The 101595-nt window shown below is 52.7% G+C and overlaps 4 protein-coding genes across 8 annotated transcripts; all 4 read left to right on the top strand.

Annotated features, from left to right (window-relative positions):
• Positions 1-7107: 7107 nt before the first annotated feature.
• On the top strand, positions 7108-33012 carry SEZ6 (seizure related 6 homolog). 2 transcript variants are annotated; one of them, XM_068978327.1, is made up of 16 exons: positions 7108-7735; positions 8432-8565; positions 21126-21321; positions 25797-25982; positions 28401-28569; positions 28702-28868; positions 29431-29625; positions 29882-30020; positions 30112-30308; positions 30868-31062; positions 31448-31639; positions 31725-31922; positions 32201-32239; positions 32498-32615; positions 32700-32802; positions 32983-33012. In XM_068978327.1, exons 1-16 carry the CDS (start codon positions 7120-7122, stop codon positions 33010-33012), a joined length of 2874 nt encoding a protein of 957 aa, XP_068834428.1. In that variant the 5' UTR covers positions 7108-7119. The 2 variants fall into 2 exon arrangements, with proteins under 2 accessions (XP_068834428.1, XP_068834427.1); XM_068978326.1 differs by having other exon boundaries at positions 32967-32999.
• A 4773-nt stretch (positions 33013-37785) lies between these two features.
• On the top strand, positions 37786-75815 carry PHF12 (PHD finger protein 12). The gene is made up of 15 exons (XM_068976679.1): positions 37786-37881; positions 38532-38713; positions 57544-57616; positions 60193-60586; positions 61794-61914; positions 63111-63243; positions 65142-65306; positions 68000-68158; positions 68782-69577; positions 70767-70892; positions 71673-71816; positions 72648-72746; positions 73445-73527; positions 74084-74222; positions 74590-75815. The coding sequence occupies exons 1-15, from the start codon at positions 37816-37818 to the stop codon at positions 74922-74924; spliced, it is 3015 nt and encodes a 1004-aa protein (XP_068832780.1). The 5' UTR covers positions 37786-37815; the 3' UTR covers positions 74925-75815.
• Positions 75816-78656: 2841 nt separating this feature from the next.
• DHRS13 (dehydrogenase/reductase 13) lies at positions 78657-83133 on the top strand. Its single transcript, XM_068978992.1, has 5 exons — positions 78657-78783; positions 78896-79014; positions 80072-80195; positions 80381-80692; positions 82682-83133. Exons 1-5 carry the CDS (start codon positions 78657-78659, stop codon positions 83131-83133), a joined length of 1134 nt encoding a protein of 377 aa, XP_068835093.1.
• An 844-nt stretch (positions 83134-83977) lies between these two features.
• FLOT2 (flotillin 2) lies at positions 83978-101140 on the top strand. Of its 4 annotated transcripts, none has more exons than XM_068979185.1 (11): positions 83978-84109; positions 89756-89837; positions 96008-96098; positions 97070-97193; positions 97843-97961; positions 98084-98197; positions 98300-98419; positions 98513-98727; positions 99145-99328; positions 99634-99783; positions 99873-101140. In XM_068979185.1, the coding sequence occupies exons 1-11, from the start codon at positions 84061-84063 to the stop codon at positions 99909-99911; spliced, it is 1287 nt and encodes a 428-aa protein (XP_068835286.1). In that variant the 5' UTR covers positions 83978-84060; the 3' UTR covers positions 99912-101140. The 4 variants fall into 4 exon arrangements, with proteins under 4 accessions (XP_068835286.1, XP_068835287.1, XP_068835289.1 ...); XM_068979186.1 differs by lacking the exon at positions 96008-96098 and adding an exon at positions 93883-93973; XM_068979187.1 differs by lacking the exon at positions 83978-84109 and adding an exon at positions 93883-93973 and having other exon boundaries at positions 89824-89837.
• The last annotated feature ends 455 nt before the right edge of the window (positions 101141-101595 follow it).

Here is a 101595-nt window from a genome sequence, read left to right as displayed (position 1 = left end):
TTTGAGCCCCAACATCTTGAGTTCTAGCCCTGCCTCAGGTTTGCTGTGTGACCTGGGAAACCTCTCTGGATTCCGTTTCTTCCTGTATGAATGAGGGTGGGCTGAGATGTACACAGAGGCTACAAAAGCTCCGATTCTGGGGACTGGCCACTTTCTTGCCTGGATCCCAGTTGAGAGGAGGTGCCCCATTCATCTCTGTACTTCAGATTTGACCAAACTGCCACAAGTTGCCCAAGAGAATATAGTAAGAGGGTGCAATGGGGCAGTGGTCAATGGTAGAGGAAGGGAGGATAGTCTGAGGCCGGGGGCCCACCAGCTCGCTCTGGTAGAGACTCTTCATCAAGTGCCAGTTGGGGCTGTGCTGGGGCACTGCCAAGGGCTGACTGCCCATCTTCTCCCTGCAGGACACACCCCACCCTCCCCTGCCCACCCCTGCTGGCCAAGGGCCAAGTACTTTGGGGAGCAGGAAGCCCTTCTGAGTGTGCAGACAGGCAGAATCCTGGCTTGGAGACCGCATCCTCTGAGCCCACCCTGCACTGTGCCTGGCCCTAGGGTCAGCAGCTACGAGCAGAGATGAAGGAAGAGAGATGTGCCTTGTGCTGGATCCTTGGCCATGGGCACAAGTTGTACCCACGCTGAGGGTCCACCAAGAAGTGCCACCAAGAGATCAGAGGAGAGAGCTGTTGTCACCCCCTGGGCCAGGCAGGGGTGGCTCCCTGCTGCCCAGGAGGGACGGGAGCTGGGTATGGTAGGATGGGGAAAGTTTAAAGAGACAAAAGACTGTTAGATAGTTGCTCGGTCAAGGCCAACTATTTACGACCCCGTGGACTGTAACCCAACAGGCTCCTCCGTCCGTGGGATTCTCCAGGCAAGAATACTGGAGTGGGTAGCCATTCCCTTCTCCAGGGCATCTTCCCAACCCAGGAATCGAACCTGGGTCTCCTGCATTGCAGGCAGTTTCTGAGCTACCAAGAAAGCCCTTAAAGAGGCAAAGAAGTGAGCAAATGGGGCAGAAGGGGAAGGCACCTGTTTTGGCAGAGAGTTCCCTGGGAGGGTTTCTCCTCCACTCAAACCACTGTCCACCCCAACAATGGTCCCTCCAGGACACCACCAGGACCTCCTTCCCATCACCCTAAGCTGCAGGGCTCTCAGCATGAGTGCCCTAGGATAGTGGCGGCCAGTTAATGGGGAGACAGTGAAGAGGTACAGCTGAGGGCCAGTGGCAGCAGTAGACAAAGCTGAGTGAGGAGCTGCTGAGCTCTGGGTCCTAGTCCCAGGCTTGCCACGCACTGGCTGTGCAACCTTAGACAGCTTACTTCACCATTCTGGGCTTCAAATGGCTCTATCTCTGGGGAGGATAGGTGATTACATGTGAAGGTGCTGAGTGCCTGGTTAGCACATAAGCACGAGGAATGACAGCTGCCTGCCTCCAAAGCACAGGAGGCAGAACGTATCCATTCTGGTTCTGCCATAGCTTTCGGGTCATCTTGGAGAAGCCACACCCCAGCTGTAGGCCTCAGTTTCCCCATCTGTTCTATGGGGTTTATATTGCCTTTCCTGTTAATACAAGAAGTCAATAGCAGAAAACCTACCTCAGACACAGGAATACTGTGGGGTAATTATGTCAGTAGTGGCACATGGACTCAGGCCTCAGGGGCCCTCTGTGACCCTGCCAGCCTCTAGCTGGGGGCCCTCAGATCAGGAGGCAGGCCTGGACCCAGTGACACTGTCACTGTGGATACCAGGCTCTGGCTCTGGGGGGAGCCCAAGTGCTCTTACTCTGGGGGCCTCTCTTCCTGCCCTCAGGCTCTGGGATAAAGGGGGTCTGCAGGGGCCAGGCCCTCACTAATCCCCTATTAAAACTTGAAAGGGGCCAGGGAACCTCCAGAATAAACTCATTAGCTTTTATGGGATAATAAATGGATCCCATTAAATTCTCATTCTCCCTATGCTGGGCCAGCTTAACCTCCAGAGCCCCAAGGGGCAGGCTCCCTGCCCACTGTAACCCCTAGACTCCCCCTGTACCCACCAGCAGGCATGCTCCCCACAGCTGAAAGCTGGTGCTGCCACAAGTGGGGATCAAGCCTGACCTGTCTGAGGACTCTGGGGCCCCCCTTCATGTGCCGACCTCTGAGACCAGCAGGCCCCTCCTGCCCTGGCAGAGGATGGGGGGCAGGGCGGCAGAGGGGCCTGTCTCTAATTGGCCGTCCCCAAACCAGGAGGACCCCACTCCACAAATGAAGAAGCAAATGCTCCAGTGGGCAGCCCCCAGCTCAAGTCACACTGCTAGCAAGAGATAGATGGGGGATTGGAAGCTGAGGTTTTTCTGTCTGGAGCAGAGAGATCTGCAGAAACAGTAGCCCTAAGCAGGCAGCCCACCTGGGCCTGGTGCAGCAGTTGCCCCAGGTCTACACTGTGTGAAGACCACTACCCCGGACTTCCCTGGTGGTGCAGTGGTTAAGACCCTGCACTTCCGATGCATGGGGAGGGTTCCACCCTTGGTAGGGGAACCTGCCTGCTGCCTGGGGTGGCCAAAAGAAAAGACTACCACCCTCCCCCATTGCCTCCATACAAACCGGTTCAAGCTCCTCAGCCCACCCATGCTGTGACCCCTGGCCACATCCTGGGCCTCACTGAGCCTCAGTTTCCCCATCTGTCAGACAGGGACAAAACACTACCCCTGGAAGCTATGAAGAAGAGTCCCCAGTCGTTATGGGCTTCCCAAATCAGAGATGAGCACCCCGCCGTATTTGGATCCCAGTCTGTGGGGGTGGAGGATGCATCGCGACCCCTCACCCGCCGCCCCATCTCCACCTTCACCTCGCTGGGTTCAGGGGAGGACGGGGGCGGGGTCGGCGGCTCTCCCTGGGAGGACCCGGCTGGAGCCGAGAGGAGGGGGCTTCCAATCCCAAGAGGGGCCACAGGGGGGCGGCGGGGGCCGGGAGGCGGAGCGGGAGAGAATCCACCGGGGAGGCATCCTGAATGGCTCATTAGTGCCGATGAAAGCCTTTTTTCATTTCGTCTAAATACTTTAAACAGGGCTCCCTCCGATGTCTATTTGCATAGCTTAAGAGCTAATGCGGGGGGAGGGCCCAGGCAGCGGTGGCGGCGGGGCCACACCAGGGCTGGGGGCTGCCGGGAAGCTGGGGCCTCCGCTGCAGGGAGCGGGGAGCGGGGAGCGGGGAGCGGAGGAGGTTTTTCCCAGCCCCGGCCTGCAAGAGCCGGGGAGGGAGCGACTGCCCAGGGAGTGCATTCCTGTGTCCAGGCACCAGGTGGACCAGGCAGCCGGGGGACCCTGGGGGGCTGTATGGCTATGGGCCACTGTCCCCCAGCTCCATGCCGGCCTTGGAGGCGGCGATCTTTTGCACCATGTGGTACAATATTATCCTCCTTTAACAGATGACAACAACACTGACATCCTCGAGGTCACACACACTGCTGCACAACAGGGAACATGGTCCCCCAGGAAGGAGAGGGTGGCCTCATCCGGGCCAGCCTCTGCCAACCCGAGAGGGCAGCCCCCCTCGGAGTGTGGCCTCACCTTCTGTATCCCCACCACCACCCTTCCCCCCAGAAACCCCTGCTACTTAGAACATTAAGATTCTCATAAAACCTGTCCAAAGTGCCCGTTTTTAGCTCAGGACACAGCGGTGACTGGCCTGGGCTCCCTTGACTTTTAAGTGGCAGAGCTGACATTTAAACCCTGGTGCCTGTGTGACGCGGTGCCCCCTCCCTGTGAAGCAGTGTCCTTGGCCTCTGGTTTTGAGTTCCAGACTCAGATACGCTTCCGGCACAGAATGGGGCTCCCTGGGTCCCAGCCCAAAGGCTTCCTGGGGGCCCAGCTCAGCTCAGACTCAGCTTAGGTCCCAGGTGCCAGAAACTGTGGCCCCAGCTCCACTTCCAGCCTGCATCAGACTGTGGACAGGCAGGTCCAGTCCTTTTTCTGGGCCTTAGCTTCCTGTACTGGCTAGAGGGCTCTCTGCTGTGGAGCACCAGTTCCCTCCTCCTGTGAGGCAGACTGGTGTCCTGGAAAGACTAGGGCTTTTGAACCAGATCAAGGTAGGTTCAGATCCCAGCTCCACCACTGTGCCCCAGGCAGGTCGTCACCTTACCTCTCTAGGCTTCCAGTTCTTTTCCAGTAATGTGGAAATAAGAGTCTCACCTCACAGTCTTGTAGTGTCACATAATCCGAGATCTGGGGATGGCCTGACTCAGTGTCTGGTACACATTAAGGTACCTGAAGAGACTGGGCATTTGGCCCCCGACACCTGGTAACCCACTCCAGTATTCTTGTCGGAAAAATCCCATGGCCAGAGGAGCCGCAGTCCATGGGGTTGCAAAGAGTCAGACATGACTGAACAGTTAACACACACCTCCCCTATATCACACCCTCTTTGTCAGCCTCTATACCTTTGATCTCAGTCAGCCCAGGCAAAGAGAACCCCAGGAACCTGGTGAGGGAGGTCACAGGGCCAGAGGCTTCCATCAGAATCAACCAGAGTGTCTGGAGACGCCCTCTCCGTAGAAATGGCTTGTCTCCCACAGATTATCCTACCCTCTCTGACAGTGGGGAGCACCCTCAGGGACCAAGCGGCAGCTGATTGTGGAATCAATTTGCTCGTTTGATATGCTATCTCCATTCCATTTAACCAAGTGCTCAGTCCCCCCAGATAACACAATCAGTGCAATCGACAGTGACGGGAGGTGCCCATTAGCTCTGCTCCATTGCCCAGCACCCACCTGGCAGCCGGCGGGAGGAGCTGTGCCCACTCTGGCCCCTTCCTGAGACAGAGGCATTCCCTCTCCCAGTGAAGATTCCTGCAGGCGCCCACCCTGGGAGACTCATCTCTTCCTGGGCCACCCTGGAAAGGGACACCGGAACCCTAAGGCTCCAGTCCGTGTGATGAGAAAGGCTCTTCTTCCCTGTGACATACTAAGATTAGTCTCAGGTCACCTGGCAAAGACAGTGTGACATCTGGGGGCTGGGCAGAGAGTAGTCCTGTCCTGGCAGGTCACAGGCACTCCCTGGACCCTCCACCACAGACTCAGATGAAAGACACAGGACACCGGCGGACCATCTGCTCCAGGGGGTGGGGGCCTGGCTGCGTATCTAGTTTGGGCACCACGTTCAGTGTCTGGTACAGAATGCCAAGGCACAGATGGGCTGTTTTAGTGAGCATCCTGAGAAATAGGGGCTGGTCCTGCTTTCTCAAGGCTTTGGGCCCCCAGACCCCTCTGACCCAGAGCAGCAGAGAGCCCTCTGACCTGCAGCCACCTCCCCCACCCCAGTTTTCTCCCTCCTCCCAAGTGTCTAACACATCAGAGCTGCCATGGTCTCCCGAACAGAATGTAGGCCATCTGCTGTATCCTCGGGCCTGCCAATCCGCGGGGCGGGTGTGGAATGACAGCCCCACCATCGGATGTGCAGAGGAACCAACCTTCTTGCCGACTCTGTTATCTCACCCTGGCTGTGTTTCCCTTCGAGTCCTCATGCAGCCATTTTGAGAGTTGTTCAAATCAGAATATCTTCCCAGCCTTCTTGAAACTGGCAAAATCCTATGCGAGGTGTATCTGGAGCCAGCATCCATTGACCTTTTTTCTGACAGTCTAGGATCTGGGGAGCCTGGTGGGCCACAGGTAGAATAGGCAGCATTCCTCCAGCTACGATGTGGTCAAATAAGTCAATACAATCAATAGCGTAGCAACCTCAGACCAGGAACAACAAACACGTTTCTTCTTCTTCCATAGCGTATCTAATCAGTTGGTAGTGGCTGCCTGCCTAACGGTGTTGAGAAGGATTCTGAAGTCCCATGTGGCCTCAGCAAGAAACAATCAACATTGGTTAACAATGTCTGCCATGGATTGGGGGTAACAGGCAGATGACCCTACTTTAGACCCCACCCTAGATGGATCCTGGCTTGTGTCAAAAAAAAAAAAAGATAAAGAGAATTCAGAAAGACATAGCAAATGGGAAAGGGAAGCAATATTATCTCAGTTAATCCTATAAAAGAAACCCCATCTTACAGATGAGAAAAATTAGGTTCAGAGAGTTTATTTGCCCAAGGTCACACAGTTCCATGGTGACAAATTTGAAGTTATATCTGCCTCACTCCAGAGTTTAGCTTCTCTTACTCTATTCATATTACTGTTCTTGGTGGACAAAAAAGAGCGAGAGAGACAAAAGTAATGGTTTTATGGAAAGTGAGAGAAATAAGGTGTAATGGGACCCTAACAAAAAAGTCGTCATGAATCCATGAAGGAGTCTAAAATAAAATCCCAAATATGTGAAGTAATTCCTGAGACTAATGACCAGAAATTTCATTGAGAATAGAAAGTGAGTTTGAACGCAAGGCCCTGTAATCTCAGGCAGAAAAGTCACGGTGACCGCACTCTTGCTAAGGGTGTCATCTCTGACCTTCAGTTGACTGGTGGTTGACTTCGAGCAAGTCATTTCCTTTCTTTGACCTTGTTTCCTCATCCGTAAAAGCAGGCCTTTGAACTACATTAGGGATTGGAAATATTTATTCAACATGTGCGTCTGAGGGGTCAGGCACGGCTACCTAGAGTGCTGTGTTAAGAAGGATTCTGAGGCCGAATCTGAGAACAACCAAGAAATAGTGCAATGACAGATTAGCCTTCCAGGTGGTGCTACTGGTAAAGCATCTGCCTGCCAATGCAGCAGACCCAAGAGACCTGGGTTCCATCCCTGAGCTGGGAAGATCCCCTGGAGAAGGAAATGGCTACCCACTCCAGTATTCTTTCCTGGGAAATCCCGTGGGACAGAGAAGCCTGGCAAGCCACAGTGCATGGGGGTTGCAAAGAGTCAGACACAACCGAGCACTTGTCAGCAGCAGCAGGTTAGTAATGGCCGCCTCTGGTGTTGGTGGCGGGAAGAGATCTCTCATGTGCCATCCTTGAAGTGCGTGTTATCATCTCACTTTCAGCTCTCAAACTCGATAGCTCCATGATTCTCAGCCATGAGGACGTTCCCCAAGGCTCTCGGTCAAAGGAAAGATGGGTCTCCCACTGCCTGGACTGGGTGTGCTGCTGCTCACTGTGGGGCAGGAGGAGAATCTCTGAGCATTTGTTATCATTTCAGGACTCTCTTTGGAGGCCCCCATGGAGCGGGAAGGGCAGGCCCCAGGCCTGGAGGAGACGGATGGAGAGTTGACAGCAGCCCCTACACCTGAGCAGCCAGCGCCAGGCGTCCACTTCGTCACAACGGCCCCTACCCTGAAGCTGCTTAACCACCACCCCCTGCTGGAGGAATTCCTACAAGAGGGGCTGGAGAAGGGCGAGCTGAGGCCTGACCCACCTACAGCGAGTCCCCTGCCCCGCCTGGCCAACCAGGACAGCCGCCCCGTCTTCACCAGCCCCTCTCCAGTCATGGCGGCAGCACCTACTCAACCCCAGTCCAGGGAAGGACCCTGGAGCCTGGAGTCAGAGCCCCCTGCACTTCGTATCATAGCTGCCCTACCTCCAGGGCCCAGCATGGCAGTGCCCACCCCAGGCCCAGGGGAGAGGCCCAATACCACACCCCCGAGTGGAGCATGGACTCCAACCCCAGAGGGTCCTGGAGACATAGGCAGGCCCTGGGCTCCAGGGGTCATGTCCCAGACCACAGGGCTCGGGATGGAAGGGACCGTCGCCACCTCCACGGCTTCAGGGGACGATGAGGAGACCACCACCACCAGCACCATCATTACCACCACCGTTACCACAGTCCAGCCACCAGGTCAGTTACTTGCTGGCTCAGATCCCCATCTAGAGATGGGGATGGGGAAGCTGGGGGCCCTCCGGATTCCTCTCTCTGTGTCTCTGTGCTGGCCTGCCTTGCCCTTTGGCACCAAGGGCCAACCCACAGGGAGCATGTGAACTGGAACCAGACCCAGGTTCAAATCCTGACTGAAAGCAACTATCCCAGACCTTGGGGCTTCCCAGGTGGCACTAATGGTAAAGAGCCCACCTGCCAGTGCAAGAGATGCAAGAGATGTGGGTTCGATCCCTGGATCGGGAAGATCCCCTGGAGACGGGCATGGCAACCCACTCCAGTACTCTTGCCTGGAGAACCCCATGGACAGAGGAGCCTGATGGGCTGCAGTCCTTAGGGTCTCAAAGAGTCAGACACGACTGAAGTGACTTTGCATGCACACCAGACCTTAGGGATTTTATCTAACCTCCCTGAGCCTCTTCTGTAAAATGGCAATAAGAAGACCCACCTCACTGGGTCACTGTAAGAACTGAGATAAGATTGCACACAGTAGGTGCTCAAGAGAAGGTGTTACTCTGCTTTCAACAGGGTAATAGAACTCCCAAAGGGTGAGTGTCATCACATACCAGACACGCATACACACACATACACATGGGACAGCCATAGTTGTACCCAAATTGCCAGAGCTAAGTTTAGCTTATGTCTCCACCTGCCTTCCAGGCCCTTGCAGCTGGAATTTCTCAGGCCCAGAGGGCTCTCTGGACTCCCCCACAGCCTCCAACTCACCCCCTGACGTTGGCCTGGACTGTTTCTACTACATCTCCGTCTACCCTGGCTACGGTGTGGAAATCAAGGTGAGTGACCTGGATCTGGCAGAGGAAAAACTGGGGCTAGTGTCTTATCTTTCCAGAAAGGTGCTGGTTACTGGGGGGAGGTGGGGATGTGCCAGGTCATCAGTGGGAAAAGGGGCCTAGGAGCAGGGTCGGGTGATGGGCCTAAACCGTGGCTGGATTCTGCCCTGTGCGTCAGGAAGTGAAGAGCTCCTGTTCCCACTCAGCAGTGCTGAGGCTGGGAGGGGTGGCAGGAGGGGCAGGTGTGCCCATCGTCTTCCCCCAGGGGTTTAATCAGGAGCTCAGGAGAGCCCAAGGAGGGGCTCTAGCCATGGATGGGCAGAGGATTGGGTGAGTGTCTGAATCCACGTGTCTGTGTCAAAGAGGACTAGAGTGGCCTGGCTGGGCCTCTGAGAGCCATGAAGCCTCAGTCGCATGTGTATCCACTCACTCATTCCCTTCAGCAAATACCCTCTGAGCAGCCCCTCTCGCTCCGCCCCCTCTGCTGGCTCCTGGGATGCGAAGGTGGGAAAGACAGACAGGGCTGCACCATCCAAGGTGACCAGCTGCTGGAGGAGTCAGACCTAGCGCCCAGCCCCCTGCCCCCTGCCTTCCTGCACCATCTCACCCCTCCCCTGGCGTGAAGTGTTTGTTGCTCAGTTGTGTCCGCCTCTTTGCTACCCCATGAACTGTAGCTGCTTCAGGCTCCTCTGTCCATGGGATTCTCCAGGCAAAAATACTGGAGTGAGTAGCCATGCCCTTCTCCAGGGGATCGTCCCAGCCCAGGGATCAAACCCAGGCCTCTTGCATTCCAGGGGGATTCTTTACCATTTGAGCCACCGGCTCTCTCTTAATCCCCACACCTGAGCTACCCCACAGGCTCCACATGTTCCAAACCCAATTCTTCCTTTTTGTTCCCCTAAACCTGCTTGACACTCTACACCTATCCTCAGAGACTGGCCCCAACCAATCAGAAACCTAGAGCAGCACCCCCACGGTACGTTGTAGACAGCATCCCTGGAGCTGTGCAACCAGAGCTGTGCAACCTGGGCCCTTCCCTCTCCCTCTTCCCCGAGTCCACCAACTCATGCCCGAGTTCTATCACCATGACACTATCCCAAACTCAGATCTGCTTGCTGCCCCCTCATCCCAGCCACCACGTGGTTCAGCCTCTGTCATCCCTCCCCTGATGATATAGTGGCTGCCTCACTGGTCACTCCACTCATGCTTGCCCCCTCCTACCATCCTCCACCCACACTGCAGTCATTTTTCTCAAATGAAATCGACCCTACCTCCCACGTCTTCCCCAAGGGCCTCTGAATCAAGGCCAGTCCCTCTGGGCCCATCTCTAGCCGTTTCCTCCCTTGTTCTCTACTCTTGCTTTGCATTAAACAGCTTACAGCTAATGAACAGACCAAACGCACTTTCCTCACAAGCTCCTATTGCACCTGCTAGTCCGTTTGCCCAGAAGAGGCATCCTCCTATCCCTTCCCTTAGGACTCTAATCTGGCCTCACTTTTCCTGGGAATTCTCTCCTGATCCCCAGAGCTTGGGGTATCTCCCATCCTAGCTCACTGCTCTGTCTCCAATGGGTGTGTTCATAGCTGTGCCCCTCCCCAGCTAGACTCTGAGTTCCTTGAGGGGTGCCTTGAAATACAGGGCCCAGACTGGCTTCTCCATGGGTTGATTGAATGAAATGGACCAATGAATGGAGGAGGGAAGGAATGAGGTGACATTTGATGTGACTCTGGAGACTGAATGGAGGTGGAGAGGAGAGGCATTCAGCCCAGTAGAGGGAATCAGGCAGGTCACGGAGGAGCCAGGGAAGGGGCAGAGGAGGAGTCTGGGAGGGGATCAGGGCACCACTGGCCTGTCTCCCCTTCCGGGCCTGTCCCTCACGCATCCCAGAGCCCCTGGAGCTGGGCTAAGAGCCAGCTCATCTGTCCTGGGGCAGCACCCTTCCCTGTGGGGAGGGCAGGTCCAGGTCTCTGAGCCAGACCCTGAGGAGGGGGCACCTTCTCCCACCCCTGGTGGGCCCCTCCCCTTCTTTCTGTAACTGTTTGCTCCTGTTCTGCCAAGCCCTGTGCCCCTCACTCTGGTCTGACTGGGAGGGTAATTAGGAACAGTCACCAACACCCCCCACCCCCAAGCCATTAGCTCTCAGTGCCGCTTAATTAAGGTAATTAATGTAACATCATCACCTAATGAGTGGTGGCACCGGCTGTGGCTCACCGGGTGAAAGGCGCCAGCTGCAGGTGTGGGGCATGCAGTGGGGGGGGGGGGCAGATGCCAGGCTGGCTGCCCCCCTGCAGGCCTGGGCTTGGCTTTACCTGTCCCCCAAGCCTACCACCCCCGCTGACGCCCACTAGGCCAGGCTGGGCCACGTCCTGGTACTCTCCTCAGTGAGGTGAGATGCTGCGGGCTCTGCCTGCCCTGGCCCTGGCCCAGGCATCTGCCCCACCCCGGATACCCACCCCCTCACATAAGCCCTAGGAAGCCCCGTGTCTGTTGTCTGGTTCTGCCACATTTTTTTTTCATCAGATGCAAAAGCTGTTACCAGGCAACCTTGAGAGGAAGACCTGCCACAGCCCTGGATGGCTGTCAAGACATGTAGCAGACAGATGCTGGCCGCACCCTCTACTCCCCCACCACTGGGCAGAGTCCTTGGGGACCCTGTCAAGCTGATGGGCTGAGACAGAGTCTGAGGCCATGGCAGGGAGGGCCAGGTGAGGAGGGACACAGAGTCAGCCAGCACTGAAGCAGGATTTAAGGTTCTTCCATGGCCGGTTCCGGCCACTTCAGCTCCTATCCAGCCCTCCTGGGAGCGCCACACAGGCCACTTGCGGACCTGAAGAATTACTGACACTACAGATGGATACCCAATGGGTATGTGAAAAACGGAGGCTATCATGGAAAGGGAATTGCCCAAGGTCACTCCGTTAATCATTAACTAATGTTTTTTGATGAATGAATTTGTTCCACAAATACAGATCGAGCAATTACTACATGCCAGGCTCTGTGCTGGGCGCTGGGACACAGATCTTCACAATTAGTGGGGGAAACAGAAATAAAAAATGATGACCACCATCAAAAAAAACCCACCACCACCACCACCAATGACCATAAAATGCACAGTACTGTTGGGGATGGGAGTGGGGAGCACAGAGGACCATAGGAATTCTAGGACGGGGCACATTCCTTCAGCCAGCAGTCAGAGTAGGCGGGTTGGTCAGGGAACGGTTCTGGGAGGTGACGATACCTACTCTGAAGGCTGAAGGATGAGAGGCCGGAAGCCAAGCCTGGGGTGGGAAGGACAGGTAAGGCAGACTGGCCTTTGAAGCCTGCCCTGGCAGTTTTGGACAGGTGACTTTATTGCAGAGGAGCAGGAGGTGGGCTTCAGGGCTTCTCGATGGCACTCCTGCCAGAGGCTAGGTCAGCATAAAATGCTCTCTTGCTCAGAGCTGGATGTTGGGCCAAGCCATGCTGGGCATTGGCGGCGAGATGAGTGAGACTGTTGGCACACCTAGGAGGCGGCCCGCTGCTCCTTTAGGCTTGTAGCTTCTCCCCATCGTGGGTAAGCCCCTGCCTACCCCTCCATGAGTTCACAGAGATGGCTCACACTAGGTGAAAGGGATGGAATCCTGGCAAGGGGAATGGGAGGAGCCACGGGAGGAGAGGAACGTCTTAAAGACCCATAAATCACAGCCCTGCACTGGTCAGCCTGGCACCATGCTGAGCCCCTGCCATGTGCCCAGAGTCCTGGCTAAAGACTGGCGCCCTAGGCAAGACCCTTTCAATCCCCCCTTTGTGAGGAACAGTCTCAGAGTTCTAGAATCTCTACTTGCCCAGCTCCCCATGGCTTGGACCACTTCCCTTTAGGGTGCTCCTTGTGCCCTCTGAGAGTGAGGGTCTGAGCTGCCTGCAGGAAGAAGGCCAGGGAGGAAGAAGCTTGCCTGTTTCGACCAGGAGTTTGGCATGGGGTTAGGCTCTTTTTAGACAGATCCAGAGAAGCCCCTTCAGATGGATGGGCTTGAGCTCTGTAGCCCATGTGGGTCCCATTTCCTCTCCAGGCAGCCAGTCTCCCCTGAGGGCTCCAGGCCTTTCTGGGCCTGGCTCATGTCTCTCACTGTGCTTGGCATTCCAAGAGCCTTCCCACTGCCAGCCCCATCTTGGCTTGACGGCTGTCTGTACCATCTGGAGCCTGGGCACAGCTGCCCACCATCCCTGCCCTGGTGCCCCGAGTGGCCCCTTTGGAACGCTGCTCTCCCAGGCCAGGCCAGCTGCCAATTTGATAAGCAGAACCCCCTATCCTCCCAGGCGAGGACCAGGACTGATGCAGGCATACGTGGTGGGGCAGAGCAGTGAAATTCCTCAGCAACCTCTTCTTTCTTGGCTCCAGGAAGGCCCATGTGAAGGCAGGGGTTGGGGGGGGAGGGCGGGTCACAAGGGAGCAGCTAGTCTAGCCCCATGGATCTAGGCCCTTCTCCCCATCCCTAAAGCAGACCCTATGCCATCAGGGTTTGCAGACAAGCATCAGTTAAGACAAGGGCATAGAAGCTATAGGACTGGGCTCCCAGGCCTGCCTTTGCAGCCCATCTCTCCGTCACGGGGCTAAGCCCCTGGCCTCTAGGCCTCTGTCCCCTTCTGTGAAAGGAAGTTGAACCAGATGACGTAAAACTGTCCTCCACGCCAGTCCCTCTGTGTATGGCCCCTTTTCTGGCTGAGAAACTCCCTCACAGGTCAGACTGGGCAGTGGCACCTCAGGCCCTTAACCCTGTTTCCTGCTTGCTAGCAGCTGGCCTCCTTGGTGGCTCAGACAGTAGAGTCCTCCTGCAATGTGGGACACCTGGTTCAATCCTTGAATCAGGAAGATCCCCTGGAGAAAGAAATAGCCACCCATTCCAGAGCCTGGCAGGCTACAGTCCATGGAGTCGCAAGGAGTCAGACATGATTGAGTGACTTTCACTTTCAGAACCTGGGCCAGGGAGAGGGTGGTTCTCAGGTACCATACCTCTCAGGCAGAGCCCTGGCCCAGCTGAGGGGAGGTGGCCCACAGCCCAGATGGGGCCCGGGTCACTCCAAAAAAGGGGAAGGAGACTGCAGATGCTCTGCCCACTCTGTGCTGAGCCCGTATAGGTGGGATCTAACATAATCCTTACAACCCCAACTCACAGACGAAACTGGGACTCAGAGAGGTCATGTGACCTGCCCAAGGACCTATCAACTAGTCAGTGACGGAGCTTGGATTTGATCCCAAGATTCTAGAGCCCCTGTTCTTCCCCTAGCCCAGAAGATTGGCCTGTTCCAAGAGGGAGTTCAGCTGGGAACAATTGAAAAGTTCCATCCACCACCCCTTTCCTCAGCCCTGCCCTGCCTGCTCCTTTAGGACCCTCACTGGAATTCTCCCAGTGTGGGGGCAAAGGCCTGGGATACATGCATGAAGGCACAGCACTGGGCCAGGAAGCAAGAGTCCTGGCCTGGCGTCCTGGCTTTGCCTCGGCTTCACTGTGTGACCCAAAGAGGACCTCTCAACTTCTCTGATCACAAGATTCCTTTCTCTATAGGGTGGAGGTAACCACAGCCTCCCTGCCTCCTTTACTGAGGTTCTGTGAGAGCTGAGAGGATAATGGGTGTGAAAGAGCTTTGAAAACTGTAAAGGATCTCATGGGAAGAACTGTGATTCTACTACTGTTGGAGTGAGGGACACGTGGACACGAGGGAACACGTGTGTGGACATGCATGTGCCAGCTCATGTATTGTAGGGAGTAGTGTGCACGCAGTGGGTGGCGCTCGTGGTAAAGAACCCACCTGCCAATGCAGGAGACATAAGAGACACGGGTTCGATCCCTGAGTCAGGAAGATCCCCTGGAGGCGGGCATGGCAACCCACTCCAGTGTTCTTGTCTGGAGAATCCCCATACAGAAGAGCTTGGCGAGCTACAGTCCATAGGGTCGCAAATAGTCAGACACGACTGAAGTGACTTAGCATGCACGCATGGACGGGCACGCACGCATGGACGGGCACGCACGCATGGACAGGCACGCACTTGGCTTATGTCAGAGTACACTCATGGCTGTTGGTGACCAGGAGAGTGCAGTGGAGCAAAGGCTGTGGTCAGCCGCTGGGGGTGGGACTCAAGTGCTGGGGGAGGGGCTTGCACGAGTCATCCCTGAGCTCATGGCCTGCCTCTGCAGACTTAGACTCAGGTGATAGTGTGCAAAGCCTTGTGGTACAATCCTGCTTGTGAGTCATAACATTAGAGTGTGTTCTGGAGACCGACTGGCAGCTTCCATGGGGACAGAGAGGCCAGGCAAGGATGACAGTCTGGGATTGGCAGAGGGCAACCAAAATCCTCCCCATCTCCCATCCAGGAAGGAGTCAGGACAGAGTCAGCCCCCTCAAAGCAGCCCTATTTCCTTCCTTGAACTGACCGCCAGTCTGCAGGAAGCCAGGCAGGGTTAGACAGCCCAGAGTCCTGTGGGAATTGTCCTCACCTCCTCCTGCCTCTGTCTTCTCTGGCCTGGTCTCCAGCTCCCCTCTTGCCACTGGCTAGGGGTGTGGGAAGACAGCCCTCATGAGCAGAGCTGACATTTCAATCTATCTCCTGAGCTCTTCAGATGCCTGCAAATTACATCAAGACTTCATCACCCCCCCTTGTATAACACCCAGCCCTGTCTGGCCCCTGTCAGGCTTGGCCCTCAAACAAGTGACAAATTACATCCAGCCACGGTGGCAGGCCTGCAAGTGGGTGCTTGAAACCCAAGGGGCCAGCACTGCCTAGACGGCCACTGGGAGAACAGGGTGCCTTCTGGATAAGAGCCCCGAGTAATCAGGCCCACTCCACCCCATGCTCTCATGGCAACCCTACCACCAGGCCACCTTTGAGGGGAGCATGCCTTCCCCAGATCAGAGAGGGACAGAGATCTCAGCTCCCAGTTCTCCCAGCTTTACAGGCTTCTGAGAGCTTCCCAGGTAGCTCAGTGGTAAAGAATTCACCTGCCAATGCAGGAGATACAGGTTCGATCCCTGGATCAGGAAGATCCCCTGGGGAAGGAAATGGCAACCCACTCCAGTATTCTTGCCTGGAGAATCCCATGGACAGAGGAGCCTGGAGGGCTACAGTCCACAGGTTTACAAAAGAGTAAGACTCCACTTAGCAACTAAACAACAGGCTTCTGAGGGGAAAGACGGCTCAACACCTTAAAAAAAATCCCAGCCTGGCCAAAAACCACGTCCCTGCTAAACCTGACAGACCTGGGGCCTGGGAATAAAGATGTCTAGAAATCTGTCTGCAGGTGACACCCCCATGAGGCTGGGAGGGAGGGAGCTGCCTTGGCCTCCAGCAAGGAAGGCTCTGTTACTTAACACCTGTGCGACCTTTCCAAAGCTCCTTAGCCTCTCCCAGCTTCTGTTTACTTAAGGGGATTTTACCACCTACCTTCCTTATAGAATTGTGGTGAGGATGAAATAATATTTCATCCAAGGTTTCACACATGGTAGGTGCTCTGTGAATGGTAATTATTGGTATTGCTGCTGCTGTTGCTGGCTAAACAGCAGGGTCGGGAACTGGAAGCTGGGGTCAAAAGGGTGCTTAGGGGAACTAGGAAAAAAGCTAAATTCATGTGTATTTCTCTGCCTTTGCTTCCTTAGCAATTTCCCTGCAGTGATGTCATCCCTTCCTCCTCCTCCTCCTCCTCCTAGTACTGCCCCGCCCCCTGAAGCACTCTCAGACCCACCTGCTCCAGCCTCTCTCCCTCTACAGCCTACAACCCCTCCACTCTCCCCTCAAGGATTCCTGCTGCATGCGTTCAGTCCCACTTAAGGCAGAATTATATGCTGCCTGGCATCTCTCGGTAATTACAGAGTCCACGTGTGTGAGTCTTGTTTGCCCAACTCGAGAATCACAGAATCTCCAAGTTTGAGGGGACCTCCTCCAGCCTCCGCCTGCTGCAGGAATTCCCTGAGGACTGTCCCTGGCAGATGGTCCAGCAGCCTCCACCCAAACATGCCCTGAGCTGCTCTTGGAGGAGCGGCACTTCCGGCCCAGCATCTCTGCCTCGGGCCTTCTCTTCAGCCCCTAAGATCCCCCAGGTCTTTGCTCCCAGGCAGGGGTGTTCTGCAGGGCACCTCTGCTCTCAGCATCCATAGTCTGAGGGGCTCAGAGCCTAGCACAGCTCTGTCCTCAGACCTCACTGTTCTCAGCAGCCTCTGGCAAGTGATATATATCCAGCGACCCGCCCATTCACCCTTTCCATACATGTTTATTGCAATTGGCCAGTGAAGGGGATGTGTGCGTGCTAAGTCGCTTCAGTCGTGTCTGACTCTATGCAGCCCTATGGACTGTAGCCCTCCAGGCTCCTCTGTCCGTGGGATTCTCCAGGCAAGAATACTAAAGTGGATTGCCGTGCCCTCTTCCAGGAGTTCTTCCCGACCCAGGGATTGAACCCATGACTCTAATGTCTCTGCATTGGCAGATGGGATCTTTACCACTAGCTCCACCTGGGAAGCCCCAGTGAAGAGGACACTGTGACCCCAAACGCTACCTTTAGGCTTTAATAGATAGAGGACAGATGGGGAGGGCCTGAAGTAAAGGAACTGACTGTCCTGGCTTCAGAGGCAGAGGATGGTGGCCCTGAGACCTGAAAGAATGAGCAGCTTCAGCAGGAGAGGAAGAAGGGCAGGCATCTCCTGGGCAGGATCTTGGGCATGCAAATGCCCAGAGAAGGGGAGTGAGCATGGCCTGTGGCCTCAGTGAAGGTAAGAGACTGGCATAGCTGCCGAAGTCAACAGTGAGCTGGGAGGTTTGGACCTTGTCTTGTGGACAATCTGAAATCACCAACAGCTTTGGGTAGAAGAGAGCCATGATCCAATGAGGGACAGCCAGGGCCCAGGAGACGAGTTGGGAATGGACAGGGTGACGGTCAGGTGGGAAACAATGGAGGGCTGGGGTGCTGACAGTGGTAATCAGAGCCAAGATAGAGATGGAAGGGTGGAGAGGAGTCAACTGGAATATTGGGACATAAGATTAGGAGGGATTTGGTGACTCACTGGATGCTACTTAACTAGCCCAAGTGGATAATCCCTGAAAGTTCTGCCTCAAAGCAACATACTAGGGACCTTGGAAAGGTCTGCCTGCAATGCGGGAGACCCAAGACCCTGCATCAGGAAGATCCCCTGGAGAAGGGAATGGCAACCTGTTGCCTCTCTTGCCTGGAGAATCCCATGGACAGAGGAGCCTGAGGGGCTACAGTCCATGGGGTTGCAAAGAGTCGGACATGACTGAGCAACTAACACTTACACTTTCACTTTGGAAACTATGTTGATCGGTGCCTTGGAATCACAGGGGAAGTCTTGTTAAAGTGTGTGTGCATGTGCTGTCGGGTCTGACTCTTTACAGCCCCATGGACTGTAGCCCACCAGACTCCTCTGTCCGTGGAATTTTCCAGCAAGAATACCGGAATGGGTTGCTATTTCCTATTCCAAGGGATCTTCCCAACCCAGAGATCAAACCTACATCTCCTGCGTCTCCTGCATCGGCAGGCGGATTCTTTACCACTAGCACCACCTGAGAAACCCCCTTGTTAAAATGCAATGGATGATTTAGTAGATCTTAGATGGGGTCTGAGAGTCAGCTCCTGGGTGGTGCTGATGCTGCTGGCCCAGGGACCACATTCTGAGTAGCAAAGATTCACAGTAGGCCATTTTATAGATGAAGAAACTGAAGCTCAAATAGTTGGCATATTTGTCCAAGACTCAGTTCAGTTCAGTCGCTCAGTCGTGTCTGACTCTTTGTGACCCCATGAATCGCAGCACGCCAGGACTCCCTGTCCATCACCATCTCACGGAGTTCACTCAGACTCACGTCCATCGAGTCCGTGATGCCATCCAGCCATCTCATCCTCGGTCATCCCCTTCTCCTCCTGCCCCCAATCCCCTCAGCATCAGAGTCTTTTCCAATGAGTCAACTCTTTGCATGAGGTGGCCAAAGTTACATGGTTAAAATTAGGTCCCAGACCTCTGGGCTCCTAATCCAATGCTTCTTTACCAGACCATACACTCACCTGAGCTGAAACCATTCACCTGCGACTGGGATTTGATCCCATCTCAGTGCCAGGACTCAAACCCATCTGAAACCCGTGATCTTCCAACTGAGGTCACATGCCTGGTTTCAGAACTTAATGAAGGTCAGGTTCTTCGTGAATCACTGCAGAAGGAATTCAGCGAGAGTCAAAGTGATAGGCAAGAAGTAGATTTATTGATATAGGATTTATTGTAAGAGATACAAGTGGGCAGGTGAGGGAACTCTGCCCCGAGGATTAAGTAGGCTACAATTTTATAGTCAAAGGAAAGTGAGGGAGGGAGAAAGACTGCCTTCTTTGAGAAGATGTCAGGCTTACATCATTAGTTGCGTCTTCATATCAGGCAGGAGAGTGTTTGATCCTACGAGGTCAAACTAGGATTATCATTGTTGTTGCTCAGTTACTCAGTGGTGTCTGACTATTTGCGACCCCATGAACTGCAGTACACCAGGGTTCCCTGTCTTTCACTACCTCCCAGAGCTTGCTCAAACTCATGTCCATTGAGTCGACGATGCCATCCAATCATCTCATCTTCTGTCGCCCCCTTCTCCTCCTGCCATCAATCTTTCCCAGCATCAGGGTCTTTTCCAATGCATCAGCTCTTGGTGGACAAATTGTTGGAGCTTCAGCTTCAGCATTGGTCCTTCCAGTGAATAGTCAGGGTTGATTTCCTTTAGGATTGACTGGTTTGATCTCCTTGCTGTCCAAGACACTCTCAAGAGTCTTCTCCAGCACCATGGTTCGAAAGCATCAATTCTTTGGATTATCATAGCACTTATTCAAAACAGTAGAAGGTTGTTCGTTGTTGTTGTGTTTTTCCCCTTTACCTAATGGCCTGGGGCATGTCTCATGCTTTTATTTATGGCTTTATGCTTAAGCAAGCTTGCTTCATTTCACGATGTTCCAGTAGCTTTCTTGAGTGATCATTAACTTACAGTGGTGTCCCAAAGTTTCCTAGGTTTCCCCGCTCTATCCATAGTCTCCTACTGGGACTTCTATAGCTACCTGTTTAACGACCCTATTCTAATCCTATCACTACCATTTCTCCTCTGGGCAGACTCTGTTGCTGTCCAATCCTTGTTTGACTGAATGAAGGCATAGAGCCCAGAAGAATGCTCCAGGGATTGAAGGACTAAGGATTGGAGCGATGGCAGAGGGGCCTGTGACAGATAGGAAATGATCAGAAGGGAGGGGTGTGGTGTAAGACCAGGCTGAGCAGTCATCAGGGGCCAAGTGGGGCAGGGACCCCAGGGCCACAACAAAGACCTCGGGCTAGATACTATGGTCTTTGTGGGCTCACTGGAAAGTCACAGAGGATTTAAATAAGAAAGCACCACGAGCAGCCACAGATCAGGGCTATTCACTGGCTGCAGTTCAGATAATATTGATGTAGAGGGAAGAGTGGGGTAAGCCCTGCAGGCAGAAAGGCTGGCAAGAGCCTGCTGCATTGGTCCAGGTGAGGACTGTGGGGAGGTGGGCAGTGAACAGAGCTGGGGGCCAGTTGACAGGATGGAATGACTGATTGGATGTGGAATATGAGGCAGGAGGCAAGATGCTAGTTTCTAACTTGGGCTTGCAGATGGATAGTGAGGTCATTCCCTGAGCTAGGGAGCCAGGAGAGCTGCTAGTTGAGGAAAGAGAAGAGGGTGGCTCAGTTTGAGGCAGACTGGGTGAGAGATGCCTGTGAGGCATCCAACAGGGGATTTTCAGGGGAAACTGGGCTCATAGTTCTGATGTTTAAGACCCCACCTTGCTGGCCAGGCTCTTGGACACCACTTAGTTCAACCCACCCATTACATCCCCACTTTACAGATGAGAAAACTGAGCCTCAAGCAAGGAAGGGACAGGAAGCACATGGTGTAGTTGAAAAGTTTCGGAAAACACAAGTGAAGTGACGTGAAAGTCGTTCAGTCGTGTCCGACTCTTTGCAACCCTGAGGACTATACAGTCCATGGAATTCTCCAGGCCAGAATATTGGAGTGGGTAGCCTTTCCCTTCTCCAGATGTGTTTACAAATCCCACTTCTACTAATCTCTGAGTGCGTGCATGTGTGTGCTCAGCCGTGTCTGACTCTTTGCAACCCCATGGACTGTGGCCTGTCAGGCTCCTCCGTCCATGGAATTCTCCAGGCAAGAATACTGGAGTGGGTTGCCATTCCCTTCTCCAGGAGGTTCCCAACCCAGGGATCAAACCTGTGTCCCCTGTGTCTCCTGCATTGGCAGGCAGATTCTTTACCATTGCACTACCTGGGAAGCCCTATAATCTGTGACCTTGAATAATATACCTAATATCTCTGAACTTCAGGTCCCATTCCACAGGGTTACTGGGAGGTAAAATGAGCTCTTCCTGCACTGAAGGGCCTAGCTCCAGGCTGGGGGCTCCAATGCCCAGGGGGCACTGAGGACTGGCCATGCCTCGGCGCCTGCAGGAGCCTGAGGGCAGCAGAGCTCAATCAGTAAAAAGAAGCCTGACCCTTCTGCTTTGCTCTGTCTATCCCATGGGCAGGTCCAGAACATCAGCCTCCGAGAGGGGGAGACCGTGACCGTGGAGGGCCTCGGGGGGCCTGACCCACTGCCCCTGGCCAACCAGTCTTTCCTGCTGAGGGGCCAAGTCATCCGCAGCCCCACCCACCAGGCAGCCCTGAGGTTCCAGAGCCTCCCACCCCCTGCTGGGCCTGGCACCTTTCATTTCCACTTCCAAGGTAGGCCTGGGGAGCTGAGGGTAGGACCAGTCCAGACTGGCTGCCCTACTGGGGGTCTCTGGTGCTATTACAGTCTGGGGGGGAACACGGAGAGGCTAGCAACATACACTGGGGTGAGTATGGCCCATCTGATACCTCCAGGACATTCCCTCCTCCACCTATCACCCACCAGAGAACTCGTCCCGAAGGGGGACTGACACAGAATCAAAGTCCCAGGTGTGTCCATTGCCACTCATTCATTCATTCAGTCAGCTTTTCCTAGGCATCTGCTCCTTGCCAGGCCTGTTTTGGAGACTGGCAGTATTAAGATCCAGCGTAGTCCTTACCCTCAAGGAATTCAGAATCTCCGCAGCAGGCAGACACTTAATAGGCAGTTAACAACAGAAGCCTGCTTCCCAAATGCAAGGGGGTCAAGGTCAAAGGGGCTTGACAGCTGACCATCTAGAGGTCCTTACCTACCACCCTGGCCTTCCTGAACTGTCTCATCCACCCTGGACCTGGCCCATGTCCCAGTCAGCTCAGAATACCTCTGGAAATAGGAGAATGGCATGACGTAATAGGAAAATCACAGACTCAAGAGAAGGGCAGATCCGCGTCTGAATCTCCTTCCCCCCTGGCTATCAACCTTGTGCAAGTCATTTGACCTCTCTAACCCTCTGACCTCTTTTCCTCCATTGTAAAATGAGACCAAAACGTCGAGTCCACAAAACCATGGTGGACAACTGCTTTAGCACTCATTCATGAGAAAACTGGAAACTATATTAAAGAACTGGCAGGATGGGAAAGGGAGGAAAAGCAGCTCTGTCCCTCTCCCACCAGGATCCCTCCTGGCCCCTTCTTCCCCAGACAGTCTCCTTGATCCCTTGCACTGCTGTGACAAGGTAACCAGTTCAGACTGGGGAGTGCTAATAGGGAGATAACTGATGAGAACAATTGCCTTCATCACCAGGGACCACTTCCCCACTCCTCTGGAGATGGGGATGCTTGGTCCTCCCCCTAAGAAGTACCCACGCCTTCCTGGACTCTCTACCTAAACTGGGGCAGCAGTCTGGTGTGGCAATAGGGAGCCTCGTGGTCATCAGGGGTTGGCCAGGGGCTTGTCGGAGACAAGGGACCAGCTTGCCTTGAGGCAAGGGTGACATCTCGGCAGCCCGGCCAGCCTCCCTAATGGCTCATCAATCCTCCCTAGCAGCAGGCATAATTTCACGCCACGGTAACCTTCTCGTTAGCTACAGATTCCTTTGCACAAATCCTCGGACCTTCTCTCTGTTGGGCCAGACAAAGGTGGCTGAAATGCAGCGAGGTGGAGGCTTGTGAGGGGTGCGGACCCCAAGGAGGGGCCGGGAAAGCTGGCCCAGTCCTGCGTCTTTCTCAGTTCCCAGAAGCCCTCCCTCCTCGGCCCAGTTTTTGTCAATGATCAGCTCTTTCCTTAATGAGTGTAATTCCCCTAATTATAGGCTGTAATTAGCCCTGATCCCAGAGATGGGAACAGGAGGAGCGTGCGCTCATACGCGCATCTCCCCAGGCTGGAGAAAGAGGGTGCCAGAAGAGGGAGTGAGAGGCCTCGGACCCACAGCCCTGCCAGAGCTGTCCAAGAGAATGTTGGAGATCATGAGGCAGGGGTCTCATCTGCAGAACCAAGTTCCAGCTCCCCTCCCACAGCCTCAGGCAGGGTGAGGAAGCAGAGGGCCTTGCCAGGCATCCCCCTCCTCCCTCCTGAATATTCCTGGCACCGGACTTGGCCCCAGAAACAGATGCCAGGGAGAAAATAGCTCAACAGATTGCAGTGATGCAGGCTCCCCGGGAACAGTCGTCATGGCAACATGAGGAAGCTCGTCCTGGGAAGCGGCACTTTACCCACCATGGAGTCTGGGGGCTTCATCGTCTGCCCCCAGCCTCCTGCTCTCACCTCACACCAGCCCCATTTCCTAATCTGTGAAAATGGGGGGTGGGGGTCTCTGTTCCAAGAGTTATGGGGAAGATGGAAATACAAGTGCTGAGTATGCCATCTGCCTCATGACCTAGACTGCCCTGGGTGTCATTTCCCCTCCATTCTGGGTAGAGTGTCCCATCCCACCCCAACCTCGGGTTCCTCCCCAGATCACTGTGAGTGGCCACCCTGCACCACCACCCAGGGCAGCCTTGGTTATTACTCCCAGGTTTCTCTGATTCTTGAGCCCACATTTCTACTTCAACTGGGAAAGCAGGTGGGAAAGGGGAGATAGAAAGCAAGTGGGCTCTGGAGCCAGGAGCTTCAAGTGCCCACTCTACTACTTACTGACTGTGTGATCAGGTCAAGTCCCTCCATCTCTCTGAACCTTAGTTTTTCCCCCACCTGAAAATGAGTTAATCACCCCTAGCTTCCTCCTAAGCATGTTGTAGACATCAAGTAAGAAGAGTGTGAAGGCAATTTTTTTGTGTGTGGTTGTGCTCTGCAGCATATGGGATCTTAGTTTCCCAACTAGGGATCGAACCCGTGTCCCCTGCATTGGAAGCGCAAAGCCTTAACCAGTGGACCGCCATGGGAGTCCCATGCAGGCACTTTAGAAGCTGGAAGGTGCTCCCTTTCCTATGCAGATGTGAGGTGCTTTTATTAATCAAAATTACAAACAATAACAGCATCTGGTGCTGTTCTGTGCCAGGGCTTCTCTGGTGACTCAGATGGCAAACAATCTGCCAGGAGTGAGGGAGACTCCGGTTCTATCCCTGAGTCAGGACGACCCCCTGGAGAAGGGAATGGCTATTTACTCCAGTATTCTTGCCTGGAAAATCTCACAGACAGAGGCTATGATCCATGGGGTTGCAAAAAGTCAGACAACTAAGCGACTAACACTTTCACTTTCCCTGCCCAGACGTATTAGTGAAGGTTCAAATATGTAAGGTTCAGACACTGCACCTATATTTTCTCAGGTAACAACAGAATGCAGGGTGGGTAAACAAGGAAATTGAGGCACAGAGAAGTTAGGTAACTTGCCCAAAGTGGCATAGCAAGGAGAGGATCCTGTATTCAAACCCAGGCAGTCTGACCTCAGAGCCCACCTCCTGAGCACTGCCCCCCGTACAACTGACTGCCAATCATAAGCCACCACTCACTGGCCATTCTTCTAAGAACTCTGTGAGAGAGGGGTAAGTAGGAATGCTCTCCCCTTTTCACAGACCTAGTGACTAAGGCCAGGCCAGGTAAAAATCACAAAACTAGTGATGACTCAACGTAAAGAATCTGCCTACAATGCAGGAGACACAGGAGACACGGGCTAGATCCCTGGGTCAGGAAGATCCCCTGGAGTAGGAAATGGGAACCCACTCCAGTATTCTTGCCTGGAGAATCCCATGGACCAAGGAGCCTGGCAGGTTACAGTCCATGGGGTCTTGCATAGAGTCCGATACAACTGAGCAACTAAGCTAAGCTTTGGCACTGACATTGTGTCTGGACCCTGGTCTGCCCAGAAGCAGCCCTTTCTTATATTCATACAGAGACACACAGAGGCTAGTAGAATTCCTACCTGGACCTCACTTCCCATCCTCCTAGTGCCATCAAGTGAGGGTGAGCCTCCTCCACCCCCAAGACCCAGGAGTGGTTTCTCAGTCTAGACGGTCCTCATCTCTCCCAGCACCCCAGAGTTTTCAGGCTCCATAGCCCAGACTCTTCACTCAGCCGCTCTCCTTGACCCCTCCAAGGCCTTCTTCCCTACCTCTCAGCCCTGGTCCCCATTTTTAGCTAAGGCCCCAGTTTGGCACTGGATTGGGATTTGCTGAGCTGTTTTACAGGATTTGCTGCCACCATTCGGTTATATTTGGTATGACAATTTCAAAAGTTAAGTTTCCCAGGACAACTTGTTCCTCCCACAACTTCCTTGAAGTTGCATCCTGCTTCCCCATCCGGGACCCCTCCTGTTTTTCAAAGTCCACAGCCCTTGTCATCAAGGTTTTTAGTATTCCTCAGTGAATACCGGGAAAGTTTTTACTGTTTGACTTTGGTGTTTCCTGCTGTAATTCATCTTTGTCCCTTGCAGAAAAAATAATATCAATACTTCACATCAGTATAGGCGTTTCACTATTTCGAGTGCTTTCACATCTATAAGTCATTCAGTACACATTTCTTGGTTCCAGGGATACCAAGCTGAATAAGATACTCCCCATTTATTCTCACAAGAACCCTGAAAGTGCGCTGACATTTTGAACCTCAGTTAACAAATGAGGAAACCAGGATACCGAAAGGAGATATAACTTGCCTGGAGCATCAAAGCTTGGAACCCAAGGCTCCAACTTCCAGCTCTGTGCTTGCTCCAGCCCAGGCTGCGGAAGTATCACTGACACCTTCTGGGGAGGGGATCAGAGTCTCTTCTGCAATTCCTGATGCTTCCTCTGACACCTCGAGGCAGGCTGGGGCAGGCCTCTTTTGCCCTGGCTATGACTCAGCCCCTTACACACACACACACACACACACACACACGTCACCCATTCTCTCTCTGCAGCCTACCTCCTGAGCTGCCACTTTCCCCGACGTCCAGCTTATGGAGCTGTGACTGTCACCAGCGTCCACCCTGGAGGTAGTGCCCGCTTCCGCTGTGCCACTGGCTACCAGCTGAAGGGTGCCAGGCTCCTTACCTGTCTCAACGCCACCCAGCCCTTCTGGGATTCTCAGGAGCCGGTCTGCATCGGTGAGTGGCCCCTGGGGACTCAGTGCCAAACAGGGAAGTGAGGTGGGGGCTCATCCCTGCTCTATGTTGCGGTCTGGCACCTCCATTTGCTCTCCATAAGGAAGCCAGAAAATGGCCTCACACCTCAGTAGCATTTACACAATCTGTACTTCTCGAGTGCTTACTGTATGGAGGCACCACAGGTACACCGAGTGGAATTAAACAGGGACTGCGCCCTCAAGGAGCCCACAGTTCTAGGAAATGAGGGAGGAAGACAGCCCCTGGGTCACCAACTTCCAGAGCAGGAAGTTAAAAGTACGGATGAAGAGAAAGAGTGGCCTGGAGTGGGTGGAAGCAGTCATTCCTACCTGGGTGCCTAGGAGGCTTCCTGGGGGGAGAGGCTTTGAAGGTTTCAGTGGAAGGAACAGTGTGGGCAGTGAACCCAAGGTGACAAGGGGAGGGAGCGTTTGAGGGACACAGAAAACAGCCAGGTTTGGCTGAGGCCTGAGACATGGGGAGAGGGTGGTGGGAGGGCCTTGAATGTCAGGCCAATACACTGGGTGGAGAGCCGTTGACATTTTGTGAGATGGGGAGGGAGGGGTTCAGAACTGTCCCTCAGGAGAGACAGGCGGGTGGTGTCTGAAAGCTCGCAGCCAGCCAGGCAAGAGGGTTTGAATTTAGACAATGACTTTGGGAATGAAGAGGTTCCAGAGACCCCGACGAGGGAAAGGGGGGACGTAAGAGACTCCCAGGTTCTGGTCCTGGGTGATCGGAGAGTCTGAGATCGCTGCCAGTGAAGAGGGGCTTGTTGACAGAGGAAGATGGAGTGTTTTGTTGCATCTTGGGGTTTTGATACTTATTTCATCCTATAAACTCTTTCTGGGCATCAGGCCAAAGTGGGTATGAATAAGCCAGACCTGGGCTCTGCCCTCAAGGAGCTCTCTGTTCAATGGGAAGACTGGAAAGCGACTCAGGAAGTTCAGGGCAGATGGTGCTGTGATGGGGTGAACTCAGGGCACCATGGAGATCCAAGCGGGGGGAGTAGGGGAGAGCTGCTCGAAAACGAAGAAGGAGGTCAAACAAGCTTCCCAAGGAGAAGGCAGGGAAGGGTGACGGGCATGTCAGAGCTCCGGGCAGTGGAATGGATTCCTGGAACAGCGCATGCAGAGATGCAGAGACATGAAGCGGCACGCCACAGTGAGGGCCGGCGGGGCACGCCTGAAGAAGACAGTGGGCTGGGAAGCGCTGCAGCCGAGCCAAGAGAGACGGCTTTATAAAAGGCTCTAACCCCCTCTTGAGCTTGGACTTTATCTCGAGGGTTACAGGAAGCCACTGAGGAATTTAAGTGGAAGACAGGGCATAGTCAGATTTCAAGGGCAGTGCCGTTCCAAGACCAAGCAGAAAGGCGAGTCTGTCCTCTCTGCAAAGAAGCAGAGAGGAGACTCACCAGCACCCCTTCCCCAGGAGCTGTATTAGGTTAAAATACTCTTCAGTCTGAACACTTGGAGACAAAGGCACTGCGTCTTGGCCAGAGTGGCCTGGTCTCTGAGAGCTGGCAGAGTCCAGAGCTGTAGGTCCAGGAAAGGAAAGTGCTACCGGGGACCAGCCAGGGTCCTATTGCCTGCGACTTCTTCTCTGGCCCCATTTAACTGCCAGGGGCTTGTGGCCAAGTAACCCGGCAGCCCTTGGTGATGGGGAAGGGCGAGCTGCCAAGCCTCTGCTAAGGAAGAGGGGGCCGTCCCGGGCCAGAGGGACCAGTGCTGGAAAGGGGTCAGCCTGTCAATCAGGACTATTTGACAGTAGTAGTGATGCTGACTCAAGACTGTCTCCTGGCTAACAAGGCCTGCTACAGGCACAAGGTTTGGAGGTGAAGGGCATGGCCACCAGGTGTTTGGCATCCCTGAGCTAGTCCTACTCTCTTCTTTATCGTCATCCATTCATTTTATCCAAAAAAATATTGAATACCAACTCTGTGTCTGGTTTGAAAAGACCTGGCCCCTGCCCTGGAGGGCCTAGTTAAGGGACATATCCAAAAATAACTGGTTTAGGAAGCTTGTCTGACACAGATGCAGCAGATATATTCAAGAAGGTTGGAGCCCTGGGAAGGGGAATAAAGTTCACCTGGGAGGAGGAATCAGGGAGGGCCTCCCTGAGAAGTCAGCAGTGAGGAAAGGTGACTCACCCGGGCCACGTGGCTAGGCAGCCACAGATTCCCTAGTCAAGGCAGTTGCACATGAATGGTCCTGGAGGTATGAAAGGTTAGGAGGTTGGCTGCCTGAAGCCACAGGGTCACAGGGGCAAAGGATTGACCTCCAGAGCCGTGAAGGCAAGCTCCCTGCTGCCCCCGGCAGAAGGCATGGAGCTGGGATGGGCGGGGAGGCTTGCTAGGCTGTCTAGGATCCAGCCGGGGGCCAGCCCACAGTGCGGCCCGTTTCACAGCTGCCTGCGGTGGAGTGATCCGCAACGCCACCACCGGCCGCATCGTCTCGCCCGGCTTCCCGGGCAACTACAGCAACAACCTCACCTGCCACTGGCTGCTTGAGGCTCCCGAGGGCCAGCGGTTGCACCTGCACTTTGAGAAGGTTTCCCTGGCTGAGGATGACGACAGGTGAGGGGGTGTCCTGGTGGGATCAGAGTGCCTGGCCTGGTAGTACCCTGCCGGAGGGATGGTACCCAAGCCTGGGGCCTCACCCCACCCAACTCAGCGACCAGCCACGCAGCTGCCGCTCTTGTGGCCCAGGCTCATCATCCGTAATGGGGACAACGTGGAGGCCCCGCCCGTGTATGATTCCTACGAGGTCGAGTACCTGCCCATTGAGGGCCTGCTCAGCTCCGGCCGACACTTCTTCGTGGAGCTCAGTACTGACAGCAGTGGGGTGGCTGCTGGCATGGCCCTGCGCTACGAGGGTGAGCCTGCTGGGGCCTAACCAGGGGTGCGGGTCTCCAGCCCAGGGTCTCTTCTCACACCCTCCCTCTCTGCCTCGATTCCCTCATCACTCCTTCCAACTCGCCCCTTGCTCACCTGCCACCCAGATCCTCTCTCCTTACTCATCCCCTGAAATCCAGGATTCTACTCCATCTTTGCAGGAGACCCCTGCCTGGACCCAGGCCCTCTGGTCCAAGAGAATCAGTTCTCTAGAGTTTGAAGAATAAAAATAGCCCCCACTCTTACGGAAGAACTGCTGCAGGACACACTCTAGCACCGCTCATGCATGCATGTGTTCATTAATTTATTAAGAAAAACCAAACATGTATTGAGCGCCTTCTGTGTACTAAGCACAAACTCAGCACTGAGAACACAATGGTGATGGCCTCCTGAGGATACATGCTCTGGGCTGCTCCGTCCCCTGCTCCAAACCCAGACACACATCAGTTGTCATGAAGAGAAAGGCCCTGGGGATGGAAGTAGGACGACTGCCCCATGTTTGCCCCAGTCATGCTGAGCTGGGCTGGGTCCTGTGGTTTGCAGCCTTCCAGCAAGGCCATTGCTACGAGCCCTTTGTCAAATACGGCAACTTCAGCAGCAGCGCACCCTCTTACCCTGTGGGGACCACCGTGGAGTTCAGCTGCGACCCCGGCTACACTCTGGAGCAGGGCTCCATCATCATTGAGTGCGTGGACCCCCACGACCCCCAGTGGAATGAGACAGAGCCCGCCTGCCGAGGTCAGTACGCATCAGGGGCTAGGCCTGCTGGGGGCAGGAAGCAGGGTGGACACGAGGGAGCTGGCAACAGGACCTGGGACCACAGGGCCTGGTGACACATGTGACTGAAGCTTCCCCCTGCCCCGAGGAGGAGGTGGGGGGTCCCAGCAGTCGGCAGGCACTCCTGTGGACAGGAGGCAGCCCCAGGACATGGCACTGGCTGGGGGTGGGATGGGGGGGTGGAACGCCGAGTGGATGCGGTTCCCCTGCCTTCCAGCCGTGTGTAGTGGGGAGACCACAGACTCGGCCGGCGTGGTGCTCTCCCCCAACTGGCCAGAGCCGTATGGCCGTGGGCAGGACTGCATCTGGGGCGTGCATGTGGAGGAAGACAAGCGCATCATGCTGGACGTCCGAGTGTGAGTGCCCGCTGGGCTCTGTCAAGCCACCTCCCAGGATCTGGGGCCCTCTCTCAGCCAGCCCGCCCTGCCTGATGGTTCCCCTCCACAGGCTGCGCATAGGCACGGGCGACGTGCTGACCTTCTATGACGGGGACGACCTGACAGCTCGGGTCCTGGGCCAGTACTCTGGGCCCCGGGGCCACTTCAAGCTCTTTACCTCCATGGCTGATGTCACCATTCAGTTCCAGTCGGACCCCGGGGCCTCAGTGCTCGGCTACCAGCAGGGCTTCGTCATCCACTTCTTTGGTGAGCTTGCTCCTGCCCTGCCCTGCTGGGGTTGGGGAGGTAGAAGCGATGCCAGGTGCAGACCCCCAGCCTAGGCAAGTCAGAAAAGCCAGGGAGGTGAGGAGTCTGAGTGCTCTTATCTGATTGGGGGAAGCTGGGACATTCCAGCCATCACCTTTGGGAACCTAATCTTATTCTCCATCTCCCCTGAGGGCCCAGTGAGAGGAAGCAAGCCTCTGCTAAACTGGGTAGACAGCGGCGAAGAACTTCCTAACAGAAACAGGGAACTGAGGAAAGGCCTTCATTGAAATGACAGTTTTCCCCACCCTACCTGGCCCCTCTCTCAGGGCTAAGGAATTGGCCAACGCGCTTGGGAAGTAAGGCCAAAGCTTAGGTGACAACCCTGGAATCTAGGAGACAGGCAAGAAGGAATCCCTGAGCAGGAAGGCATGATCGCTGAGCCTGCCCAGGCCAGGCCAGGCCTGGATGAATTGGCAGGAACTGGAGTGCCCTCGAGGGGAGGGAAGCTAGCACAGTCTCCCTTGGGTGCTGCTGAGCGCCTGCATCTTGCTGCCCCCAGAGGTGCCCCGTAATGACACCTGTCCGGAGCTACCTGAAATCCCCAATGGGTGGAAGAGCCCGTCGCAGCCTGAGCTGGTGCATGGCACCGTCGTCACCTACCAGTGCTACCCTGGCTACCAGGTGGTGGGCTCCAGTGTCCTCATGTGCCAGTGGGACCTCACCTGGAGTGAGGACCTGCCCTCATGCCAGAGAGGTGAGTGCACCTGTTCCCCATGCTCTCCCCAGTGCAATCTACAAGCCTCTCTCCCGGTTTCTAATCCAGAGTCTAGCTGTTATTAGCTGGTAGTCATAGCCTCGGTTGCCTCATCTGTGAAGTGGGATCATACCTTCTCACAGGGTTATCCACCAAGTACTCCAAGTTTTCCATTCCTGGTATGTGGTCCATCAATGTTGGTTGATTCTGATGAATGGGGAGGGGGGCAAATGGAGAGAGAACACCAGCACAATAGTAGGGGCAGATAAATAGGGGTGGAGCCCCGTGCTGTGAAGATGTTGGCAGGCCTAGAACAAAGCCAGCATGCACTGGTTTTTGTTGAGTTCTACTTGGGCCACTTCCCTCTGTCACTCCCTACCCTCAGTGACTTCCTGTCGTGACCCTGGGGACGTGGAACACAGCCGACGCCTCATATCGAGCCCCAAGTTCCCCGTGGGGGCCACCGTGCAGTATATCTGTGACCAGGGTTTTGTGCTGACGGGTAGTGCCCTCCTCACCTGCCATGACCGCCAAGCCAGCAGCCCCAAGTGGAGCGACCGGGCCCCCAAATGTCTCCGTGAGTGTCAGACGGGGAGGTAGGAGGATGCTGCCTCTCGCGGCTAGGGGCCTGGCACCCTCACTGGGCCCTGCCTCTTTTGCAGTGGAACAGCTCAAACCGTGCCATGGCCTCAGCGCCCCCGAGAATGGTGCCCGCAGTCCCGAGAAGCGGCTGCACCCAGCGGGGGCTACTGTCCACTTCTCGTGTGCCCCTGGCTATGTGCTGAAGGGCCAGGCCAGCATCAAGTGTGTGCCCGGACACCCCTCACATTGGAGTGACCCCCCGCCCATCTGTAGGGCTGGTGAGTGTCCTACCATCTGCTGAACCTCTGCCTGGCCCACGGGGCTGCCCTGGCAAAGATGTCAGAGGCCGAGAACCAAAACCCCCTGCCCACGCACCCCCCCCCTCTTATGTTATTCTTGGTTTCTCGGGTGTCTGCCAGATCCTTTTGACCTGCTGACAAACTCTGGGGCGGGCTCCTCTTGGACAAATTCCTCCCCATGACCAGCCCACTCCCTGCCTTTGTGGTCTGGCTCTTTGGGCTCACCCACTGCCCTTGGCCCTCCCCTCTTATTCTAGCCTCTCTGGATGGCTTCTACAGCGGCCGCAGCCTGGATGGTGAGCCCCCAACCTCCTCGAGGGTCAGGGAAATAATCTCCCTGCCCCTTGTTCTCACAGCTTCCAGGCTGTGGGCTCCCCAAGGAGGGAGGGCAGAGAAAGAGAGAGATCTGGGACTAACAGGGGGCAAAAAGCCCCTTCCCCCGCCCCCAGCCAGCTAGAGGGAGCTGGCGGCTGGCTGCCCCTGGGCAGAGGCGAGGGGATGTAGGACTCAGGCAACAGGGCCCTCTGCCCCAGCCCCATCCTCTGTGCTTTCAGTTGCCAAGGTGCCAGCTGCCTCCAGCACACTGGATGCTGCTCACCTCGCAGCTGCCATCTTCTTGCCGCTGGTGGCGATGGCGCTCTTGGTGGGAGGCATGTACCTCTACTTCTGCAGGTGAGTCCGGCTTCCCTGCCTGCCCTGCACCCCTGACTCACTCCCGCCCAGCACTCCTGACTCCTAGACCTCTCTGCTGCACAGGCTCCAGGGGAACAGCCCCCTGCAGCTGCCCCGGACACGACCCCGCCCTTATGACCGCATCACTGTGGAGTCAGCGTTTGATAATCCAACTTACGAGACTGGAGTAAGTACCGAGGCCAGGCTCGACACCCCAGTCAGGACCCAATTCTGTGTTCCCTTGGCCAGGTACCCCTGCATGTCCTGCCAAGCCCTTTCACTCTTTCTGTTTTCCTCGGGAAGGTGGACTGTGGACTAGCAGGCCTTTGACAAGTTTCCAACTCCCAGAAGTCTCTTTCCTTTGCAGGAGATGAGAGAATATGAAGTCTCCATCTAGGTGGGGCGGCCTGGGGAAGCCGGCTCCGCCCTGCATCCCAGTCCAGCAGCAGAGCTCCCAGCTTCCCGCTCCCTTGCCCTCCACCTCCTGTACATACCACCTGGGAAGAGATGCCGCCAGTCCCTCAAGAAGTTGTGCACATCCCGCCTGCAATACCCACCGGGGCCTATTTTCTTGGGACCACTGCCCCCTTAGGGCCCTTCCTTGGGTCCAAGTAAGGGGCATCTGCCTCCAGGCCAAACACAGCTGGAGCACATGCACCAAGAACCAGCATTCTCCTGACCCTCTCTCAGGCCTGGGACCTCTGGGCTGGAATTCACAGGCAGGGCGGAGTACCTCCCTCCACGTGACCACCCTCCAGCCCTGGCATGCAGCAGCCCTGACATGACAGTGGCGGAAAGTGTGCCAGGGTGCTGCTCACAGGGCCGCTGCTAGTGGCCAACACTTCTCTCAACAGTGACCTCTGAGTAGTCCTGGCATGCTGACACCAGTTCCCTAGGGAGATCTCTAGTCTTTCTCTAAGGCCCCAGGAATGGTCAGTTCTGCCTCCTGCCCCTTCCTGGCAGAGGCAATAACACTATGGATCTTAAGGGGTTTAGGGACTCTACCCCAGGCTCAGGTTGGGCTTCCCTAGGCCACACCACTCATGTGCCACACCAAAGCAGGACACCCCCCACTGCTCCCCTGGTGGCCCTACACCCCAAGAGAGGGAGACTCTCCCCTGACATCAGTCTGGCTATGAAAAACACCCTCTTGCCCACCTTCCCCTCCTCCAACCCCAGTAACCTGTCAGGCTTCCCTCCTGGCCACTGTGTTTTGGGATAAGGGGAGTGGCAGGCATATTCTGGAGATGCGCAGAGGTCCACGGGTGCAGGAATTTGGCATGGAACAGAGGGTCAAAGCATCCCAGGGAGAGGCCCAGGAGTTGGCTGCAGGCTACTTTGTACATGTAATGTATTATATGGGGTCTGGGCTCCAGTCAGAGAACAATCTTCTATTTCTGTTGTTTCCATTAAAATGGTGTTTTTGGAAAAAAAAAAAAAAAAACAAGCAATGGCCTGGTGGATGGTGCTTTCTTGGAGGGAAGGGAGGTGGGAGACAAATGGGATGTGGACTTGAGGGCCAGAAGGCATGCTAAACCTACCAACTGATCATCTCCAGACCTTATCAAAAACCACTCATGGGAATTCCCTGGGGGCTCCAGTGCGTGGGGTTCAGCACTTTCACTGGACAGCCTGGGTTCAATCCTTGCTCAGGGAACTAAGATCCTACAAGCCCCATGTGCAATCAAACGAAAACAAAAAGTAGCCACGTGCCAGTGCTTCAGGGACTACTGTCCCAACAAGATCAATGTGACAGCTGGCACGTGAAGTGAGAGGCCCCAAGGTTGGTGCCACAGGGGTGTGGGAACCCAGAAACTGAAATGCTCGGCCGTCCCAGTGCTTCACTTCCCCTCTTGGCTAGGTCCAGATCCAAAGCCTGGCATAGTCCTAAGTCTGTCCTCAAACCCATCGTATTGCTGAAAAGCCCAGAAAACCTGACGCCTCTCTCCCTTGACTTCGTTCCAGCTAGCAAGGTTTAGGAAACTGGAATAGGAATCAGAGACTGAGTCCCTGAACGTGAGGCTCTGGTCTGTCTTGGCCTCAGAGAACATCCAGACTGTCCAGTGTGAAGGCAATGCAGCCTAGAGGGCTTAGCTTCTAATTTAACAAAAGCTGTGTCCATGGACTCCGGAAAGAGGTGACTGAAGAGGATGTGCCTAAGTTTGCCTTGTTTGGTCCCTCCCAGCATCTATGCCCCTTCCGTATGGCCCCCAGAATCTCCTGGGATGTGTTTAGCCAGGCTTGGTCTGCATCACACACATCTATGCTTAGAGGTGTGCTCTGCAAAGCTGCTCTCCAGAATAAGAGCAGAAGGAAGGCAACAGGGAGCTGTGGGCACTCAGAAGCCAGAAGACAGAAATGGTAGCAGCAACCAGAACTTCTAAAGTTATCCAACACGGAGATCTTGGATCACTTATGGCTGGCCACCTCCTGGTTCTACCACAAGCCACCTTGGATGGAGAGGCTCCAGCCCAAGCAGAATGCAGTGCCTACATTAGCCACAAGAGGTCACTTCCAAAAGCATGTGTATCCCACCTGCTCTCCTCAATCCCCCTGGCACATCCAGGGCTGGAGCTCTCCAAGGTGGCACCAACTGCTAGCCCCACTGGGCTGACCTCACCCTCCAAGTTCTGAGAGGAAGGTGTGTGGAGTGATTAGTTACCCTGGTACTTGTCAACAGAGCCAATTATTATTTCCCTCATTAACCCATTAATGCCTATGTCTGTTCTCAACTGCAGTGACGGTGTTGATCAAAGCAAAGCCTTGCTCTTTGGGCATGTGCCAGTGACTTACTTATCTGCCCCATAATACCTTCAGGCTGACACAGCAGCATGGTTGGGCCCTGAGCTGTAGGAAGAAAGCCAGTAGGAGAGGGTACATGATATACCCACTTCTGAGCATCTGTAGCATGAAATACTGCCTAAGAAGACATAAGGTCCGGCCACTTCTATACTTCTAGCTCAGCCCTTCTCTCTCTGTCCCAGAGCCACTAAGATTTCTTGTTTGCTGAGGCTGGTAGAGGGTAGAGAGGGCCGATCTACATGACATATTCCCCTGCTTGATCAATAAGGCCCAAGACTTTATTATTCTTCCCAGGCACCAACCGGACCATTAGGAAAGTCAGAAGAAGAGAAACCTAAGACCACACACCCACGACCTCACCCTATCAGACTCATCCTCCTTACTATCCCCCACCCCAAAGCAGCAACGCCGTTCAGGCAATTAGACAGTATCCTAGCCTGGGAATTAAAAAAAATACGTCTCATTCTTAGGTCTGCCATAAATTCACTATGTGAACTAGGCAATCACTACTCTTCTCTATGCATCGGGAAACGAAGAGGTTAATACAGATGGTTTTAGGTTTTAAGCCCTTTCCAGTTTTAGGTTTCTGAGAATGCTAAGGATACCTTAATATCAAAAGTGAGCCAGGACACAGCTACCTGGTAACAATGCCATCTAAACACCTCGTATCAGGCGCAATGATGCCCCTCCCTCCTCCACCGCTTCATCTACAGTCAGGCAGAGGCAAGTGGCCATCTTCGTAGATGGCACCAAGGGGAGTGACGGGCGCGGCGGAGAGCGTGAAGCCCTGCCCAGAGTCCGAGGTGAGACCTTCAGACTACAAATCCCAGCATACAGCGGCAGCTCTGGAAAGTATCTCGCTCTTCCCCGAGTCCATCCTACATTACACTGCATCGCACGCACACGAAACTACGGCTCCCAGAATCCACCAGACCCATCGCGATTCTTGCTCCCAGGGTGCAATGCTCTCCCTTCGCCCTTTGGACCTCGGCGCGTTGCAAACTGGGAGCTGAAGTCCACTGCGGGCAGGTAGCTGGGCGTTGTCAGCATTACAAACTCTTAGCCTTTGGTTTCCTCTTGGAGGGCAGTTTTCAGAGACAGTAATCAAAAGAGGGTGGTGTCGGGCAGGCAGACCTCCACGGTGCCATCGCTACGAAAGGCAGGGATGCTCAGGCTAAAATTTACTGCTGGGAGCGGGAGGGAAGAGAACAGAAGCCATCCAACCCGACACCAAAACCATCGTTTTCCGTCGCGATGGCTTTTCTTTTTCTCTTTACCAATATGGCGCCTGGTCCAGCCACACCTGACGCTGGACCCAAACAGTCCAGTACAACATCCCTAGGAGGACATGCTGTCACCGACAGCCTACCAGCACCAGCCAACACCACACTTTGCTTCTTTCTGTTCGCGCCTGAGGACTCCAAGGGCATGGTAGTCTATAACCCACTACCAAAATGGCGAAAGGAGAAGCATTCTTGTTAGGGCCTTCTGGTGACAATACGCCTGCGCCGGCGTCGGCCGTGTTATAGTGGGGCGGGAGGGGAGCATCCGCAACACGCCTGCGCGAGACTAGAGTCCTCTCGGTCTACACTCAAACACCAATGGATGAAGAGCCCCGGTGTTCGTGCGGCTGCGCCGTGACCCTTCGGAGCTTCCCCAAGCGCCTGCGCGAGACCGCAAGTCCCGCCCTGTCCTCACAGTACGCTGGCGCAGGGCTGAAAGGCGGGGCATCGGCGCTCCAGACGAATGCCAGCGCGGCTGCGCGCCGGGGGGTGCCCCCTCTCTGCGGCTGCGCGGGAGCCCGGCCGCCGGCTGTCACTGCGGTTGCGCGCGGCGAGCGGCGATCCCGGGGCGCCTGCGCGGGTGGCTTTGCGGGCGCTCGCGGTAAGTTTGCGCCAAGTGCGCGGCAGCCGGGACGCAGACGGCGGCGGCGGCGAGAGGCGGAGCCCGGGGACCACCCCCCATCACCCTCCCCGCAGTCACCTCACGTACCACAACCTCACCTAACCTCTCACCCCCCCACCTCCGATCCCCCCAACCCCGGGATGGCAGCGCCCGCCAGCCTTCCCGGCCGGACCAGCGGTCGCCAGCGCCGGCTCTAGCCTGTGGGACTAGGCCCCGCCGAGGCCTGACCCCCCCCGAGCCGGGACCCACCGTGCAGCCAGCCGCCTGGCCGGGGCTGAGGGGCCGCTCCCCCCTCACGGCCCGTGGGGAGGACGCTGCCGTCCCGGGGACTGGGGGCCGGGGGGTGGGGGGGAGCCAGGGCGAGGAAGTCGGGACCCGTGTTTGGAAAAAAGAAGAAGGGCCGGGGTCAGGAGCGCCCCCTCCCCCCGCTTCCCCCCTCCCCCCGGGGTTGGGGGGGCCGGAGCAGAGAGCGCCCAGCCCGGGAGGTGGATGAATGTGGGAGAAAATGGAGACCAAGACGATCGTGTACGACTTGGACACGTCGGGGGGGCTGATGGAGGTAAGAGTGGCCCACCTCATCCCCTTCCCCCAGCGCCGGGAGGGAACCTCCGCCCTCCGCCCCACAAAGCCGGCCCTAAGCTCGCAGCGCAAGAGGGCCGGGGAGGGGGGGGGGGCTCTTCCTCACCGAGACTCTCCCTCCCATCTTTGCAACTCGAGGGGCTGAGCTCAGCCGCCGAGGACGTTTGCAGCAGTTTCACCTACCCGCCGACCTCGATTCGCTCTCCCGAAGCGCCAACCCACTCCATCTCTTTGCACCGGCGGGCCTCCCCACCCCCTTCTTGTCGGCCCCTTTGTGCTTCCCCCAGCACGTCCGGGTACCGGGCTTCAGGCCCTTCCCGAGCCTGGCTTTGGAGTCCCCCACTGTCCATACAAGGAAGTGGCGAGAAGGGAACCGCGCACCCTCTCCCCATCCCCCTACTCTGATCCTCCCCATTTGGAAGAAGCGGTGCTCGTTGTTGTGCGGCAGGAACGCGGTTAGGGTGGCCTCCCCCTGGTTCCGGGGGCTAAGAGGTTCTGGGAGCAGCCTGAATGGGAGGAAGAAGGACAAAAGGGGGGAGAGGGGTGGGTGACGGAGAAGCCGCGCCGGGGGGGCGACGGACCGCCCGGGAGCTCCGAGTGTGCACACACGCCATTTGTATGTGTGTGCAGCAAATCCAAGCTCTGCTGGCTCCCCCCAAGACGGACGAGGCCGAAAAGCGGAGTCGGAAGCCTGAGAAGGAGCCCCGGAGAAGCGGCAGGGCCACCAACCACGACAGCTGCGATAGCTGCAAAGAAGGTGGGGACCTCCTGTGCTGTGACCACTGCCCGGCCGCCTTCCATCTCCAGTGCTGGTAAGGTCTGGGGACCCCCTCCGGAGCCCCTTGGCGGACCCTTCCCGGCACATTCCTTCACCCGGCCTACCCCTGCTGGCCGAGATAACGGGCGCTTGCAGCCGCTAGCTCTCTGCAGCCGCTGGGGCGAGCGCCTCCCCGCCCCCAGGTGCGGCCCGGATCCGGCCGTTTGAGGGGGAGGAGCAGCCGTAGGTCCGGACCCCGAGGTGGGGGTGGGGAGGAGTGCGGAGTGCCCCATCTGGGATTGGAAGTCGCTGGGGAGCCGGGACGGACCCGGCGGGGCACGGCCGGCGGTGGCGGGGGAGGAAGGGGAGGAGCTCCGGGCCCTGCGCCGCTCGCCGCCCGCGCGTCCGCCCGCCGCCCTCGGGCTCCTGCCGGGATGGGCTGTCCTCGGGGTGGGTGCGCGGGAGCCCTCTGCCGCAGGAGCTGCCCTGGTCCAGGCCTGAGGGACCCGGCACCCGGGCGCTCCCGGCCATGGAAGAAATCATGGAGGGTGTCTCTGAGTCCGTCTGTGCTCTGCTTCTCTGTTTACAATATGGCGACCCGCCTTTAAATTATATTTTTATTCTCAGCGCCATTTTGGCTGCATATATGATTTGCAGACGTCTCCCGGGGAACGGTGGGGGTAACCTCGGAGTCCTTTCGGCGGAAGCTCGTCGGGGGCCGGAGCTGGGGTCTTGCCGCTGGGGTCCCCTTTCTCTCCCGCCGCTTGCCCCCGTTGCCTGTCGGAGCTGCCTGCCTCTTCCCTCCCCTCCCCGCGCTGCCGCCTCTTAGGAAATCGAGCCGGGTTAGACAATTAAAATTGCCCTTGGGCGCCGATTTCACTGCTTTGCTCCGGATCGGCGAACCCTTCTCTGCAAAATTCTTTGCTGCCGGGGTTCTGTGTGCGCTGGCTCCGCGAGGGCGTTTTTAAGGAGCGGAGAGCTGGAAAGCCGGGCACTTTTTCTCCCCCCCCACTTACTGAACGCAAGGGGAGGGGAGAGACCGTAGAGGGAGGGAGGGACCGGGGTTAGTCGCCCGCTGCTTGATCCTCCTCACCAGCTCAGCCCAGAACAATCCGACCAAGAAGAGTGTAAACTCCAGCTCCTGCCTGGAGAAGTCACCTCGGCCTTCCTCAAAAATCCCACATCTGCGCCAGGACCCCGATCAATTCTTGTTCGGATGGCTCTTGCTCTGTTCAGCAACAGTTGACTGAGGCAGATGTTTGCGAGAGAAGATGGCTGGGGAGAGAGCGGGAAAGAGAGGGGCTGATGCATTTGTTCCCACCCGTTTTTGATATTGCCATTTTTAACCTTCTCTTTAAAAAAAAAAAAAACATACCATAAAGTGAGGTTTTCCTGAAGCTCTCTACACAGTTCCATTCACATTCCGCCCCTAGGTTGGTGAAATAGTGCCTATTGTGTATTTGTACTAATTGCAGGTTTGGGAACACTTATTAGACAGATGAGTGATACTGGGCAAATTAAGTCTGTGGTCAGAAGTTTTGTAGGAAGCTCCCATTACCATTCCCAAAATTCCTTTGCCCAGGAGAGCACCCCATCTTGGCTTGTAATGTTGCAGGGACAAAAATGATTATCCTGGAGGGATCTTTGCTGATGCTTTAAAATTTTTATTGCTTAGTGACTAAGGCCAGCAGGAAGGGTCTGTGGTTTTTAGCCTTTGCTTCCTATAAGGTGTAAGCCATCTCCTGTCACACTTCCTGTGCTGTTGTTGAGCACAGAAGAGATTTGTACTGGGTGGTGTTGTGTTGCTTACCAGTTAATCCCTATTGCTTTTGTTTGTGTTGTGGTTGTGTTTGATACATACTAAGAGTGAATTGTAGACTCCTTGATTTAAAACATGGGTTAATATTTTATCTCTAGAATGAAGTGAATGTTAACGAAGAAGGGTGATTCCCATATTGAGTGAGACTTTTGTAAGCTCTTTATTATCATTTGTTTAATCAAGCTGAAATTGTTTATTAAAAACCTCAGGCAGGGGGAAAGTGTGCTGTTTTGCCGAGATTGGGCTTTTAAACTCTAAAACCTAACTCTTGAATCTTTGCACTAGATGAGTCCAAGTCTTGTCAAGTTGTAACAATTAACAGTTCTACTTTAGCTGGTAGGAGAGAGGGAGGTGCTTTTCCTTCTGTCTTTTTGAGATTCAGACTGTGCATTTCATTGACTACTTTTTTTTTTAGACCATGAATGGAAACTGGTAATCAGAGATTTGAGAATCCTAGTAAATGAGACAGCCCTTGTTTCACATCTCCAGTTCCCTCTTTGAAGATGCCAGTACTGAATGTAACATTGATGTATCTGAGTAGTTACAAAAATCACAAAACATTGTAGATACTGGTACAAAGGCAGGAAGCCTTCTTTCAAGTGAGGTTTATCCCACTTTACTGCTTCCTACCCCACACTCTTTCTAGCCCAGGAGAAGTATTTCTTTAACTGTTTCAACCAGAGTAGTTAGGTCAAGCAGTTAATAGCGTCAGAAATTTTTGATTCCTGATTGTGCTGGGTAATTTGTCCCATTATCACTTATTTGTGTCATGTGAGAGTGAGTTTAGGAGGTGTGTCTGTTCTCTCTTGCTTCCCTTTTTAACTGGCTAAGACTGGATTATTTACATAAGCACAGTAATGATTTTCCTCTTGTACAGAATGTACAGAAGTGAAGATGGAGTTTGGCAAACTCTAGGTCGTAATCGCAGTGCTGCTGCAGGTCTCCATTCAAAGCCCCGGGAGACAAGTCCTCTTGCAGTCTCTGGGGTGCCTGACCAGCTTATCTCACGGTGAACAGGATCTAGTAAAATGCTCCAGAAGTGATTTTAAGCAAACTTCACCTGCTGGACTTGGTGACATGGCCATAACCACAGGGGATTTTTCTAAGATAACCTACTGGAGGAATTGACTGGTCCAATAAGCTGTTTTAATTGTCTTTTCTCAGGGGCCAGTGCTGTGTATGAGGAACCTTTCTTCCCGATTAGACCGGGAGCCCTGTTTCTGGGTTTTCTCTTTTAACCTTCTGGGTGAGGGAATGGATTGTCCTGTGCTCAGAATCCTGGACTCACTGAAGAATTGAACTTGAGGAACTGATGTCTTCACATTTGTTTAAGTAATAGGGTAATCCATTTTATCCAAGTTTAACTGGTTTATCAGTTATTCAGAGTGGTGGTAAGGATTACTAAATTTGCCCGTAGAGAACTAGAAAGAGATGTTTTCAAGTGTTCCCTGATGAACCTGACCTTTATCATAATTGTTGAGCTTTCTGAAAATACTGATCTCCATGGACTGGTCCCTAAAAATTAGCCTTTGGAAAAAAAAAAAAATTAGAGCTCTAGTTGCAGCTGACCCATCTTTCTGTTTGAGATGGATGGGATTGTTCTCAGCAGCAAAGTGAGTACCATAGGGCATCACGAGTGAGGCTGACTGGAGCCTAAATAGTCCCTTCTGATTGCATTTTGCTGCAGACAGTCTGAGGGACCAGAATGGCCTGGTTGGAAGTGCATCTCCCTCGCAGACCTCAGCATGGTCGCTTCCCGTCAGACAGATTTCTGTAGCATTTGCCTCCGCATGTTATATTTGGAATTGTTGGCCGCTTTCCTCTCTCTGGTGTTGGCAGCAAGATCCAAAACGAGGTTTTCGAAGAATGAGAGTAAAAAGGTCTCTGTGCACAGGCAAAACTAAGCTCAGCTTGGAGTTTTGCATATTTAATTTTCAGTGAGTCATAACAAGAAAGGTTTCACACACAGTAGAAAACTGCCTTGTAGAAAACCTATATACTGTTTGAACTTCTAAGGGGGTGATTTTTCTGCTTTTGTTGTCGTTAGAATAGTATCAAGCAAGTGGTGAGTTAAAATACATTTATTTTAGTGTTATCTTACAAATCTTTTGTTTCTGACATTCTGAGTGCTCAGAAGCCTGGCACTGAAGAACTAGAGATGACAGCATCTGAACTCCCTCCCTTCTGCCCCCTCAGAGTAAAATGATTCAACAGTAAACAAACCTGGGACATCCCTGGAGATCCAGTGCTTAATATTGCTTCCCCTGCAGGGGATGTGGTTCAATCCCTGGTGGGGGAACTAAGATCCCACATGCTGTGCAGAGCAGCTAAAAGATTTCTTTAAAAAACAACCCTAATTTGATTTTATGTTTATTTTATTTATTTTTGCATTTGCTGTGTTATGTTGGAATCTGGATGTGTGGTGTTTTTAAATGATCCACTCAGACATCGAGGTTCCACTAACATTTAACTTTAACTCAATTTCAATGTGCATGCTTTGTGAACTTTACTTTTTTTTAGATTTATTTCATTTATTTTTACCAAAGGTTTTGTAAACTTAACGTGGGGCTCAAGGGCCAATTCTAATGAAATGAGTGCTGTAGTTCAAAGATAACAGATAAACACTGTTTAAAAATATAAGGATAAAAAAAAGTAAGTAAAAATATAACGATAATACTTTGGGGATGAGTTGTTTACTCACAAAATGTCGATCTTGTGCTGTTCTTTAAGGCTCTCAAAGTGCTTTACAGATGGGCTCCACTAATACGTTAGGACTGTTTGAGGCCTTTGTAAATGAGTTATGTAGCATTGGGGTTTTTATGTTTGTTTGTTTGTTAATGTGTTTAAATGTGTAAAAGTCATATTTAGGTACTGCCTTCATTTTAATCTTGGAGGTGAGATTCATCTTGGTCTTTTTAAAATTCTTAATCAAGTGTGTTTCCAAGAGAATTTTTTGAAAGCCAGATCATAAAGGCAAATAAATTTAATTTGAACTGAAGAGGAATTCAGATAGTCACTACTGTGTGTTGCATGAAACACTGTTTTTTATTAAGCTCTTGAGTAGAAGTACAAGTGGTACTCAAGACGGCTCAGTGAGTTTTCGGGGTTCACCCTTCTAAGATTTGTGAGTGCTTCCTTCTTTTTTATGGCTGCAAACGATTCTATGTATGAGTACTGTATTTTATATATGTATATACACACACACCATATTTTTGAAGTCCATCAGTTGATGGCTATTTGGGTTATTTTTTCTTTTTGTTCTTGTGAACAATCATGCTATAGATACTTGAGTGCAAGCGTTCGCATGGACATCTGTTTTCACTTCTCTTAGGTATATACCCAGGAGTAAAATCACTGGGTCATATGGTAACTCTTGTATTTAACCTGTGAGGAAATGGCAGACTATGTTCCCAAGTGGCTGCATCATTTTGCATTGCCATCAGCACTATGTGAGCACTCGTTTCGCTACATCCTTTTCAGTGGTAGCTATTACTTGTCTTCTTGATTAAAGCCATCCTATGGGTATGACATGCTATCTCACTGTGGTTTAGATTTGCATTTGCCTGATGGCTGACAGTATTGAACATCTTTTCGTGTGCTTTTTGATTATTTGTATATTTTCTTGGAAAAATGTCTATTCAGATCCTTTGTCTGATTTTATTTGTATTTTTATTATTGGGTTGTAAGAGTTCTTTATGTGTTCTAGATACAAGTCCTTTGTCAGATATATGACTTGCAAGTGTTTTCTCCCATTCTATGGGTTGTCTTTTCACTCCCCCTATCTTCTTATTTTTTAATTTTTACTCTTACCTAGTAAAAGATGGTTGATTTAAGCACACTTTAATGTCTTTGCCTATGTTGTCTATGTTGAGACAGTAAGTAAAGGATTTTTCTTCATGAACTCAGGATGATGTGTCTCAGTAGAGGGAACTTTATAATGATTTGGTATGTTGCTATTTTAGCTTTTCTGGGTGACCACTCTTATCAAAAAAGTAAAGCTAGAAGTTACCATGGAGGATGTATAAAAAAAATCTGCCACCTGTCTCCCACCAGCCACAATAGAAAGTTTCTATGTACAGGCACTTCTCATACATGGAGGGCCCTGCTTTAAGGAGGAAGGTTTTAATCACCTCAGTTTGATAGGTAACAGCCTTGGGGTGGACATAACTATAGACGAATTAGTGAGCTTTTTGATCCCAGTTAACAAGAACAAAAAGTTGGTTCGAACCTTGCAGTGAACTCCACACCCGTTTATATGTATCTTTATATCTAAGCCAGATAGCAGTAAACAGGGGGACAGCATGCAGAGACTGTTTGCTTGAAGGTTTTATGTAGGTTATAAAAGAAACCAGGAGGGGTGTGTTTTTTTTGTACCCTAGAAATGCAGGTGTCCTGCTTCTTAACAGAAACGGGTATATTTTTTCTTCTACAAGTTGCTAGCACAAGAGTACATAGATGAAGTTGATTGTTGTTTGTTTTGGGTTCTGGGTAAGAGTTTTAAAATCCATCTCTGAGCTTTTGTGTCCCACCCCCAATGCATAAACAGCAATTCCTTGGGTGTGTAGCTAGGCAGGCCAACCTGGTAGAAAATTTTGGTTGAGGTTATGATGGCATTTACTGTGATAATGCAGCACAGGCTCCTGGAAATGCATTCTAGTTTTAAAGTGCCAGAGTTTTAAGTAATTAGAGCAGGGGGAGGGGGAGTTTGTCTTCCCCCCTCCACTGCTCTTCCTTTGACTTAAAGCCCCTAGGAAGTACAGCATGGGCCAGCTGCATTGCCATTCAGTGAGTGACACTTCTGAGAGCACCTCTGCATAATGCTAGCCTCCCAAGGGACAGGACAGGAGTACAGCTGTCCCTCTGCCAGTTTCCTGCAAGAGGAGGACATTGTATTCAGTGCAAGTCCTAGACCAAATTTTAGAAAGGCACTTTGGTGTTGCGGATTTGTCACTGTGCCCAGGCCGCATGCACAGGTCGCTAGCTGACTGCCTTTCCCATGACTCGAGAACAGTTAAGAAGAATAAGAGGGTGACTCCTTTTTCTGCCTGCCATTTCCAGATATCAAATTCCTCATCCTTTAAGCCTTAATTTTTTTTTCCTAAATCTAGTCTCAACAAATAAGAATAAAGATGAAATCTTTTTTTTTTTTTGTCTTTTTTGTTCTTTTTTCTAAAGATGAAGTTTTGTATGGGAGGCAAAAGACACTGAGGGATGTATTGGACACTGATAAAAGGAGAAATCGTTGATTTGACCCATCAGTGAAAGGGGGCTTGGCCGTTACACACAGCTCTTGTTGAATTCACAATAAGCAAATTCCAGGTATACCTTGCAGATGGATGATATTTTCTAAGTAATGAAAAACTTGACTCATTCGTTCAAAGAACTACACTCCTTTCCCTTTTGCAATCCTATACTCAGTGCTCACTAAACTAGTTAAAAACCGGAGACTGACCCATCTCCTCTGCTCACTGTTGCATAATACTTAGTGGTGTCACAAATGAAAGAGGTGCAAAGATAAACACTGGTTGGGTAACAGAAATGATGTCTGGGTTCTTCGAAGCAGATAGTACCTTTGTTAACACAAACACGGTGACCGTTCCTTTCTCCCTAATTACGTTTGCTTTCCTATGTATTAGTAGCTTGGGTGTTTAATCTTTGCCCTTCTCCTATTTTCTGACAAATTATCCAGGGTATCTCCCAGGAAATGTTTCCCGGTCTTGAAAGGACAAAAGCCTTAGTTACGGGGTATAGAGTGTTAATGCCTGAACCTAACGTTGGTCTTTCTCACTGCTTTGGGCTTGTATAAGGCTATTTTTGAAATAAACTCAAGTGAGCAGGAGAGGGGCCTTCCCAGGTGGCTCAGTGGTAAAGGATCCACCTGCCAGTGCAGGAGATGCAAGAGATGGAGGTTTGAGCCTGGGGTGGGGAAGATCGGCTAGAGAAGAAAATGGCAACCCACTCCAGTATTCTCTCCTGGGAAGTCCCATGCACAGAGGAGCCTGGAGGGCTGCAGTCCATGGGGTCGCAAAGAGCTGGACACGTCTGAATACAGCGCAGCACAAAACAGGAGAGGATTCTGTGGGATTTGAATTTATCCATAGGCCAAAGACATCACTGTACCTCCAGGCCAGGCAGGAATGGGGGTACCTCAGAATTGCTAGCAAGGTTAAATTCGAGGCAGCGCCAATACATTTTACAGGCTTTTATCCAGCTGTGATCCTCAGAAGGATGCTGGGTATTTGTTCCCCTGTCTGCATTTGTGCAAAGAACAGAGCAGAAAAGCTAATGAACTGCATGGAACTTTGAGTGAGTTTAGAAAAGTCCCTGCATTACAAATTTGGGCAGTGTGGAGCTGCTCCTGTTCTTTCTACCAGCCATGGGCTCCTGCGATGAGCTGGGAGCTTTTTAATTCCCATGTTCACTAACTGTCAGAGTTCTCCTGATTCCTGGTTTTAACGAAGCTCTGAAAACACTAGGGAGAAACTCCACGGTGAACTTTCTCCATGAACAATCATCAGTTATTGGTCAAAATACATTGTGAATATTTTACTACGTGAATCTCATTAAATGTGTCTAAACCTGTAATATTTCATAGTCCTCTACCTGGGTTGGCCATATTTAACTTTCCTTGACCTTGCTTACCATTTTTATGAAAGACCATCTTAAATGTAGGGAGAATTCTGTCACTAATTTTGACCTTTATTGATGCTGATATTGACATTGTTTTGCTTTATTATCTGTGTTTTGCTTTATCCCTCCTTGGTAGTCCCCTCAGTTTTGCCTGGCAGAGATGACAGTCATCTAACTCAAGGTAATTCTGACACCTGACTCCATGATATCAGACATCTTTGACTTTGGGCTGCAGTTTGTGGCATTGAAGTAACAAAAATGGCTGCTGGTTATTTAAGTCACAGGAAAGAACTCCTGTCCAGGGCCTGTATGCTTGCTGCATGCAAGCTTTCCACAAGTCTTAGCATTTGTGTCCACACTTTCAGGCCTTCAGGGTGATTGTTCTTTGGTTGGGGACCATCTGAGAGAACAGTGGGCAGAAAGGAAGAATCATGGCGCCGTCTCTGACAAGTGTGTTTAGCTCCGAAATAGGTCACCAGGGGTATAACTGGAAGGCTTCAGAAGCCCAAGTCAGCACTTAGCTGTGGCATCAAACCACGACAGCACAGTCTGACAGCATGCCCAGGAGATTACTTCAGCCAGGCAGGGTGGGGAGCTTTGAGGTTTCTGAGTGAAACTGGGGGAGGGGCGAGCGGCAGAGTCAAAGAAGAGGGGAATAAGTCCCGTGCTGTTTCGGCCCAAATGGTAGCTTTATGCCTCCTCCTTCCCTTTTTTTTTTTTTTTTTTTTTTTTTTGAAGAAGACCCTGTCAGAGGAGAGTAAATGAAGCAGAAATCCTTCCTGGGGAAGAGCAGCTGGGCCATGGGTAGAAACCTGCTCTCCACATTTAGCTGGATTTCAAATAGTTGGTCTCCCTACATCTAAGATGTTACACTGTTTTCAGTTTTCCCAACCTTTATAGAATTTTAGGCCCGGTATCTGTAAGATGTGAACTGTTGCAGATTCCCTGAGCTGTGTTCACAAGAAGAATGTGGTCTGGCTATTTCCTTACTCTTGGTCATCCACTGAAATTTGACCACAAAACAGTACCCAGTTTTCCATACCTCGGAGACTTTTATGGAATACACAGTTAAATTGTTTTACTTTCCCATAGAATGTTCCCTGAGACTATTAAAAAGTGACTGTTGAGGCCAGAATATCGACTTTTTTCTAAAACAAGTGGACTCCAGCATCCATCATTAGGTGAATGAATGAAGCCCATTTTTAAATGTTTGCAGCCAGCTCATTTTCCATTGTAGAGAAGCCAGGATTGCAAGAACAGCCACACCAGTGATCAGGTCTTGTGGCACCGGGGCTCGGCTTGTAGAGAATTTAGCAGAGGCAAACACCTGGTATAACTGTCGGTGGTCTGCCCCACCTCCTCCTTGCCCTGCACTACTTGTAATCCTCTTCTCCAGGTGTCCTTCACTGGGAGGATGGCCAGTGAAGCTCTACATAGAAGGCAATAAAATTGGGGGGCACAGTCAGCTAGTTTGAAAGGATTATATGCCTGTGGAAGTGACGCAACTAGCTAAGTTTCTCAATGGGGCGTTTGTAATGGTCTGGCACTGCATTGGCCTCCTTGTTAACACAGCCACTGAGGCTCTGCATGAAAAAACCAGCAGTGCGTGTACTTTTTATGTACTTTGTGGCATTAGCTGTATTTGAGTCAGTAGCTGGGATAAAGGAGAGGAAGAAATTAAGGTTCAGGGACCCCATGAACTTTCTCTCCACTTCATCTCTTCAGTATCTTTCAGTGTGGCCATCTTTCCTGCCTTTGAAAGGTAGGCCATCTGCGAAGGGAAAAGCTAATGCCCACACAAGTGTCCAGGGGAAGCTTACTATTTCTTCTGACATTTAAATTTCATTAAGTTTTGTTCCTTCAAAACACAGACTAGTAAATTGAGGAATGATTAATACAGCTTTTAATTTAAACAGATGTTTTTAAATTAAACTTGAACCGTCACCTCTTAGGTTTTCCAGGACAGAGACTGATTTCAGTTTATAAAAGGCTTGTTTTCTATGCGGGTAGATGCCTTTGTAGATCAAGATGGCTGCTGGGAGGCTGAGACACGGCTATGGTCCTGTCAGCGATCCCGCTTTGACTAGTGCCGACACATCTCCTGAGCTGGCCAAGAGCAGCAGGGCCGGTCAGAGAGAAGAGGCCTGTTCTGAGCATGTATTGTCTTCAGCAGTCGGTCTTGCACAATGCCGTTAAATATAAATGCAGGATTTTTATCTGGTAGTGGACCTCACGTGGATGGATGAGACCCGTGAACTGTGAAATTAAAAATCAGAACCGCTCAGTGCTATTGTTTGCTGGCTGAACACCCCCCCCCACCACCCCAAAAAGGGGAGGGGACATACAGATGATGGGGAAGGGGGCTGCAGGCGGTGAAATCTTTCTTAGTCTAATATTTTATTTCAACTGAAATGACCATTTGTGGGGCTGGAGAGCTTCTGATTCTTAGAGAATGATGGGTTCTGACAGGAGGGACCCTAACCAGTTCATTTGACTGACCTCTTTTAGAAGAGAACCGAGTGGAAGGCTGTTGGTGTATTGTGTACAGAAAGGCTGTTTGAACAGTGTTCCTATGTGTATTACATAGAATATTTTGTCAGTCCAAGGAGAGAAAATGGAGTGTGTTCTTTAAGTATTTCTTCGTCCACCTGCTTCCTTTTGTCTTAAGACATACACCAAAGCTTTTAATTTGGTTAGGTGATATTTTCATGTCTCTCCGACTGCCTTTGGTTCAAGTTTTAAAATGTCAGTGTCACTTAGCTGGATGGACATTTGCAAGCCATACATCAGAAACAACATATTAAAAAAAAAAAGTCCAGAGCCCTATACCATTTTTAAATGCATGTTGTGATGCAAAAAAGAGATCTCTGAAATAAAAGGCAGTGTTTCTGCTTCCCTGTCTCCCTTCACCTCTCCCCTCCTCCCTTTGTTCTCTCGATCCCCTCCCCCTCTCCCTTCCAGTTCTATATTGAAAAACTGCTTGTGCTGGATGGATAATTAGCACAGAGCTATGGAGCAACAGGTCCCGCTGGTAGCGACTAAATCTGAAGTAAATGTTAATGTTGGGCAGGTTCACATGTATTAATAGGCGAGGGAGATGAGTGAGGTTAGACTGGGATCAACCGCACTGGTATATGACTTGAAATAGATCCTCTTAATTAGAGAGCCAAGAACCATGACAACTACCAACGTCTTCCACCTGCAGTGGTGAGCTGCAGCCTCATTAGTGAATGAGAGAGACATTCTAAATTAAAACCGGGCTTCTTCCATCCTTTAGCTGTAAGTTGGGATCATCTGGCTCTGGGCTTGGAATCTTTGACCCAGCGCAGGCATAACAGTTAGCTGAGGGGTGTATGTCTGTGGTTTTCTCAATAGACCAATCTAGACACCCTCTTCAGCAACAGAGGCACATCATTTGATTTGTTTGTGGGAGTTCAGATGCTAGAGTCCCGCAGCAGAGGTTTAGGAGTTTTCGCTTGAAGTAATTAATGTCTTTGAGAAGCTTTTCTTTTTTTTTTTAATTTTTGGCTGTGTTGGGTCTTCGTTGTTGCCCATGGGCTTCCTCTAGTTGCAGTGCACAGGCTTCTCACTGTGGTAGCTTTTCTTGTTGCAGAGCCCGGGCTCCAGGCACGTGGGATTCAGCAGTTGTAGCACACAGGCTTAGTTTTCCCGGACCAGGGATCAAACTGGTGCCCCCTGCATTGCATGGCGGATTCTTAACCACTAGACTGCCAGGGAAGCCCCTTTGACCAGCTTTTTAATTGGTTTGTGTGCAGATGTTACTGTTAACAGTTTATAGGCCCTCTCAGGCCTCACAGAGAGCTACTCTGTGAGATGCATATCCTTCAGTTGTACAATCTCTGAAGATTTAAAGCTCCATTGTTGTGAAGTATTTTATAGCTTACAGTGTCTTCAAGATCAGGTAGTGGTTAAAATAAATAGCAAGTTGAGGAGCAGTGAACAGTCGCTCTCTGGCCAGTAATTGCAGTAATTGCTTTTTAACAAATGATCTGGAAGGAAACATCCATAGCCGTGAAGATGGAAAGATATTCTGTAAGAGCGCCATGCCCCCAGGACACCCTTCTGTCCTGGGGAGAAGGGGCCTGTCTTCTAGCCCTGCTGGCCATATTCTTTGAAGCCAGAAAATAGAATAAAGATCCTTGGCCTGTGGTCTAAAGAGCTACCAGTTTTCCAAGACAAGCCAGCTCATGTACAGAACACTTTTCCAGGGCTCACCTTTCTTCCCAGGACTTAGTTCTCAGAAGGAACCTAAAAGTGGTTGGTGGACCACTGTATGTTTGGTGGACTTCAGTCTCTGTTTGCAGGGAAACGTCTCCACTCCCAGAACCTTCCTTTATCAGGTATGTCATCGCAATACCGAAATACACCTTCTTCTTCTAAAACTATAGTCTCAGGACTTCCCAGGCAGTCCAGTGGTTAAGACTCTGTGCTCCCATTTCAAGGGGCATGAGTTCGATCCCTGGTCAGGAAACTAAGATCCCACATGATCCCCGCCATGGCCGAAAAGTAAAATTAAAAAAATAAATAAGACTAGTCTCCTCATGAACACCTCAAGATCCTTAACTTCGTCACCTCTAGAAGCTCACTGGCTTAATTACCATTTGCTGGATAGCAGTTGTTGAGGTGTAGAAAGAATCAGGGAGGGGCCACTGTCACCTGCAGGTACAAAAGACCAAACTGCTGAGGCTCTGGGTTGTCTGGGATCCATGAATAGTTGAGTCTTACATAGGTCTGTATGCCAAGAAGCAGTTTGTAGTTGATTGTTTGTGGTCTCGATACCATCTGTCCTTTTCACGTTGCCTCTCAACTGTGATCCTTGAGAGCGAGGACCGTTTCTGAAGTCTTGCCACTTAGTACATTGCTTAGCATAAGCGGGGGGCGGGTAGTGAGAGAGTTCAGTCATGTCCAACTCTTTGCAACCCCATGAACTGTATGTAGCCCACCAGGCTCCTCTGTCCTTGGAATTTCCCAGGCAAGAATACTGGAGTGGGTTACCATTTCCTCCTCCAGGGGATCTTCCCCACCCAGGGATGGAACGTGTGTCTCCTGTGTCTCCTGCATTGGCAGGTGGATTCTTTATCACTGCACTGCCTGGGGAGCATAACATGGTGTCCAGTAAATACTTGAGTAGGTGAATGACTGGTCTTCTCTCCCTAGAGGCTGAGTTTCTTGACGGGGTAGGTCATAACTGGTTTGCTTTGTGTCCTTCCTCCAGCATGGTACCTCCAGTGCGGCATTGGTTAGGAAGCAGTGGGAACTCAATAAATGAAGACTAATGGAGAGGGAAATGTTTGACCTTGTGGTTGAGGAAATTACCATGATTTCCCCAAAAATAAGAGAACTCGCAAAGGTTCTTTAAAAACAGATTGGGCCCAAGATTTGGAAGAACCAGGAAGCTGATTTTGGTTCTCATTCTGCTGCTTTCTGACTCTATAGCCTTAGATAAATCAGTTTGGAGATACCTGTATGATGGGAGTAAGAATTTTCAGTTTGATGGTGAAGATCAAATGAGAGCATCTGTGAAAACACTTTGTGAACCGTAATACAGCAGATGTAAAATGAGATTCTCACTCTGCTGTTTCTAAGCATAGTGATTAGGAAGCACATTGATGTCTTTACAAGCGGCACTGGCTCACGGTAGTGTTTTTATGGTTTTTACTGCTGAGCAGCAGAAACTTTGATAATTTCAGCATTACCTGACTTTAACTTTTAATCATTTCCTTCTGTAGAGGATGGCCTTCAGTGCCCTGTCTTCATTGATATACAGGATTGAGAGGAAGCTGGGATGGAACCATGTTCTTCTTGACAGGCGTATTATGATTTAAAGACTCTGGCATGCATATAATTGTTTCGAAGTTGCATGCTTAACTTGTGAAAACACTGTTCTAATGAGGGAAGGAGCTTTAAGATGGGTGGATGAGGCAGGGGAGTCCTAGGATGTGTGTGTGAGCGACCCCGAGGCTGCAGAATCTCCTCCCTGGAATCCTCTCTGTTGGCACTGTTTCTGATATAGAACAAAACTAGTCTGCTTGCAAAACAGCATCTTCAGCACTAGTTTCTAAGCCCATTACCTTACCTCAGTGGCAGCCTCTTTCCTTGAGCCATTTCATGAATCTTTGTCTAGATGTCTGAGTTGAAAAACCGCATTCTAAGGACTTCCCTGGCTGTCCAGTGGTTAAGATTCCACAGAGGGCGCTTATTCAGCCCCTGGTCAGGGAGCTAAAGATCCTACATGACATGTGGCACGGCCAAAAAAAAAGCTTTTTATAAAAACTGCCTTCCAAATAGCTTGAAAGGAATTGCTCAAAGCAAAGAGGAAAGAATCATCATCATGAGAAAGCTTGGTGGGTGATTCCTGTTTTCCAGCCACAACTGTGATGGTCATTTTCGAGAAACATAGACCTTCCTTCCCTATTCATCCTATTCAGATATTACTGCCTTCTCTCAAGAGACCATATTTTCAAATTTATTTCAAGATGCATGTTCTGTCTCTAAGAAAGCAGCAAAGCCTCACTTTTTTAAATGTCTGTATTCATCCTGGAGACAATGCTCTGACTTTCCTGCACGACTCCCTAAACTCGCAGCCCTCATCCCACACTTCAGGGCAGACAAGAGGAGCCCATGGCCATAATCTAGGATTCTGAGAAATGTTCTTAAGCATGATATCTCTAAAAGTGATCCTTTAGAAGCCAACCAGGAACTACTTTTGAGAGCTGCTTAGTATGGATTTTAAGCATTTTACCCGTGTGTTAAGAAAGGTAAATCAAATTGTTTAAAGAGGATTTAAGTAGGATGTTTCTGTATGAAGTTTAGGCTTGCAGGTATGGACTTTGATTCTGATATCTTTTTATTGTTTTGTGACAGAAAACATAAGTAATTTCATGTGTGATTTAACTACCAAAATAAGTATCTACCCAACCACATTGCCTCATCTCATCTCCTGACTTTGGCCAGAGGGCAGTTACATTCCCTCTTAGAAGCCCATTCATTTTGTGTTCCCCAGTTCTTTAAAGCTTTATTGTGTACCTGCTGAGTGCCAGACATTATGCAGAGTATGGCAATACAAAGGTAACTGAGGCCGAGAGCGGGATTCGGGTCCTTGAGAGTTCAGTATATAGTGTGGCCCAGAAGGGCCATAAAGGATCGTGGGCTGTCAGGAGACTTCCTGGAGATGATGCCTGACTTGAGCTCCAGAAGATAAGGAGTTCAGATGAAGGATTGGAGGGAGGCTCAGCTTTTGTGGTTGTGGGTAGCAGCTCTGGCATGAGCAGAGAGAGACACAGGGTTGAGAAACAGTGTGGGCTGTGTAGGGAGCCACCAGACTAATGGAGCTGGGGAAGGGGCAGGTTCCTGGCCTGCAGTACTGAGGAGCTTGAACTTTATCCTTTTGGTTGGAGGGCGATATGGAAGGGCTTTTACTTAGGAGACTGGCATGATCAGAATTGTGGCAGAATTATTTTGCCAGCAGGGTTAGACATAGATTGAGGAAGGCAGGAAGAGCATCCAGGGGGGCATTCACATCTTGGTAAAAAAATCTAAGCCACTGCCACCTTGCCTCACCCTTGCCTGCTTTACATGTTTGGTGTAGGTTATCTTGATACAAATCACAAAGCCAGTAGGCAGATGAAAAGAAATGATGAAAAACAGAATCAGAAATGACAGCCCTTTCAGGGTTAATTTTAATATGACAGCTGCTGAAGCATAGCAGAGTCTGTAGGCCTTTGCAAATTACACACATGCATTTCATTAGTTTGGATATGGCCTGTGAGGAAATACGTTGGAGAGAACTAGGGGAGACTTTACAGGCGACATTCACGTGTGATCCTCTAGGGCTCGAAGGCCTGTCTCAGTAGGCCAGTGTGCCTCCTTTTTTCTGCTTCCTGGTAAGGATCCTCCTGAGATTCCACCAGGGAAACTGAATAGGAAGCAATGAGCTGTGAGGGCTCGGTGGACATCCTGACATGTATGCTTAGGGCTCCAGGGATGTGTTGACAAAGCAGGAGCTAGGAAAATTTGTCAAGCTAAATGCTTTTTAGGTAAAAGGGTAAAGCAGCCTAGCATTAAGGCCTGGGACTTAAGGAAGAGTCCTTATATATCCATAGCCTATATATATATATAAAATAATTTGTTTTTGGCATTTTTCATATATTATGAAAAAAAAAAAGTCCTCCACACCATTCTAAGTTGGTGAATCCCAGGAGCCAAATGTAGGAATTTCTTAAGCAAAAATGTAACCTTATTCTGTATAGCAGTGGTTTTCAAACTTGGGTGTTGAGCAGAATCACCCGGAGAGCTTGTTAAACACACATTGCTGAGGCTGTCTCAGAATTTCTAATTCAGTAGACCTGGAGTAAGGGCTCAGAATTTGTGTTTCTTTTTAATTTTTTAATTGAATTATAGTTAATTTACAGTGTCGTGTTTCAAGTGTATGCAAAGTGATTCAGTTATACATACATACACACACACAGGTTCTTTTTCGTTGTAGGTTATTGCAAGATACTGAGTATAGTTCCCGTCACTATATAGTAGGTCCTTGCTGTTTACCTACTTTATATTTAGCAGTGTATGTATGTTAATCACAAAATCTTAATTTATCTTCCCCCCACCCTACCCTCCTCCACTGCTGTCCCCTTTGGTAACCATAAATTTGCTATGCAAGTATTTTTTCTAAGTAAGTTATTTGTGTCATTTTTTAGATTCCACACATAAGTGATAAATGACGATTTGTCATTCTCTGACTTCACTGAGCTGCAAGCGGTGTTTATTTTTTATGGCTGAGTAATATTCCATTGTTTATGTATACCATATCTTCCTTACACATTCATCTGTTGATGAACATTTAGGTTGCTTCTATATCTTGGTTATGGTAGATAGCACTGGTGTGAACATTGGGGAGCATGTATCTTTTTGGACAGAAGCTTTATTTTTAGTAAGTTCCCAGATGGTGCTGATGCTGCTTGTCTGGAGACCACACTTTGGGAACCACTGCTGTAGAGACATGATAGATGTAACCCTCCTAAGAATTTAATAAAGTTTCCTATGATTCTTATAAACCTTAATGGAAATCAGTGATCTGGAGAATCAGTAAGACCAGCCCTCCACAGCTATATTTTGATTCAGTATTGACTTTGACTACTGTTGATGCAGCCTCTCTGTTGTAAAGATAGAGGGAAGGAGATCCAGTCCTTGTCTTGATTCCTCTGATAAAAGAAGTAAGAGCATTGTCACACAAGGGAAAGCATAAGAAGGATGTCTTAGTAGTTTGGGAAGAGTGCGTGGAGGAGTTGTGTGCTCAGTTACCTATCACTGGTAGCAAACTACCCCAACACTCAGTGGCTTAAAGCAGAACCTAGTTATTCTCTCTCACAACTTTGCATGTTGACTAGGCTCAGCAGGGTGGTTTTTCTGTTCATCTGTTATCTGGGACTGTGGTTATTTGGAGGCTCAGCTGAGTTGGCATGATCCAGGATGACTCAGGGATGTAGCAATAGTCGGTGCTGGCTGTTGACTTGGAGCTGATGGGAGTTTCTGAAGTCTCCTCTGTGTGACCTCTCAGCATGAGAGCAAGGCTCTGAGATGGAATAGTCCAAGTGTGTAAAAATGGAATCTATAGGGCTCTTCAGACCCAGTCATGGAAGTTCCTACATTGTCACCTCTGCTGCATTCTGTTGGTCAGAACAAGTCACAAGAGAGAATGCCTCAGTGATCCAGTGGTTAGGACTCCACACTTTTACTGTTGAGGGCATGGGTTCAATCCCTGCCCTAGCTGGGGAACTGGGATCCTGCAAGCTGCGAGGTGTGGTCAGAAAAAGACAAGGCAATTCCAGAGGAAGGAGATGGACTGCTTCAGGGTGGAAGGGTAGCAGAGAATTTGTAGCCATCTTTCATCTACTATAGGCTGATTGAGGCAGGCCCTGCCGGGTGAACAGGGTTTTGATAGGCATAGCTTTCAGGGGGAAGAATTTTAGAGGAAGAAATAGCAAGTCTTCAGTTTAACTAGGGGGAAAAGTTCCCAGAAAGGGCCTGGGAAGATGGAAGGGGACCCTGTGACAGACAGCTTTGAACAGCAGGTGGAAGATTGTGGACTTCCACTGGCTGACTTTGAAAAGGCAGTGGAGAACCTCTCTCCCCGTGATTTTATTAGCATGGTGCAGAGTTTGGAAATGACTCTTCAATACTCCAGACCAATTCATTATATCTTTCCCTGTCAGTCCAGTGTTCATAGCTCTGGGTTTGGCATCTCTTTCTAAGATGTGGGAAGGGATGCTCACTCCTTAGGTTACTCTAAATGGGGCCAAGTAAGCATTTTGAAGGATAAGAGATGTATAACTGCACAATGCAAGTTGAGCACCATGCGGCATTGCGCCATGGCGTTGGTGGGTGAGCTGCTTAGCCGTGCGCTTGTCTTTCCGCAGCAACCCTCCACTGAGCGAAGAGATGTTGCCCCCTGGGGAGTGGATGTGCCACCGGTGCACCGTTCGCCGAAAGGTAAGAATGCTGCTGTCTGAAGGCTTCGCTCCAAATGCCAGATCCAGACCGATGATAACGGAGGCCACAACGGCCTGGCCCTGAAGGCGTTTTCGTCCCTTCTTATCTCTTCCAGCCCCGAATCACCCTCACACGCCCTATGATGACTGTTCATAATCCAGTAGGGCCTAAAATCCAAACATGGGCTGCTGAAATGGGCTGAAGAGGTGTGTTAATTTACTGAGACATGTTCATTCACTAGTGACAGGGGTAGTCTGATCTTCTTGTAGACCTCTTGATAACTGGCCTGAACATAGTGGCAGCTGTATCCATGGCGAAAGGGGCTGAAGAAGGCTACCCCTGCAGCTTGATAGAAAAAGGATTCCCTCACCTCGAGGCAAATAAGGCACTGGTCCCCAGAGGCTTGGCCAGCTGTTGGGGGGTGGAGAGCACTTTGACCCACTTGGAGCCCAGGTTGTCTAACCTCTCTTCAGCTCCCCTTCCCTCAGCTTTGATAATTCAGTACTGGCTTTGAGAACATAATTTTCTATGTTGAGACCTTCTGTGAGGTTCAAAAGCCAAACGCTCCCTTATCAAAAAAGGAAGTAAGTGTGCTTCCACCCAGATAGTGAGACCCAATCCTCAAATTACAGACTGTGGATTAGAATTTGTATGTGAATTGTAAACCATCCGCTGCCCTACCCCCGCACTAATCACACACCAAGCAACTGTCCTTTGTTGTGACATCACATCTTTTCCTGGCCCCTCAACATGATGTCACAATGAATGATGACTTCCTTTGTTGCAGAAACAGGATGAGATGATTCAGAGATTGTGGTTTATGTGTGTAACAGTTTTTAGCCTTTAAGAAGAAAGTTAACAATTAGGCGGACACTTTTTCAATGTGTGCATAGAGTTCCTATTAAAAAGTAAACCAAGGCCAAGTCAACCGCCCTACCAGAGCAGTGGTTTGATTTCTCTTGATGTCCACAAAGCAGGTGTCCTCCAGCTTGTCCTGCTCCCAGGATCTCTGCCTGTGTGTCCCCAACTAGATTAGAGTGGGGCTAGTTAGAAACATCTGTCAGCCAAGAGGCCGTTCAGAAACTTGCCACTCAAAGAAACTGAACTGGACAGGGTTGGGAGCTACTGTGGCAGAAGAGACGAAGCCAGGAAAAGGGGGTGAAGAAGAGGAGCTAACATTGTTTTGGCGCTCATCATAGCTGGCTGTTCTACATGTGTTTCATTTAATCCATACAGCCCACTATGAGTGCTGGTGCTATTATCTCCATTTTTAAAAGGAAGAAACTGAGGTTCACAATTGTAGAACTTACCCAAGTACTCAAAAGAATTGACTGAACCAGGTTTTGAACCCCAAACTTTCTGACTCCAAGCTCTATTACTTCTTCAACAATTTAAACAGAACTACTTGCGGGGGATTATACTGTAGTATGCCTTTTTCTGTATAGTGTGCTTTTCCCACCATGCCACTCCCTGCTCTCAAGTGGACCTCTGTGTCTACCCATGCCATATCTGCCTTTTGCACCACCACCACCTCCCAGCCTTCTGGCCTCCCTTAGGTACAGTGAAGGGGGTTGAAATGGCCTTCTGTGGACCTCACCAACCTCTCATGTTCAGGTCTCACTCCTAGTGGAGGCTAGATGTTCCCCCCATCTCAGAGCCATCCCTTTCATGTATCCGAAGCTCTTTGTCACAACCAAATCCCTGAGAGGAGGAGGAGAAAGGTTTTACTAGTCTCACTTCACACATAGAGGAATTCCTGCCCTCCAGCCAGAATCACCTAAGGTCATAGGGAATCAGTGGGAGAACTGGGACAAGATCCCAGGTCTCCTGGCTGGACCCCAGTGCTAAACCTTCACTCTGCTTGGACCCTTGGAGGAAAATGTATTGTCAGTCATTCAGTCCTGCTCTGTGCACTTAGTCTTTTCCCTGTCCCCACCTTTCCATTCAAAAAGTGTCACTTTCAGAGTTCTAGTTAAACTGGAGACATGAAAGCCACCATTCTTGGACACCATGATTGCTGGGTCACTCTGCTCCGCACACCACCCTTCCACCTTGTTGTGTTTGCCTTGCAAGCCAGCACCCAACATCCCTGGATGGGGAGTTCGGCTTGCCCATTTTACTTTTTACCTCTGCTTCTACAGACTTTTCTTTATTTTGAGAAAAGTTCTTAACAACCCTTCAGGACACTCCCAAGGCAAACAGCAGTGTTCTCTGTCCTTGATTCCCTGAGTTGTTCTCAGTGTTCTCACTTAGTCTGAGTTTATTCTCATTGCTTTAACTTTTTAATCCCTTTACCCCCACCTTGTATGGAGACACTGTGTATCATATGATGTGTGGTTTGTTTCTGACTTTGGTGCTTTCTGATTGCCTGCCCCCGTGGTTTTGCCAGCTGTAGTTTAGTTCAGCCATAGTTTGGTCAACTTTCACAGACCAGTGTTCCAAGTCCACAGGTGGGAGAGTCTGTAATATTAAGAGGCCTTCACGGTTTTGGTGAGTGGTCTAGCAGGACTCATAGCATCCATCGCTTTCTGTTTTGTGATACTCTATGTGATGGACCCGCCTGTTCACTTGCACAGAAACGAGAGCAGAAGAAGGAGCTGGGCCATGTCAATGGACTGGTGGACAAATCTGGCAAACGGACTACATCCCCCAGCAGTGACACTGACTTGTTGGACAGATCAGCTAGCAAAACTGAACTCAAGGCCATTGCCCATGCCCGGATCCTGGAAAGGAGAGCCAGCCGACCTGGCACGCCCACATCCAACGCCAGCACGGAGACCCCCACCTCTGAGCAGAATGACGTCGACGAGGACATCATTGATGTGGATGAAGAGCCAGTGGCCGCAGAGCCGGACTACGTGCAGCCCCAGCTGAGGCGGCCCTTTGAGCTGCTGATCGCTGCCGCCATGGAGCGGAACCCCACCCAGTTCCAGCTGCCCAATGAGCTGACGTGCACCACTGCACTGCCAGGTCAGCCAGACCGCCTTATCCCCCCAGCCCGCTTCCATAGGGGCTGCCATCCACCCGGGAGGCTGTGCAGCCTGGGGGGCCGCTGTCTGGGCAGCCACTGTCTCAAGTTCCTGTTTTGGTTTGTGGAAGGATCTTAGAAGGCTCACATGCTTACTCAATTTTCTAATTTCCACCCTTCCCAGTATCACTTTAAACAGAGCGGGGGGCGGGCGGTGTGGAATACATACACATAGTTCAAAACTCAAAAAATGTAAGAATTTCAATAAAACATTTCCCACCTGTCCCTGTCTGCCGTTGCCCAGTTTCCACCTTCCTTCATAGATAACCACTGTTTGGTTCTTATGTATCTCTTAGAAGCCAATACAGATGTTTATCATTTTCCCCTTAAATAGCATACTTACATATATCTTTCCATATTAATGTTGACATTCCTCAGTTTTCTTAATGGTTGCATAATAACACAGTATATAAACTAATTTCCTGTTAATGGACATCCTGGTTGTTCCTAACCTTTTGTTAGGAACAACAAATGGTATTTCAACAAATAATTTTGTAAATATATCACTGTATACAAGCGAGTGTATGGAGGATAAATTACTAATATTAGAATTGCTGGGTCAAAACTATGCAACTATGCACTTATAGTCTTGATGGATATTATAAATTGTCCTCCATTCCCTTTTTAAAAAAAATTTGTAATTAAGTCATGGCTTCTCCTTGATATCAAAAAACATTCTTCCATAGAAAGTGAAATCGGCAGGCATAGGAAGCCTGCTGGTCAGTAGGATGCATACAGAATTGTAGCTTTTCTGCTTTCTGTTAAAATGAAGTAAAATTACAGTCTTTTCCTCAGGCACCTCCGCAGAATTTGTTGACCATTTGACCTGGGTCTTTGTGTTTCTTAACTTGCCAGGATCTAACCTAGGCTGCTGACCACTTAATGTTTGCAAAACACTGAGGATGTATTTCTGTCACAGAACAAGGAACTCGTGATCATGGTTCTGACTTACGTCTCCCTTCTCCTGCTTTTTCTTTTTCTCACTGGAAACCAGCCCGGGAGAGGGAGGGCCCTCAGAAAGAGATCTGTGTCCAGGCCATGGCACATGATTGTACTGACATCCGTTCCTCTGACTTACTCTTGTTTCCATACCCCAGACTAGGAGCTCTGCCTCCAGAGAACGTTTAGCACCACCAGTTTCTCTTCCAGGTTCCAGCAAGAGGAGAAGAAAGGAGGAAACCACAGGGAAAAACGTTAAGAAAACACAGCACGAGTTAGATCACAATGGTCTTGTTCCCTTACCGGTCAAAGTCTGCTTCACGTGTAGCAGGTATTTTTCTTCCCTAGCAGAGGGCTCGTCCTCATATTCAGCAAGTGTTTTTTCTCTCTTTTATCACCTCTTCCAAACCATGTATGTTAAATAGAGGTAACCCGTAATCTGGTGGTATGAGTACAAAGAGACTGAGTGACTAATTGACCAGAGCCTGGAGTGTTCCAGAAAAGAAATCCTTGAACAGTCATGGTGCAGAAGTACCATAAACCATGTTGATAGAGGCTTAAGCGAGAGGAGTTGGACTTAAAATGAAGCATGGGATATTTAGACTAGCTAGCAGGAAGAACTCTGGCCAGCCAAGACACACATCCCTGAGAGAAAGGCTAATAATTTTTGAAGCGCTAAAGATGAATTTTAAAATAGTACAAGTATCCATCCTAGCTGGCATGCATCAGACTGGATGACTTCCAAAAGCCTCTAGGCTGCCCCAGTTGTAGCTTCGCCGGGACACTGGTTTCCTTCAAATAAGATCTCCGCAGTGACAGGAACCAGCTGCCTCAGTTACTGAAGCTGGACTTGCTGACTTGGGTGTGTGAGAAAGGCAGGGTAGCAAGAGAAAATAGCTCTCAATGAGAAATGTTCCACAGCAGCCAGACCCACACTGCAGCTCCGGTGCAACTTCAGGACTTCTGAAGTATCAGGACTGCTGGGGTATCATAGGTGCAAATCATAACTGGTATTTGCTTGCATGCCCTCCCTCAATCTGTGCTTACATGAGTACATAGCAAAAGCATTTTCACAGTACAGTGCTCTCTGGTTGTCAGTTTTGCTGAGTGCTTAATGTGGAAGAGAAATCCTTTCCTCTTGTAGTGTGAGACTCTGGAAAAGTTGCTAGTGATTTTTTTTTTTTTTAACTGAGGTAATTGGTTTCTGTTAAGGAGTAGAAAGATCAGAGCAGAGTTGGCGGTCTTCCCCAGTAGGTACTGAGCGTTGATCATTCCTGCTCCGACAGCCACTTTAGCTCTACTCCAAATGAGCATTCATGTCTCTGCATTCCTCTTAGAAGAGTGATGAGAAGCCCAGTGGTGGGTCCCAGCTTCATCCATCTTCCTAATGGTGAATGGAACTGAATTACTGGGGAGGAGAGTGTGGAAGAACACGACTAGGATTAAGGAAGGGAAGCCATCCCACAGGGCAGAGTTCATGTGAATTCTCTCGCCTTGCCATATTAATGGCCTACCTCTCTCTTGCAGGAGTTGTCGTGTGGCCCCTCTCATCCAGTGTGACTATTGCCCCCTCCTGTTTCACATGGACTGCCTCGAGCCCCCGCTCACTGCCATGCCCCTGGGCAGGTGGATGTGTCCGAATCACATCGAACATGTGGTGGTAAGCACAGCAGTGTCCGTTCGTCCTGTGTGGGCACAGCCAGGGTATGGACCCATTCAGTGGGAAGCATAGTACTGTCAGCCTTGTACCAGAATTCACTCCAGTTTCTGAGGTGCTGGTTCCTACAGACCATCCTACTCCTCATTACTGTCACCTGCCTGCCTTGGCCATGCGTTTTGCCTTTTCCCACAATGCCTTGTTTCAGTGGCACGGGCAGACTTAGGCCACTAGCACTTGATTGTTTGTGAATAATTTCCTCTGTAATGAGTTAAGCAATTGGTGTTACAGCCCTCTAAAGGGAGTATATTAGATCCAGCCTTATGCAAATCAGTGCTTTTCCATATTTTCTTTTTCTTAATTTATTTTTAATTGGAAGATAATTGCTTTACAATGTTGTGATGGTTTCTGCTGTACAACAACGTGAAACAGCCACAAGTCTCCCATATTTTCTTGCTGCCTGTTTTTAGAAGGAACAAACTAAGAAAGTTCTAAAATACTTACAGCACTGGCAGGTAACTGCCCAGTAACTTTGGAGAAGTGAAGAATTGACCCAGATAACTAACGGTATTCCAGACAGTCATTTATTGAGCACCTAACCTGTCCTACACACCACACGACGAGGCCCTTGCCCTTCTCTTCCTTTGTCAAAGCTGTGGAATGAATGAATGGTATGAGATGCTATAATCTTATCTCCCAGGAGACTTGGTTACATTTTCCAGACTGCTTCCCGGGGCCAGACTAGAACTGTAATTTCCTATCTCCACTAGAGGGTTAGGACATCTCCTAATCAGCACGGTCCCTCAGAAGGCTGAATGAGAGAGGGCCTCAGGCAGAGCAACTCTCTCATAAGATCAGCCTCTCCAGGTTCAAAGGGTAATTGCATAAGGCATCACCGTATCAAATGGTGATAACCGTGGAATGACTGCTGGCCTTCTGCACACCGGTGCTCTCCGCTCTGTGCTAAGAGGAACTTCAGTTATAGACTTGCTCATAAGGGAGAAAGGGCGTGCTTGGCCCTCTTCACTTCACTCATGCACCTCAGAAGGGTTATGCAGGAGGAAGCCTCTCTCCAAGGCTCAGTTGAGTGTCTCGTTTTCCCTCCTGCTGAACTAGAAGAAAAACAGTCATGAGCAGACTACCCAAATGTGAATCTGTAAGAGCAGCCTTTCAGCAGATGAAGAGTTATTAATTGGGTGATTGTTTATTAGCCGCATAGGGAGTTTTCCTAATTTACTAATTAGGAAGCTGCCACATAGATCTTTTCTTTTAATTAAAGTATGGGGGACCAGACATAGAAAAGGAAAAGAGGCATAGTTGTTCCATGCCTTCTGGAGGCTGCTGCACACACTTTTTTCCTTCCCTCCCTTTGGCCTCTTGAGAGCAGGCCAAGGCTTTCTGCCTGCTGTAGAACAGGCTCTGGTACCCAGGTGGGTTCACGAATGCTCCCTGGTGCCATGGAGGAGGAATAGGGCAGGATTCTGGTGTTGGTCTCACGTGTCAGCCAAGCTCCCACATGGAAAACAGTCCTGCTTCTGGTGGGAGAGAGACCCTTGCTAGGAAAGGAGTCTGGCGCTCTCTAGGGCCAAGGCCTGCATCTGCTCTGAAACCTGTGCGCTGGAAAGAGGACTGTCAGAGGCTGAGTTTGGAAGGGCCCTTCCTGGCAGATTCCCCATGTCTTGTCCCCTTTGGACCTCTCTAGGGAGTAGGAACTAGACTGGTCAGGGCCAAGGGAGCATCTCACCCACATCTCCTGGGCCTCTGACAGGAGTATTGACATACCAGCTCCTGACGAAAGGAGCCCATTGGGCCGAGGGCTCCTTTTTTTCTCTAACATAGAGATAGTTGGGAGGGTGATGCAGCTGAGCTTCACAGCAGGAATGTGTCTGCTCTGTCCCCAGCTGAACCAGAAGAACATGACGCTGAGCAACCGGTGCCAGGTGTTTGACCGTTTCCAGGACACCATTTCACAGCACGTCGTCAAAGTGGACTTCCTGAACCGAATCCACAAGAAGCACCCTCCCAACCGCCGCATGCTCCAGTCGGTCAAAAGAAGAAGCTTGAAGGTGAGCCGCAGCCCGGCACGGGCATGGTAGCGCTCTCTGCCGGCCTTCCTGGGTAGACAGGGTCGGGGTTCCTATTGCAGAGGGGGAGACTGAAGCTCAATGGCAAGTGACAAATGCAGCCGTCAATTTATGGTGGTCAGGAAACCCGCAGGGGGCCCTGGAGACTCAGCCAGGTTTCCAGTTCTCTTGAGGATCAGCACTCTTCAGCCCCTCCCACCAAGCTTTTGGTGTGCTCTGCTGTTACCATCCCCGCTCCTGGCACTCATTCTGTTTCTGTTAGGTGGCCCCTTTCTCAGAGCTGTCTGGTGAGGGGAAATGTTTAAGGGGGTGATTAAACAGAATCCCTTACAAAAAGTGAGGCACAATCCATTTTGGGGGGGCTGCTGTTAATATATCATCAATATTCAAAAAAATTGTGGCGTTGGAATAATCAACATTTGTATGTGTCTGACAACTGCTAACATATGTCCACAGAGATGGACAGGAGTATTTCCTTCTTTGGAAAGCATTTGGTAGTCCTGAGGCTGTCTCTCCTAAACTGATCAGTCTCATTCATTTAACTTAGAGAACATCACACTATATACCCGTGTATATATTTTTCTCTTTTGAAATAATCCTGCAGTCCCCTGTACCAAGGGAAACCAGCAGTTCTCAAATGTGGCCACTTGGTGGCAGCCACACTTAAAATTATCACTCACACCAATTCTGTCACTTCTATTGGGTGTCAGCACTAGCAAGATGTTGACTGTTGAAAATTGTGTAACAAACTCTTAACTGTAAATATTTATGCTTTGGTGGGAACACCAGTTTTCCAAAATTAAATAAAGGTATTTGCAGTCAGGGGTAGAATGTATTTGCCCATTGAAGATAGCATGCCTCAGACCTTACTTAGACATCCAAGAGTAAGTCTGGGCTGTGTGATTGACCATGTGGATCTGAAAGAAAGCCTGGCTGCTGAAGTGAACAGGCCAGGGGGCCTTGATAGAATCCTGATGCCCCTCCCCCTTTTGAAATGTGTCCCTATTCTTGAGGAGAATCCAAGGGTATGAGTCGCCTGAAAAGCATTTTGTTCTTAGTGTGAGAGGGAAATGAGGCCTGCAGCACCAGAGGACAGCAGCAGAGAACTGCTCCAGCTCTGTTCTGGAACTTGGCCTTCATCCTTGACATACAGTCGTGCAGGCAAAATCAGCCGAGACCTGCATATCTTTGTTGAGGGGGGTCCCTGTTTCTCAGGGGCAGCCTTAGTCTAGCTACTGCCCCATTCCTGGATGCCCTCAGACAAGCCCACAGCACTGGCCACGACTGTTAACGTGCCAGTTCTCAGTTCCGTGTTCCTTGCCTTTCTCCTCGTAACTAGATTTGCATCTGCCTGCCCATCCCTCAGGCACCTTTCTCTTGATCTGCCCAAGACCAAGAGTCTTTTGCCTCCAGATGTGTTCTTCCTCTTCTTGTATTTCCTGGTTCAGTGAATGACTGAAATCCCTACCCAGTCCCTCAAACCAGAATTCAGCTCTTCTTCCCTTAATCTCCGAAAGGACTCGGTCCCCAAATCTGTTAGTTCTCACACATTTTCCAAGTCCACTTCCCCTACCTGTAGTTCCCCCTTCGTCTTCCTGGAAGCCCCTCCTCAGCTTCAAGTCTCAACTGATAATACTGCCCTCCCACAAAATCCTCCCTAGTCCTGAGCTCCTGGCCCCCAGACGAAAGTAAGCACACTCTTTTGTAGTTGTTGTTGCAGCTCCTTAGACATCCTCTCTTCTAGGACCCATTACATTATATTGTAATATTTCTGGGCTCATCTCCCACTAGACTGTGAGCTCCTTGAGGGGCGAGGCTTACATTTTGTTCATCTCTGGATCTCTAGGTCTTGGCGTAGTGCACAGACTCAGGAGGTACTCAATAAATGTTGGCTGAATGTATGAATGACTCTTGGCTTGTGTGACTCTTTCATTCACACATGTTGTGATTCAGAGTGTGTTGTCCGTCTTTGTGCAGCAAAGAGGCCTTTAATTGTTTCATGAGTCATGAGTGAATGGATGAAGACAGCTGACATTGATCGAGTGCTTATCACCAGACAGGCCTCACACTGAGCATTTCCACAGTGAATGTGGCCTTATTTAACTTTTTGTTTCTCAGATACTGCTCACTCACCTCCCAGGCTAGATGCTGATCAGTAAGAGCCTAGAGTACCACTCTAAAGCCCTGTCCAGTGTCTCTCTTACACTTTTTAGGCCAAAACAGAAGGCAGCATACAAGCTGGTTTCTGCAGGCCTTGGACCTTGATGAAGAAGAGGAGGAGACTTGGCTGCTTTTTCTAGTTCTCTGCCTTCTCAGGCTCGTGTGTGTGTGTGTGTGTGTGTGTGAGAGAGAGTCACAGAGATGGAGATACTCTGTGTGTGTGTGTGTGTGTGTGTGTGTGAGAGAGAGAGAGAGTCACAGAGATGGAGATACTCTGTGTGTGTGTGTGTGTGTGTGTGTGTGTGTGTGAGAGAGAGAGAGAGAGAGAGAGAGAGTCACAGAGACGGAGATACAGAGCAGTAGCCGCCCACTGTGCGTCGTCGTCCAAGGTGGACCCCAGAGTGGATGGTTTCCCCTCAGGCATCGGCACCACAGACAGATGAGGCCTGGGCAGAGCCCACCGGGTGTGTGGGCGCTGTCATCCTCTCCTTGCTCCCTCTCTCTGTCCTGGACAGGTTCCCGATGCCATCAAATCTCAGTACCAGTTCCCACCCCCTCTCATTGCCCCCGCGGCCATTCGGGATGGGGAGCTGATCTGCAATGGGATCCCTGAGGAATCACAGACGCACCTTGTGAACTCTGAGCACTTAGCCACCCAGGCAGAGCAGCAAGAGGTGAGTGAAGGCAGGGCCGGGATTCCACACCCCATCTTCCTTCCACCTCGTCGCGGCTGTCACTGGAAGTCACTCTCACCCCCATCTTCTGCCACCCCACCCTCCCCCACCCTGAGCCCCTACCCCCACTGCCACTGCCCTGCCCCCTGAGTTGACCGTTCCAGAGAGACCCTCTGGCTCAGATCCTGAGGCACGTAAGAGAACTACAGAGTCACCTGGTCTGCTTCTCTCCGCCAGTCCCCAGGGTGCTGCGAGACGGGCACGTCCGTCTTGCAGAGAGAAATGAGTAGACCTAGACAAGTTAGGTGGCATTGCTGGACGCACAGCAGGAGCTTGGGCCCTTGCTGGATATTGGTGACGAGGTGAGCCTTAGGGCAGAGTCAGAACGGGGACCCCCAGCCCTGCTGACCAGGCTGCTGCCTGCCGAGTGTGTACCGACAAGCCTTGCTTGGGAATGGAGATGGAATCCTCTCAGGAGTCAAGCACACCCTCTCTGGGCACTCGCGATGGGACCTCGGAAACAGTGCTTGTCGGCTCTGCTGTAGCCCTGGCCGCTGTGGCGGGAAGGACCAGCGCCTCCCAGGCCTCTCACCCTCCTCTCCTCTCCTCTCCTTCCGTTGCAGTGGCTCTGTAGTGTTGTTGCGCTCCAGTGCAGCATATTGAAACATTTATCTGCTAAGCAGATGCCTTCGCATTGGGACTCTGAACAGACAGAGAAGGCTGATATTAAGCCTGTTATTGTGACTGACAGCTCAATCACCACCTCCCTGCAAACAGCTGACAAGGCACCTCCACCTTCCCACTACCCCTTGTCCTGCCCCTCAGGGCTTAGCACCCAGAATTCCCTGAGCTGCTCTCCACCCCACCAACCCCCCACCCTAGAGGACATCAGCTGCAGCTCTTGTGCGGAAAAATCCAAGAAAGCCCCCTGTGGGACTGCCAACGGGCCGGTGAACACAGAGGTGAAAGCCAATGGCCCACACCTCTACAGCAGCCCCACTGATTCCACGGACCCCCGGCGACTTCCAGGCGCCAACACCCCCCTACCAGGCCTCTCACACCGGCAAGGCTGGCCCCGGCCCCTCACGCCACCAGCGGCTGGGGGGCTTCAGAACCACACCGTCGGCATCATTGTGAAGACAGAGAATGCCACTGGCCCCAGCTCTTGCCCCCAGAGGAGTGTGGGTCTTGTCCCAAGCCTACCCCCTTCCGTTCCCAGCTCTTGTGCCAGCATCGAGAACACCAGCACTTTGCAAAGAAAGACTGTCCAATCCCAGATAGGACCTCCGTTGACAGATTCAAGGCCACTGGGCTCGCCCCCAAATGCCACCCGGGTGCTCACTCCCCCCCAAGCAGCAGGTGATGGTATCTTGGCCACAGGAGCCAACCAACGATTCTGCTCACCAGCGCCATCCTCAGGTGAGTGCTGCTCAGCCTCTCATGCTCTTCCTGGCAAATAACTCTTAAGGTTCAAGCAACACTTGTATCCCTGTAAATGTTCCAGAGGACTTTGATCTCCGTATTAACTGTCCTTCCCCCTGTTTCTATGATAGAAGAGAAAGTGCCTGTTAACTTGTCCCTAATTTAAAGGCGGGACCTTGAGGCTCTGAAAGTGGTTTCCTTAAGGTAACTACCAAGTCAGTGCAGGGGTAGACCTGCAGCCTGGGTCTCCTGACTCTGCCCTCCCACGCTCTCCAGGCTTTTTGTCCCATCACTTTAGAGGAGAGCAAATGGCTCCCGGGAGCTGCCGTGGTCAGCCTGAGGTTCTGGGTTGCAGCCTCAGTGTTTGATGATCCACTCCGTTCCAGATTCTCTGAGACAGCTCGTTTGAAGGAATTTCCATGTCAGGGAAGGCAGGGCCAGAAAACAGCACTGCCCTCCAGAGTAGGCAGAGTTGGGTGCCCGCAGAGGTTGCTCTGGCCCGAACGCTTGCACTCGGGCCACATTCTACAAGGCAGTCCCATAACGTGACCTGGGCCGGGTGTAGACCCGCTCTTTCAGCTGTCCCCCGTCAGCATTCAGGACCTCAAGGTTGCTGACCCCAGCATCTGAACCAGGTTTCAGATGCTGCTGGAACCCCCTGTGGTCTCTCCTGTCTGAACTGAACTGGCCTCCTAGTCAGCTGGGAGTCTCGGTGACCAGGTGACTGTGACTTCTCTGCATGGGGGCCCCTGGTCCCAGGATGGCCCCTACTCTCAGGCTCTCTTCCTGTTTATCTCTGAATACCAGCCTGGCTAGCTTTGGCACCTGTGAGTCCACTTCAGGACGCAGGAGCTGCAGGGCAGGCACCACCTACTTGAGTGAGCAGAGGCAGCCGGGAGGTAGTCATGGCCCAGAGGACGAAGCTGTCCCACCACATCCCCCCGAGCAGTAGATGTCACTCGTTCTCATGCTCTGGGGACTCCCGCGTGCCCGGGTGTGTTGTTGTTCCACCTGCCCTTCCTCACCACACGTTTTTAGCTCTAGGAGTTCCAGAGCCTATGGGGTGAGGATCAAGAAGGGAACATCACCTTGGGCCCGAAATCCAGGCCTGTCTCAGAAGTGGGGGATTGGACCGGTGGGTTTCCCTCAGGCAACGTAAGTAACAGTCTTCCTGCTCCGTCCCCAGATGGCAAGGTCAGCCCCGGCACGTTATCCATAGGAAGCGCTTTAACCGTACCCTCTTTCCCAGCCAACTCTACTGCCATGGTGGACCTCACCAACTCACTTCGAGCATTCATGGATGTCAATGGAGGTGAGTGAGTGAGCCGCTGAGCCTGTGCAGCATTCAGCTCATTGCAAAGGGGCAGAAGGGGCCCTGATCTTAGGGGGCGGGGAGGTGGGAGGACTGTAGGAAAGAAAGTCCCTTCTTCCAGTTCTGCCTTATAAGATTGAAGGCAGGAGGAGAAGGGGACAACAGAGGATGAGATGGTTAGATGCCATCTCTGACTCAAGGGACATGAGTTCGGGTAAACTCCGGCCGCTGGTGATGGAGAGGGAGGCCTGGCGTGCTGTGGTTCATGGGGTCGCAAAGAGTCCGACACGACTGAGCGACTGAACTGAACTGATAACACATAAGAAAGACAAAGGGAGCGCAGAGCCAAGCTAAACCAGTGAGAAGAGAAGAAAATCACTTTAGGCAGATCACCTGGACTTGAATAAAACCAGGAGCTCCCAAAGGAGGAACCTCGTCTGTGAGAAACCCCCGAAGTCAGGGAGAACTGGAGCAGTCCTTGATCTCTGTGGGCAGGGAGGTTAGAAAGTCCAAGCCTCAGTACCAGACATCGGGGCTTCCACTCATCCCAAGCTGCCCCACTATAGGGGGCATCTGCCCAGGCTTCCTGCGGCCTCATTGCAGAAGGGCCAGTGAGATGCTCTGCTCCAGGCCCTGGTACAACTTTGTACTCTGAGTCGTTTGAGAAAAATCACTTGGCTGGATTTTAGGAATGCTGAAATATTGGCTCTGTGACCCTCACCTACTGCCACATTCCATTTCCTCCTCAGCTGCTTTTTAATCTTTCTCTTTGGTTAATAGAAATCGAGATAAATATGCTGGACGAGAAGCTGATCAAGTTTCTGGCCTTGCAGAGAATACATCAGCTTTTCCCCTCCCGGGTCCAAGCTTCACCGGGCAGTGTCGGGGCACATCCGCTGGCTTCTGGAGGGCACCACACGGAAGGTGCGCATGCCCACACCACTCCTCTAGGTCCACCCTCTGCATGTGAGCAGCCATCTCCCCTCCACGGAGAATCTCAGTCCTCCATGCAGGCCTTTACTGGCCTTAATAAAATACCAGTTTCTTTTCTCAAAAGCGGAAAGGAGATGGTGACCACCACTTTCAGATCAGACTCGGGAGAGTGCTGTCACTCATCCCTGTGAGATACAAAGCAGCTAGGAGCGCCTTTGGGTGTATGTGATGCACTTTCTGCTCATTTGCTTCTCAGTATTTGAGCTGGAAGGATTTTCCAAAAGGCCAGCTCTGCTTAGGACAGCCCTTTGAGCGTTAGCCAGTAAAAGCCTCGCTGCTTAGAAGTGGGATCCTCAGACCATGAGCATCAGCATCTCCTAAGAGCTTGTTAGCAGAGCTCAGGCCCCACCTCAGACCTACGGAATCAGAATCCGCATTTTAACAAGATCCCTGGGTGATTCATATTCAGAATTAGAGGAACATTGGTTTGTGCCTTCTGGGGTTTTGCACGGCCTCCCTTATAATATCAGTTGGTATATCCCTGGTAAACCAACCAGCAGCCCTTGTGCTTCAAGTACTATCATCTTTGAATTATATGGTCCTCTTCAGAGATGGTCCTTTTTACTCCCCCATGTGGGAAATGCTGTTAAGTGGGGTGAGAGAGCTACACCCTGCAGCAGCTTTGTGTCAGGTGTGAGTTTGGAAAGATGACTCATCCAGTGGGGTTATTTTCTCCATGACCAAGAGTCCAGCTTCTCTTGATGTGTGTTTGGGCCCCAGGTTCTGTTCCTGAACAGTCACATCCCTATGTTTGCCTTGCAGTGCAGAGAAGGGAAGTACAGGCCCGAGCTGTGTTCTACCCCCTCTTAGGGTTGGGAGGCGCTGTGAACATGTGCTATCGAACCCTCTACATCGGGACAGGTAAGCCAGGTGGGAGGGGCGTTGAATCTCTCCAGCCCTGAAGATGGATACCCTGACCCACGGAGGCTAGAAAGGGAGGGACGCCCTCTCCAGGGTGGACTGGTTTCACCCAGCAGATGTCTGGACAGGAGGGACTAAGAAAAGGGACTGTCAGCTGCCATCTTCCCACTTCAGGCCTTGTGCCCCATGTGGCATGAGACAGCCCAGAAGTCAGCCCTAACTGCTGCCCAGTGAGCATTTCAACAGCGCAGGAAAGACCTGAGCAGAGGCACATGCTGTGTCCCTGGAGACCTTTGAAGAAGTGATGGGGCTGACACATATGTAACCCATACTGAGCCCTGCACCTTGCCAGAGGGACAGGCAAGCCCTTAGCCTGGAAAGGTCCCTTTCTCTCAGATGATGCGATTTCTGGGCCGTGCACCCCATGTTGTGCTCGCATGGAGATCACCCTGCACCTCTCTGGGCAGCATCCCATGTTCTGAAGCACATGAGCTGGCAGGGACATCTGTTCTTTTACAGTGGGTTAAAAAAGATAGCAGTTTTTCTTCAAAAATATAAGGAGAGGGCCCCGAGCTTACCTGTCCCTTGAGTTCCCGCCCAGAAGCTAACTCCCACCCTGCTCAGCTCCCCCGCACATCCACCTCACAATCTGTTCTTTGCTTTCCTTTCCTCTCTCCTCCGCCCTCCGTCCCTTGCAGGAGCTGACATGGACGTGTGCCTTACAAACTATGGTCACTGTAACTACGTGTCCGGGAAACACGCCTGCATATTCTACGATGAGGTGAGGGGTGGCAGAGAGCTCTGCCAACCTGAGGCGTCTCCCAGCACTGGGGTTTTGTTCAGTGCCCTGGGTGAGGGGAATGGGATGGGGTCCTCTCCTTCTCTTCCCTCCCTGGCATTCCCGGAAGAGAAAAGCCTTAGTGTGAAGGGCATCCGTCCTAGGGAGCAGGGCCCTTATTTCTCCTGAGGTGGGTCAGCAGGTCCAGGGAGGGACGAGGCACCCTAAAGTGGGGCGAGGGGACCAACATGGAAGTAACCAAGTCCTCCAAGGCGTGTCGCTATGGGTTTCATCACTGTCGTCATCACGTGCCAGTGAATGTCATTTCACCAGGAGCCCGTGCTAGGGAGGCAGAGTACTGGGAGGGTAGGAAAGAAAGCTTTCTTGAGGACATGAGTCTTGAGCCCCATTGGAAGGGGCAGGGCAGCAGGGCGTGATGGGGAAGGAAGGAGGGAGCTCCCCGCTAGAGCAGCACAGCCTTCTCCATGTGTCCTCTCTCCCCTTAGCCCCAGGCCCCACGCAGCAGACCACACATCTTATCTTCCCTCCTCCTCCTCAGAATACCAAACATTATGAGCTGTTAAACTACAGTGAGCACGGGACAACGGTGGACAATGTGCTGTATTCATGTGACTTCTCTGAGAAGACCCCGCCAACCCCCCCAAGCAGTATTGTTGCCAAAGTGCAGAGTGTCATCAGTAAGTTGGAGCAGAGGCCTCTGGCCACGGAGCCTGCCCTTTTTGGACACTTTCTCTGATGCCTCAGTCAGGGTGGCTGTGGCTCGCCGCCATGACCTGCTGTCGCTTGCCTTCCCAGTCCCGTTGGCCAGGTTCTCCTTGCTCATGGGCCCCGGAAAGGCCACGGAGAAGCACGTGCTGTGCACTCCCATGGGTATACACACTACCTTCGGAGCCTCAGACTCCACCCCTCCTTTCTGAGCTCCCCTTACCCCAAGTCACACAGCGTTTTAGAGTGGGGCGGTGCAGGGGCCCCACGCTGGCCAGCGGCCCAGGTGGGGCTTGGCTGCTCACTGTTCCTCTCCTGTGACCTTCCCCCTCTCTCCAGGGCGCCGCCGGCACCAGAAACAGGATGAAGAGCCAAGTGAAGAGGCAGCCATGATGAGTTCCCAGGCCCAGGGGCCGCAGCGGAGACCCTGCAACTGCAAAGCCAGCAGCTCGAGCTTGATTGGGGGCAGTGGGGCCGGCTGGGAGGGCACGGCCTTGCTGCACCACGGCAGCTACATCAAGCTGGGGTGCCTGCAGTTTGTCTTCAGCATCACTGAGTTTGCGACCAAACAGCCCAAAGGCGATGCCGGCCTGCTGCAAGATGGGGTCTTGGCCGAGAAGCTCTCTCTCAAGCCCCACCAGGGCCCCGTGCTGCGCTCCAACTCCGTTCCCTAGGACTGGCGGCTACCCGTCACCCGCCCGTCCACCCCACCCAAGACTCCTGCAATGCAAAAATGTACACAAACCAAGCCCGGGTTTTTTTTCTATACTCCACCGGAAACCCTTCGACTACAATCTTTGCATGAAATGAAGAAACCTTTTGACTGTTTTTTAAAAATCCTTTTTCTTTTCTCAAGTTCTAGGGGGCATTTGCACATATATTTGTACTCAACATTTCATGGGAAAGCGGCAGACCGAGCTGAGGAACAGCGTGGGCAGGGAGGGGAAGGCCGATGGTCTGGACACCTCCAACACAAAACCGTTCCCCACCCACCTCCTGCTCCCTCCCCCTCGCCCGCCGTTGTAAAATAATCAGAAACTTGTTCTATTTTGTGGCAGTGACAATAGTTTTATATTAAAAGAAAAAAATACAGTTTTCATACAGCAAAATCTATACAATATCATTGTTTTATTTAATATAAAGATCGTACCCACCCTCCTTCCATGGTTCCCACCCTCCAGGTTATTTTCCCTTTCTGCAGCGGTTGCACTACAGGTAGCTACTGTGTATTATGGACAAATGAGAAATGAATTCTTTTTCTGGCTGTCCATCTTATTTTATTTCAAATAAGGAAAAGTGTATTTGGATTTTGTGTAAATACATCTAGTGATGACATTTTTTCAATGTTTTTAAAAACTGTGTACAGTACTACATGTGGTAGAGCGTTTTCTTCAAATTGTCTATTGTAGCAAAAACGTTTCTGTCGTAAACTTGTTTTGTCTCCTTTTTTTGTTCTCTTGCCACTTCTCTCCTCTTCCTCCCACCCCTGGCTCCCTCCTTTCCCTCCATCCCCACAACTAGTACCGATGTACATAGTAATTGTAATGTTTTAGACTTTACAGAAACTTTCCTGTATTCTGTATATAAAAAAACAAAAATACTTCAAATTATGTTTTCTGCCTGTCTGTCCTACCTGTCATCACCCTTAAGAGGGAACCGTCCTGAGGCCCTGGTCCCACAGCCCCACTGAACAAGTCTCACTCAGTCCCCAGGGAAGTCAGGAGAGGCGAGGTGTTGGAGAAAAGTGTGCCTAGGGTGGGAAGGTCAAGTGGAAGGGGAGGGGTTCAGCTGCAACGGCGGGTTGTTATATGGCTTTGTGGGTGACTTGAGGGAATTCAGAGGGCTTGAGCATTTGATATGATCAGATTCTACAAGAATCCCAAGAGTACTGATCCCTGCTCCTCTTGGCTCCAAAACCAAGACATTAAAATAGGAGATGGCTGGACTTCTCTGGTGGCTCAGTGATAAAGAATCTGCCTGCCAAAGCTGGGCACTTGGCCTCGACCCCTGGTCTGAGAGGATCCTACATGCCTCGAAGCAGCTAAGCCCTCACCTAGAACCCATGCTTCACCACAAGAGAAGCCACTGCAATCAGAAGCCCACACAGCACAGTAGAGAACAGCCCCCACTCACTGCAGAGAAATCCCACACAGCCAAAAATATTTTTTTAAATAAGAGCATGAGACCTCTGCATTCTGCTCCAGAAGCTTTAACCCAAGCAGTTGGGGCTGTCTTTCCTCCGGTTATTTGCTATCGTTTTTTCCATCTCTTCTGGGAGAAGTCATAACACCTGGCTTTTTTTCCCCCTCAGCCCTAGCTGGGTATGGAGCAATTCACTATTCAAGTATCACTCAAGTTCCTCCAGTGTCCAGCCTTTGCCAGGCCTTGGATCTTGGTCTCAGTAACTTGCTGTGGGCAATCACCAGGACAGATGTGGCCCCTGCCTCTTGGAGCTTAGAATCTAGTGTGGAGCAGTTTGTTGTTTCAAATGTCTGAAGAACGAAGAAATTCAGTCTCTAGACTCAGTCATGCCACAAGTAACTCGACTTGCAGTCACAAGCTTACAACTGCAGCCCCTGGACAGATGAGTTCACCCAGTACCTTAATTCTCAGGCCTCTAAGCTCCCTCTTATTTAAACAAACTATTCCTCCTTGCACATTATACTTAAGAAACTTTATCTGCCAAGTTTTTCCTGAAAACCATCTCCTGCTCCTTAGAGAACACAGCTGTGTGCATGCATGCCAGCGCTGTTTAGAGTGCGTGGTACCTGTTTGCATGTCAGGATTTTGTTTTGGCGGGGGTGGAGAGCACATCCATTTGTTTCACTCACATTCTGTCCCTAGTCTCATCCCACAGTATGGACACAAACGCTGAATCCATGGTGCAGCTAAACAGGAAATGGCTGGAATCTGTGGTCTGACCCTGGCTTCCACCCACCCCTCTAGCTTTGCCTCCACCACTCTCCTCCTCCCCCATGGGCCTTGTGAACTCCTTAAGGGCAGAAACATTGTTCTGCTCAGTATTTCCAAGGCTACCTGCACTACTGGGCATGCTGTGAGTGCCAAACAACAGGTGCTAAATTGTACTGGATTTCTCCTTTCTCCTGGCAAGTCACCTGGCCAGAAATAATACACTTACCCATGCCTCCCTAGCTGTCCCCACCCACTCAGCCATCATAATCACGTCTATTCAGTATTGAAGCCTCTTTACCTATTTCTCCCACCTGTCAGAATCACTCCAGAGACAAATTTCCTCCTGAAGATCAGAGGACAGATCTTACACTCTCTTCCTGCTTCCCTTCAGAAATGGAGGGGTGGAGGGCTTCCCTAGTGGGCCAGCAGCCAAGACTGCACTGCCAATGCAGGAGCCCCAGATCCAATCCCTCAGGGAACTAGATCCCACATGCTGCAGTTAAGAAGACCCGGTGCAGCCAAATATATATATATAAAGGAGGGGCCTGGTGGGGTATGAGGAGGTGGGGAGATAGACAGCTAATGAATATGTGAATCCTGACAGCCCTGAACTGATGGTGCCACCCTGCACGCACTGTGTCACCTGTCTGACCTCCATGGGAAGAAATGGAAAGAATCCTAGAAGCTGAGGGGTTACCTGCTGGCTCAGCTGGTAAAGAATCCGCCTGCAATGCGGGAGACCTGGGTTCAATCCCTGGGTTGAGAAGATCCTAGAAGCTGAGGGCTGAAATAAGAGGATAAGGAACTGATGGACTTGTTCACAGAGGGCAAAGAATCCAGGACTAGACTGTTAGACACAGCAGCATTCAGGCGCCCTCCCCTCTCCAGATGGGAAGGACTGCTACATACTGACACCCAGAGAGCCCATCCGTCTGCTAAGCTCCCTCTTGCAAGTCTTCCGCTACAGAACCCAGCATAGAGTACAGATATACGCGAAGACGGTCATTCATGCACACACTGACGGACTACAGATGCATGCACACACCTGGAGGGGCTCGAAGCCTACACACTCACACACCTACAAGGTGCTCACGCGGGCGCGCGCACGCAGGATCCAGAGGCACGCACACAACCTAAAGGACGATCACAGGATCCATGGGCACATCACAGACCAAAAAAGCTAGCACCTTCACTAGAGGTGCGTGTACATACCTAGAGGGCGCTCCCAGGCGCAAACGCACATAGGCACCTAGGTTTTCACACCAGCGCACACCCCGAGGACGCAGACGCACGCCTGGGGGCGCTCCCAGGGCCCACGCACACACGCACGCACACACATCCCTGCCCTGTCTCCCGCCCGCCTCCGCCTCCGCCTTCGCCAAGCCGAAGAGCGCCAGGCGCCCTTCTAGGCCGGTGCGGGGAGAGCCCGCAGCCCCCCGGGCAGCGATCCAGGCGGCTCCGGGCCTGGGCGGGAGCCCGGAGGTGCGGCCAGCATGGAGGCGCTGCTGCTGGGCGTGGGGCTGCTGCTGGGCGCCTACGTGCTTGTCTACTACAACCTGGTGAAGGCCCCGCCGTGCCGCGGCCTCGCCAGCCTGCGGGGCCGCACGGCGGTGGTCACGGGTGAGTGCTGGCTGGTGAGCAGGGGGCGGGGAGCCGGGACCGCGGGGCGGGGAGCCAGGACAGTGGGGCGGGGGCCTGACGCCTCAGCTCGGCTCCCGCCCACCCTCCTCAGGCGCCAACAGCGGCATCGGGAAGATGACGGCGCTGGAGCTGGCACGCCGGGGAGCGCGCGTGGTGCTGGCCTGCAGGAGCCGGGAGCGCGGCGAAGCCGCTGCGTTCGACCTCCGCCAGGTGAGGGAAGGCGGAGCCTTGAAGGGCGGGGCCTGGCGGGGAGGGCGGGGCCTGGCGGGGAGGGCGGGGCCTGGCGGGAGGGTGAACAGAGGACGGAAGCACAGAGGACATACACAGAAAAGAGCCGGGCAGCTGGAGACATGCGGGCGGGGGTATCCAGTCCCTTAAAGGACAATGCAGCCCGGTTCACCAAATGGAGAAGAGGGTGCACAGGTGCTGTGGTCACACAGCGAAGGGACACCAGGTCTGAAGAAAGTAATTGCTGTTCTAATACATTTAAGAAACAGTGAAATTTAATGAAAGTCGGAAAGAGAACAGCAGAGGGAACAGCATATGCAGAGGCCCTGAGGCAAGATAGATGGTCTGATTTGAGAAACTGATTGAAAGGTTTAATGAGGCCAGAGCGCGGAGTATAGAGTATGCAGAGAAGAGGCAAAAGGAAGGGGCTGAACTCTCTGAGCCAGGGCCAAGTTCAAAGGGCCCTTATAGACCCTACTGAGTAGATCAGATTTCATAGAATGGACAGTGGAGATCCGACGAAGTGTTCTCAGCAGGGACTGGACTTTCAGAATAACTTTTGGGAATGAACCCCTAAGTGGCTCTGTGGCACCTGGTTTGTAGGGGGTAAGAGTGGGTTGGAGGAGACCAGTGAGTAGTCCTTTGTAGATTTTAGGGTAAACAATAATGGGCAGAGGGTATGATAATATTAATAATAATAGCAAGTACAAAAAAAAAAAAAAAGGCAAGTGCCTACAGAGTGGTGACTACATGCCAGGCAGTATTCTAAAGATTTTACATATATTAACTCATTTAATTCTCACAATAACTATCAGTAATATTATTATTTCCATTTTACAGAGAACTAAGGCTCAGAAAGATTAAGTATCTTGCCCAAGGTATCACTCTAGTAATAAGCAAAGTCAAGATTTGCATTCTAATGCCTGGGGTAGATCTTAGTAGAAGGAGTTAGTAGCAGGAGCTGAGCTCTCAGAATTTGGTGCCTGGGGAGAAGGAAGAAAAGGGTGCATATGACAGGTCACTTCTTGCCACTCCACAGGAGAGTGGGAACAATGAAGTCATCTTCATGGCTTTGGACTTGGCCAGTCTGGCCTCCGTGAGGGCTTTTGCCACTGCCTTCCTGAGCTCTGAGCCACGGCTGGACATCCTCATCCACAATGCCGGTGAGGGCAGCCGACCTGCAGAGGGGCGGGGGGGTGCCCAGGGCAGCCGACCCTTCCAGGCAGGCTTGGCTGAGGGACTGGTAAACATGTGGGAAGGATGCCCCCTACCACTATCTCACCTGGGGGATGCTGAGGCCTCCAAGAATCCCTCTGGAGCAGTTGTTCACACCTAGCCCCTACCCCAGGGATCAGTTCCTGTGGCCGGACCCGGGAGCCCTTTAACCTGCTGCTGCGTGTGAACCACATCGGCCCCTTCCTGCTGACGCACCTGCTGCTGCCCCGGCTCAAGACAAGCGCCCCCAGCCGTGTGGTGGTGGTCTCCTCTGCTGCCCACCGCAGAGGCCGCCTCGATTTCACACGCCTGGACCGCCCAGTGGTGGGCTGGCGGCAGGAGCTGCGGGCATATGCCGACAGTAAGCTGGCCAACGTGTTGTTCGCCAGGGAGCTTGCCACTCAGCTTGAGGGCACTGGCGTCACCTGCTATGCAGCCCATCCAGGTGAGGTTTGTCTCTCTGGCTGCTCTGCTTCATTCTTATTTCCCCTCTCCCATCCTCGCCCCTTCCCCTGCTCCCCCTGCCTCTCACTGAGCCACAGAATCTCAGAGCAGGAAGGAGGCCTGGTCCAGAGAGAGGCCTGTTCCTTGCTGATCTTGAAGCCAGGCTCTCCTTGTCTGAGCTTGTCTCACACCTCAAGCTCAGATGCTGAAAGCTGGGTAAGGCATGGCAATGAGGAAGGCCTAGGTTCTCACCCCAAGGAGCCATCTGCATGACTGAATTGATGATGTTAGCTAATAATTACTCATTCAGGAAGCATTTAGTGAGTACCTACTATGTTCTAGGCATTAATCTAGACACAGGGAATGTAGCAGTGAGCAAAACAAAGACCTCATCCTTGTAGAGTTTACATTCTACTTTATAGAAGGAGACAGCTAATAAATGTATACAATGACAGGTGGTGTTTAAAGTGCTGCAGGGAAAGATAAGACAGGGAAAGGGGGCTAAGAAATGACAGAGTTGGCAAAAGAATAAGAAATGACAGGGGGTGCTATATTTATCTATGGCAGTCAAGGAAGATGTAACTGAAAAGGTGACGTTTCAGTAGAAGCTTGAAGGAAATGAATGACCTGTGAGGCATTCTAGAGAGGAGAGTAAAAGAACAGAGTAAATACCAAATGCAAAGGTCCTGAGGCAGAAGTGCCTGGTGTGTTTAAGAAAGAACAGAGAGCCTGCTGTGGCTGGAGCAGAGTGAGGAAGGGAATGTGGCAAGAGATGAGGTATAGAGATAGGCTGGGTCATCCAGGGTCTAGGGGTCCACTAGAAGCATTCTTACAGTCTGAGTGATTTTACTAATCAGTAAGACCCATCCTGAGGTGTTGGAGAAGACTCTTGAGAGTCTCTTGAACTGCAAGGAGATCCAACCAGTCCATCCTAAAGGAAATCAGTCCTGAATGTCCATTGGAAGGACTGATGTTGAAGCTGAAACTCCAATACTCTAGCCACCTGATGTGAAGAACTGACTCACTGGAAAAGACCCTGATGCTGGGAAAGACTGAAGGCAGAAGAAGGGGACGACAGAGGATGAGATGGTTGGATGGCATCACTGACTCAATGGACATGAGTTTGAGTAAACTCCCAGAGTTGGTGATGGACAGGGAGGCCTAGCGTGCTGCAGTCCATGGGGTTGCAAAGAGTCAGACACGACTGAGTGACTGAACTGAACTGAAGACCCATCCCTGCCTTAGAGAACAAGTTGCCGGATAACAAGATCTGCCTGACCCATAATACTATACCGAATATTAGACAATCATTACCTAAGGCTCATTAAAATTATAATAGTGATAATAATAATAATTATAGCTAGCCATTATTAGACTCCATATCTCTAATATCCAAAGCAGTGGCTGGTCTATTGTAGGTGTTCATAAATGTTTGCTGGTTAAACAGGGGAACAGGAGGACTTTCCCGGCAGTCCAAAGGTTAGGACTTCACATGTTTCCAATGCAGGGGATGAGGGTTTGATTCCTGGTTTGGGGAATTAAGATCCCACATGCCACTGGGGAAGGCCAAAAGATAAAACACAAAGGAACAGGGAAAAAGATGAGCTAGAAAAAAAGATGGAGACAGATTGTTCCAGGCTAGTTTCTTACCTGGAGAATCCCATGGGAGAAGTCCATAAGGTTGAAAAGAGTCGAACATGACTGAAGTGACTGAGCAGGCAGGGACACAGCATGAGCAATATCTGGAAGATGAGGATGTGTAAGGAGCTTGGATGAAGAAGTGGCTTGCTGTTAGAAACGAGTGAGGTCAGCTTATCAGGTCCCTAAGTACTACCTGGTTAATACGACCTTGGCTTCCACCTTGGCTTCCCTGGGACCGGACTCTTTTTCACTCCTTTTGAGTAGCCCTGTGCTTGCCTCTTACGCTAGACCCTCACCCACGGTCGTCTTCGGTCGTCTTCCCTGCCACTTCCTTTCTTCCCGTCCACAGGGCCAGTGAACTCGGAGCTCTTCCTGCGCCACGTTCCTGGATGGCTCCGCCCACTTTTGCGCCCCCTGGCTTGGCTGGTGCTCCGGGCACCGCGAGGGGGTGCCCAGACACCCCTGTACTGCGCTCTGCAGGAAGGCATTGAGCCCCTCAGCGGGAGGTACTTCGCCAACTGCCACGTGGAGGAAGTGCCCCCAGCCGCCAGAGACGACCGCGCAGCTCACCGGCTGTGGGAGGCCAGCAGGAAGCTAGCAGGGCTTGGGCCTGGGGAGGATGCCGAATCTGATGAAGATTCCCAGCCTGAAGACCCGGGGACTCCATCCTCTCCGAGCACCCCCCACCCCGAGGAGCCCACGGCTTCCGAACTCTACCCCAGCCCTCAGAGTTCAACAGACTGGTCTACGGTCACGCGCCGAATTCCGGTTAAAGCTGAACTTGAGCCTCAGGCTTGCTAACCGCCCACCCTCCCCCCACTCCACCCCCCACCCCACTCCTACACACACACACACACACACACGCAGACCTGGAAGCTTTCCAGGGACCTGGTGGGCCTTTAAAACCCTAGCTGTGTGCCGGGCCATGCACTAGGCAAGGAGAGAGTTGCCATTTTTGCATCCATGGTTACTTTCCGCGGTTTTCGAGGTATGTCCTGGACAGCTCGTTTCCTCGTGGAAGGAAATAAAGGGTGATTATTTCTCCCAGAGAGGAAGAGAAATCCCAGATTGAGAGGTGGGACGTAGTGTATCTGCTGCGGCTTTTCAGGAATTTGAATTTCGGATTTCCAGGCCCTACCCTCAGGCATGCCGATCAGCCCCAGAATAGGGCCTGGGAATTTGTAATTGGATGCACTGCCAACACAGGATTATTCAGCTGGGTCCTTTTAGACCCTTTAGCTAAGTAGTTTCATTATCCCCTTTTTGCATTAGCAGCCAGGTGAGGGACTCAGCCAGATAAGGGACTCGCCCAAGGTCTCCCAGCTAGTAAGCGCGGGGGCTGAAACTGGAACCCCCAGCGGGCTGGCTCCAGGGCCGATCGCTGTAAAGTGGGAGCTGGGAGGTGGAAGGTGAGAAAGGGCAGGACGGTGGTTATTCAGGCGCCCAGTGGGAGTCGTGGGTACGCGATGTCTACCCCATGCAATAAAGCGTCTTGACTCCACGGGTAGCGCGCAGACCGCCTCGCAGGCCGCGCCGGCCCCGCCCTCCGCCGCCACACTTCCGGCGGCGCTGCGGCCGCGGAGGGGTGCGGGCGGGCGGCTGCTGGGGGTGGCCCGACAGGCAGGGCGAGGCCGGCTGTGCGGGCGGGCGCGCGCGCGCGGGGTGCGGGCCGGAGGCTGCTGTCCAGGTCTCCGCGACCTCCGGGGGCCCTTCCGTCCCGCAGGCGCCATGGGCAATTGTCACACGGTGGGGCCCAACGAGGCGCTGGTGGTTTCAGGTGAGGGGGCCCCGAGCGAGGTGGATCCGGAACGCCCAGCGCCGGGAGGGTGTTTGGGGCGGGGGCTGTGCCTGGGAGGGCGGGAGAGGGGCCAGGCCGAGGAAGGGCTCTGAGGGTTGCGCGGCGGGGGGTGGGGTGGGGGTGTTGTGGGGTGGGCAGTGCCGGGGGTGGGGCCTGAGCTTACGGTAGCTCCGGAGACCCCTTCCAGGAGGGACCCCCACTCTCCGTGCTCCGCGCCCTAGGGCATCGGCCAGGCGCTCCCCCCACCTCCGGGCTCTGCGTGTTTGCCCGTCTTGATTCCCTCCTTTCCTTTCTCCGCCTCCTTCTTTGGGCAGGGTCTCCCCTGTGGCCTAGAGGATCCCGAGCCGAAGCCTTGGGGTTCCGGGAACACAGTCTGGCTAGATGCCAGCGCCCGGAGCGAGGGATGGGTGGGTCGCAGGTGCCTGTCTGGGAAAGGGCGGTGGACCCTGGATCCTTGGGTTCTGGGCACAGATCCGTTAATTCCGAGCAGGCTGAGGCTTGCCGGGCTTTACTGGCACTGCCCGCCCCTGAGACGCGGGTGCGGCCTCTACAGGTTGAGAAACCTGGCTCCTGGCTGTGTTGCTCTGGTTGCAAAATGCTGCACACTCCAGAATTTCTGTTGCGCTTAGGCAGGATGGGGGCTCCGCAGTGCTGGGGGAGGGAGAGAGAGCTTGTCATAAGGCTGCTATTTAAATTGTTTATTTCGGTGTCTTGGGAAGTGGCAGGAGCCTTTCAAGCCACCAGTTTGTGCAGCCAATGGCGCGGGTGCTGGGGAGAAGCCCGTGTTTCCCCGACAGGATGGAGGCCTGTAGCTGCAGGAAACGGTCATATCCTACTTGCCACTGTCAGTATGGATTCTCCACCTGTACACAGAGTTGTTAGGGCCAGCTGCAGAATTGAGCAGAAGAGGGTGGGCTGGACCAGGGCTTGTTGCCACCCACTTTGAGAGCTGGGATGAATCCATTGGGAACTTTCATGGATTTTTGTTCACTTTGGATCTCAAAGTCAGTCTCTGCCCTGGGACAGGAAATCGTCAATCTCTCTGACTAGGACCCTACTCCTGTGGGGAAATTAAGATCCTTCACTTCCCTGGGACTTCCCTGGCAGTCCATTGGTTTGGACTCTGTGGTTTCACTGCAGGGGCCTGGGGCTTGATCCCTGGTCGGGGAACTAATATCCTGCAAGCCCTGTGGCACAGCCAAAAAAAAAAATCTTTCACTTCCCTGAAAACCAAAGAAGATAGCCTTGGGGTCACCAGGGAGACCCCTAGAGAGCACTGACTAAACCTGCTCCTCTCTCAGACTTGGGCCAGTCTCCCAGCCTCCACTCCTAAAGGTTTTTAGAAACCTGAATCTACATCACACTTGTGTTTTTCTTGTGGGATTTCTCTCTAGAAGCCCAGACTCTGGGCAAGGAGAAAGCGCTCCCATTTTGTCTTTGTGGCGATCCTGAAACTGAGGAGCAAAAAGAGCCCCTAAGACGGGCTGCTCTGTGCCTCCCAAGTTGCCAGGGTACTCTAGCCAGAGGCCAAAGCAGTGCTAAATTTGAAGCCATTTTAGGAGTGCGGAGAGGAGGCCACACAGAATTAAGAGAGCTGAAGTCAAGGGAGGGTGGAAGAGAAGAGAGAGAGATGATGCCCAGTATAATAGTACCTTGGGATTTGAGATGATCGAACTGCACTGTGGCTCTCGATAGCATGTGGACTTCTAGTCCTGTTCCCTACACCCCATTAATTGGACCTGGTGCCTTCCATGGTGGCTCAGCTGGTTAAGAATCTGCCTGCTGTGTGGGAGACCTGGGTTCAATCCCTGGGTTGGAAAGATCCCCTGGAGAAGGGAATGGCTACTCACTCAAGGATTCTGACCTGGAGAATTCCATGGACTATATAGTCCATGGGATCGCAAAGAGTTAGATGACTGAGCGACTTTCACTTTCCTTTCTAAGTCCAGGGTCATCTCACGCAACCCACTTTCAGAAAGAGGATGTTAATATATATCATGATCAGCTTTTCCACTTGAAAAGTCTGGAGGTTCTTCTTGTCTATCCTGCCTCCTTCATTCTGTAATGCACAATATTTTTTTTCTGTTTCTACTTTGGGGGAATCCAAACACATATACCTTTCTCTTATCTCTACAGTAGGGAAGAAATTCTTAACCTGGAGTTTGTGGATAGAATTTAGAGGTCTTTGCATTTGATAAGAGGAAAGTAGTACATTTTTATTTACACTTACCTTAACTGAAAGTTAGTGCTTCCGATACGATTATTAATGTCGGCAACAATCCATGATAGGATTAGCAGATATTTGCCTACTCTACGTTGCAGTAGAGTATGGTAAAAATCATTTATGCTCATTGCTACTTTGAAATTAAGCCAGTTATTAATCTACCACAAGATCTTATTATTTAATAACATTATACATGTTACTGTGTATCACATAGCACACATATATAACTTTAAATATTAGTTTCTTATGTATCTTACTTTATGCATTTATGGACATTCAGGCTTTGCCAGACTACTAAGGGGGGCGGGGGATTTCGGCTCAAAACATCCCCCTTTTATGAGAGTTCCCTGATGGCCCAGTAGTTAGGATTCAGCACTTTCACTGCCCAGTTCAGTCCTGGTTGGGGAACTGAAATCCCATAAGCCCTGCTGCGCAACCAAAAAAAAAAATCTGCCTTGTAGAGTTGTAGGTCTTCTTGACTAGTAGGAATGAAAGAATGGAAGAGGGTCAGGAAAAAAGGGAGTGTTCCTGAGGGGGCAGACTGGCACTTGTGTTTGGGGAGGGCTAAGAGTGAGGCAGAATTTATTATGACAGGATATTTTGTGATTCTTCAACTTGATTGAGGACAGAGCAAAGGAAAGTAGATTGGATTAGAAGTGAGATAAAATTAGGAGGATTGTCTCCAGATCTGGAGACAGTAAGAACTGAGGAGGTCAAGGAAGGGTCACCTAAGAGTCCTCTCTTGGGAGTGGTCCCCAGGGTGACCAGGAAGCTGGAAGGAAGATGCCTTCCAGGGGAGGAGGCTGCTGGGGGTGAGGCAGCCAGGCAGCCCCAGCTTCCTGTTGTTGCTACCCCTGGGAACCTGGCCATGTTACCCTTGGCGGAGGCCCAGCCTGAGCTGTGGCAGCCTGCTCCCAAGGTCAAAGAATAAGTTAAAGGTAAAAAAAAAAAAAAAAAAAGGCTACCCCTCCAGTATTCTTGCCTGGAGAATTCCATGGACAGGGGACCCTGACAGTCCACGGGGTCGCACAGAGTCAGAAAGAACTGAGTGACTAATGCCTCACTTTTCACTTCAAAGCGTGGATTCCCACCCTTGGCTCCCTCACCTCCATCCCACCTACCACTACCACCATCTCCTCTTCCTGCACCCTGAGAAGTGCCCTGGGGTTGGTTGGAGAAAGCTGTGCCACTCTGCCCCATTCCCCACCAGGCCAGAAGAAGTGGAACAACCTGTGGTTTTTGATCCTTTTCCAGTTTCACTGGATCCTGAGATGTTTTTGGTTTCAAGTTGACTGCTGGTCCTCAGAGACTCCTCTCACCCCATCCCCAGGACAGAGCAGCCTGCAGTGGCTTACCTTGAGCAGCAGCCCTGTGAACAGGTGTTCCCAGAGACCTGCAACGTCTTCCCAACCCTGTTCACACTGCAGCGATGCTCCCGGCTCCCTGGACCTCAGGCTCAGCTGCTTGTACACCATGCACAGGGCAGACCCAGGAGACAGGGTGGGCTGCCCGGTGGGCAGTAACATTTGCTAGCTGTCCATCTTAGCAGTCCCGCCACACTTGCAGGATCTTTGTTCCTTTGTTGTTGTTCAGTCGCTAAATTGTGTCTGACTCTTTCCAACCCCGTGGACGGCAGCACACCAGGCTTCCCTGCCCTTCACTATCGCCCTTGGCTTGCTGAAATTCATGTCCATCGAGTCGGTGATGCCAGCCAACCATCTCATCCTCTGTCGCCCCCTTGTCCTCCTGCCCTCAATCTTTCCCAGCGTCAGGGTCTTTTCCGGTGAGTCGGCTGTTCGCGTCAGGTGCTCCCTCCACCTATCTAAAACTTCTCTCCAGGTCATGATTCTGTTGTCTCTGGTTGTTGGCCTGACCACCAACCCAAACCCTGGCTGTAGACCTACACTGTCCAGTATGGTAGCCAGGAGCCACAGGTTAAGTTAATTACAATTCATTTTCTCAGTTATACCAGCCAGATTTCCAGTGCTCAATAGCGCATGTCCTGAGTGGCTGCTTTGTTGCACAGCACAGCTGTGGAACATTTTGATCCCTGAAGGATGTTCTCTTGGATAAGACTACTCTAGAAGTTATACCCCCACATCAGCCACTGTGTGTGGCCTGGGTCACTGCAAGAGGCTGCTTCTCCCCAGCCTCCCTGACCCAGGTATACTTCTCCTTGTGCAAAGTGGGTTTTCTAAAATGCAAATGTAAGTGTGGCTTCTTAGGTTAAATGACTTCCCCATCATTCAGGCACATACACACAACACCCCTGCTTGACCCAATCCCTACAATACTCTGCAGTCTGCCCTCTGCCCTGCCACCCGGCTTTGTCCCCTGCCATGAGGCCTCAGAGACACTAACCCAGCTACACAAAACTACCCCTGACCTTTGACCTTGGGAGGCACCCACCCTAGACTTTCCTGAAAACCCAAGTTTATGAATGTGGAAACGATGACCGCCCACTGGCTTTTTCCTCCCTGTTAAATGTTATGTTTCCTTTGAATCATCTGTTTCTGCCAGGGAACAGCCCCTCTTGCTTTTACTAAGTTTTCTTGAACTTGTTGATTAATTTCGGCATCAGTAGGGGGGTTCGCAACAAGAATTTCAAGAACTGATTTTTCTTATTTCTGTATAGAGATTGTATGGAGCTCCTCCAGGAAGTGAATCTGGGTGGTGGCCAGATTCAGCAGGCTATTTAGTTGATACATAGTTTCCAGGAGTCATTTCCTTTTTAGGCCTTTTCCCTTTCACTTTTCCAGTTGGTACCATGAGTTGACTTCTGTTTTGAGGTCTTGCCTTCTTCCCCATCCGCTCCCATTCACTCTGAACCCCTGGGAACCAGCCTCACTGAGAGGTCTGCTGAGCGTGAGCCAGCCCCTACCCCCACCCCCACCCTACCCCTTGGTTCATAGACTCCCTTGCATTAGCCTTCCATCTGCTTTCCCTCTGGGACTGATCCCATCCTGGTCACAGGCCAGTCGCATGGTACAACCATCAGCTCAGGAAAAGGTCACTCCTCTGAGTCCCACCTCTTTTAAGAGAGGAACTGTACCTTCATCTCCGTTTCCCTAGCACAGAAAAGTACTTGTTTGCTGAACGGATGGTTGAATCAAAGATGGACGTGTCCCTGTTCACTCTTGCCCACTGACTTTGTTCTCTGAAAGCGCATATGTTCTGAACCACTCATTGGCTCCCCTCATTGCTATGCAAATAGCACAAAACTGGATCCCAAGACCTTAAGGGCCTGTCTCCCATTCATCTGTAACCTCCACACCTAGTGCCCAGTGGTGGGAATTGTCAAGTGTCAGAGCAGGCAAAGGTCCAGTGTTGCTGATGGAGGCGTTGGAGGGTAGACAGACCCAAGGACTAACTGACCAGCCATGGTTTGCTTTGCTCTCCAGGGGGCTGTTGTGGTTCCGACTATAAACAGTATGTGTTTGGCGGCTGGGCCTGGGCTTGGTGGTGTATCTCCGACACTCAGAGGTAAGGGCTGGTCATCGGGCATCCTGGTGGGCAGGGGAGCAGAGGGTCTCCATCCTTAACCCCCTTCATGCCACTTGAGCTGCATTCCGTTCTAGTTGGGGGGACCTCCCAAGAGGCAGGTGGAATGGGTTACATGGGGAGGCAGGAGGGCTGTCTGCAGGCAGCTCCTCCTTGGTGGGTGTGCTTTTTTCCATTGAAAGTATCACTTCTGCCCCAGGCAATTCAGGCAGAGCCCTAAGGCCCTGATTTTAGCTCAGAATTATTCAGGAAGCCTTAATAACACACCTGTTTGGAATGGTCCTAGGAAGGAGGAAAGGCTTGAAGAGACCCCTGCCCTGTGCAGACCCTGGAACAATGCAGGCAGGGGCTAAATGGCAGAGGATGGTTACAGTCTGAAGGGGCTCTGTGTATTAAAGACAAAGGTTGCAAATCTAAGGAACTGGCACCCAGGCTGGGCAAGACGGGTCTGGACATCCTCCATCAGTCTGGAGAGACTCAGAAGGGGAAGGGAGATTTCAGCTCAGGCTCTACCTGCTGGCTTTCCCGGAGCCCAGGGCAAGGCTAGACTTGGGCCCAGGCTTCTCCTGTCCCCCTCACTGCCTGCCCAGGAGGAGATGAGGCCGGCTGGCCACCTCTCCACCAGCACCCCCTTCCTGATTATGGGAGATCAGGGGAGGGGCCCAGATTCTTCCAGGCCAGGAACCAGGCGACACAGGCCCCAGAGCTATGAAAGCGCAGGCCCGTTGGCAGGGGTGGGGGTCCTGTGAAGGGGAAGCAGTGGAGATTCCAGTGGAAATCCCCCTGTATCCCAGTCTCGTAGTTGGCAGAGAGACACCTCATGGCTGCAGGGAGTCTGAGGGTGTTGGCTCAGGTCAGGGGCATGGGAAGCATGTCACAACGATTTAACTTCACTGATCTCTCCTAACTCCCTCCACTGCCCATCTCTCCCCGCTCGTAGCCCTGCCTCAGTTGAGGGATCTTGGGCAACTCTTCTGGCCCAAGGTCAAAAGTGTTCAGAAAGTAATTAGTAGTGGTCACAAGTTCCTCTCAGGATCCTAAGACACCTGAGGTGGCCAGCTGGCCTGACAGGAGCCATGGGTCCCCTCTCCAGAGACACTGTCACCTCCCACCCCACACCCGCCACACAGTCCTGGGACAGCAGAGTGTCTTGTCCAAACCCCTCGACGTACGGCCGGGCCTAGAGAGTGTCCGCTTGTGCCAAGACCTGTCCAGCCAGGCGTCTGCTGCTTGGTGCTGCTGACACTCCAGAGGCCCTTTCTCCACGCCGTGGTTGGTCCCCTCCCGCTTCCTGCTCCCAGGAGCAGAGCCCCAAGACAGCAGGGCCTGGCTTCTCTGATTGCAGGTTTCAAGGTGAGGGGTGGGGGGCCTTGTGCCTCATCCTAGGAGCGGCTCTCCCACACCCAGGCTCAGCGTCTCCCTCTGGGCCCACAGGCAGGGCCCACTCTTGGGTTCCTGGGGCAGCCCCTTCCCTGTCCCCTAGCCTGCTGCAGGGGCGTCTCCCCCAGCGGGGACCTTTGTTTCCCGAGGCCGGCAGGTGCTTCCTAGGTCAGAGTGGAGGTCTAGGATTCTAACCCAGCCTTCCATTTGAGGTCCTTTCCATGGCCATCCTCCATGTCACCTGCCCTCAGTGTCAGCTGTTCTCCAGCCTCAGTGAGGTCTCTCCCGCTGTTCTTTGCTGCCATGCCCTGTCCTGTCCTGAGGCCTCGATGGGGGCAGCTGTCTTGCCCTAACCTAAGCGGTTCCTCCATTTCTGGCATCTGAGCTGCAGCCTCCCTCCTCCCCACTTCCTCCCCCTTCCTCCCCCATCCTCTCCCCTCCTCCCCTCTCCTCCCCCTTCTCCCTCTCTCCTCCCTACTCCCCTTTCCCCCTCCTTCCCCTCCTTTTCTCTCCCCCTTCTTTCTAGTCTCCCTCCCCTCCCCTTCTTCCCCCTCCTCCCCACCCTCCCCTTCTCCTGTCTTCTTCCCTCCCTCCCCTCCCCCACCCTCCCCCTTTTCTGTCTCCTTCCCTCCCTCTGTCCTCCCCTCCCTCCCTTTTTCCTGTCTCCCTCCCTCCTCTCTCCCCTCCTCCCTCTTCCTCCTCCTCCCCACCCTCCCCCTTTCCTGTCTCCTTCCCTCTCTCCTCCCCTTCCTCCACCCTGTTTCCTGTCTCCCTCCCTCCTCCCCTCCTCCCTCTTCCGTCTCCCCCCACCCTCCCCTGTTTCCTGTCTCCCTCCCTCCTCCCCCCTCCTCCCTCTTCCCCTTCCCCCACCCTCCCCCTTTCCTGTCTCCCTCCCTCCCCTCCTCCCTCTTCCCCCACCTCCCCCTCTTTTCTGTCTCCCCCTCCTCCCCCTCCCCTCCTCCCTCTTCCCCCCACCTCCCCCTCTTTTCTGTCTCCCCCTCCTCCCCATCCCCTCCTCCCTCTTCCACCCACCTCCCCCTCTTTTCTGTCTCCCCCTCCTCCCCCTCCCCTCCTCCCTCTTCCCCCTCCCCCACCCCCTTTTCTGTATCTCCTCCCCCTCCCCTCCTCCCTCTTTCCCCTCCCCCACCCTCCCCCTCTTTCCTGTCTCCCTCCCTCCCCTCCTCCCTCTTCCCCCCACCTCCCCCTCTTTTCTGTCTCCCCCTCCTCCCCCTCCCCTCCTCCCTCTTCCCCCTCCCCCACCCCCCTCTTTTCTGTATCTCCTCCCCCTCCCCTCCTCCCTCTTTCCCCTCTCCCCACCCTCCCCCTGTTTCTTGTCTCCCTCCCTCCCCTCCTCCCTCTTCCCCCCACCTCCCCCTCTTTTCTGTCTCCCCCTCCTCCCCCTCCCCTCCTCCCTCTTCCCCCTCCCCCACCCCCCTCTTTTCTGTATCTCCTCCCCCTCCCCTCCTCCCTCTTTCCCCTCTCCCCACCCTCCCCCTGTTTCTTGTCTCCCTCCCTCCCCTCCTCCCTCTTCCCCCCCACCTCCCTCTTTTCCTGTCTCCTTCCCTCCCTCTGGCCTCCTCTCCCTCAGTCCCTCCCTCCCTCTTTCATGTCTCCCTCCCCTCCTTCCCCAGAGAGAGCTTGATGGGTGCCTGTCTTGAGCTGGGTCTGCTGTCCTCTCAGCCTGAGGGTACTGTTAGGGAGGGGCTGGAAGGCAGTCAACCTGTGTACCTGCGCATGGCTGGAGAGTGGAGGGACCCACGTTGCCTCCTGCTCCCCGTCCCTCCACTCCACTTGCTTCTGCTCCTTCACCTCAGCCTCTGCCCTCCCTCCCTCTGGTTTAAGGAAACCTTCTGCGCTGTCCACAGGCTGGCCTCTGCCTGGTCCAGCACCCTGCACACACGGGCACACACCCTGCCCCAGGGAGGCCCAGGTAGCTTCCACGCACCTTTTCTTTGCCATGACTCTGCCTGTGCCCAACTCTGGAAGTGAGTGACTCCCAGTTGTCCCTGTGAATATTGGCAGGGGTGCACACACTTCCCCCGCTCCCAGCCTTCCTTGACACATCCCACCCCCACAAATCAGAAAATCCAAAAATTGCTTTAGTCTCTTCTGGCCCTCAATTACCTTCTTAGGGATAAGTAGCACAGGCCTAGAGGGTTTGTGCCCCGCAGGATTCGGTATTTGCTGTGGCTCATGAACCCCCAGAGTGGCCTCCCCCACCCCCACCCCAGTTTCTGGAAACACAAGCTTGCCTCTGTCTGGAGCGTGGAGCTCCGGCTGCCAGCCAGACCGTGCCAGGAATCTCCTGGGAAGGTGAGGCAGTGGGTAACCCTGGTGCCCTGCACACAGGCAACCTCCCAACCTCAGGTCACAGGCCCAGGGCATCAGCAGGCTTTACCTCCAGCCCAGCAGCTTCTCACTGGAAGGGTGTGGGGGCTGGAGAAGAGACCCAGAGGCCTCAGGCCAGCGCAGGGGTGTCTCGAGCTGGCAGTGGGGGATGGGAGCTGAAGTCTTGAGCGACCCCACCCCCACCCCCCAGGCCTCAGGCATCCGGTGCTTGTCTGGTAACCACTGTGTGTGTTTGCTGTGTCCCCTCCTCCCCTTCCTGTCCCTGCCTCTCCCTCCCTCCCCCCCGGCTGCTGCTCAGACTGTCTCTGGAGGTTATGACCATCCTGTGTCGCTGTGAGAATATTGAGACGTCGGAGGGGGTCCCGCTATTCGTAACAGGGGTTGCACAGGTAATAACCCGCCTGCTTCCTCCTCTGTGTCTAACCTCCTCTCTTCCCGCCCTGCGGGGGCCTGGCAGACTCCAGATGGACTCCCTTTTCCTGAGAGCGCGTCTCCCTGCCCTCTGCTCCCACCACCACTGGTCTGCGTGGCCGCGCCGAGCCTCTAGGGTCCCCAACTCCCTTGTCCCAGCTCATGGGGGGCTGTGAGTGAGGAGAGAAAGTGAGGGCATCTGGGAGCTCTGCCCAAGTCTGCCAGGGGGTGTCCTTGGATGCCAACCCTACATGGAGAGTAAGCTGAGGCGGGAGAATACACAGGCCCTTTTGTGACAGAGGTGGGCTGCCCAGGTGGGGAGGGTTCTATCCTAAAGACTCCTGCGGGAGCCCTAGTCCTCTAGGCATCACAGAGCTCTGTGCCCTGTGCCTTCTCCAGGCCGACGCCCTCCTCCCTGCAGCACCAGAAGGATGGGTCCCCTGGGGAGTTATGTTCATCCCACCCCTTGACCGCTTCCAACCTCCTTGACAGGCCTGAGCAAAACGAGCCATGCCCCTGATTCTCTTTCGAGAGGCCTTTGAGCAGCTCTCTTTGTCACCAGACTTTAGCTTCCCCATCTGCGAAAGGGGGAAAGTCAAGCCCTCCCTGAGCCTTGTAGGAATATTAGAAAGGCAAGTAAAGCAATGTGAGGGTGCTCACTTGGGGATTTTCAGAAAAGAAGTGCTCGAGGAATGCCATCTGTATCACAGACTTGATCTCACCTGGGACAGCAAGCGGCCTGCTGTCTCCCTCCTCACCGCCACACAGCCCTAGAGATGAAACCCTTTCCTGAGCCAGGGCATTTAGCAACGCAGGTCCCCATCTTCATTGGTCCGTTTGCCAGCTCCCCACTGAGCGTCTTGTCAGCTCCAGGCACAGCGGAGGCAGCGATGGACATCAGAAAGCCCCTGCCTCTCAGAGCCTACATGCTGGCGGGTCCCCAGGGCAGAAGAGACCTACATGTCACCTTACCCTTCTCCACCCTTCCATGAAATTGTCCTTCAGCCTCTCAGGCAAAACCCGGCACCCCCACACCCTGCCTCACCCAACCTCCTATCCTTAATGGGGAAGAAGACTGTCCCCATCGCAACCACTACTCATCGCTGTGGAAGGGCAGGCTTCAGGGCAGAGAAGAAGCCCAGAGCCCCATTGCGTGGGATGTGTAGGGGCCAGGCCTCCCTCAACACCCCACCTAGCAGCCTCGTCTCCTTCCAAGCCCACACTCCATTTGAAATAGCTAATACCCAGGTCCCTTTTCAACTGGGTGATGTGGACCCTTGAAGACTCAGGTCATCTGGGCAGAACCTTCCTTGTCCTGAAGCTCTAGCATGACCCCAGCCTTTTCCTCCACTGGCCGCATCTGGCCCCAACCCCAGAGAGCAGGCTTCCAGCCTTGGCCTGCTGCCAGGTAAAGAGACCTGGCAGAGCTCCCCTGGTGGGGTGGGGCAAACACAGGATCACCTCCATCTTGGCCCAGCAGTGGGCATACTCCCAGCATGCCAGGTACGAGGCAGCTTTCTCAGCAGCCTCCAGGGCACTCTGGGGTGCTGAGCACACCCAGAGAATAGGCAAAGGCCTCTGGGGGATGGTCAGATGGTACCCACAAACACAGCCCGGAGGACCAGCACTTATGTGCTGTCCCAGGACACACATGGCCACGCCAAGACTCTCGCCCACCCTACCCCAGCCCCCTGGGCCAGACCACCCCCGACGACTCCTCTGCCTCCTCTCCCACTCTTCCAGCCAGGCTGATGTGAGCAGAGGACACATCTGCACATGGTTGGCACACAACACTCCTTCCACTGAGCCATCTGCACCCCAGCCCTGCTGTCCCACCCCTCTCCTCCTCACATGCTCCCAGCTCCAACCCCTTGGAGAGCCCACCCCTCCGTCTCCTGCAGCAGGACCCCCCTGGCCCGTCCCTGCCGACGCAGTGAGATGTCAAAGTCTTTCCCTGCACCCCAGGCCCTGGGCCCCCAGACCCATGGCCCCTGTTTTGCATTTCTTGGCAGGATTTCCCTAGAGATTATGACGTTGCAGCCCCGCTGTGAGGACGTAGAGACGGCCGAGGGGGTAGCTTTAACTGTGACGGGTGTCGCCCAGGTATAGTAACTCAGCAGCCCCGCGCATGTCCGTTGAGCTGCCTCGTCCCCACGCTGGGGTTTGGGGTGGGAGCGAGGAAAGGCCGGCAGCCAGGGGCAGTCTCTCTCCAGCGGCCCCGCCCCTGCCCGCCCCTCTTGCCAGAGAGGGTCGTCGCCACTGGAACTTGCACTCAGCCTCTCGGCCACCCAGCAGGACTAACAAGACACCCCTTCTCTCCCCAGCGGGCCAGCAGAGGACAGAAGCCGTGCTGAGGGCTCCCGTGTCACTAACCCCTCCCCGTTTCTTTGCAGGTGTCGGAAATGCCAAGCCCCAGAACCCAGGCCTCCCCTGACCCCTGGGTAGGGGGCTGCAGGGTGGGGACCAGAGGATGAGGCCACGTGAGGCCGGGGAGCTCTGGGCTCTGGAGTCAGAGCTGCATTATATTCCCAGCCCAGTGACTGAGCGAGGGGCTTCCTGCTCTCCAGAGGTCCTCACAGGGCAAGTTCAGCCATCTCAAAGGCCCCTGGTGCAGGAGTGGTTGGCTTGGTGCCTTGGGGAAGAAAGAGGAGGATGCCCTCCCCTGGTGATGGACTGCAGACCTGTCTCCTGCCCTCTCCTGGCTCTCTTTCCTAGTCTGTCTGTCTGCACCCCTATTGCTCATTCTCCTTTTTGCAGAGACCTGCAGGCTGAGGGGCCAAGAGTGGACTGGAGGGGTTGGTGGGGGGGAGGAGCCCAGAATGTCCAGGAGAGAGGCCCTGGCAGAGCCTGGGCCTGCCAGTGAAGGTGAAATTTCTCAGTATGAGTTCCTCATGTTTTCTCCCTGCTGGAGGCCTTAGCAGACCCCACCCCCTCCCGCCACCACCCCCTTTCCCCCGAGGCCTCCAGGTCCTAAAAAGGAGGGGAGGGGTACCAACTGCCACCATCCTCCTGGGTCTGAGGCCTCTGTCTGCCTGCCTCCAGCCTGGCTCAGACTTCTCTGTGACCACCGGCAGGTGAAGATCATGACCGAGAAGGAGCTCCTGGCCGTGGCCTGTGAGCAGTTCCTGGGCAAGAGCGTGCAAGACATCAAGAACGTCGTCCTACAGACGCTGGAGGGACACCTGCGCTCCATCCTCGGTGAGGCCCTGCCCGGGCCAGGGACCCCTCTCCCTCTGTTACCTGCAAGGAGCCACACAGCATCCCTGAGCCAAGGCCAGGGAGGAGAGAGGGGGCCTTGGACAGGCGGGCCTGTCAGTCCCACTGAGAGGCTTCTAGCAGAAAAGCTGACAGGTTTTCCATCATGTATTTCCTTTCAAAACGTCAGGTGACTCGAGTGAAGAAGAGAGCATGGAGGTGGGGCTGAGTGACTGACTGCCAGTCTGGTCAGGCGCCTAGTGCTGCTTGGGCACTTTTCCTAGTGCTGCTTGGGCACTTTTCCTCGTCTGCCCAGACCCTGCAGGAGGAGATTCAGTGTTAGAAGAAACCAACCAGGGACTTCCCGGGTGGTCCAGTGGCCAAGACTGCGCTCTCGAGGCAGGGAGCCCAGATTCGATCCCTGGTCAGGGAATTAGATCCCACGTGCCACAACTTAAGAGTTCACATGCTGCCACTAAAGATCCTACATGCTGCAACGAAGACCCAGCACAGCCAGATAGAAAGAAACCTAGGAAGACCCGGCACAGATGACGTGACCCCTGCCTACACTCAGACCTCTCCCTGGCCGCCGCCTCCCTTCCCCAAGCTGGCTGGGCCCTGGGGAGCCAGCCCGCGATCCTTCTGCCCCCAGGGACCCTGACAGTGGAGCAGATTTATCAGGACCGGGACCAGTTTGCCAAGCTGGTGCGGGAGGTGGCAGCCCCTGATGTCGGCCGCATGGGCATCGAGATCCTCAGCTTCACCATCAAGGTGCAGTGTGGCAGGAAGGCTGTGGCCCCCGTGTCCATCCGTGCGGGGTTGGGGAGCTTGCCAGGAGGGGCCCCTTTATGCCTCTGACTATTCCCAGGGATGACTTCCCCTTCCCTTCCCAGGACGTGTATGACAAAGTGGACTATCTGAGCTCCCTGGGCAAGACACAGACTGCTGTGGTCCAGAGAGATGCCGACATCGGGGTAGCCGAGGCCGAGCGGGACGCAGGCATCCGGGTATGTGGGCTTGCCTTCCCAGCCTCAAGGATGAGGGAGCGCAGAGGGGGTGGAAACCCCAGTTTGAGGGGGCCCCTCAGCACCTGTCCCTCCTGCTCCCAGGAAGCTGAGTGCAAGAAGGAGATGCTGGATGTGAAGTTCATGGCTGACACCAAGATTGCCGACTCCAAGCGAGCCTTCGAGCTGCAGAAGTCGGCCTTCAGCGAGGAGGTCAACATCAAGGTGAGAAGCTGTCGGGTGTCCCGGGTTTGGGGCTCAAGGCCCAGGACTGTGCCGGGCAGCCTCTGACGTGCTGCCCACCCTCCCCCGCCACAGACGGCTGAGGCCCAGCTGGCTTATGAGCTGCAAGGGGCGCGTGAGCAGCAGAAGATCCGGCAGGAAGAGATTGAGATCGAGGTCGTGCAGCGCAAGAAGCAGATTGCCGTGGAGGCGCAGGAGATCCTGCGCACTGACAAGGAACTCATCGCCACCGTGCGCTGCCCCGCCGAGGCCGAGGCCCACCGCATACAGCAGATCGCCGAGGGCGAAAAGTAGGTGCCGCTGGGGGCCCCGCTTTAGTCCAGCTCCTCTGCCACCTGGGCACCCCCTCCACTCCTGGCCAAGCTTGGAGGCCCCCGCGCCTGCTTCCTCACTGGGAAGTAGGGGTAACCCGCCTGCCCTATGGGATTGTTGTTAGGAAGACTGAATTAGGTACCAGAGGTTTAAGGGCCTGATGTGGTGCTTGGCACAGAGGGCACCCAGGTAGGTCCCCTCTCCACGGTGGCCTCTGGGAGCCAGTGCCCTCTTCCAGGCCAGAGCCAGAAGGCCAGGGCACTGCCCTCATGGGTCCCTCATCCCTGACACCTGCCAAAGTGGGGGGCTCGAGGGTTCACTGACCCCCAGGCAGGGCTTAAGGGGCCCCTGGCACTTCCCACTGACCCTGCCCCCCCCCCCCCGGACTCCCCCAGGGTGAAGCAGGTCCTCCTGGCTCAGGCAGAAGCAGAGAAGATCCGCAAAATTGGGGAGGCAGAGGCGGCAGTCATTGAGGCGAGGGGCAAGGCAGAGGCTGAGCGGATGAAACTCAAGGCTGAGGCCTACCAGAAATACGGAGACGCAGCCAAGATGGCCTTGGTGTTGGACGCCCTGCCCCAGGTAAGGCTCCCACCCAGGGCTGGGACTGGCTGGGCAAATGCCGGACTTCTCTGGGCCTTGTCAGTGACACAGCGACAGGAGGGCTGGGAGGATCAAATGGGAAGTACTCGGCGGCATGGGGAAGAACTCTACAACAGGCCTAGGTTCATCCCTAACCCAGGGGACCATCTGACCTTTATTGCAAATAAGGGCCACCCAGGCTGCATTGGGATGTGGTGAGGTGGAAACGGGAGGGAGAGATGCTGAATGGGGCAGGTGGATGGAGTCCGAGTAGCAACCAGCTCTCCTCCCACCCCGCCTCCTAGATTGCTGCCAAAATTGCCGCCCCACTGACCAAAGTTGATGAGATTGTGGTCCTCAGTGGGGACAACAGCAAGGTGACATCAGAAGTGAACCGACTGCTGGCCGAGCTGCCCGCCTCTGTGCACGCCCTGACGGGTGTGGACCTGTCTAAGGTAGGTGTCTCACCGTCTGCAGTGGGTTCCCCGGACAGAGTGGTGGGGGCCTCGGAGCCAAGGCCTCATGGCATCTCCCATCCTTGCAGATACCGCTGATCAAGAAGGCCACCGGTGCACAGGTGTGAGGTCTCGTCGGCCCATACCCTTCAGCAGCCACCGCCCCCACCTTCAGCACCCGTTTTAATACCACAGGGACAACGGGAACGTCACTGACTCTGGTGCCTTATTCTGTAGGGACCAGAAGTGCTGCGTGTTCAGGCCTCTGGCTGTCTTCCCTTCTCCTCTGTCTCTGTCTCCCCCCTCTTCTCCATCCCACAGCCTCACTTTCACTGCCACAACTGTCTGGTTTGTCTCTTGCACCCTTATCTCCTGTACGTCTCTTCCTTTGTCTGTCTTTTTCTCTCCCTCTCTCCTCGCACCCTCTACACACATCATGTAGTTTAAATTGAAGATGTTTATTACAATCACCGTCTTGTCTGTCTGTGGGGGTGGCCCTGCTGCTCCCAAGAATCCTGGTGCCTTGAAGTTTTCTGTGCTTCTGTCCATCCCCTCAGCCCCATGGCCCCAGCCAGAGCTTCAGCATGGGTGCAGGGATCCTGGGGATGACGGCCACCCTGCCCTCTCCTGGCCTGGTCTTCCCAGCCCAAAACCTGCCCCCAGGAAGTCCCCAGCCTCGCCCACTCCAGCCCTTCTGGGCCCAGATAGCGTGGCTGCAGGCCCAGGGCCATCGCCCTCTGCCAACCCCTGCCCAGCCCCAGGCCTGCTCTTGTACCTCACCTCTCTCTCCCGCACCCACGGGCACAGAGGCAAGGCCTCCTGTGTAGAGCAGCTCCCTCGGTTTACTACTGCCTTAGGAGGCCCCTGCTCGTGCTCAGGGAATCCCCTTCCCTGGAGTGGGGCTTGGTCCCAACTCTGCTAAGCCTTTCTGGGATCAGGATCCAGCCCTTCTGGGGAATATAAAATGTACAGACCCCCTTCCTACTAGGGCTGTGCTGCCTTGAGTATCAGGCCGGGCCCTTCCAGTGGGCAGAGCTGTGCCAGCCTTGTACAGAATCGAGTGCCGTAGGCTGGCCGGACTCCTTCCCTGCTCGTGCCGGTTTGCTTTCTGGCCAGAAATGATCAGGCTCCAGCTGTGGGGAAGCAGCCCGGTCCTCTGTCTCCTTGCTTCAGAGGAGGCAGAAGAGCCCAGGGCCCCAGCATCCTGGCAGGGATGCTGCGGGTGTCCTGTGGTCCTGGTCCCCCACCCCTCGCCCTGCCCCAGCCTGTGTGGCTGTTCCTGCATGTGGATGCTGCATGTCCGGTCTGGGGCTTGGATGCTGCACTGCCCCGCTGCCTGTCCCTTCTGGTAAAATAAAGATCTGGTTATGCCCACACCCTGTACTGTCTTTTGTGAGGAGAGAGACTGGGAACCTGCCCGCACACCCCTTCAGCCTAAAGGCTACACTTTGCCTGTTCTTCCCCATCCTCGACACTGGGGGGCAGCAGCGTCCTGGCCTTGCCCTCAGCTTCCTGGAGCAGGGCAGCCATTGCTCAGGTGCTGAAGCCAGATCTGAGCCTTGGGAGACATGGCTCCACCACAGACACAAGATGCAAGGGCCTGCCAGGCTCACTGCCCCTCTTGCCCATTCTGAGCCCCACTCGGTGCAACCAAAAAAAAAAAGGAGCATTGCAATGATACCGTTTCTCTAAAATTGGTCTATAAATTCAATATAATCCTAATCAAAATCCCAAGAAATTTTTAATCAACAGAGTAATTCTGAAGTTATGGGGAAATGCGAAAGGAATAAGAATAATCAAGACAAGCTTGAA

This window comes from Capricornis sumatraensis, chromosome 8 (genome assembly GCF_032405125.1).
Source record: "Capricornis sumatraensis isolate serow.1 chromosome 8, serow.2, whole genome shotgun sequence".
Lineage (NCBI taxonomy): Eukaryota > Metazoa > Chordata > Mammalia > Artiodactyla > Bovidae > Capricornis > Capricornis sumatraensis.
The sequence above is the reverse complement of the archived record's forward strand: the minus strand, read 5'-3'. Positions and strand labels throughout refer to the sequence as shown.

Excerpts from the sequence above, each read along its gene's own strand:
- SEZ6 (XM_068978326.1), top strand. The coding sequence starts at position 7,120 with ATGGAGCGGGAAGGGCAGGCCCCAGGCCTGGAGGAGACGGATGGAGAG. Across the intron at positions 8,566-21,125 it reads GCTACGGTGTGGAAATCAAG|GTCCAGAACATCAGCCTCCG; the intron begins GTGAGTGACCTG and ends TCCCATGGGCAG. Across the intron at positions 28,570-28,701 it reads CTGGCTGAGGATGACGACAG|GCTCATCATCCGTAATGGGG; the intron begins GTGAGGGGGTGT and ends CTTGTGGCCCAG.
- FLOT2 (XM_068979185.1), top strand. The coding sequence starts at position 84,061 with ATGGGCAATTGTCACACGGTGGGGCCCAACGAGGCGCTGGTGGTTTCA. Across the intron at positions 89,838-96,007 it reads TGTATCTCCGACACTCAGAG|GATTTCCCTAGAGATTATGA; the intron begins GTAAGGGCTGGT and ends ATTTCTTGGCAG. Across the intron at positions 98,420-98,512 it reads GCGAGGAGGTCAACATCAAG|ACGGCTGAGGCCCAGCTGGC; the intron begins GTGAGAAGCTGT and ends CCCCCGCCACAG.
- DHRS13 (XM_068978992.1), top strand. The coding sequence starts at position 78,657 with ATGGAGGCGCTGCTGCTGGGCGTGGGGCTGCTGCTGGGCGCCTACGTG. Across the intron at positions 78,784-78,895 it reads CCGCACGGCGGTGGTCACGG|GCGCCAACAGCGGCATCGGG; the intron begins GTGAGTGCTGGC and ends CACCCTCCTCAG. Across the intron at positions 80,196-80,380 it reads CATCCTCATCCACAATGCCG|GGATCAGTTCCTGTGGCCGG; the intron begins GTGAGGGCAGCC and ends CCCCTACCCCAG.
- PHF12 (XM_068976679.1), top strand. The coding sequence starts at position 37,816 with ATGTGGGAGAAAATGGAGACCAAGACGATCGTGTACGACTTGGACACG. Across the intron at positions 37,882-38,531 it reads CGTCGGGGGGGCTGATGGAG|CAAATCCAAGCTCTGCTGGC; the intron begins GTAAGAGTGGCC and ends ATGTGTGTGCAG. Across the intron at positions 61,915-63,110 it reads GTCTGCTTCACGTGTAGCAG|GAGTTGTCGTGTGGCCCCTC; the intron begins GTATTTTTCTTC and ends TCTCTCTTGCAG.